This window comes from Nicotiana sylvestris, chromosome 3, assembly GCF_000393655.2.
Source record: "Nicotiana sylvestris chromosome 3, ASM39365v2, whole genome shotgun sequence".
NCBI lineage: Eukaryota > Viridiplantae > Streptophyta > Magnoliopsida > Solanales > Solanaceae > Nicotiana > Nicotiana sylvestris.
The window spans coordinates 110,849,839-110,994,017 of NC_091059.1; the positions used below are offsets into that span (position 1 = coordinate 110,849,839).

Consider the following 144,179-nt stretch of genomic DNA (forward strand, 5'->3'; position numbering starts at 1 on the left):
AATTGAGCCAAAACTCACACTTGGAGAACTTTGCATAAAGCTTCTCCTCCCTCAACCACTATAATACAACTCTCAAATGCTCGGCGTGCTCCTCCTACCTACGCGAGTACACCAGAATATCATCAATGAAAATAATCACAAACGAGTCGAGATAAGGCCAAAAAATGTTGTTCATCAGATGCATGATTGTTGTTGGGGCATTGGTTAGCCCAAATGACATCACCAGGAACTCATAATGATTGTATCAGGTCCTAAAAGTTGTCTTAAGAATGTCCGAGTCCCTGATCTTCAATTAGTGATACCTTGAACGAAGATCAATCTAGGAGAATACTCTCGCTCCCTGAAGTTGGTCAAATAAATCATCAATATGAGGCAAAGGATACTTGTTCTTGATTGTGACTTTGTTCAACTGCCAGTAATCAATGCACATCCTCATCGTGCCATCCTTATTCTTCACAAATAGAAAGGGCGCACCCTAAGGCGACACTCTAGGCCGAATAAACCCCTTATCGAGGAGTTCTTGAAACTTCTCCTTCAACTTCTTCAACTCCGTCGGTGCCACACGATACGGTGGAATAGAAATGGGCTAAGTGCCCGGCACCAAATCAATACCAAAGTCAATATCCCTGTCTGGTGGCATGCCCGGCAGGTCTGCAGGAAACACACCCGGAAAGTCCCTCACTACCGAAACTGAATCAATGGTAGGATTCTCTGCACTAACATCCCTCACGAATGCCAAATAAGAAAGACAACCCTTCCCAACCATTCGCTGGGCCTTCAAAAATGAAATCACTCTACTGGGAACATAATCCGTCGAACCTCACCACTCAATCCGTGGCACCCCCAGCATAGCCAATGTCATTGTCTTAGCATGACAGTCCAAAATAACATGACACGGAGATAATCAATCCATGCCCAATATCACATCAAAATCAACCATACTAAGCAACAAGAGATCCACTCGGGTATCCAAACCCCCAATAGTCACCATACACAATCGATATACGCGGTCCACAACAATAGTATCGCCCACCGTAGTAGATACACGAACAGATGAAAAAAGAGACTCGCGGGGCATATCCAAATAATGAGCAAAATATGATGACACAAATGAAAAAGTGGAACCGGGGTCAAATAATACAGAGGCATCTTTGTGGCATACGGAGACAATACATGTAATCACAACATCTGAAGCAATAGCATCTGGCCTGGTTGGGAGTGCATAGAAACGGGCCTGGCCACCACCTGATCGACCTCACCCTCTAGGGTAACCCCTAGCTGACTAACCTCTACCCCGAGCTGGGCGGATGGGGAAGTAACTGGTGCTGAAGCCGAAAGCTGACTCCTCTGCTGGGATGGACCTCCCCTAAGACGGGGATAGAACCTCTTGATATGACCCAAATCTCCACACTCAAAGCAACCTCTCCCAGCAAATGGCGGTGGGGTCTGAAGGGAGCCCCGAGCAATAGGATACCCATTAGAAGAACCAGGCATAGATGAGCCCTAAACTGATGGTGCGTGAGTCGAACTCTGAGCTGAAAGGGCACTGAGAGATGAGTGACCCTGATGTGAACTGTGAGAACCGTGGCCAGATGATCCACCACGGTGACCCGAACGGGCTGGCTGAGCATGTTTGAATGGATGGCCTCTACGTGCTGAAACTGACCTCCTGAAGGAACACCAGCAAAACTACCAGATCCCCGAGGCCTCTTGGCCTCCCTCTTATCTCGCTCCTGGCGGTGAACTGACTTTATATCTCTAGCAATGTCAACCACCTCCTCAAAAGAAGCGCCAGATACTCTCTCTCTCTCTCTCTCATCAAAAAAATCTGTAGCTGATAAGTGAGGCCATCAAAGAACCTCTTGATACTCTCCCTATTCGTGGGAACTAGTCAGATAGCATGACAGGCTAACTCGGAGAATCTCATCTCATACTGCATCACGGTCATATCCTCCTGACGTAGCTGCTCGAACTGCCTGCACAACTCCTCTCTGCATGAATGCGGTACATACTTCTCTAGGAAGAGAATGGAGAACTAATGTCAGGTAAGGGGTGTTGCACCAACAGACCTATGCCTCTCATAATCCTCCCACCAAGTGAAGGCAGCTCCAGAAAATTGAAAAGTAGTAAATGAGACCCCACTAGTCTCTAGAATACCTGCTGTACGTAGAATCCTATAATACTTGTCCAAGAAATCCTAGGCATCCTCTCCCTATGTACCACTGAAAGTCGGAGGCCGAAGTCTACCAAATCTCTCCAATCGACGTTGCTCGTCATCAGGAATAACTAGAAGCACATAATCCTAAGCAGGTGCAACCAGCTGGGCTAGTGGTACCTCCAGTGTCTGAAGTCCCTGAACAACCTGCTCGGGTGTACGAGAGACGGGAGTCTGCGTGCCTCCCCTGGCCTGAAAAGTAGTTGTTGTAGTAGTAAAAACTGCGACCTCCTGAGCAAGACTAGTGCACACGGTCAGGATCTGAGCCAAGGTCTCCTGAAGACCCGGAATAACAATAGGCACAGTCGGTGCCTGAGCTGGTCCTGCTGGAGCATCCCCCGCTGGAGCCTGATCATGAACTGGGGCGGTTGGTAGATCTGCAGGTGCTGCCCTAGCTATGGTGCGGGCTACACCCCTGCCCCTACCACGACCTTGACCGTGACCTCGGCCTCTAGTGGTCCCAACTAGTGGTACTGGTGGTCATCCGTCCTGATCGGTAGCAGGTGTCCTCGCCATCTATGAGAGAATAGAATAACAGAAGTTTAGTACCAGAATCAATAGATTCGCACGACAAGAATTCAAAAATGTGAAGTTTTTCCTAAAGGTTTTACATCCTCCCGAAGATAAGTACAGACGTCTCTGTACCGATCCGCCAGACTCTACTAAACCTGCTCATGACTTTTAAGACCTATGTAACCTAGGCTCTGATACCAACTGGTCATGACCCAAAACTGACCTGGTCGTGATGGCGCCTATCGTGAAACTAGGCGAGCCGACACATTTCCAAAATAATCCACATTTCATTAAAAACTTAAGTAAAACCATTTTTTCAACTGAAATCCGATAAAAGATATAAAGTCAAAATTAAACAAGCAGAAAATACAAGCCCGACCTCGGGTGTCACTAAGTCATGAGCAATGCTGCAATAGTTCCGAAACAAGACAAGACCAAAATAGTCTGGAAATAGCAACAATGTACTAATAGGAAGATAGAGAAGTAGAAAAGCGGAAATGCGATCGCCAGGCAGCTACCTCGCTATCTCCATGAAGTCCGCGACTGGAATAGTCAACAACCGCTACCATGTCCTGAGATATCTGGATCTACATACAAGGTACAGAGGGTAACGTGAGTACACCAACTCAGTAAGTAACAAGTCCAAACTATGGATTGACAGGTAGTGACGAACCAAACCTCAACAGGTAATACAATTAAACTGTACAGTAAAGTAGACATGCTTGCAGTTCAAGTATTCAACTCAATAGTAAATAAATACAATCAGAGCAGTGTGAAGTATAAAGCTTAGCAAATCCCTATGTACCAATGCATAGAAAACATGAAAAGTGTACCATGTACCTCCACTCTCAAGTGCTCAACCACTCGGTACTGTATATGGCCATCCGGCCCTGGAAAGATCTATCCCGGAATATATATACACATCACTGACCGCAGTCATCTAGTACCGAGGAAGGCCATTCCAGCCCTATGGAAAATATCCACCTCCAGGTATAAGTACTTCAGACAAGATCCATGTCTAGGGAAAATACATCCCTCAATAATATCAACTGCGCTCACTGGGGGTGTATAGACTCTGGAGGGGCTCCTTTTAGCCCAAGCTCTATAACAAGCCAACGAATGCATAATTAATATCTTGCTGTGCTGACATCCCTATCCTATACTGTCACTCAATATCAGGCTCTCGGCCTCACTCAGTTATCACTTTCCAGTCTCACACACGGGGGCTCAAAATGCTATGATACTAGCCCGAAACAATGATATAATGTGCCAAATAATAATAATCGAGACTAAGACATGATATAATGTGCATGAACATGGCTGAGTATAGAATATCAATGAAGCTAATGATACGACAGCAAGAAACGACCTCTCGGGTCTCAACAGTATCAGTGTGAAGCCTTAACATGATAATTAACATGATTACAGCTCATTAACTTAATCACAACACAGATATCAGCAAGAAAGAGTCACTAAGCGGTGCCATGGAATGATCCAGGCCGCAATTCTCATGGTGCACGCCCACACGCCCGTCACTTGGCATTTGCGTCACCTCAACAGTAATCATAGAACACATGGTTCGGGGTTTCGAACCCTCAGAACCAAGTTTGGAAGCGTTACTTACCTCAAACCAAGCCAAAACTTTAGCTCGTGATGCCCTTGCCTTTCGATTCGGCCTCCAAATGCTCCGAATCTAACCAAAATCAGTATATGATCATCAATATATGCTAAAGGAATGAAACCCCTATGAAAATTATCAAATTAGACCAAAAATCCCTAATTTGGCTCAAACCCGGCCCCCGGGCCCACATCTCAGAATCTGATAAAAATTACAAAACTAGAAAGTCCATTCTCTCACAAGTCTACCCATGTCAAATTCACCAAAATCCGACATCAAATGGTCATCCAAATCCCTAAAATCCACTCTCCAAATTTTCTTCCATTTTCTTCAATTTTCATCCCAAATTCCCAAATTAAATGATAAAAATCAAGACATAATCATGAAATTTAACCAAATTTGAGTGAAGAACACTTAACCTAATCACTACTCTGAAAATCCCCTCCAAAATTGCCTTCTCCCGAGCTCTCTAATGAATTTTGAAATTATGGACTAAAACCCTTGTTTTTGAACATAAACATTCTGCCTAGATGCGTCCTTCATCGCGAACGCGACCACCTCCTCGCGTTCGCGTTGAACAAAACTCTACTACTCACTTTTTCCTCTTTTGCGAACGCGAGCTCCTTCTCGCGAACATGAAGCTTCAACTTCCAGAGCCTTCGCGAATGCGACCCTTCCTACGCAAACGCGATGAGCAAACTCCTGGGGTCCCAGCTACTCCAACTTCCCTACGCGAACGCGACGCCTCTCACGCGTTCGCGATTCACTGGAGTCCAAGCCTACATGAATGCGTCCCCTGACATGCAGACGCAAAGAGAATTTTCTCTCCTAGACCAAGCTCTTCTTCGCGAACGCGGGACTATCTTCACGAACGCGGAGAACAAACCTTCTGCAATAAAATACCAGCAAAATCTGCCATCTTCTTAAGTTTAAAAATGATCCGTTGAGCATCTGAAACTCACCCGAGGCACTCGGGACCTCAACCAAAAAACATGCCAACACATCCTATAACATCATTCAAACTTATTCGAGCCTTCGAATCACCCAAAACAACACCAAAACACCAAAATCAACCTCGGATTCAAGCCTAAGAACTTAGAAACTTTTAAATTCCACAAACAACACTGAAACCTATCAAATCACCTCCGAATGACTTGAAATTTTGCACACATGTCACAAATGATACTACGGACCTACTCAAATTTCCAGAATTCCATTCCGACTTCGATATTAAGATTTTCACTACCGACCGGAAACTCCAAATTTTCAATTTCGTCAATTCAAGCCTAATTCTCCCACAGACCTCCAAATTACATTCCGAACACACTCCTAAACCCAAAATCACCTAATGGAGCTATCTGAACTATCAGAATTCATATCCGAGACCTTTTATGCATAAGTCAATATCTGGTTGACTTTTTCCAACTTAAGCTCCTAAATTAGAGACTAAGTGTCTCATTCCACTCCAAGACCACCCCGAATCCGAACCAACAAATATGATACGATGAATTATAGTTGAACAACACATAAAGAAGCAGAAATGGGGTAAACGGGGCTGAAATTCATAAAACGACCGGCCGGGTCATTACAAAGTGCTTCCCAGATTAACCAACACGTTTCTTCGTACCACATTTGCCTTGGTATCATCATCTTCTGCTTGCAACAATCTCATACTGGTACTGAATGCTTCAAATCTTTCTGCAATTATAGTCCCATCGTTTATGCAAATTCACAGCCAAAATAGTGTTCAATGCTAGGCAAGCTTTAAAGAAAAAGTAAAACTATACAAACAAAAAATAAAGCGTTAGCGTATTCATCATAATAAATGCACGAAATAATAAAGCATATGATTGGATAGATTAATTCATGATATGGTTAAGCAGGAGCCCTAAACTAGAAACGATGGCCTAAGTTGCAAAATGGATGGACGAGAATGACTTGTTATCTAGAGGGCTCTAAAGCACGAGATTTGTTGACATGGAAACGGAATGATTTGAAGTTTTGTGAAGGGCTGACTTATGTTGAACATCAAAGCTTTAGCTCTAGCATAAGTTCTTTTCCCTGCATGACTCTTGAATTATTCAAAAATTGCCCAATCTTTAGGAAGTTTTTGATTATTACTTCATGGCATGATGTCCCTTTCGAGCATACTCATCATGCGTGCTAAAAATCTGCCCCAGTTTCTTTGCTATAATGAGACTCAGCCTTACGTAGGTTGCATGCGTATCCTAAATAAGGGAAGGTGGGTGGGGAATGATAATCTTTCAAATTCTGTGAGAGAATCCTTGATAATCATTTTTTTCTTCATACACATTGTTAGCAGCTTAGAATGCCCTTTCTGGCAAAAAAGAGTGTAGATTTGAAAAAACTAGGCATTACACTCATAAATGGGTGGTGCAACTGTGCGAAATAGAGAGTAGCCTTCTTCGTTGGATGAGTTCTTATGATCGGCTATTATTTTCTTAATGCCATCAATTTCTTGCTCCATTTGCGCTACCTTTGTCTCAAGCTTAGCAATCTTGTCTTGGTATGACTCGGATTTTTTGTACTCAAACTCATCCGCGTCTAGGTCAATTACTGTAATTTGGTTGCCATATTGTTCTTGAACTTGCATTTGCTTTGATGTTCAATTAAAGTCAACCTAATTTGGGAAAAGATATATCTAGTCACTACGGAGTAGATAAATATTAAAGGCTAAGGGTAGAATATTTGGGAATGTGTGCCTAAGAAACCAACGGGATCGGTCTTATAGTATATGGCTATATTTAAAAGAGGCCAAAGATGGGTGATTTAGATCTTGAAAATAATCCTTTGGTACTTGGATATAGACAAGCTCGAGATTGGTAGTCACTTGGACATGAAATGATTCTAAAAATATTTTATTAGCATTGGCAACTCATAAAGTTATCGATGCCTGGAAATACGGTTTCAACCATTTTGGGATTTATGGGATAGTACCTCGACTCACGTGCCAAAACTTAGAATTAACGGATGCATGAAGATTAATTTTGACAACCCAAAATAAGATGATACAAACACTTGAATTGAATAGGTGAAATTTTTTGAATAATTTGACGATGCAAATTGACCAAATAGTGGCCTTCTATTGCTCGGTAGATTATGCAAGTTTAGACATCTACCAAATTGGAAATGTGTTTTGGCACAAAGGTTGAAGTTCTAAGATATAGGTAGAATGCTAAATAGATTTTATGAAAAATTGAGCTACGAGACAAATATTATATGTTGTTGGAGACAAAAGATTATGCCAGAATTGAAAAAGACCAGGAAGAATTGAAGGTATGAAATTATGTGAGGTATAAATGACTATATTTTAAAAATATTTAACCATATCTTAATAAAAAGACTAAAAAAAATTAACTAGCAAATTTAGATAATCCCCATAGAAGGGCAAAATATGTCAAATAAGTATGAAAGATTATGCCAATTTTTAAAGAAGTAAAAATGATATTTGTTACAGGGAGTAAGATGCTCATTGTTGTTTAAAGAAAATCATTAAGGCTAGTTTAAGGCACGAATATTGAGGAATTTCATGACAAACCGAGCTTGTTGAAGAGTTTGTGGGCAAAACGTCCTACCTGTTACGCAACGCCTTCCTGATGTTCTTTGGAAGGACAACGTAAGGCTAAGCAACTGATGTCAGTGTGGTTGATGTCCGCCAATGAGGTCCCCTCTGCACGCTAGACTAGATTGTCAGTGCCGTGCGGGAAAACCAATGTCATGAGCAATTGCGGAAGCTGAGAGAGAATTGGGTTTTGAATGATGATGATGATTTTATTGATGACTGAAATGCTGATTACAAAAGATGCGGTGTCGAGGGGGAGAGACACCAGAAAATTGTTTGCTTGAAAATGTTTGATTGTTTGGTCCCCCTTAATAATGCTTAAAAAAATAAACCAACATTACATGACTAGTCCTAATAAAGCTGTAGAAGCACACTGAATGAAAATGATGTAAACTAACCTATAATTACAATGAAAAGGACTTAGTTTATTACAAGGTAGAACTAAGTCTGATGGCAGCAACTTTGTCTTGCGGGTCAGGGTCTGCATGCGCGTTGCTGTGGGCGCGCGTGACACTTGTTGTGTTGGCCTGAGGCTGGGCGCTGGTGCTTGGCATTAGGGTCTGTGCGCGAGGCGCTGTTGAAATGGGCCTGCAGCTGGACGCTGGCGAGGCATCAGGATCTACACGCGCGGCATTGTCAGGGCGCGCGGCGCTGTTGTCATTGGCCAGCCCTTGGGCGCTGGCGAGAGGCATTGGTGGGGAGACAGAGGCGCATGCACGCTTGTCACTTGGCGCAGCCAAGACCACGGGGCCGACCATGGCGCTAGGCATTGTGAGGCTTGCTAAGCCGCTATGGGGCGCGGCCAAGGGGTCATGGGGCGTGTCTAGAAAGAAGCCCATGACATTCTCCCCCACCTGAGTTGGCGCTGTCCTCAGAGCCTTATGATGATGATGATGATTCTGGTGGTTGTTGGATGGGAGGTCTGCGCCCCTCTGTTTCGTGAGCTTGTTGTTGTAGCGACGCAATGATTTAATGCGGCTGACATGGAAGACTGGATGGATCTTCCACCAGGATGGAGTTTTCACCTGGTATGTGGACTTCCCAATGCGTTTTTCAATGGACAGGGGCCCGATGTATTTTTTTGCAGGGGAGGGTCATGGGTCCTTTCTACAAACAAGTACCGCTTTGGGATGCATAGCATTACTTTGTTCGATGAATCTTTTTGCCCGCTCTTGGGCTTTGACGAGATAGCTCTGCACTATCCCCATGTTGCGCTCCCATTTGCTCGAGAAGTTGGCAGCTCGAGGAGATTTTGGCATGGTTGATGCATTCACCGTTTGCGGGAGAAGCGGTTGTTGTCCGGTAACAATTTCAAAAGGGCTTTTGTTTGTATGATGGCTCTTTTGAGAATTGAAACACAGCTGAGCAGCATCCAAGAGCTTCACCCAATGCTTCTGTGATCCGGTTGCAAAGTTGCGGAGATATTCCTCCAGCATGTCATCGAACCGGTCTGTCTGGCCATCCGATGGTGGATGAATGTCTGAGTTGTGACTCAATGTTGACCCAAAGCACCTGAAGAGATGGGTCCAAAAGTTGCTAGTGAAGTGTGAGTCGCGCCTACTAACAATGTCTCTGGGCAGGCCCCAATGTTTGACAATGTGCGAGAAGAAGAGTCAAGTTGTATCTTCCGCTGATGCGTTTTGCGGGGCTGTTATAAAGGTTGCATAGTTTGAAAACTGATCTATGACAACCATGATGGATGCAAGATTACCGACTTGGGGCAATCCCATGATGAATCTGAGGGAAACACTTTCCCATGGTCTCTGAGGGACATGTATTAGCTACGAGGGTCCTGTCTGTGATGAGTGATCCGACTTGTCCTTGTGGCATGGCTGACAAGTCTTCATACGCTGAGGAGCGTCACCAGTCTTTTGAGGCCGATGACATGATGGCTGATTGTTGCTGCGAAGGGTAGCCGGAACCAGGGGTTCATGTCTGTTGACTACCTTCTCCAACTGCATGGCCGAGATGTTTTCAGCGGCCATCTTTATGGGAAAGCATGGTATGGTGCAGGGCTTGGCCCCGTTTTCTCCCATCATCAGGAGCATGTTGGCATATGGTACCGGTATGGTGTTGGTTTGCCTCATGAACTCCAAACCCACTATGATGTCGAAGTCATCTATGATTGCGATGCGCAGGTCGATGCTTCCTTTGTATGGGCCAAGTTTCACTGGGACATTTGTAGCTGTTCCACCCAATGTCTGAGGTGGTGAGTTGATAGCCTTGACGCGGCCTTTGCTCTTTTGTACAACAAGACCTAGGCGCTCTACTTGCGCTGACGACAAGTAGTTGTGGGTGGCACCCGTGTCTATCAATGCGTGAAGGGTATTGCCGTTCACTTTCAATTCGATGAACATTAGGGTCCTCGCTTGTTTAGGAGGCCTCTCGTCTATCTTTTCCTTCCCTTTCTTGGTGATTGGGACTGATGTTTTCTTAGGAGGACATGCACTTGTCCCCGCTAAGGTATGCGGGATAGAGCCAACAATTGCATTGAAGGCGCCTACCTGGTCTTCTTCTGATGTGTCTGATGCGTCTGACTCATCCTCGACAGTCTGATGAGCATTGACCTTTATGTTTGGGCATTCATTGTTCCAATGTGCCCCGCCGCAATGACGACATTCTGAGGGAGGCTTTCTCCCTGATTGTTGTTGATGAATGCAACACTGTTGTTGTTGGAGGGAGGAGTCTTAGTTTTGGATGCACTCCAATCTCCCCCACTTTTGCTTGGGCCACCATTGCTTGGATGGTTCCCGTTGAATCCCTCTCGGACAAACGGCTGGGGCCTGTCATTCTGAGTTCCCAAATGATAATCGCCAAGGCATTCTGTAGCTTGAATGGCCTTGGGCAGGGTGTCTACCCGTTGTCTCTGTAGTTCTATACGGGCATGAGGTTTCAAACCTTCTATGAATGCGAAGAGTTTGTCTTTGTCCCCCATGTCGCGTATGTTTAGCATGAGTGCGGTGAATTCGCGCACGTACTCCTGCACTGATTTGGTGTGGCGGAGTTCCCGTAGCTTTGTCCTTGCATTGTATTCCACATTTTCGGGGAAGAACTGCAGGCGTATGGCTACCTTCAATTCATCCCATGTCTGGAGAGTATCTTCACCGGCCTTGATGGCTTCGTATTTGACCCGCCACCAAAGTTTGGCATCGCCCTGAAGATACATGGCAGCAGTCGCTACCTTTTTGGATTCTTCCAAATGGCCCACGGCATCGAAGTATTGTTCGATGTCGAAGATGAAGTTTTCCACTTCTTTAGCATCCCGGGATCCGTCGTATGGTTTTGGCTCTGGTATCTTAAGTTTTTGTTGAATGGGGGTGAGGTTTGTTGTACCCCTGATGTGGTTGTCACCTCCTCGAAGTAGGCTTTGTAGGGCAGCATTGACAACATTGAGCTTGCATGTCAAGTCGTCTATGGTTTTCTGCATGACAGTTAGTCTGTCTGCCTCTTATTGCCGATGAGTTAAATCGTCAGCACGCTCCTGTTGGAGGTCCTCAAATTTGCCATGAATATTGGCAGTTTCAATGGCTGTCGTTTGTCGGTCCTCGTCAGAGTCACGACTGATGTTTGCAATGTCATTTTCCGCCTGCCGTATTCGGCGGTCCAGGTCGTCCAACCTTTGCACTAGGTTGTTGTTTTGATCAGGCACTGTATCCACGATGGGTCGTAATCAGTCAACCGTCTCTTGTAGGGATGCTAGACGCTCCCCATGATTCACCATGGTCAGAAATGGTGATGATGGCAAATGTGTTCCCTCGTCCGATGTCGAGCCTAGGCTCTAATACCACCTGTTACGCAACGCCTTCTTGATGTTCTTTGGAAGGGCAACGTAAGGCTAAGCAACCGATGTCAGTGCGGTTGTTTTCTGCCAATGAGGTCCCCTCCGCACGCTAGACTAGATTGTCAGTGTCGTGCGGGAAAACCAATGTCATGAGCAATTGTGGAAGCTAAGAGAGAATTGGGTTTTGAATGATGATGATGATTTTATTGATAACTGAAATGTTGATTACAAAAGATGCGGTGTCAAGGGGGAGAGACACCAGAAAATTGCTTGCTTGAAAATATTTGATTGTTTGGTCCCCCTTAATAATGCTTTAAAAAAATAAACCAACATTACATGACTAGTCCTAATAAAGCTGTAGAAGCACACTGAATGAAAATGATGTAAACTAGCCTATAATTACAATGATAGTAGTTGTGCACGGACTCTCATCACCTCATGCGTACGTAGCCCCCACAAATAGAAGCACATAACCATTAATTTCACCTATGGGGACAATTCCCTCTTACAAGGTTAGAAAGGAGATGTACCTCGCTTCGAAGTTTCATAACAGGCATTTCACACCCTTCCGAAGACTCAAATCGATGCACACTGCTCCAAAACTAGCCAATAATTATGCAAACCTATTAATATATGTTCAATTACTCATAATAATCCAATTTATAACAATTTCTAACCCCGATCGAAAAGTTGACAAAATCGCCCTCGGGCCCACATGCCCGGATTCCGAAATTTTTCGAAGATAAAGTTTACCCATGACCTCACGAACTCAAATATATAATTTATTCACAATTCCATGCCCAAAATCATGGTCAAAATCAAAAAATATCCATTTCTAGGTCTTTTCTTCAAAACCCCAAATTTTCACTAATTTCTCATGTTAAAATCCGTATATTGTCACGACTCAAACCGATGCGCCGCGATGGGCACCCGGTACCTTACTCAACCGAGTACCAACATAACGTATCTTTCATATCATTCTATCATAGGTAAATGAACCGGAGTAAAGCATGAAGGAATACAAACTTATACATATAAAATACGGGCCTATAAGGCCGGCATGATTCTTTATTTACTCGAAACATAGGCCGAAAAGGCCATACAAGTATCCGTATACATGACATCTATATACAAGCCTTTAAGAATACATAATATCATAAAGGTTGGGATAGGGTCCCGTCATACCAATCAATACATGTACTAATCCTAGTGACCAAAGAAGTAACTCCGGAGCAAATGGAGCGTACCAACACCTTCCGCTGAGCTGATAGCCTACTTGGAGGACTTTCGACCTGTCTATCAGGACCTGCAGGCATGAAACGCAGCGTCCCCAGACAAAAGGAATGTCAGTACAAATAATGTACCGAGTATGTAAGGAATGAAAATTAGTAACTAGTAGACATGAGAGAAACATGGAGTAAAAGACTCAACACGTATATCTGAATAACTTTGTGAATCATTTAATATTATAATGTCGTGCATATGCATATAAATGTCATACCATGCATGGGTATATGCGTTCATAACATTATCAAGCCTCTGAGGGCATCCCATCATATCATCTCGGCCACTGTGGGCAAATCATCAACGTATACCAGCTGATCAGGTGGTGGTGCGTATATAATTCCATAACCTTTTCCCATATCCCATATACATATATATGCGTATATAACACCATCTGGTCATGGGTCAATGTACATGAATGCAATGTATGAGAAGTACATCAATAAAATCTCTTGGAATGTCATAAGACCATTATGCTTTCGAGTAATATCATAAAGTAAACTTTTTTTCCAACTTACGTAATTTTCTAAGACCCATGAACAGATGATAGAATAATATGACACATGGAAATTCAATAACATAGGCACCTCTAATACTTCTATAAATAAAGTCATTTATGGAAGTTGTGTATTTTTTCGTTTCGTTTGTGTCGTATAGATCACGCCAAAAAAAAAGAATGGATAGCCTTAACATACCTTAACTCCATTGAGTACTTAATGCCTTACAAGCAATTCTTCAAACAACTCAATTTAATCTACCACAGCATAAGGAGATTCCAAATCAGTGCTGCTAAGTCTGCAACTTAAACTAGTAGCTTGGTTATGTAAATTTTGGCAGCATCTCCCCTATAACAAGGCCATCCTCCAATACCATATACTAACAACAGCAAGAACACAACAATAAAAACATGTATGCATCATGTTCCAACCTTATCTCCATCACAATATACCACAAGACAGCCCACACACCCTAATCACTTCATACATAAAACGACAACCAAAGTAGTATCCAACATCCTAAAAAATGTAACTACGAACGACCAACCAACCACCCTGCCATTATGTGGTGTTTCTCCACACTCTTTCTCCTCCCAAACTACATAACAATAGTAGCAAAATAGACAACCCAACAGCAACACGAAACAGCCCACAAAACAGTCCCACAAGTTCAACAACTCAAAACTAATTTTTCGGTTGACTAAAACATGTTTCGACTTGTCTTTTCTTTCAAATTGAGCAACACAACCAACAACACATAATTAAGCCTCTTACCTTATAAATCAGCCATCAATTCAACTTAAAAATAAGTTCACAACCAGCCAACAGTGATGCAACAACAAACAGCATACCACTCATTCCAAACTCGCTAGATCTAGTCTTTATGGTCGAGTTACAACTCGTACAAGCATAGATAATGGAAGGAGAATCATAAACTTACCTTGGACTGAGTAGAACCACGAAACCTAGTCCTTCTCCATCAAAAATCAGTCCCCCAACTCAGCTACATGAAAGAGAAAGAGAAACTAGCAAGCTGTCCGGGGTTTTTTGCACTAGAATCACATCGTAGCATCCGAAATAACCTAGGGTTTGTGTGGGATTTTTGGGGAGGAGTTGCAGGGGTTCAATTTGGTTTTCTTGGTCTGAAAGATAGGTGAAAGAAATGAGTTTAATAGCCCTTAAAATTACCCTCTTGGCCGACTTTGGAGCTTTTAATTGAGGCCTCTCCTTTTCGCAAGTAGGTGATGCACCTACTTGTCACCTACGCAGTCTCGCGAAAATATGAATATCTCTCTACTCCGATGTTGTATAAATGAATGGTTTAATCCGTTGGAAACTAGAATCGTAGATCTTCAATTTGGTAGGTAGATCATTCCGTAATTCCAAGTATATTGGGAGAAATTCTCAGCTATATTTGACCTAATTTTTAACATATTTATGAATGGAACTTGTGATGACCTTTTCCAACTTTTGTTCCACAACTTACTTGACTTCAAAACATAAGACACGAATAACATACGACTAAAATAAATTATAAAATAATCTCCTTATAATGTTAAGCACCCTAGTATCACCCCCAAAAGTACATGTTATAACATTCCAACTTGTCGACTTTCGACAAAACTTATTTTCTTCAATTCATTTAGCTTCGAAGCCTTCAAACCCTCTTGGTACTTGGTATTCATGATCTTAAATATTTATAACCTCCATTGTAACATGATTAACTTACTTTATGTACTTTCAAATTTAATCTCATTTCTGAGCTTACATCAATTGACTTACGAATACTCTCACATACAAAAAATGGGGTGTAACATATATAAACCATGTATTTAACCCACAACTAGTAGAAATCACTTACCTCATGATATATGACGAAACCCCCTCTTCAAAAGCTCCAAAAATCGCCTAAGCCAAGTGAAAAATGGGTGAAATGAAGTCAAACCCCATTTTAAAACATTCTGCCCAGCCCAAGTCCGCCCTTCTTCGCGAACGCGGCACTGCCCTCGCGTTCGCGAAGGCCAAAAATCAGCTTCCCAAAAAATCCTCTTTCGCAAACGCAAGACCCAACTCGCGAACGCGTAGCTTCACCAGGCGAACCCTTCGCAAATACGAGCACCTTCCGCGAATGCAAAGGCTAAAATTCGAAGACCCAGTATCTCCTTTTCTTCTACGCATTCGCGACTCCCCACTCGCATTTGCGTAGGTTCCTCAAGCCCACCCTTCGCGTTCGCGACCTCCCCGTCGTGTTCGCGAAGGCCAAAACTCAGCAGCCTCAATATTCCTTTTTGCGAAGCGGAACTCCCTTCGCGTTTGCAAAGAAGGAACCAAAAAAAGCAAATCAATAGCAGCAAAACACCCGAAATTGGTCCGAAACCGCCATGAAACACACACGAGGCCCCCGGGACCCCGTCTAATCACGCAAATCAGTCCCATATCATAACACGGACCTACTCGAGGCATCAAACAACATCAAAATCCTAAATCACACCTCGATTCAAACTTAATTAACTTTAGAACTTCAAACTTCTATATTCGATGCCGAAACCTATCAAATCACGTCCGATTAACCTCAAATTCTGCACAAAAGACATATTCGACATTATGGACCTACTCCAACTTTCGGAATCAGAATTCGATCCCAATATCAAAAAGTCAACTTTCGGTCAAACTTCTCAAAATCTTCAAATTTCTAACTTTAGCCAAATGACTCCAAAATGACCTACGGACCACTGAATCCACTTCCGGACGCGCCCCCGATACCAAAATCACCATACAGAGCTATTCCCAGGCTCAGAATCCCAAACGGACATCAATAACACTGAAATGTACTTCAACCCAAATTTATAAAATTCTTCCAAAAATGCTAACTTCCACAATAGGCGCCGAAATGCTCCCGGTTCATCCAAAACCCGATCCGGACATACGCCCAAGTCCAAAATCATCATACGAACTTGTTGGAACCCGATTCCGAGGTCGTTTACTCAAAATCACACTTAGTCAATTCCTCCAACTTACGGCTTTAGAAATGAGAATTTTCTTTCCAATTCAACTCTGAACTTCACGGAATTCAATTCCGACTACGCGTACAAGACATAATACCTGAAGTGAAGCTGCCCATGGCCTCAAACCATCGAAGACGCGCTAAAGCTCAAAACGATCGGTCAGGTTGTTACATTCTCTCCCACTTAAACATACGTTCGTCCTCAAACATGCTGAGAATTGCGCTGAAGTAGTCTGAAATTACTGTTTAACACCTCGTGCAGCAACTCGTGATACCACAACTCAGTTGAGCACCTTAGCTCGATCAAATCTAAAGATATCCTCTTTCATTTAGGCAAATAACCTTAGAGCCCAGTTCCAACATTCGGAATTCTCTGCCAGGCCTGCTTCCAACATACAAATACCGTATCAATCACCACACGATGTACCAGAACATGACTGCATACCTTTGCTGAATTCACGCTATGCACTGCATAACTCACATGACCATGACAACACCCTCTGATAAGAATAGCCAAAATTCCACTAATCTGATACTCCCAATGCACCTCATGAAATATATAAGTCTTGCTCCAACTTTTGCAATACTACCACGATGGAAGAGATGAGTAGAAATTCATAACCAACTGTCGAGTCAACAAATCAATGAGTATATACTCCTGATAAGAACCATCACCTCATTCTGAACCAAATAATGGTATTTGTTCTTTAATATACTTCATATAATCCGATCGCACTGATCCTATATCCAAAAATCTCGTCTCACCCAGTACGAGCTGCTCAGGCAACAAGCTACCCTAAACATGATCGAAAGTCTCATATGATGCCACAATGTGCCAATAGGCGACCAACTCGAATGTGATACATAAGGAAAACGAACTCTGGAAGGGACTACTCAACTCACGCAGCTAATATGAACTTTCCTCAGAAAATGGAAAACAAAACACACAAAAACATTAGAATATAGAGAACTGTACTCAACATCATACTATTGCGGCGTGCAACCTAATCCAAATAACATGCCTGTGGCGGCGTGCCACCCGATCCGCACATAAAATTCACATAAGGAGATACACACCGAGATAAATTGCTCATTACTACAAACTACCAAATATCGGTCACAAGCACGCTAAGTGCATAATACCATTACTGGGGAGACAGATAGCACCATAAGATACAAAACTCAAGCACAACTGAGGTGCGATATATGACCTGAATCACAAGAGCCATCCTACTCACATAATACCATCGCTACGCGGAACCTCAACACATAAGAATTTTATCAAGCCGTTTCACAACTCATACGACACAATATAGCATTACATGAAATAGCCAATGATGAAATGACATCCAACGCCAGAATACTCCTCCATGAGGAGACTATGCTGAAAACACATCCGGCTTGATATAGAGCCCACCTTCATATTTAAATATATCCACAGACCTCAAGCTGATTCTAATCGCATCGAACTAGGCTAATAACCTTTCCTGGGTCCATAATCACCCCCTTCTTCCTATAACTCACAAAAACAACCATCATAACCGAAGTAAACCTCCACAATCCACAACCCAATAAACTGAGTGCCCTTCAGGCATAAATCCTCAAATTAGCGATATTACCACAATCTTCATACTTTGTTTAAATTTCCAATCAATCAAGCATCTACATGCCACACTCATACAATCTCCCCGTGAGACACGCTCCCACGATCTTCTGCACCAGATAACAAGTCTGCACATTTATACCACCGGCCGCACTAATGTTGTAAAGCAAATCAAGAATCCATAACCAGGTTGCAAAGCCTCCTTCACAAAACACCGGTCTCAGGTGACACTGAAGACAATACCAGCTTACTCTACACATTCGAATCCCTTTCCTGCTCATCCGAGCTCGTGATATCCTTGTCAATACTGAACTGCAACCTTAACTCTTAACCTTCAAATTCCATACCACGCACTGCACCTATCATGCCAATATGCGATAGCATAGAATTTCGTCATAACTCCTAGACTACTAATAGGACAAACACTTCATCATATAAGATCTTCTTACTTAACCCATCCCTAGAGAATCGTAGCAACACACGAGCGAATTCTCAAAACCGAAGAATATGCAAATCTTCAAGTAGTGGTCTAAGCCACCATAGCCCTTCCGAGATCCGCCTACACATAACATACCACCATACTAGAATACTTCCGAATAAGATCAATTACGGCAGTCGTCAAGCCTCGCACGTATCGCCACAAATCACATGCATAACCCAACGCACTGAAGGAACTAGTCGTTGCCACTATCATACTAATTCAATCATGGCTAACTAATCTAACTTCTTCTAACTTATCCTCAATTGCCTTAGAAATAATAATAACTCCATTCAACACATAACGAACTCAATCTGCACTCATCCCGAGTGGCCTTGTAACACGAGACCATGTTGTCTCAAATTCCACGAACCATTTCATACCTTCCTTGTGCGCATATTCGCATCCTCAACTGGTACGCCCACTCTGATAACTCCTCTACAAAACCGAAGTCATTTCCTCTCATTCCTCCAAATGCTATACTGTAAGTCGAAGATATCATAGAACATTCTGAGCCCCTTATCATAATCTGCTACAAAAGCTCAATTCCTAACCATACCGCGGGCTTGAAAACCTTAGGCACTGCATTTTTACCCTTTTAAATTCACTAGGACCATTGTTGAGAGTCACCCGCTCTGGCTTGGTCCCGAATATAATCAACTCCAAGACTCTTCTAGTGCATGAACACCCTCTCGACGAAGCACCTGTCCGAATCACTTTCCTTGTAACTCACGTCTACACCAAGCATAAATCCTAAGTCTTACCAAAGCCTGAACATGAGCCAATAAGGCCAACCATAGCACACCTTTATCAAATCATCTGCTCAAATTACCACTTATATTATTTTTCCTTAGCCGAAATAGCCTATCAATATGCTAATAACCAGAAATCTCACAAATAGACGACCATGCAATCCAATCATAGGCGGTGGGACTCTCCCACTTAGCTTGAAGCCACTATTACACAACCCTCTAAGATTCTTTATCTCTTATTGACATGACCTTGCGCAATTAAACTGGCAGATTCCTCAAAATCCTTCCGTTAGAATTTCATGAACACTCTGAATCTCTAGCAACATTCACATGTTAGACCTCTTACCGAATAGCCAGTAAAATCCTTCGCAGGAGATTTACCAACCACGCGACCGCTGACCTGCCCACAGGAGATAACCCACATGAGCCTGTGCTCATTCACCAATTGCACAAGTCCATTCACTCCTCGTGGACATTAACTAAATGTGCGACAATATCTTCCAATTAAAAGTTATGTAGTATCCTTCTTCATATCAAGCAGCTCCTTTCCGTCATATCCAATCTCCCGCCGTATGCTAGCCAATATTTCAAATTAAGCTCGTAGACCCAATCACCGTCCACTAAAATTCCCAAATCACTCCAAACTTCCCTCAAGGGTGTAGTTATCCTGCCACTGAATCCACGTGCTACTCTGTCACTCTCCCACTTTGGCCAAACCCTCTTCTTTAAGCAACTATTCGACTTCCTCTTCCTACACCTGGTTAAAAATTTAACCATCGCATGACACTTCCCACTTGTCCTTCCTTATCCTTTGATGCCTAGTTGTTGCCTTAATTAAATCTCTATCTTTGTAACATTTGAACTAACAAATCGTCACTAATTTGAAGATCATATTTCTCGAGCCATCCACATTAGAAACATTGATTCAATCCTGAACCACGCAGCCCACGATCTCTGACAACCGCTTCTCCAACAGTATTTCACAATATCCTGTCCCATAGGCGAATCGTAGAAGATCATAACACCGGCGAACTTAACACATCCAATCGAGGACAATGATACCACATCGCAGATGAAAATCCCACCACACTTGAAAACACCAAGTCTCGTTACTTCATCGATCCAAATCAGGACATTCATAGAACAATTGCTTTTCTCCGCCGAAAATAAAATACCGAACCTCTGAATTATGCACTGAGTAGCCCTCCTTTCAAGTCATTCACTGCCCCAACACATAGGCAAGTATCCTATCTTCACGTCAATATCTTGTGATAACCAATCATGAGCAATCATAAAAATCCGCACATAGCCTCAAGCTCTTAGAAGTGCAGCTACAGAGCTGAAATGATAGAATACTCTTCCGCAAGGCGGCAACAATAGCCCCAACCAACCATGCAGGGAGAAACATACCGCACCACATCTGTAGTACCATTACAATTCTTCAATTCTCGATTTATAATAAGCGCTTCGCATCACATAGGATTGAGTAGGAAGGAAACAAGGGCATAAGCCTCAAAGGAATCAAATCGCACGAAGAGGAATCAAGAAGGGAAGTGCTCCTAACAGCCGTGCAGCCTCTCGAAAATAAGTACAGACGTCTTCCTACTGATCCGCAAGACTCTACTAGAATCACTCATGACTCGTGAGACCTACGGGAACCTAGTGCTCTGATACCATATTGTCACGACCCAAAATCCAACAAAGGTCGTGATAGCACCGGACACCGCTGTCAGGCAAGCCAACCATAGATACTTGATTTAATTCTCGTTTTAAAAATTTTGAAAACTATGATTTTTCCTTCAATTTAACTAGTAAAAGATAATCTTTACAAAATAAATAAAAGAATGCTTAGAAGTTATTACAGAATACCCCATAATCATCCTAGAACCCGGTGTCACAAGTGCATGAGCAGTTTCTAGGAAGTAATGTAATACAATAACTGTCCAAAAAATAAATTGGACAGAAAGAAAATACAGTACAATACTCCGAAGGAGACTTTGCTAGTCGCGGGTCGTCTCAAGAGGTGCAACTCACCTAAGTCTCCGTATCAACCATGTTGTTATGTCCGACTAGGCCACTAGTCATACATGTACATGTGCAACAAAAATGTACAGTAAGTGTAGCATGAGTACAAAAATAACGTGTACCCAGTAAGTATCACATCTAATCTCGAAGAAGTAGAGATGAGAGGTCGACTTCGACACTCACTAGTGGTCCAATAGTGATGTATTAATAATGTGATAAATCATAGATTTTATAAGGCAATGTAAATTAATAAAACCTGAAGCTAGTAAACAATTCCTTTTTAATAATTAGAAGTTTCCGAATTTATAATCCATTATTTATCAACTTATCTTAGACCAGGGAGGCAATATCAAGTTGTAAATCTCAAGCAAGCATTACAAGCATGCGTAAATCATGTCGAGGTCGTACGGCCCGATCCAATAATATTTAAATTGTGTACTGCCAGAGGGTCGAATGGCGCGAACCATAGATGCATCTATTTAAATCTACCGAGGCGTTCGGCTCGTTCCAAAAATAAACACACACAGACAGTCAATCAAGAAGTCATCAGAGAACGATTGTCCAAAAGAAAAGCCAATTCTCTTTTAATGACTTAAGAAAATGAAGTTTAACCTTTTAGAAATTCATTTACTAATTCGATATGGTTCAAGCAATTCAGATTGTCAATATGGTTATAATTATTTCAAGTATAGCATGCTTTTGGGTCCTAGACTATCCGGACCTAAGCATAATAGTAGCTGCGCATGGACTCTTGTCACCTCGTGCGTACGTAACCCCCATAAATAGAAGCACATAACCAATTATTTCACCAATGGGGACAATTCCCTCTTACAAGGTTAGAAAGGAGACTTACCTCGCTCCGAAGCTCTATAACCGGCATTCCACGCCCTTCCGAAGACTCAAATCGATGCACAATGCTCCAAAACTAGCCAATAATTTTGCAAACCCATTAATATATATTCAATTACTCATAATAATCCAATTTATAACAATTTATAACCCCGATCGAAAAGTTGACAAAATCGCCCTCGGTCCCACATGCCCGGATTCAAAAAAAAATTGAAGATAAAGTTTACTCATGACCTCACGAACTCAAATATATAATTTATTCGCAATTCCATGCCCAAAATCATGGTCAAAATTCAAAAATATCCATTTCTAGGTGTTTTCTTCAAAACCCCAAATTTTTACTAATTTTTCATGTTAAAATCCGTATATAAACCATGTATTTAACCCACAACTAGTAGAAATCACTTACCTCATGATATATGACAAAACCCCCTCTTCAAAAGCTCCAAAAATTGCCCAAGTCGAGTGAAAAATGGATGAAATGAACTCAAACCCCGTTTTAAAACATTCTGCCCAGCCCAGGTCCGCCCTTCTTCGCGAACGCGGCACTGCCCTCGCGTTCGCGAATTCCAAAAATCAGCTTCCCAAAAAATTATCTTTCGTGAACGCGAGACCCAGGACGTGAACATGTAGCTTCACCAGGAGAACCCTTCGCAAACGCGTGCACCTTCCGCGAACGCGAAGGCTAAAAATTCGAAGACCCAGTATCCCCTTTTCTTTTACATGTTCGCGACTCCCCACTCGCGTTCGCGTAGGTTCCTCAAGCCCACCCTTCGTGTTCGTGACCTCCCCGTCGCGTTCGCGAAGGCCAAAACTCAGTAGCCTTAATATTCCTCTTCGCGAACGCGGAACTCCCTTCGCGTTCGTGAAGAAGGAAACCAAATACAGCAAATCAGCAGCAGCAAAACACCTAAAATTGGTCCGAAACCGCCATGAAACACACCCGAGGCCCCCGGGACCCCGTCCAATCATGCAAATCAGCCCCATATCATAACACGGACCTGCTCAAGGCGTCAAATTACATCAAACAATATCAAAATCCTAATCACCCCTCGATTCAAACTTAATGCATTTTAGAACTTCAAACTTCTATATTCGATGCCGAAACATATCAAATCACGTCCGATTGACCTCAAATTTTCCACAATTCATATTCGACATTATGGACCTACTCCAACTTTTGGAATCGAAATTCGACCCCGATATCAAAAAGTCCACTTCCGGTCAAACTTCTCAAAATCTTCAAATTTCTAACTTTAGCCAAATAACTCCAAAATGACCTACGGACCTCCGAATCCACTTTTGGACGCGCCCCCAATACCAGAATCACCATACGGAGCTATTATCAGGCTCAGAATCTCAAACGGACATCAATAACACTGAAATGCACTTCGACCCAAATTTATGAAATTCTTCCAAAAATGCTAACTTCCACAATAGGCGCCGAAACGCTCCCAGGTCATCCAAAAACCGATCCGGACATACGCCCAAGTCCGAAATCATCATACGAACTTGTTGAAACCTTCAAATCCCAATTTCGAGGTCGTTTACACAAAATCGTACTTAGTCAATTCCTCCAACTTAAGGCTTTCGAAATGAGAATTTTCTTTCCAATTCAACTCCGAGCTTTTCGGAATTCAATTCCGACTACGTGTACAAGACATAATACCTGAAGTGAAGCTGTCCATGACCTCAAACCGTTGAAGACGCACTAAAGCTCAAATCGACCGGTCAGGTCGTTACATAAATATAGGCTAACTAAGTGACGAATTATAATCAAGTAGAAATAATGTGCATAGACTGACCTCTTTTCACCTTAGCTATTTATACTTTAAAAAAGTTTATAATATTTAAGGATCTAATGGGTTTAAGAAACCAATTTTTGATTTGAGGAAACCAATAATTTAAGACATTCTTTAAATAAAAGCTTTGGAAAGAAAATTTCCAACGTTAGATATTGTTAAAGGAAAAGACGGTTTTAGCATGTATTCTTTAGAAAAATATTTAGCTGGAATTAAATATTTTGGGTTTATTGTAGTCTAACTCAATGGCATTAGAAAAGGTTTGATCAAAGTTTTTGGAAGAATCATTAAAAAAAAATTGTTTCTAAGTTCCTATATCTGAAAGCCACATTTTATGAGATTAAGATAGTACCAAATCTACACTAAGCAGTAAAGATTTTATCTAACTAAACACACTATGCTAATATGAAATTTGACATATAATCTCAAAAAAAAAAATGGAGGCAAGCTAAAATCACACAAGCCAAGTTTAATAGCATGAATGATAAGGAAAAGAAAAGAAAGACGTCATAGGCGTCCTCAAGCGTTTTGCTTGTTTTCTTGTTATCCGATACCTTCTAAGAATAAGGGATGTGGTGACTCTGTGCGTGGATAAAGAGAGTCTCGCGTTAAGACTTCATGTGCTCCAAAGTGTACATGTAAAGGAAGAGAGAAAATAAGAATTAGAAAAGCAAAATAACTGTAAAATAAGACAAATCTAGACTGTATGAGTATTCAAGCTTCCACATACACATGTCAACAGTTAGCACAAATCTGAGCTAAAGCAAATCTTGAAATCATTTGATCGCCTAACTGATATTTAGGTAATTTATCAAGTTTCATGCTTTCAAGATCCAAATAAATTATATTCTTCCATTTTTACTTAAATAGTGTCCTAAAGGTAGGTTCTCTAACACAAAGTAGTATTCCCAAGTACCACGTTGAAAACAAGGTTCAAGTATAAAGAAATCAAGTCACGGGGCTATGTATCATCACTTATCACATAACTAAACATGGTTTCTTGTCACTGTAACCGGTCAAATAAAGCAAGGATCACAACTTTGCGTATTGATATAATTTTCTACATCATATTTAACCTTCAACTCAAATAAACTTTCGTCGACACATATATTCATCATCTCTAAAATATGAGATGAAAACATACATATTTTAGACCTACCATATTTGACATGGCAAAATTTAAATGTATCCTATAAGCATAGTTACTGACATTGAAGTAAAAAAACTTAAACGTCATGGTTCTCCAAGTGATAATTGTTGATACCCAATTTTTCCATATAATATATTTTCAAATGCATGTATGCCTTCAAAACTATGCACTAGCATCAACTAATATTTTTCCATGATTTTTACATTTTTTAAAGGGTTTTAATTAATTTATCCCAGTATCTTTATTTATATAAACAATTACTAATTGCATCATAAATGACTTTATAGCAATTTTTATGGCTTAGTATTACTATTTATATTTATACTAAGATTTAATTATTTCATAAATAGCCACATTTATATTTTTGAGTTATAATTGCAATAACTTTACAATAATAGCCCATGTATGTATTATTACATTATTTTACTAGAAAATAGCTTTTTATATTTTTTAAATACTAACTAATTATTTTAAAACATTTCTAGACATGGAAACCATTTTTTATAATATGTTAATTATTTTTAAAAACTATTTTTATCAATTAAAGGGGTATTTAACAAATAGCCTTCTTTATTTTTGGATCTAGCCTAATTAAAATGCCTAAATTCGGTCCTAACCAGCCCAAATCTACCCCATCCCAAACCAATAAAATCGACCCGGCCCCAAACCCTTTTAATCCTGGCCATTGATCACAGAGATCAACGGCTACCATCACCCCTTTCCTTTTTATCTCCAATAACCCCTAACCCTAATTCATTTACACAAAACAACCGCCCTAGAATCCCTAATCCTCTCCGTCTCTCTGAGACCTAATCCTAACCCTAGTCGCCGCCACCCAAAACTAGCCCTAATCCCTTTGATTCCTATTCGATCCATGGATTTCCATGGTTGTTTGAGGCTTCTATTTGTATCCTACGTCTCCTGGTTGCTCGTTCTTGCGATCTCATGAAAAAATCTCGAAGAGATCTTGTCCAAGACTCCCTAAGAGTTCACCTATGGTCTGTGAGTGCTTTTCTATTGATGTTTACGGTGCAAATCTTTGGTTCAAGGCCAGATCCTCTTTACCCTTTCCTTTTTCTTCAAAAACCCTAATGTTTAGACTTGAATCTATCCAGATCTGGAATGATTCTGAGTTCATCACTGATTTTTTCTTTAAGATTCTCTTATTTCTCTACTGTTAACCGATTTTTTAGCACTGTGTTAGGAAGGATTTTTGGTTTCCTTGTTATTTGCTATCTGAATCTCTGCATATTTGAAGTGTTTCAAGTTTCCATGGTTGTTTTCTTTAAGGGTCCTCTGATTTTTCCACTATTAATCAACTTCGGGTATTTTTTTAAAAATTAGGGTTTTGGCTTCGCAAAAAGTTTTCTGAGATCCTTATGATTTGTTTAATATTTCTCGCATGATTATGTTTCTAGTTCAATTGTCTGACTATGCATTGTTTGATTTCAAACTCTTGTCCGTTATTATTTGAAAAATTGACTGATTAGCCTAAATTATTTAGGGTTTCATTTGTTTATTGAAGCAATTTACTGATTTCTGGTTGTTTCCCTTAATCCTGAGGTTCTTGATTTACGTCTCTTGCCTATTTATGGGTTAATTGACCCTTGATTGGTCTCTGATTACCCGTATTGCTTTATGTGTGAAATTGATTACTTGATTTGAGGGTTCTAACCCTAATTGATTGATAAACCCATTTCTTGCCTTATTTAAAATTTAATCAGAGTTATTTATGGGTATAACTCCCTAATTTTCTGTCCCCTATCAAGCTTGATTGATTACTTGATTACTTCCTTACCTTATTTTGCAATATTTACCTTCCTGCCTTATTTACTTACATTATTTGACTCCTATATATACACTCTTGTTTTACCTCTCAAACACGAACACAATTCATAAAGAAACTCTCACTCACACACATATTTTACTCTCATCTTGATGCTACTTGTATTCACTACATTGTTTAGCCGGTTGAAAGCCAAGGCTAGACCACTGAGTTCTGCATATTCTTATCTTCTGTTTGTTGTCTTTAACTGGTATGTCTCCCCTCTTAATATCCTTTCACACGCATTTAAGCTATATCTATGTATTTTCCTATTCATTGCCCTGACTATTTCTGTGTAACCAAATTTATGCCTTCTCTTGTTTGTTGATCTCAATTAACATGGTTACTTCTATCTTTAAACTTCTGCTTTCTTGTTTATTGCTGCAATTAGCATGATTACTTTTGTATTTAGGTCTTACTGCTTTAGTTCTATGTCTTTCCTGTCTACTGCTTTAAGTCAGCATGATTACTCCTGTTACTATGTCCTACCCAATGCTATATAATCTGGCCCTTTTAAACTTATGTGTTTGATGTCTATCACTTCTAATCAACACCATTAGGTCCTACTGAGTGCTATGAAATCTAGCTGTCATAATATGCATACTTGATTGGTGTTAATTAGCATGCTTCTCACCTTGTTTTATGTATTCCTGATTCAGGATTCCTATGTTCCCAACCCCTGCTCCCTTCTCTGTGTAGTTGTTATTCTCAACATGCTATATGCCACCTAGTGTTAACTATGAACTAAGCTAAATCTGGGCAATGAAATCTTTGCTTTGAAATTTTGTGACCATGTTTCTATTTTTGTTTGGTTGTTGAAACCTTTGCCTCAGAGTGCTGCAATGACTCTGTCTACTTCTAAACTATCTTCTTAAAACTATTCCTATTTTCAAACACTACTCCTCTTCTTAGAACACCTAGGGTCTTGCCCCTCTAGTGTAAGCATTACTTAGGAGTCCCTGAGGCTCCTCTAAACTTTGACACACTGGAGTTGGCTTCCTAAAACTTGCTCATAATAGGTTACTTTGAAGGTTTCCTGGTGTGAGCATTGCACGGGGTCCCTGATATTGGATGCACTCTGAGGTTATAGCACTTTTGGCATCTTTGAAGGCTTGGGCTGCCAGGTTTATCTTTTGGGCATATATTCAGGCTCCCTATAGTTGTAGCAATTTCGCTCCTGTAATTTATTATTAATGTTGGTCTGTAATAATAATTTTTCGTAAATAGATATTGGAGAAATTAGTAAAAGGGACGGTTGCTTATACATATCCTGTTGGGAAAGGGTAGATACCATGCCTATAGGTTGTTACAATATCTTGTCTACCTAGATACCGTGCCTATAGGTTATTACAATATCTTGTCTATCTATATACCATGCCTATAGGTTGTTATAATATCTTGTCTACCTAGATATCATGCCTATAAGTTGTTACAATATCTCGTTTATTTAGATACCATGCATATAAGCTGTTACAATGTTTGGTCACTTAGATATCATGCTAATAGGATTCAAAACTTGATCCTGCATTCTGGATAACATGTCTATGGTTTTGCTGCGATATTTGCTTAGATATCATGCCTATATGGTTTTAAAATTAATCAGTCTTGCCTGGAAAAGATCAGTTTCTGCATACTAACAATGTTTAAATCAGTCTTCAACATGTTTTAAAACTAACCACTGCATTTAGATGTCATGCCTATAGGACTCTAAAAACAATTTCTGCATTTAGCTGCCCACACTTATAAGTCTAAAACCAGTTACTCAGCGCCTAGATCAGCATGCCTATAGGACTTAATAAACTCAAACTGTTTTAAAATGGTTCTGGGATTTCTAATTGCATTTAGACAGCATGTGTATAGGGTATTACAGATTCACCCCTCGGCAAGCCTATAAGTAATCAAGGTCTAATAAAAACTATGAAACTGCTTTGCTTATTTGTGACTGCCCAGATTCAACAGATTCTAAAAATTAGTAGGCAAACTGATTAGGTCTCTATCACTTGCCTTAACTCAACGCTGAATATTCTCTGCTTGTCATGCTCACCTAGATATCCTGTTCTAAGGCCTTTCTTAAATATCTAAAATCTATTGTTTGATACGTGCACTTACTTTCTCTATTTGTGGAGGTAAAATGTGAGCCTTTTAATTGTTCTATCTTTGGTCCAATCCTACATGTTTTGTTTGTCGCATAGAGTTTTCTCCTTTTAATTACTGTAGGAGAGTCTAGATCCACCTTAACTAGAAGTCCTGAATACCTCCGGGACTATATAAGTAAAGGGACAGGTAGTGCACGCAGAGGATACATCTTAAGGTTGCTAAAACGTTTTAGGCTATGACCGAGGAGAGGGTAATTGGGTAGTAAATGATATGATGACATGTGTGCCAATGCCACGTTTAACCCCTCTAATTGAAGAAGGCTTACCGGGTATTGTACAAATGTGATCCTATAGGCCGACAAACCTAGGACCTCCCTCATCTTATATGTGCTTAGACTACTTATTTGTTAAAATTCCTTTATCGTACATATGTACTTAGACTGCTTATCTGTCAAATTTTCTCCATCTTATACCTGTGCTTAGACTATCTATTTATTAAATGACTAATTTACATAACTGAGTTCGGTTGGGACCCACCGTTGTGGACCGCGAGGGGTGCCTAACACCTTTCCCTAAGGTTATTTCGAGCCCTTACCCAATCTCTGGTAATGCAAACCGGTTTTCATGAGTTATTTACTCTAGGTGCCCTAACGCACCTTAAATCCGTTAGGTGGCGACTCTTCAAATTCAAATACCCAATTCCCAAAAGAAAATGAGTTGTTCCCAATGAATGTCGAAACCCGGACTCAGCGAGGTAAAAGGGGGCGCGACAACAATAAGGGGGACGAGATGAACAAGCAGATTTCACCAAGCAAATAAACATTTCATATACCTAATACAGTTTTGTGTATGAGAGCACGATATCTAGAACAACAGTGGATCAAACTAAAATTTGTCCTAAAAGGCATATAAAGACAGATTTTACCGAACAATAAAAGTCTCATTCACATATCTACAAACATTTAAGTACATAATATCCTAACTAATCTAAATAAATACGTAGCAGATGATTAAGAAACTATTGTCATTCCACCTGTCTTAAGAACATGATTTCTAACACTAAAATACTTGTTGATAATGATAAAATAATATAGGTTCAAACTCTACAATCCAACTACAACTAAAAACGAGATTAAAGAAGAAAATAGGCTGACCTTATGTGGTGCAGTGAACAAGGGCTTAAAGGTCGCTTCAGATCTACTCTTTTGGATTTCGAATTGAAGCTTGAGAAAGAGATAGAGTACAAAATATTAAATGTATAAATGTGATTTTTTAGATTCCAGAATGTCTTCTTCGGCCGAAGGTTTTAGGAATATTTATAGGAGAAAACGATTAGGGCTTTTGGGATTTGAAATTCAAAATCAAACGTAGAGGGGAGTCACGGGTTGCTTTAGGCTCCAAAAGAGTCATTTGAGAGGAAATCTTCATGGCTGACCATTCTTTTCACCATTTTGGTGAAGCTATGCTCTGTCATGTGGAAAACAAAGCAAAAGAGGAACTGGAGCTGGAAAGATTTTCTAAAAAAGGGGAAATTTCACGTGAGGAAGAGATAAAGTTGAGAGATTTTGTTATTTTGACCAAAATTAAAAATGATGGTTATTTTGGTCATTGGGGTTTTCTAGAGGATTCCTAGACTTGGACTTGATGTTTTGGGTATAGGTAAAGGGATTAAATTTGGTAATGGTATGATTTCATGAAGGGTTGTTGAATGAATTATTTGGGGGGAATGATCTGCTTAATTTCTTAGGCCGAAAATTCAAGCCATCTTTTCTTCTTAAAATTAATTTAATTGGGCTCCATGCCTTAATAATTTGGACTCAATAAAAATACTTTCAACATATATAATATTAGATATTAAATAAATGATTAACTCAATAATAATCATATTAATGGTAATATTAATAATCATGCTAATAACAATGACAATAATAATAATAATAATAATATAATAGTAGTAATCAATAATTATAAGTATAATAATAGTAGTAATAAAGGTAACAAATAAATAAAAAAGATAGAGCATTAAATTATTAATGACTAGGGAGCACGTGAAAATTAATCAGAAGAAAAGTAGGTCAAAATTAGATATCAACATCAACATGTCGTCTCTATATACTTCCATGGTTTTTCCGAGTTGATCTTTAAATATTTTGATCACCAGCCTCTGATATGTCGCCCCTGCATTTTTCAACCCGAACGACATAACCCTGTAGCAGTACGTCCCCTGGTGGGGTGATGAAAGTAGTTTTTTCCTGATTTTCTTCCTCCATGTGGATCTGGTTGTAACCCGAATAGGCGTCTAGGAAATTTAATAGCTCGTGCCCGGTCGTTGCGTCGATGAGTTGGTCGATATAGAGCCATGGGAATGAGTCTTTCGGGCATGCTTTGTTCAGATATGTGAAGTCCACGCACATCCGCCATTTTTCGTTTTTTCTTTTTTACCATGACCACTTTGGCAACCCATTGGGGATATTTTGACTCTCTGATGGAGCCATTCTCAAGCAATTTTTCCGCCTCCTCGCGGATAGCATCATTTATCGTGGCATTGAATTTTTGTTTTAACTTGCCGCTCTGGGGGTGGAATAGTTAGTTTGTGTGTTGTTAGCTCCTTTGGGATGCCCGGCATGTCTGCATGAGAAAAAGCAAACAGATCTACGTTATTTTTTAAGAACTAACGGAATTTACCTAGTTCTTGGAGCTTGTGGCCGATAAAATCTTTCTTGTTATGGTCGTTATCATCGAGTTGGATGGGGTCGAGATCCTCTACGGTTGACCCTGTGGCTTCTACTATTTCAGGGTCTCTGATAACGTCTTTCCCTTCACCACCATCTGACCCCGACTTCGCTAATCGATATGCCTCTTCGGCTTTGCCTTTTAGTTATTGGGTGTATGTGAAGTCTTGGGCGATGCGGTAGCATTCTCGGGCACTGCATTGCTCTCCTCGGATGTTGAATACTCCCTAAGGGTGAGAAATTTGATGACTTGATATAAGCTGGAGAGGACGGCTTTTATGGCATGTATCCAATGTCAACCTATAATGGCATTGTACATCGTATCCTAGTCCATAATGTGGAATATGGTCTCCAAAGTGACACCGCCGGCCAGGACGGGTAGTGTGATTTCTCCGGATGTCTGCTCGAGTGCATTATTAAAACCAGTTAGTGTGATACAGCGTGTCACTATCCTATCCTCAAGCTTCATTTGTACGAGAACTCGAGGGTGGATGATGCACGTGTCGCTCCCATCATCAACCATAATACGTTTTACATCAGTATCTAGGATGCGTAAAGTAATGACAAGAGCGTCATAGTGAGGAAAAATCAAATTGTAGGTATCCGACTTATCGAAGATGATACTTTCTTCGAGTTCGTCATACCGTTCATGAGTGATTGACCGTTTGAGTTTGTGGGTGGTGGTAAACTTCACGCTATTTATTGACGTATTGTCGCCCCCTCCGATGATCATTTGAATGGTTCGAGCTGGGGAAGGTGGTTTGGGCGGTCCCTGGTGATGTTCATGTGCTCGGGCGAAGTTGGCTCTCCCCCGTCGCTCATCAGTTCTTTCAAGTGCCCTTGGTGAAGCATGTTCACGACCTCCTATCTTAGGGTGATACAGTCCTCGGTTTTGTGACCCCGCTCCTGGTAGAATTTGCAGAGGGCGTTTGACTTTCTGGTGCTTAGGTCGATCTCATCTTCTGCGGTCACTTCATTTTTGGGCCAAGCTTCTCTAGTGCGTAGACTATTTCTGAGGGAAAAATACAGAAATTATGAGTAGATAATAAAGGGTACCTCTCTCACTTTGGTGGGTTCCCATTTGTGTCCTGGATGGGATTAGTCATGGCGTGGAGGCGGCATGAGGATGCCTCTGACATAAGACTGATGTCTTTCCCGATTAGGTCGGGGCCCCATTAGATCTCTCCTGTTGTCATTTCTCCGGTCCTTCCTGGACTCCATTTGGACGGAGGTCAATCGGTTGGTAGGTCCGTTGAGGTCGTCCTCGTCAGCCCTTACCTCGGCACAATAGGCATTGTGTATCTCGTCCCAAGTGGTTGGAAGGTATTTCATGAGTCGGCTTAGCAATTTTTTGGTCGCCCTCGAACCACTCCTACTTAGCCCATTTTGGAAACCAGCTATTGCCATCCCCTCCGATACATTTGGAATAGTCATTCTTACATGGTTGAATCGGGCAAGGAAGTCCCAAAGTCCTTCGCCAGGTGATTGTTTAATGGTGAATATGTCGTTCACCCTCGCCTCCGCTTTATTAGCCCCGGCATGGGCGGTAACGAACTTGTCTTCCATCTCCTCGAATGTTTCTACGGAACGCGCAGGTAACTGTAAGTACCAAGTCAACGCTCCCCCTGTTAGGGTTTCACCAAACTTTTTCAGCAATATGGATGACACTTGTTCTTTGGCGAGGTCGTTGCCTTTCACTGCAGTGACATAGTGGGTCACATGATCCTCAGGGTCCGTCATGCTGTCATATATTTTTAAGTACGACGGCTTTTTGAAGGTTTTAGGTATGGCATGTGGTGCAGCCTCGTCACTGTACGGTTGTTCCACGAACCAGCTGGCATCCCATTTTGGCAAAAGTTTTGGGGCACCCGGTATTTTGTCTACCCTTTCTTGGTGCTCTTTCATTTGGCTATGGAGCATTTTGTTCTCGTTCTCCATCTCCTCCATCTTCCTCAAAATATCTGTGAGGGTGTCGTTACCTGCATCACTAGCATTGTGAGTAATACATGTTACAAGGGGGCGTGCTGCTCGTTAGCTACTGATGTGAACCAAACCTTTGCCTCTTCTCCGTTCGGCCTTTGAGCGGGCTTGTCGAGGAAGCTGGTTAGCGTGTTTGTCAACCACGCCTCGAGTAGCTTTTTCGCTGCCGGTGGTGCCTCTTCTATTGTGGATGTAGAGGCCCCTTTACCGTGTGAGATCATGATGTTATCGTGAGTGAGGGGCGAGCTGTTTCGCCTGGGAGAGGTGTTTGGTGTTACATTTTCGCCCTCCGTTTTATTCACTTCGTTGATGGTGTGAAGGAGGGTGGCGGTGAGGTCAGCTATCGCTTTCCTCTTTTCCTCTTTGTTGCCTGCCATGTTAGATTTGTGCACACAAGAAGGTATAGGGGTTTTGCCTTTTTTTAGATCTAGAAAAAACTAAAATTTTAACTAGAAAATCCCCATAGACAGTGCCAAATTGTTTGACCAAAAAGTGTGAAACCTTTTTTTAAACTAATTAAATGAGAAGATAACGGGTAAATCCTAGTTAAATGTAATAATTTTCAAACATGTTAGTACGAATAACGTAGGATTGCACTAAACCCAATTTAATACAATGTATATTAAATAATGTTGTTATGAATGAGTGGGGAATAATGATAAGCAATAAATACATTAAATGACACTAAATGTAAATAGAGAGAATGATTCACTCAATATTGAATGAGATGGATGATTACTCTATCTGACAATGATGTAAGACAAATGAATATGAAAAAATCGGGAGCTTTCTCGGATTTGATGCGAGAAAGATGAGATAAACAGCAAATCGAATTTCTATGGAAAGGTTTGTATTTTTCTAGAGAGACAATTTTTAATAAGAGTTCTTCTCATATAGAATATTTCATGCCCATTTTATTCTCTCTACCTTTCTATTTATATGGGACATACCCCTTGCCTAACCTAAAGTACAGGTGCAGAAAATATTCAATAGAAAATTCCCCTAAAATATCTTATTGCAGAACTAGCCGTTATTACTGGCCTGAATACCCGACCTCGGCCCCAATTATTCAGCTCGCCAGTAGGTTCCTTCAATCTTGTGTACGATCTCGGCCTAATCGCCTCTTAGTAATCTATCCTTGTGCTAAATTTCCTTAGTCAGATTTTGACCCATACACTCAAGAACACTAACCTGCTGGCATCTTTGAGAAAAGAGAAAGAAAAAAATACTCTTCTTGTAAAGCTAGTGTATGATTACTTTATAGTTGGATCGGAGTGGGATAGGAAAGTCTATAAAATCAGCTTGGCCCGCAATTAGCCTTTTGAAGAGGGATATCTTGCTTGCCACACAGGTAAAGTTTGGATTTCAAGTCCCATGTTGAAGCCTTGGATAAAATTTGGCAACAGCAGGATAATGCTGAATATAGTAGAATGAGCGGTGGTGTATTTGATGCTTTTGAATATGGTCACCATCTGTGCATTCTTACTGAGTTTAAGTTTTATGCCGAAGTGAATTATTCAGGATTTGAATTTAATGGGTTCAACTTTAAAGATTTTTAGCACTAAACTCATTGTACTGTTAAAATTATGGGTTCATATATAATATTTGTTAAGATTTTAACAGATTTACATATATTTTATACTCTGTATCGAAACTTATGGATCCATAGATGAGCCTGTAACCCCTAGCTATATGTATGCATAATGTTTAATCTTCTTAAGCTACATGCAATAACAAGTGGAATAACAGTTATTGCATGTAAAAACTTTTATAATGTAGCGATTTAAATTTATCTGTGATAGGGGCAGATGTTAGAGGGTCAAATCATTGAAGTTGGGTATGAGCATTTCATTTTGTTGTTGATGACCTGAATCATATATGTAATCACTTCCTTTTTCAGTGTATTTGATATGAGATTAATGTTGTTCGTGGCTTTGCTTAGAGTACACTCAAATCCTACTTATTAACCATATATCTAGCGATATGTCATATCTTTTGAAGATATTCGTGCGAAGTGACATTCCCTTTTATCAGTTTTTACACCTATTTAGAGAACAAGTCAATTTTTGGGATGAAGTTTAGTTCGTTATTTTAATCAAAAATGAAATTAAATTAATAATTAGGAAATTAAAGGTGCAATTTTTGCATGGCAAATATAGAATTCGCTAGCTTCCATCATTTTTTTAAATGTTCGGATAACATTATTAGTTACTAAATACTTGTCATATGCTTAATTATTGTTGACAACCACAACCCAATGCTAATGATTAATCAGTACTAATTATATATATCCATCTGTCAAAACTATTAACATGCCAAATCATTATGCTTAAGAGTCAGCCTTTGTAAGCTAATTCATGGTATTTTAGGTGGTGCATGCTGTTTAATTTAAAAGCGTTATGACATTATAACTCAATGGGGGATAGTAGACGAGCTATTAGGGTGTACAAAAATATAGGTATTGGATTTAAGTTATGAACACCGAAAATGAAAAAAAAAATTATTTTACACCGCCAGTGTAGATTACTTAATAAGTTAATTCACACTTTTTATTTGGTATCAATCAATATTTGTTATAAAACTAGATTTACTAGTAATTATCTGACAAGTGATATAATTGTTTAAATATTTTTTACACTAGTCAATGCATAACTCATGACCATCGCATTACAAATGCCAAATCACTACTTCGGTTTCATATTTTTATTTGAGGGATAAATTAAACAAAGAAATGAAAAGAAAGATAAATAGATACTAATTATATTGTCTTTTTTTAAATAAGAAGAGAAACAAAGATTCAAACAAATTAATACCAGCGAAAGCAATACCTTAATAAAGAAAGTCTTCCACAAGTTAAATATATTTTTGTGATATACATTATACTATAGATAGATAATGATAATTCATTGGGTGAGATTGACCCAGTTGTAATAGACCTAATCCAATATGCTCAAAGCGCCGCTAAAAAGGAATATTTGGAAACCAAGTATTTCAAAAGCCTATCCTATGAAGTAACTTTTCTAATTCTTTTATTTACGCAACTTGTTAAATTAGCACAAGTTACTCCATCACTTTCTTTCATAAAAACATAATAAGTCAAAAGGTTTTAGATAAAAAATTTCGTGATATAATTGTTGCGTTAATCTTAGAGGTGATAGGTTCAAAATTTTTTCTTTATTTGGTATACGATATCTGTATTGGAGCTTCGATTAATTAAGATTTATGTTACAAAAAGCCCATAAATGGAGGAAACACTCCCTATCAGGATTTTTTCTTATTTTCAAAGTTCGAAATCGAGATCTCTGACTAAGTATGAAGAGATCCTATTTATTCAGCAATGACTCTCGATGGTATAAAAAATTTCAATTATCAGCAAATATTCATTGTCTAAAAGTAAACTAAGAAATGACAAGAGTAAGAAAGAAGAGTCTTTTAAGGCGCAAAATAATATAGCTACCTTTTGTTGATAATGTAACTTTTTTTTTCTTCTATCTAATCACTTAAAATTTAATGTTGACAATTATCTATATCAAGTGAAATTAGTAATCAACAAAATAAGATAAAGAATTTCTTATGACATATTAAACAAAATTACACCTATAACATAAATATTACATTATAATAATATAAATTAATAATAATAATAATAATAAAACTAACGGACTTCGGAGGATTGATGAAGGCAAATGCGAATGCAGCTTTTGAGCTATGAGTTTAACTAAAATTTAATATAATTATATAAGTAAAAAATATGACAAATATTAAAAATTAAAATTTTAAAATTTAAATGATGCACCCGTATTTGTGTTATGGTTATAGAGAGCAAGTTGAAAGATGTGCACCAGCACTGTATAACCCAGCGCCGCGTCTGAGTATTGGGACCGTTATGTAATTCTTATTCAACAAACACTTGCTCTTATCTTAATGCAAAAAAAGAAACTTTTTATTTCTTCATTTGTCTCAAACAAACAAAAAGAAAGATTACGTTACACGTTAATTGTTTAAATGCCATCCTCTTTACACTTTCCTAAAACCCCTCTCCCGAGATACTATTTTATATTTTATTGCGCTGTCATTATCTAAAGTTCAATAGTAGTATTATTTTCTTCATTGTTCGGTTTTAGTTTTAATAATATTAACTACTCTATTAAGCTTTCTCACTCATCTGACTTTTATTACTACCATTTCTTGTGTGTCAGAAAATTCACATAATATCCCATTCTTCATCTCCAAGAAAATACCCACAATCTTCATTCTTGGGTCAATACAATTTATACAAAAACCTCTGTTTAACACTTTTCCTATTTTCTTCTGATGGATACTTTGGATGGTTCAGAAAATGCAAATATTTCTCCTACATCTCCCAATTCGACCACTTTTGGAGTTCAATTCAGTCCACTGCGCTTCTTCCAATCCCCAGTTTCCACTTTACTTGAGTATTCCGGACTACTTCGGGTCCGACCCGATAACCCTGAAACGGAGCCTCTTGTAGATGATAATTTTAATAGCAATGTTAGTGGAGATAGTAATAGTAGTACTGGGGAGGTTTCAATTAGAATAACTGAGGTTGAGGATAGTGGGGAGGGAGAGGGGAGTGGTTCTGTTGAGGAGAGGGAGGGTTCTGGTGTGGACGCGTCCACGGCGCCTACTGTTAGTGCTGAGGATGATGATGATGCTGGGAGTAATAATAGGGATTCGGCGTACCAAAGATTTGATATACAGCAAGTGGCTAGGTGGATTGAGCAGATTCTTCCATTTTCCTTGCTTCTCTTGTTTGTTTTCATCCGCCAGCATTTGCAAGGTATATGAAACTTTGAGAATTTTGTACTAATATTACTCTGATAATGTTGTTTAGCTTATGCAAAAAGAATATGAGAAATCTTAGTTTGAGTTTGTGAGCTGAGCATGCGATTATTTTTTGATGAACCTGGTGTTATTGTTTCAGTATTGATATAGCTTGGGAAATAAGGGTTTGTACCTTTGTATGTAGTGTGTTGGCTGGCTTAGGCGATGTTGTATTTCAAAAGGGTGTTGAACGGTCATGGTCAATCACAAATTACAGGATCTGTGGCTATTAGCAATCTCTTTTTGATGTAAATAGAAAATAGGTTCCACTCAATATTTTAGGTGTAGATGTACTTTTTTGGGTGATATGCAGTCATATTACTGTATATATGTGTATGCTGTGGCAGATAAAAAGGAATACACATCAAACTGAGTAGCCTTCAGTTCTCATGATAAATTTATATATCGAGGCTATAGAATGGCTACATTGTCGGCCTTGGTGTTTGCCCTAGGCTTGACTGCCTAGACGATTACCGACGAATTTTGGGATTTAACTCCCCAGTGTCTTTAATTAGATTCTTTGATATCCTCATATCAGCTCTTGGTGTTACAGAAACCTTCATGGGATATTTATTCTTTAACTGTTTTCTGGTGTTTCTATGTACTGATAACTGCAATCATTTGAGCTAGATATTGTAGGACAATTGCCAGGATAAATGATAATCTCCTGAAATTGGTGAGGAACTTATATGTGATTTTTGATGGAAGCTGTTGAATATGAAAGCGTTTTAATAGTGAAGGTGGTAATGTTAACGACCGCTCGTAACCAATTAGGGCAATGTGCTGCTTTCAGTTTTTTGGTTTTGCTGAAAGAAATTTTAAAGTATAACAAAGAAAATTGAGGGAGAGTTAAAGCTCTCTGCCTATCCACATATATAGAAAGATGAGGACTGCTTCGTAACTGAAGCTTGTTTAGCTTATGCATTTTGAAATGTAGGGATTTCAAATGGACTATGAAGGCGTAACTGATCCTTTGTCTTTCACCTTCTTTATGTTTATTATTTACTGAACCTTCTCCCAGAGATGTTACACAGCATATGTGATTTTTTTGCTATATGACAAGATTTAGTAGAGTTGCCGGCGGTCCTTTCCCCTGAGTGGTGCATATGAAACCAAGTGAACCTTAAAAAGCCTTTAAAAAACGGAAAGGCACTTTGATTGGAGTGGCATTTTGATAAAAGCTTAGTTTATCAGATAAGAAGAAGGTAGATGGGGCCACTTGTTACCTTTGTCATGTGGAGAGTGCATTATGAAGTTTGCTGTAGAAGTAGCATTATTGACTATTTAAATTGACTCATGCTTGATAAGCTTGGTTTTTCTTTTTCCTTTTCCTTGGTAGACTTTCAAGTTAAAAAACTATTCCCAAGAGAAGAAAACAGTGATTAAGTTCAACCCAAATTGCACAAATGCACAATTTTCCAAGCAAATTTCTTCCTGTTTCATGATTCATGTATATCATGCTTTTTTTTTGTATAATCATATACATGTATATCGTGCTAACTTTCGATTATGCTGAATCACATTCGCCATTATATTCTAATTCTTGGACTGCAGGTTTCTTTGTCACAATTTGGATCACTGCCTTCATGTTCAAGTCAAATGACATTCTTCGGAAGCAGACAGCATTAAAGGTGTAATATGCGCTCCATTTGCTGAATTCTGATTTCTTTTTCTTTCAATGCAACTTCTATTTTCATCTATCATCAGTAGAAAGATTAAGGAAAACTGAGAGTCCTGCCATTATGAATTCTGACTTTTGCAGGGAGAGAGAAAGATAGACGTCCTTGTTGGTTATTTTGTGGTTTTCGTGATTCATGTTATTGGAATCTACTGGTGGTATCGCAACCTTTCTGGCATGCTATTTTCATGATCCTGGTAAATGGTATGGTTCTTGATCTGCCTAATACTTCTATTTGTTGTTCACACGTTATTATGGAGTATACATGCTGTTGACCTTCTAATAATCTCCCAACGTGTTGTTATCAATTGCATAAATACACTAAAGAATTAAAACGGGTGCTTTTGAACTCATAGCTTAAATCTGACATTTTCTTCTGATTTTGGCCATTCTTGTGCTCGCTTGAATGAAAAGTCAAATGCGTTTTTATTCTTTTTTTCCCTTCTTGTGGGTTCGGTAGTCAGGTTTATTTCTGGCAATCATATAGTGGAAAACCTCTTTCCTTCTGAACCAGCTCCATACCTTCTTCTCCCCCACCCTACCAAACTTATGGAAAGAGAAAAAAGAAAGAAAAGAACCTCTAAAGATAGGGCCAGATCTCCCAGATAAAAGCGGACAAAAAAGGCTGTTCCCATAGCGTTACGTAGGCTTAGCCCCTCTCTCTAACTAAGGATTCGATCCAGGGATGCTTGGGACTGAATTGAATCTTCCGATTTTTATATCAGCAAGCTAGACCCCTGAAATGCTCGGTACTTTAAGGTGGGGAAACCAATCCTCCTTGCTCGTTCCTAGGTCTTTTTTTTTATCGCCTTATTTCATTCACTGATTTCTGTAATTCATTTCTCTTTTATGAAAAACAAAGGAACGGAGAAGGAAGAAGAAAGTAAATTCATTCATGGAATCCTGACACGATATGAAATATTGCCTAGCAGCAATTTGCTGTGTGGCTGTGGCCCTTTTTCGGACACCACTAAGGGCCTCTGTTCATGGTTCATTCTTTCTAGCGTTTCTCTTTCTATATTAGACTGATCTTTTGTGTCAGTTTTAATGAAGTATGTAATTGAAATAAGGTCTTAGTAGGGTGTGCCAGTTTTTCTTTATCCTCTTTTGTTGTTATGATTTCTTTCCATCTATCCAAGCCTTGGTGGATAGAGTTACGGGGTACCTGTGCTGGTGGGAGGTAGCAGATATCTCGTGGAATTAGGCGAGGTGTGCGCAAGCCGGTCCGACACCTAGGTTATCCAAAAAGAGAAAAAAGGGAAATATTTTCTCCTCAGTTTAATGGAGCGTGCACTTGAAATAGGGCTTAATGCAAGGTTGTGCCAAAGGTTCTCTACCTCCTTTCGGGGGTAATCATTGGACAGAGTATTGATTTGATCCTCACCTTTGTCTTAACTGTTGTTGATTCCAGATACAATGGTGCGTCAGGCAGCAATGGCTTTGAAGTTAGTGCTGCTTATGTATTACAAGAATGGCAGGGGCCACAATTTCCGAAGACAGGTAGACTGTTAAGCAGATTCCTATGTGGTAATTTATTGATTTTCTCTATTCATCTTTGCAAGAAAAGTGAACTGTATTGGTCTTGTAGGGTCAAATGCTGACTCTGGTGGAGTACACACTGTTGTTATATCGTGGATTGTTACCAACTCCTGTTTGGTATAGATTCTTTCTCAATAAGGATTACGGAAGCCTTTTTTCATCGCTGACAACGGGGCTGTACTTGACGTTTAAGCTTACCTCAATTGTTGAGAAGGTAGGGTCTTTTTGTAACTACTGAAGCTGCATGACCGAATCTGGGTTTTCCTTACTTTGTAATATCAAGTTTTCGTGGGGAACCCCTTCCCACCCTACTAGATCTTCTTCATGTTTTTGTTAAAAAAATGTTTTGGCATGGTTCCTTCGGTATCCCTCATACTCAGTTTATGCTGTTTAGGTAAAATCATTTTATACTGCTTTGAAGGCATTGTCCAAAAAGGAAGTCCATTATGGGTCTCATGCCACACCTGAGCAGGTATCATATTGTTACTGACTTACTGGCTTGCAAAGCTCCTGAGACTTATTCTTAGGAGCAATGATAGATACAACAAGGAGATGTCAAAAATTTGAAACTTTTACTTGTCAAAGCTATATTTCATGAAGAATGATAGGTTCTGTTCAAAGATTGTTGTTCTTTGTCGTTTTTATTTGGTCTGATAAGAAGTTTCATTATCATTTCCTTGAACTTCCCATGGCTTCTCTAGACTCTAGAGTGCTGGAGCAACAATATTACTATATTACTATAATCGTTGATCAGTTTTAGCTTTTTAATCAGCTTTGCCTAAGTGCTTCTGACTTGATAAAGCAAAGCTGTATTACCAGCATTTACTGACGTTCTAAAGTCTATTCTTTGTTTTCCTTTATGTATATGTGTACGCCCACATACATATAAAACAAGTACTTGTAAACATCTAAGGAAACTAAATGTGTTGACAGGATTTACATTAACAGATCAATAGAAAAATTCTCTGAGATGATTATGAAATGATGCATATTATTACTTTGATTAAAACATTCATTTGGCTTAATTATAAGGAAAGTACCCGTGAATCTCCAAGTAGATGACATTGTTTCTACATTGAGATGTCCATTCCATCCCTTGTTCATGCATCCAGACAAGCAGGGCATGGCAAAGACTGGAACCTTTTCATGCATAAGCCTCGCTTCAGTTACCTAAAGAGAACTATATTTCCGTATTTCGTCTTTGTTTTATGTCCTGGTCAAGAGAGCAGACTCTATCCGAAATCTAGAATTAGCAAATTTAGAAGTACTTGTTGAGTTAAAATTTGGATGTCTCTAGGAAAAAAAAATTGTCTTGAAATCTAGAATCATCAAAATGAGAAATACTTGTTGAATTAAAGTTCTGATATTTCTAGAAGATATTACTTTCAGCTAGAAATAATTTTCTTTTTGGTAACACATGTGAAATATTACCATTCCAACAAAATAACAATTCAATAGTCAATACACCTAAAGAGCACTCATAGTCTTGTCTCCCTTCCAGGAAGGTTGCCAGAGCTATTGAGCCTCAAGTATCTCTAGTTACACGACTTCTGCATAAGAAAAACATTCTTCTGTCCACTTTTTGATCCTCTATACACGTCTATTCTCTCCCTAATTACTGTCTGAATTTGCTGTAGAAAAACTGCTATGTACACTTTGCCCTCTAAATATCCTGTGATTCCTTGCTATCCAGATTTGATTGATCATTGCTCCATATATTGTGGCCATGACTCCTTTCTTGAATCTGCTCTAGTGTTTATGCTTTATCCTGACCAATGCTTCCTTTATTTCTCTGTGTTGTAGCTTGACATCAATCCATTGTTGTAAGATTTCCCATGCCTCTTCAGCCCAGTTGCATTCATAGAACAAATGTGTTGAATTTTCCAGTTTATCCTCCTCACACATGCCACATCTAGTATTATCACATCCAATACCAATCCTCTGCATCCTTTCTTTTGTCAGTAACCTATCCTGTGCAGCCAACCACAATAAGAATCTGTGCTTAGGCAGTACTATTCTGCTCCATATCAGTTCAGCAGCTTCCATCTCTGTTGCTTTCCCCATTAAATCCAAGTAACCTCTAGCGACTGAGTATTCCTTATTAGAGGTTAAGCAATACACTCCCCCATTATACTATCTTCCCATGCCTAGTTTGATCTTATGCAATTTTCTCCAATACCAATTACTATCATTAGGAGGAGTTTGTGTACAGAAATCATTGCTATTATTCATATAAATCCCATTCACCCATTTCACCCACAAGATATCTTTCTTCTCCATTACTAGCCATATTAGTTTATTAACCGATGCTATGTTCCATAACTTGCATCCTTTAATGTTTAGTCCTCCTTGCTTCTTTGGGCAACAAATTTTATACCAGGATATCTTCTTCTTGTCTGTTGTGCTGCCCCACAGAAATTCTCTACACTTCCTATCAACTTCTGGAATATAAAGCCATTTCTGGCTTAATATAAGCAGGTAGATTTTTATGAGACAAGTTTAATGAATGTTTGGGTTAAAGTGTCACTAGATGTTTTAAGCTACAAATTTCAGGAATGTACTCTTTTTCTAGCTATTCCCTAGATTTGTTTGCTTCATTTTACAATGTCTTGAAGATTTCTAGCTTTCTTTGACAACTGTTGTATACTTGGTTTTAAATGTCTACGCAGGTAAATGCGGCTGGCGATCTGTGCGCTATTTGCCAGGAGAAGATGCATGCACCAATTTTGTTGCGTTGCAAACGCATCTTCTGTGAAGACTGTGTCTCAGAGTTGTAAATATATCTGAAGCACTTCTTCACGAAAACCCTTTAGTTGAACAAATGCATTACGAAGTGCATTATACTGTTTTCTCTAACAAAATGTCGGCATTACTCCAGAATGTTGTCAATTCGGAGTCAATAACTTTGTGAAAATCAGGGTAGTAATGTTACCTCGTAACAAAAGGGGTAGCAGGGGTAACTGACAGCCATGCCTTCTTTGTGGGCTCCTACTAGGGAATGCCCAAGGAATAAATAAATGAATGCTTAGGTGACTCTAGTTTAACGGTGTCGTATTAGAACGTCTGCAACTGGGATTGTTGCAATTGCATGAGATCCTTTGCTTTGCTGAACTAGTCACCTAGATCATTAATACCTTAACCTGACAACATAAGTGAAACAATTTTGCTAGCAATGAGAGACCTTTGGTGTATTCAAAATAGTAATTTAGCACTCAGTCTCATGTTGTTTTGGTAATGGTGGATATCATGTATTAGTGAAGTCTTACTTGACTAACAGAGAAACAGGAAAAGGGATGAAAAAGAAAAAGACAGTGGTCGCGATTTATACCAGTGTCACATATAATATTTGATAGATAGTTCACGACTCCCATCTACTCCTACAGTTCTTGGGGTTTTTGGGTAGCTCTAATTTTTTTAATCTTTTATGGGAATATCTTTATGACTAATAGCCTGTTTGGCCAAGCTACTTTTTGGCCAAAAGTGCTTTTTTTTTTGGCCAAAGGCAGTTTTGGCCAAAAATTGAGGTGTTTGGCCAAGCTTTTGGAAGGAAAAAAAGTGCTTTTGAGGAGAAGCAGAAGCAGTTTTGGAGAAGCAGAAAAAAGTAGCTTCTCTCCAAAAGCACTTTTTTGAGAAGCACTTTTGAGAAAAATACACTTAGAAGCAGTTTTTTAAAGCTTGGCCAAACACTAATTGCTGTTCAGAAGTGCTTTTCAAACTAATTAGCCAAACACAAACTGCTTCTCATCAAAAGTACTTTTGAGAAAAGCACTTTTGAAAAAAAGCACTTCTCAAAATAAGTTTATTTTTGCAGCTTGGCCAAACGGGCTATAAATCACCAGTTCACCCTGTGAAGAACTGTACCTCCAGTATAAATTTCACCATTGAAGTTTCTTTTCACCAGAAACTGTTTTAACCAATTATCAAGCATCTGAGTGTTATGACCAGTATGAAGTGACTTCATTTTTAGCGTTGGCAATTACCTTATTTGTCACTCCCATAGTTTTGAAGGGGGTAACTCTTACTCAAGAAATTTAACTTAAATGGAAAAAACTATAAACAGGTGATGCATATAGAGATTGATTTTTAGATAATCCCTTCTGCTGTTATTACAATAAAATTTGGATAGAGAACTTTGATGCTATAATTTCCATTATTTGTTAAGAGGAAGTATGTAAAGTCCCAAAGTAGGGTTTGCTCTTCCTCTGATTCGTAGTATAATCAAACCAATGACTTAGTGGTCCATTGGGAGATTGTGATTGGCGTTGCTACTACTATTTTGCTGACCACAGATAACTTTGTAATGCATTTTCTTTTCGTTCTTGTAAATTGGCCTATTTGTTTTGATGTTGAAGCTGGAATGGTTTTGTCTCTCGTGCTATATACTTTGTGCCACTTAAATTTTTTCTCTTCTTTCCTTTGTTTTATGGATGCTGCTTATTGCTGTGTGCATCGTTTAAATGAGGAAGTTTTATATCTAAATTTTGCTGCCAGTTAGTGGCTTCTAATAGCTAAAAGGGTTCACCTTCTCTTCAGGTTTGAAAGGGAAAGAACTTGCCCTCTGTGCAGAGCATTGGTCAGACCAGCTGATCTAAGATCTTTTGGTGATGGATCCACTAGCCTTTTCTTCCAGTTATTTTAGATACACTACATCCGACCAGAGTAAATATCTTGTCCATGCAAGTGGCATTTTCCACAGCTTTGCACTTCTGGATTCTGGGGGTTGCCCTGTAATGGTTTTCCGCGAGAATGCAGCATTAGGCAAAGGCTAACTCTTCATTGGTTCTGGCTCTACGAGGAAGGAATTTGTGGGGTGAGATAATCTCCTAATCCCATATCGTACATAAATTGATTTTTTAATTATATTATGAAGAGAATATATTCCCTGTATTACTTCTCAAAAAATAGAAAGAAAGAAAATATCCTTGCAATCTGTATGTAAGTCACAATTTCCTAACCTAAGAACTTGCAAATTTTTTGTTCTGTTTTGCGTCGTTTTGGAATCCTCGGTGTCATTTTTGAAAACAGAAGACATTAATGTTGTGAAAGTATTATAACATTTGTGTCGTTGCTTGTAACGCCATATTTGATTTCCTTTTTCATTTGGTCTAATGTAATGACATTATACTTGAAAGGAGGCAAGTATAATTCTTAGAATTGAAGGGGTTCCTCTTCAATTATGAAGATATAAAAGAAAGACGTGTGATAGCATTTCAGTCTTATAACGTTATGTGTCCCTATAAATAGTTGATTTCCTTGTCAAATGGAGTCTATATAACCTTAAATTTGTCACCCAAATTAAGCATGCCAATATTTTCCAGGAATGAAGAAGCTAGCGCAGTATAGTACATAGGATCAGTATGTAGTTAAAAAGTTAAACCATATCATGAGAATTTGCGACACCAATAGGCTGAAAGATCACAGTTTTAATCGTAGTATCAAAAGTTGAATCAAGTGATCTTATGGTCGTTGAAGTCCTATTGGTTTTCTCTAGTATAGAAAAGTAAATTTTTAATAGAAGAGGCACATTTTGTGCGTTCAGGACTTCCCGTGGAAGGGCAAATGATTCATTTAGAAAAGATGCACTACCAAGTAAGGAGGAGCTCAGTAAATGCAGCTTTGGGCAGAAGGGCTCATCAAAAGTAATTTTAATCGATATTTCCTCTGTATTTTCTTGTTATATCATATACGTACCGAATCTCAGTATTTCTGGACAAGAAAATAATGGTAGGATGTGTTCCCCATTTTCCCTGGTTTAGCGTACGCAAGTAACAATTTCTCGAGAGAAGGGTAAATATCGTTAGCCAATGAGTGAATCATACAATTGAACAAAGGCATTCTTGCTTAACTAGTTGGAAAGTAGGGAGTTTGGTCCTTGAGTATTGTTTTGTTCCTCGTGTTATTCGATTGAACAGACCTTCAACTAAATCTGACATTTGATTTTAGTTCTTGAACCTAGTTAGCATTTTAGCAAAATCATCTTTTAAGAGCTGTAAAAATTGAAGATGATGATTCTATTAAAATGTGTTTCCAACGTCTGTCAAAGCTTCATAAATTCATACTTCCAATTCTTTTTTTAATAACTGTGGTGTCCGATTCATTTTTCTTCTCTTGGGAGGATCATTCACAGATTTAGCCACAAATTAGTAGGCTAGACTCCAATGGGGAGCATGTATATCCTTAAATTTCTGCATATGGTAAAGAAGATACATCTACTATAACTACTTTAATCCAAGTATAGGACAATCAGACAATCAATATCTATAGCAGTAAACTGGTACATTTCTTTTATCTACTTTTTAACAATACAACAAGTGCCCACCTAGCACATAAAGAGGCTTGTCACAGTTAGCAAAAACATTGCATGTTCCAAATCTATTTTTTTTTTTAAAAACATATACCAGTAGATCTTAGTAAACAATAAATGACGATATCCACAAAAGGGGGCTCCAAATTAATTTCTTCCAAGGATGAATTTCTCTGGATCAACGATGTTTCTTTATCACTGAGCTCGGGTAATAGACAGCCAGCATGAGGTGGTGGAAAAGCTCTCACAATACAACTGCACTCTGTCCAGCTCACCACTAGAATAAAAGTTTTAACTCTAATTAGCATGTGATTTTGGTTCTAACTAGAGCTAGGCCATAAGGAGCTGAGTCTCGCTGCAAGCTTTGCACTCTTGTAATCCTCCCGAAGCTGAATGAACCTGAGTTTGCAGACAACAAAATGTTAAAGTATCATTCAAAAAAAGAAAAGAAGGGGGGAAGCATTCAAGAATATCAAATCCTTGACCATATTCATTATTCTGAAACTCGTTATTAATTGAATGAACTCATAAGTGGACCCGCTAAAATTGATATCATCCAATCTTTCTAGTATCTTACTGCTGATATAACAGAATTCCTTTGGTTGAAATATATGATAGACATGTGAGTAAAACACACATCTTACTTTATGAGAAAATCTGCAGGAGAAACAGTCTGTTTGTTCACAGCCTACAAGAATACTTCAAAATGTTAATTACCTTTGTGCATCTTTCCTAATGCTCGGGGTTCCCTCAAACAGTGTTGAAAGACTTTCTGGAGCAACAATAAACACATTTGCCATGCTGGAAAAAGATGATAAACCAGGAAATCAGGATGATATCATATTTTGTGGAAGGCATGCCAATTATTCAAAATAAAAGCAACTTACATGCCCAGCTGTTCAAATTTCTCATCAACAGAAGGGGCATTGAAACTACGAACAAACTCCCCATACTCTGTTATATCACGCTTCAAACGCAGTCCTCCACTACAGTAGACAAGGAGACAAATTATGCAATATACAAGCAAGCAGGAAGTTGTGTATTTTCTTTCCATCACATGTATCAACTTGGCCATGATTTCAATTTCACAATGAAACAGGCAACAAGTAAGAAACATCAGGAGAGACTGACCAAGTCACAAAACAATGCAGAAAGTTTAGTTTATATAGAACTGTGCAATCAAATGCACACTGAGATACACAATGGATTTAAATCTAAGTAGAGAATAAAGCATTACAGAGTGCAGTATACTTATTTCAGATTACTGAGTGTACAGGGGCATTACTAAGCATTGCAAAAACAAATAGAGGTGCGGCACTCAGCAGACAGAGAGATTAATCTGAATACAGGATCCGCTTGGATTTGGGCCTAGCTTACCACTTAAGAGAAATAAGAGAAGACCCGTCAAACAAACGCAACTAACAAGGATCCATCACATTGCGCTGGGGTGAGAAAGAGCAACTAAATAGAGCAGATCATGGTTCACATAACAAACCCAACTAATTAAGGGTTTAATCATAATTGATTGATCAAATTGGTGGTGGTGATACAACCCTAAAGCTGATACATTCTCCAAGTAATATTCACTGCCAGGAACATCAGAGTCGCAGAAGAAAAAAATAATAAAATAAATAAATAAAAAGGAGGAGGAGGAAGGTTCATCATCCGGAATTGCATGATGTAAAACCAATATCATCCAGTTCAGCATCCGAAAATGCATGATGTAAAACCCATTTTCCGGGAAAACTATTTACTCCAAACACAAATTGAATTCTGAAAATAGGGTCGTGCACCTCTAAGCTCTACAGTTTGAGTTGGAGGCGCCTAGAGGTGTGTGGAAAGTTAGGTACAAAGGGAAGAATATGAAGTAAAAATCAGATTGTGTTGTAGTAAAAAGATATATTAGCATTAACAACATGAAGAATACAGTCAAAAAATTCAAAATCATTACAGCATGAAATAAGAATACTCAATCTCACAATGGCATTTGAGGGAAGCATAAAAGAAGATGCCAAAAGGTTATGTTAGAAGAAATGGCTACGAGACTAGTCCGTACAATATGTTGAAATAGCAAAGGATGACAAGTCTAATGGGGAAAGAATGGCATCCTTGCTTCGGTGGTTTGAATCCACTTCTGAGCAGGCAAAAGGTCCAAACACCCCTTGAGTGAGAAGCAGATGTTGGTGAAAAAAGGAAGTTGAGTTCAAGTTTGGAGCACATGGCAAAATATGACGCCTATCACAAATTGAATTAAGGATAAGGATGTAGAAGTAAAGCGAGTTGGGGGATTAACTCAATAGAACTTATACGAGGAAATGAGACAATCAATGTCACTAGTGCCATAGGCTTCACAAGAGGCAAACAGATCCTTATTAGGGAGATCAAAATGGTCATGTGGGTAGAGATAGTTATAGTTTTGAACAAGTACATGGTACAGGAAATGATGAAGAAAGGATATCCTAGAGTTCGCTTTAACTTAAGTTTTAGTTGTAGTAAATACATATTTTAAAAAGAAGGAATCTCAATTGATAAAATTTAATAGTGGGGATAACCATACTATGTCCTTACAAGAAGACGTGATAGAACCATGTGTAAGGATGGTAAGGTTATCCCATGAGAAGCGATAACCACCAGACATAGACTCTTGGTCTCTGACAACTTCAAGCACTTTATATATATATTTTATAATGTTGGACTGGGATGAGCTTAATTGGAGCGACATGGTTAGTGAGGATTCATATAGCTGACCCTAACTTGCTTGGGATTGAGATGTTTCAGTTGATGTCCTAGTTGAGCAGTGACTGCGTTTTCCAGAAAGTGTTTGTCCATGCACAAATTTTGCATTCTCAACCCAAGAATGATCCTTGCAGCATCAGTACACAAGTTGATGCCTTGATGAACACAAAAGGAGATGATAGTAATCTCTTATCCGGCTTTCAATTTATGAGCAGAAGCTTCACAACTATTGAACTTCAGGAAACTAGATTCCCGTCTGGTTTACAATCGATCAAAAAGAGACTCTATTTTTCTTTATTTCTAATAAGTTGATTTAACAGACATCCGAATTTTCTTTCTTGGCTCTATCGCAATGCAAATATTTGCTAGAAGATAGCTTCCCGAACTCATTGAAACTAAGGGGAGTATAAGCATTAGCTTACTCTAGGCAGGGGAATAATTTTTACCATGGATCCTACGAGTCACTATGTCACTTTTGCAACTCCAATTTTACAACTTAAACAAGCAGCTATAACAGCATTAGCGAAAGGAAGTACCTTGCATTAAAAGTGAATTTTTGCCAATGATTAAGCAAGCCTTTGTGTAAACGATTCCCCTATTAAAAGTAAAAAATACACCAAATTGTTAGCAGAAATTTTGATTCAAAGAGTAATACAAATAGGAAAAAAATGCAGATAATGTAATCAGCTGAATTTATGAATGCAACAGAACACATTGTGCACAAAGCTCTAAAACAGTTGTTGATCCACTAAGGCCTCATTTGTTTGCACTTAATGGAGGTTTGAATCCTAATCATTCGGATCTCAAATATTAAGTGCGCTTGTTTTTTAAGTCCGAATCTTAATTAGTCAGGTCTTAATCATTAAGTGTGTTTGTTTTTTTATTTCCCAACCACTTAATGGGTCTGAATAGGTCTTATTGATTAAGATCTATAACAAAGACTTAATTTCATTAAGACGCTATCATCCACATTCACTACTAACCGCCGACACCGCCCACCATTATCACCTATACCACCATGCACCATCCAACCACCATCATACTCAACCACCACCACCAACCGCCACTGAACTCAAACACCACCACTGACCACCACCATCCTCGACCATAGCCGCCACTGCTATTATTATCGACTACCATCACCCCCCAACCCCACCATCATTGATTACCACCACCGCCACCCCCATCATTATCAACTAATGCCACCATAATCATCCTCAACAACAACTACCCACCCACCCACCTCAACTACCACCATCAACCACCCCACCACCATCATCAACCATAGGTGTCATGGTCCACCATTATAAACTACCACCACCTATCACCACCTTCCTCAACCATAGCTACCACTACCAATCACCACTAACTACTACCTAAAACCACCACATCAATCAAAACCACCACCAACCACCGCCTCCAGTCGGCATTCATAAGTGCCACCTTCAGCCATCACCACCACCAACTACTATATAATTTTTTTAAAATATTTATTAATAGAATATTAAATTAATTAGTATTTTATTTGACTTTTCTATTTATCAATTGTTAAATAAGAAAAAAATTAAAAAAACAAACAGTCTTAATCATTTAGTATTCAGATATTAATATACATCTTAAATATTCAGATGTGTATTCAGATTCATATCGTTCTAATCTTAATACACATCTTAATATCCAGATGTGCATTCATATTCAGACGTTTAATCTTTAAAATAACAAATGAGGCCTAAATATTAACATGTTCCTGACAATCCAAAAACAGTTATATAGGCGCATAGAGTAAATATCTCCTTCTGTTTTAAAATGCATGTTTGTCAGTTCAATTTATTTGGAGGTTCCATTGGATAGGAATTTTAGAGTCACAGGCTACATGGTCATTTCAATAGATCCATGTACCTAGACCAACAAAGAAAAACAAATCCCCAAAAAATAAATCATTAACCAGCTGGGTCAAGGATCACTTAGCGTAACTTGTAGCCTAAAGATTGGGCAACTGAAAACATAACACAGAGGACATTGCCAGCAGTATGGGGTCAGCTAGGATAAAGTATAAGCAGAAACAAGAACAGGATTATACCAATTCAGCCAGGAAAGCTTGTTTGTTAAGCCCTTCCAGTGCTGTGAATGCCGATTCAAGCACCCGCGAAAGGTACGCGACAACTCTGGTAAAGGGAGAAGCCGTAAGAAATAGGAAATATCCTTCAGAATTTTTTTTTTAAAAAATAAAAAAAATTCAAGAGGTCCTGATATGTAATACGAAGAAAGAGATAAGAAAATATATGAAAGGCCAATTCTATGCTATCGGAAACTTAGTACTTTGATACATTCTTGATTTATTGAGAATGGCATGTTTTGATTTTTTTCAAGGCAGTAAAGTAATAGGCAAGCTTAATATCCTTCCGAAGATCATATTTTTATAGCTTCTCTATTCTACATGACATAAGTAAAGTTTTAACTAGTTCAGACTTTGAACAAGCTTGTGTTGGCCGATGGTCAGGGGCAATGCCGTCATCAGGTGATCGATAATCTGTGGCTTTTTGTTCAGTTGAAAGTATGCGTTCCACCTGAGAACAGCAAAGAAAGTGTAAGCAAATATCAAAGTACAACTCTGATTGGAAGGAAACAGAATAGAATCTGGGAAATTCAAACAGACTGGTGGTGACTATTGTGATGGTACTGCTGAGGCCAATTCCCACATACAAAGCCTAGAACAACCCTAAAACCAGATAAAATGTTTTGAATCACAGACCTCTGCCATAACAGTTTCAATGCACTGCTGAAGCCCCTTATAAGCAGCACCCTCAGCACTTGACATAGCTGTAGCCATTTCTTCACAGGAAGCAGCATGCGCACCATCCACAGGTAGTAAAAGCCGAGATATAGAGTTTGCGAAATACTGAAGAAAAGGAGTTCAAAATGAACATTACAAGAGGCAACACAAGATTGTGTTATTTCTCTAATCAAACAAGGATTTTCACAAGTCCACTAGCATCAAACCAACATACTTGCTGCACAATAGCCACACTGCTCCCACAACGTTGCACAGCAACCATGAAAGATCTGAAACTGCTTTCACCAGCCGCAGCTGCTGCTTCTGCCTAAATACCACAAATGATATGCTTAAATCAGCCAAATCTATGAAAGTATAATCATCTACAGTGAAAATTTACATAAACTTCAGATAGTAGTAAACAGGAATGCCAAAGTAATTACAGCAGAAGCGGCTGCAGCAGCTACCCTTCGACTAACGCTAGTTCCAAGCACAAATCTTTCCCTTAAAGAAGCAGCCTCGGTAAGGCTGTCTCTGGCTCTTTCAAGACCTTCAGTTATGTATATACTAACCTGAAAAAGTTTGAACAAGGCAGGTAATGATATTGATACCACATAAAAAATGAAAATACACCCAATCTCCCAGAAAACTCATATTGAATTACAATTTTTACCTTTCCAAAAAAAAAAAAATCAGTAAGTTACATACTCCGCATGCCAGATGAAAGTAATGTAAATACTGCCAGCAGAAACAAACTTCAAAATAGAAAGGTAATGAACTTACTTGATCTAGAAGGCATGTAAAAACAGCTCTTACATTTGCAGCAACTGCAGCAGGCTGTAAACAGACTAACAATCAATTAGTTCAATCCTGTAAGGTCTGAAATGAATCAAGTTAGATCAATATCAATCTCTTAGGACAAGGTGCTGTTCGAAGACCTTTGCACAAGTCTACAAGAAACGGACAACAAAATATTTGATTACTTTACTCCTCTAACATGACCAATAAACTTGTCAGAAGAACGTTCACATTGCCTTTTGCGGACAAAGAACATGACATCTTCAAAAGGACGTTAAAAATAAGCATAACACATGTAAAAGTGATGGAAAACAAAGAATATCTTTTACATACGCGCCAAGTTTATCAACTTTTTGGAAAATTATAAAAAGGACACCCCTATTGTCACTCCAAAAAACGCTCCCTAATGAACTGGACAATCAGTGGATTTCTACCAACAAAGAAAAAAGTGATAATCTGAATAAGGAATTTTTAAATCGACTTGAAGTTCTAGACAACAACTTTCTAATTTTTGCTTGTGGATAATTAGCATACACATTTCAGGAAGAATTGCCTCTGTTCGCTAAATAATTTAGTTCGTTCTAACAGAAGACAAAGCTACGTGCACAAAGAAATCAATGAAGTTCAGAGTAATACAGATGAAGTTAGCATGCCAATCTTTTCTACATCACGGTTTGCCGAAATATATGGATAAGCCAGAATGAAATCCTTGCAACAATAAGTGCAAGAAAAAAAAAAGAAACAACTAAATTCTATCCTTGATTCAGTTTTTCTATAAAGAAGGAAACTAGTAAAATTACATTGTTTCCAAGTATCTGGTATCTCTTCCCACTTCTACAGCAAATTTCTCTAAAAAGCATCATGATGAGGACAAGAAAGACTGCATCTCCCTCCTCCTCCCTCCCTCTCTCTATCTCTCTGAATAAAATGAAATAACCACTGGCATCCACTCTCGAACCCTTCTCTCACTATCAAGATTTATTACAGAGAGTCCGTCAAACCGAAAAGGCTACATATGAAATTTGTAAATTCACTGAGCATTCAGGCACAACGCAATATATATTTTTTGGATCTTCCACTAAGCTTAATTTTTTAAATCAAGAAGCTGTTCCCCGCCATCTTGGAGGTATTTGCATTCCAAGAAAGAGTAAGTTGTAGCTCGTGCAACATCTTGAAACATATGTCACATATACCTGTGATGAAAACAAAGTGCATCTGGATACTGCTTCTTCATTCCAACGCACAAACTCTGTCACCACAGTGACAGAAATTTGCTGGTGAGAGGATGCCATTGAAGCACCTTTTGAGCGTCCAATTGTTCCAGATGACTCAGAGGATTGCTGGCCTTCAGTACGCAGCTCCTCCATCTGCAAAGTGTAACCAAAGTGTGTTTACACTAGTTCATGAGTACATGTCAACATAATATGTTAAAGGTGGAAAGCTTCCATAAACACTGAGTTAAACAGCTTGCTGCAAGTTCATGCCACTAATAACGATCTTTTTCTGCTAAGGTTGTACCTCTAGAAGCTCAAGATTTTTTAATGGTTTCCAGAAAAACATAAGTGAGTCAGCTAAACTAATGTACTTAATGTAAATAGATTAGGTTAAAATCCACCCAAAGTCATCCTATTGCAGCTTATTTGGTCTCTGCAAGGAAATAATTTCAAGATTTCACAGAACCAGCTAACATAGCAAGTTGCCAGTCAATAAATCTGTTGTCTTTCTCTTTACAGTGCTTCAATCTCCATTTAATTTATCCTCACAACCAAATAAAATATAGGATAGCAGACATGTTAATATTTAGAGTGTTATTTCAGTAGTTATTTACCTCTATGGTGTAAAAGTCTCTTCTTAAATTTTTCTTCTGCGACTTAGAGGATGAAAAAAAGGGCAAAAAGAAAGAGAGGACTAGATAGAGATATATCCTGAGGTTAAGATGATAGAGATAGACCACTAAGAGACAGACTGTCCCAACCTTAGCTTTGTAAAGTTGTCTAAGAGAGGCCTGCTCATACTCGATGTATATGTCTTTGTGTGGTAGAAACAGAGATTCCGTTAACCCTGTAACAAGAGGAAAAAACTACATGAGAATGTAACGGACATATACCAAAGGCATAATCAAGTATAATAGAAAAAAGGAAACAGCACCTGCTTCTTTCGAGACCATTTAAACAGTAGAAAATTTCTTCACCAAAAAGTGTTGCAGAACAAATATTTGATTTTACCAATCAAATATTCTGTACTTTTTTGGAACTCAAGCAGACGCAAAGACTAACTTAGGATAACACAAGAAAGGACAGGTTTAAGATTTGGTATTTACATCTACATATTCCCCATTGTAGTTTAGTTCTATACTTCAGATAAACACTCAGCAACTAGGACATTATAATTGATCAATGTTAGAATGTTAAAAGTTAGAAATAAAATATTAGAAGTGTCCAGTTCTAAAGTAGGATATTGTCCAACATTGGAAAGATAACATGCGCATAACGTGGTTAACACCTATAAAGTGGTGCTTCTTTTATTTATCCAATCATTAAATCATCAGTATATCTCATCTCTTATCTTTATTTTCTCACTAGATATCAATCCTCTTCTAGGTAAAGATCTAGGTAGCTTCTGTCTACATGGCAGGTCAGCTGACTAATGTTTTTTACTCTTTCATAATTTTAGTACTGTGCCCGTGCTCGTGGCACCACTCACTCTTAATTTTGGTGACATTTCGGCCTACCATCCTTTATTGACCATTCCTGCAGTACGTGCCCTCTCTGATTAGTGCTTCGACAGCACAGTGCCTTTTGCCGGCAACTGTTCTAATGGTACTGTATTTCTCTTGAGGTGACCATTTCAGATCATTGTGCCTCCTTTTCGATTATCATTTGGCAGTACCATGTCTCATTCTGATGACTGTCCCAGCGACACCCGCGTCTTTCCATACCATAGTTCTAGCATAAATTTTTCCACAAGATCCCCAAGACTAAACCTTTTCCACTAAGATTCCAATAATCATAACTTTTCCGGCAATTGTCCAGCAAGATCTCTGGCAACCATATCGTTGATCAAGTACTTTATACTTTCATAATAAGCAAACTCAAATTGGTTTTCCCACTTTAATTTCAAAGGGACATGTCAGGTGTTAGAAGTAGAATATTTTTTTTTTGATAAGGTAAAATTGTATTAATCAAAAGGGAGAGAACTCCCGTATACGGGAGGTATACCAAAAAGTAGAGAATTTACAGCAGAATATGATTCACTACAAAAGACGCCCAATTTTCTATACAAGTAGGGGCTATATGAGTGCACCAAAAAGCGATCAAAGATAAAAGACTATTCTTAAGATGTGAAAAAGGAGACTCAATCCCCTCAAAAGCTCTCCTATTTCTCTCCCCCCAAACTATCCACATGAGAGCTAACGGAGCGAACTTCCACGCCTTTTGCTTTCTTCTCCTACGGAAACTGGCTCAACCATATAACATTTCCTTTGCAGAACTTGGCATCACCCATTGAACACCAAAAAGATTCAGGATTGCCCTCCACAAAGCCGAGGACACAGGGCAATGCAACAAAAGATGATCAACTTCTTCCCCTGAGCTTTTACACATGTAGCACCAACTAACAAGTGTAATTACTCTCTTTCGCAGGTTTTCAGCAGTCAAAATCACTCCCCTCGCCGCTAGCCATGCAAAAAAGCACACCTTCGTGGGCGCCTTAGGAATCCAGATCGAGGAGTATGGAAAAGTGGCCTCCTCTCTCACCAACATGCTCTGGTAAAAGGACTTTACGGTGAACAAACCATCGCCACGCAAACCCCATCTCCAAGAATCACCAGATGGATGGGGCGTGTCTTGCCCATATAGCAGTGTCAACAAATCTTGGAGCTCCGCAATCTCCCAATCTTGCATGTTCCTTCTAAATGAGAGGTCTCATACTACCCCCCCTTCATGCTCCTTACGAATTTGTTGAACCATCAATTTCTTCTGGTTTGAAACTCTGAAGATGTGGGGGAAGGAGACCCTCAGAGTATCCTCTCCATACCACCTATGATTCCAAAAGCTGATTCTCCTTTCATCTCCCACCCTATAAGTGATGTTGCCACTGAAGGCTTCCCATTCTTCATGATGCTCCTCCACATGCTACACCCGAAAGGTGCTATGATTGTCTTGGTCCTCCAACCCCCTCCCGTGGAATCGTACTTTTCTACTATGACCTCCCTCCATGGAGCATGCTCTTCTACCCCGAATCTCCACAGCCACTTCCCTAACAAAGCTCTGTTGAATACCCTAAGATCTTTTACTCCCAAGTCCACTCCACTTCTTTTGGGAAGTGACCGTCTGCCAATTCACCGGATGAAACTTTCTAGTTCCATCCGCCGCATCCCAAAGAAAATTCTTTTGAAGCCGCTCCAGTTTTTCTGTGATGCTCACGAGAGCTTGCAACAAAGACAAGTAATAGGTGGGCATACTCGATAAAGTGCTTTTAATAAGCACTTCCTTACCGCCTTTAGACAAGTATCGTTTCTGTCAGCCTGCTAATCTTTTTTCAAACCTTTCGATCACTGGATTCCAGACCGTAGTATCCTTATGCGAAGCGCCCAATGGGAGACCAAGGTAAGTAGTGGGAAGGGAGCCCACCTTACATTTGAGAACATAAGACAAAGCATCAATGTTAGTAACCTCACCCACCAGGAAAATCTCACACTTGCCGAGGTTGATTTTGAGTCTTGATAATATCTGAAACCACTGCAAGACTTGCTTCAGGTAGGTCAACTGATCCATATCGGCATCACAGAAGACCAGGGTGTCATCCGCAAAGAGCAAATTAGAGACTCTTCGGGCACTAGAGCACCCCGATCGGAGCTGAGAATCCTCTCAAGAAGTCACCGCCCGCCGCACGGTCCATCATTTTACTTAGAGCATCCATCACTAGAATGAATAGCACGGGGGATAGGGGGTCACCTTGCCTGAGACCCCTGGAGCTGCCAAAGAAACCACACGGGCTACCATTAACCAGGACAGAGAATCTGACTAAGGAAATGCAGAACTTGATCCATCCCCTCCATCTTGCCCCAAACCCTATCTGCATCATAATGAAATCCAGGAAGCCTTCTCAAGGTCCAACTAGCATAGTAAGCCGGGTTCTCTATTTTTCCTTCTGGAATCTATAAGTTCATTTGCCACCAAAGCAGCATCCAGGATTTGCCTACCTTCCACAAACGCATTCTGGGAGGACGAAACAGACACGTCAAAAACCTTCTTGAGTCTGTTGGAAAGCACTTTAGAAATAATCTTGTAAATGTTCCCCACAAGACTAATAGGCTTGTAGTCTCTTATACAAGATGCACATTCTTTCTCAGGCACAATAGTGATAAAAGAAGCATTGATGCTTCTCTCAAAAACACCATTCACATGGAAGTATTCAATGGCTTCCCTCAACTCCCCCTTGATGGTGTCCCAACAGAGCTGGAAGAAGGCCAAGGAGAAACCATCAGGCCCGGGGGCCTTATTACCAGCACAACTCGACACAGCCTCGTGCACCTCCTCCTCCTCGAAAGCCCTTTCTAGCCGCTCATTGTCTCCCTCCCCTATGTGGTTGAACTCTATTCCCCCCCCCCCTTCCCCCAAAGTCGGCCTCCAACTAACTTCCTCTTTGAATAAGTTCTCATAAAACCCCACTATCGCCCCTTTTACCTCCTCATCTCCCTCAATCCTCACCCCATCCACAACTAAGGACTCTATGAAGTTTCTCCTTCGATTGGCAACCGCCACCCTGTGGAAAACTTAGTATTCGAATCCCCCTCCTTTGACCAGAGCGCCCTCGATTTTTACCGCCAACTAGTCTCCTGAGCTATTGCTAACTCGACTAATTCCCTCTTAACCTCCCCCAAATATTAGAAGTGTCAAGTTCTCACATAAGATATTGTCCAGCATTAGTCGAATTTATATGTGTATTATCATGGTTGACACCTATAAAAGGTGTATTGTGTATTTACCATAACATCAACTCATCAATATATCTTTTCTCTTTTCTTTATTTTCCAACTATCAATAGCTAGAGAAAACAGATAATACTTGGAATGAAAGAAAAAAATTATTAAAAAGGAGAAAAAGAACAAGTGAGGGATTGTCCAAGACTTCAGCTTTTTGTCATCAACCTATTTCTTAGTGATATATAACTTTTGGTGGTAAGGAAGGAACTCAAGTTTCTTCAACAATCGTTATTTACCACCAAGCTTCACTAGCCATGCGGTACCTTCTTTTTTCCCATTCAATGGTAGAAGATATCCGGTCTTCCTTCTTTTGCTTCTACCTCCAATTCAATTAATTGATCTTCTTCCTTTATGCCAGAAGGGGGGAAAAAAGAAAGAACAACTTTATCATCTTTCTTCCCAGCCTAGTGGACCAAATTGATTAACTGCTTATCCTTCTGCCATTCTTATATTGTTTTTTCTGCTATCTTCAGTGTCTTTTCACCTCCTCTTGACGAGGAAATGAACGTTCTGCAACGGAATTGAGGTAAATCTTCTATTTTACATCCAATAGCAATACCTTATTCTTATTGTGTAGGGCTTTAGAGATTTGTCACAGCCCTTATTATTTCTGCATCCTAGTTAACAAAGTGATTTCAGTGTCAAGACACTTTAAAATTTTCCATTAAAGAATACTTATAATTTTTTGGCTTATACATGTCTCCATAAAAGTACATCCTCAATATATCATTTTGAAGCAATATGTAATCCAAATGAAAAGCAGTTATGTACTGTGTACCAGTGTTTGTATTCTTCACTTGGAGGTTCCAGCACATTCACACAACAAAAAAGTTAAAAAAGATGTTTGCGAAGTTGAGATGATGGAAGGCATTTCTACCTTCAACATCCAAGTCGCCACACCCTACCCCACGTAAATCTCTTGCAAGCTCCTGTGTCTTCTCATATGCCACGGCTAGCAATCTGAGATACTGAATGCACAAAAATGAACAGGAAAAGGATCAATTAGTGGGTCATTCTTTCCCTGTCAATCAGCACCTTAGAAGAAAATCTCTTGTCATGTTACTCACTAATATAAGTCCTCCTTCTTCCATGGGAGGTGCGCTGACAAGAGACGGCTTCAGTAAGAGTTTCTCAAGAAGCTTTGGAACACGATCCTCCAAAACACGCTGAACAACCACCACAGATTAGTCACTAAATCACAATTCACAAATCAAAATACATTTTTTGCAGTAACGCATTTAGGCAATCATTTTACTTGAATGGCAACCAGAACCAATACAGAATAGCAGATGACGTGGAGGAAGCTCAAAACATTAAATAGGGAGCAACGTTACAGAAAAATCAGTGAATATTCATCGGAAAGCATGTTGGTCATACAACAAGTCAAGAATTAGCAAAATCACTCTGATATACTGGAAACATCATCGCACCAGAGGAAGATAATTCTAGAACTAATCTACCTCAAGCACAACGCCAGTAGTAACCCACCCATACCTGAACCAGTATTGACATTACATCGTTTGGGGAAGGAAAAACGGCTGCAATAGTGGCTGCTTCTTTCCGCACAGTCTCTGAAAGTAAATCCAAGGCGTCAGGAGGCATGTACTAAAAAGAGAACCACTGTTTGATTTTCAGATCAATTTGTCATTGATAACCTGTAATCTCTTTAAAAATTGAAGAAAGACCACGCGCGACATTGCTAGGGCTGGGCTGGGCACCCTGATCTCCAAGAACCAATTCAGCATCTGCATTCATGACCTCCACATCGAACATTGGACATAATCCCACATAGTGTTGCATAGCACTGGTACCCCTATTAAACTGCTATCCAAAAGTAACACGTCAAAAGCTGAATTTTTTTCTGAAATGTAAATAACCTAGAATATGATATTTGACTCTAAGTACACAATGGAAACATCAGATGGTTCAAAAGAGAAGCAACCAATGGGGATCAAGAATGAAAAACTTAATAACCACTTTGTAAAGCTCCAAGCTCTTTTTCTAGATTATGATCAACTCAACTTATCCTATTTTTTCCATAGAACTTTACATATGAAGCTTTAACCAGAGGAACAAAACTATAGGTCTACGTGATTTACTTGGTTTACCTGCGACAGAATTTTTGCACATTCCCGCATTGTAGACAACTCCCGCTTCTGTGAAGCCGCATCAAATCGAGCTAGTAACCTGTTTTCCAACTCTACAGGCACCAAATACGAAGAAACTTAATATGTCCTTTAACAAAAAGCAAATACTATTAAATTTGTAGGTTAGAAGGCCAGGAAGAAAATAAAGACGAATAATAAGGAGAGTCCTCACTTCTTTATTATTTTCCCAATCAGTAAGTTGCCAACGAATTTCTATAAATGTTATCTTCTCAACATTATCACTCTACAAATCGTGCATGCAATATATACTATCAATCAATCAACTACTTCTAAATCCCAAATATGAATCCTCTGTATCTATTACACTCCATGTCTCCATCAGGCCTATTTCTTTTCAATACAAGACAACCTGTCTTTTAGGACAAATTAAGGGTTATCTAAAGGTTCTCTAGATTGCACAATTACTCTTACATGGACATATATGTCTCTAAATAGGATAGAGAGGCTTTTGACGACAAACCTAACGCAAGTATAACAACAACTAAGTCTTAATCTCCAAAGAAGAACTGCATAAAGAAAACAAGGATGAACAGACAAAAAGCTGCCCGCATGAGAGAACATAAAACCTTCCTTAGAATTACCTAAGACAGATCTTAAACTACAGTACTATGTGTCTGCTTCATAAGAGACACATGAGAAAAGAGGTATTTCATACCCAAGTAATGGTTCCTAATTCAGTTCATACCAATATCACTTTTTTCTTAATAAAGAACACCAGACAAAACCAATGATTGCTAGTTCAACCTCAATGAGTTAAAACAGATACATAAAAACTCAAGTCAATTTTGTTGGGTAATTCTTCAATAAAAAGGGATAATTTCACATAAGAACAATTGGGCTCCCCATTTTTCAATTTTATAGCCCATATTTTAATTTACAACCAACTAGCCCAAAAATAATAGGCTAAGATTCAACATCCAACTCTAATAGGTTCTCAAAATTACCATTTAATTTTTAAAAAGGATTGCTCAAGCTTTTAAGTTAACTTTCGAATTAGTAATTGTGACTCAAATATTAGTTCAACAAACCAAATCCATTTGGATGGTGAAAATTAGATTTTAACAAGCTTAAATATGTGGATTTAAATTCCGAATTTGATTTTGTGAGAAATTTGGAGTGGGTGTTATTTAGACTTGTTAGAAATAGTATAAGGAGGTTGTATATAAAATTTGAAGTCATTTAATGGAGATTTGGACTGGTTTTGAATAGGAATTGCAACTGAAAATCGTGAAAGAAGTTCTTCTACAGACGTTTGTATAAAGGTGTATAATAGTGTATACGATGTGTTTATACACTCATATACACTATTATACAAGATTATACATAATTATACAAAAAACTGACTTCGTCTTCTTCCTTGCGTTTTTTCTGAAATTTAACTCAAATCTTGCTCAAATCTACTCCAAATCACTTCAAATTTAAACTTTGAACTCCTTTTGATATTTTCAATCAATTGGAACAATACTCAATCCAAACAACTAAGAATTACAAGAAATTCTATTTTTTAAACCAAAGCTTTTAATGCCCTTTAATGGTGGACTTCTACTCTTCAATTTTTTTACATTGCAACCAGGTGCTATAGGGGAGAAGCAGTAATGGCGGATGGCCCCTTGAAGCATATGTAAAAAAAAGTGAGAAGAAGAGAGAGTGAAAATAATGGTTGTGAGCACAGATTAACTCCATAGCTTTTAGAAGCAATGGTTGTAAGAACACATATTTTGAATTTGCAAGAGCTAGTGTTTTCAAAATATGTACAATATAGGCTAGGTGGGGTAAAACTTAAAAACATGGGCCATTTTTTGTTATGTTGTGAAGTCATGTGTATTTTCTTGTAATTCTTTCGAATAAAAACACCAGCACTCTTAGCTACATCAATTCAGGCTTACACGGGGTCCATACTAGCATATATATATATACACACACACACACACACACCGTGTCTTTTATTTTCGTATTGATGTCAGTAGTATCTAGGCCAACTTGCAGACACCTAGATTAATCCACTGAATACTTGTTACCTTCAAACATGCCATCTTATTAAATAGAATAGAAATTGGAGAGGGTGAGTTGAGGCTTGCCTTTCACAACATTTAGTTTTGTGCCATATAGAGTTGACAGTCCAACAAATTTGTATGACACTTGGGATGGGAGGGGGAGTTCATTGGGATGAGATTTAGAAGCAACCTTCAAGATTGAGAGATAGGGGAATTTCAAAACCTGGTCGAGCTACTGTGCAGGCAGCATGCACCAGAAGCAATATCAGATTAGTGGGGTGTGGGGGGGGGAGCAGGGATTGTCTATTCATGGTTAAGTCTGACTACCAAAGTTAGTGAGAGAGAAGTCGAGCTTCCCACACCTGTCAATTCGGGTCCCAAGGGCGTCTATGAAGGTTTGTCTCTTCACGTGGTTCGCAGCAAGGGGGAGTGATACTAACAGCAGAAAACCTGAGAGATAGGGATCACTTATATCAATTGGTGTACCATGTGCATATATTTGGGTGAAGACGTAGACCATCTTCCGTTAAATTGTCAGGTGGCTGCACATTTCTGGTGGGTGGTTCTAGATTGGTTTGAAGTACAGCGGGTGATGACGGGAACAGTGAAGGAGGCATTACACAATGGAGCTTTTAGAAGGAGGAAAAGAAGACTGAAGGCATGGGATGTTGTTCCATTAGCCCTCATGTAGGAAAGAGAGGAACAAGAGATCGTCTGAACGGTTTGAAATTTATTTTGTAACATTAAAAAATAGTCTCTTGTTCCTAGTATCTTTTCGCTGCACCCAAGAATTTCCTATAATAGAAGATGGAGTGTGTAGGTTCTCTATTATTTGTGTATGGCTTGTATACGGAAATTCTCCATCATTAATAAAATGGAAAAGTGTCAAATATATCCCTCTACTTTCATAAATTGTTTAATTATACCCTCCGTTATACTATCCACCTCTCAGAGCCCCTATGGTTACACTTTGGGGCCAGATATACCCTTATTTTAGATGGAGTGCCACGTGTCACTACCAGATTAATTGACCCATCCCTTTTTTTTTTCTAACCCGATTCACTTAAAAAAACACATTACCCGGCCCAAAGTCCACCCCATTGCTTCTCCCTCTCACCTCTTTTCCTCCTCTCTTCTCACTGTTGTAACCATTTCCTCCTCTCTTCTCACTGTTGTAACCATGGCGGAATGTCCACCAGCGAACTCACCAGAAACCATGGAGAACCTTTAGATTTGTCACCTCGCACTTTTTCTTCCCCTTTCTCTATACCTACAAACACATTTACACAGAGATCTGGAGAAATACATACAAGAGACCGGAGATCTGAAAGTTTCGGCTCCAGATTTTACTGGATCTGACCGGAAATACATTTTTCTGGCGAGTCATTGCTCTCTTTTCTCATGTTTTCCTTTTCTTTATCAAATCCGTCAAAAGGAAAGTTGTTGATGTTTGAGGTTGCAAAGACTGCAGCCAAGTGAAAGCTGGTGGTGGTTACACATTGAACATTGCTAGCAATGTTACCGTAAGGAGCACTATTCGAAGGCTTAGGGAGCAGACTGAGAGCTTGAGTCATTTAGCTGCTTATTGAAATTTGAATTCGAAATAGTCTCCACTGTTAGATATTAAGAGAGCTTGAATCTTGATTTTGCAATTAGAGAGCGGGAATAAGTACTGTGTTTGAAAATTTTGGTTTAGCCTAAGCATTGGAACGATGTTCCCAATGTGATATGTCCAGGAAAAAAAGGGTTATACATACTGGTTTTATGTCCATGCTTAGCATTATTTCTAATTAATAGTAGGACAATAGACTTGCAAAGATTTGTCACCTGAGAGAGACGATAGTACAATGTTACAGTTTGTATTAACTATTTTAAGCATTGAATTGATGGGTTTCAGAAGAAATCACAGTGAGGCGAGGGAGAAGAGAGGAGGAAAAGAGGTGAGAGAGAGAAGCTGTGAGGGTGGACTTTGGGTCGGGTAGTGGATTTTTTGAGTGAACCGGGTTAGGAAAAGGGGATGGGTCAATTTAATCTGGTAGTGACACGTGGCACTCCGTCTAAAATAAGGGTATATCTGGCCCCAAAGTGTAACAGTAAGGGCTCTGAGAGGTGGATAGTATAACGGAGGATATAATTAAACAATTTATGAAAGTAGAGGGATATATTTGACCCTTTTCCGTTAATAAAATTATTTACCCTGCAGAAGAAACATCAATTGCAGGATTTGAGATCCTTAAAGTCCGTCTTACAGCTCTAACAAAATACAACAAGTAGAAGTGGTATATAGATAAATAAGTTGCTAATTTTGTACCATTGCAGTATTCTTGGAGGTTGGCAACAGCAACTTCCAGCCCTCTACTCGCAGTTGCATTACCAACAGCTGATGAGATAGTCATGCTTTGTCTTCCAATATCATCCTCAGCAAATGATCCTGAAATAGTATAGATGTCAAAAGATAATCTTTATAAAAATCTTCGGAAAAAGAAGAAAATAAGTGCTAACATGAAAATCCCTTGAAAAATATTGTTGAACGTAACTGCAGCCAGAAAATACAATATTGTTACACTCTTGTATACCAACAAAGAGTTCAGTGTCGAGTCCATTTGTTTTATCTAAAGAGGAACAGCACAGAAATGAAGGATAAGATATCCTCCTCAAATGGAAACGAACATTGTGCAAAGTGCATGCATCAGTACATTTAAGATATTAAAAACCTAGGTCTAAAGTAAAACAAGCGATGAGGAGAATGAATAGTGATCAAGACAATTGGTCATTGACTGGGACACGCAAAATCCAACGGTCAAACCAAACCACTCTCAAATGCCCCTCCTAGCCCTCAAAAAAGAATTTAGAACGGGCACAGAGCAGCAGGATATTCGCGTCAGCTATTCTGCTATGTCATTTGTCATACATATGATATGTTCCTGAGTAATGGAAAACATGTAAAGAATGCGAGCCGCTACACATTTTATGGCACCGGCCAAAACATTTGAAGTTCATAAAGTTTCCTGCATGATTATGAGATTAAAATACAGAGATACAAGATGTTATGTCAATGAAAACCTCATGAGGAGACAATGTGTTAGCTTTGCTTAGTCAAGGAAGGAAAATATCTAAATCAGGGTCTAGACAGGAAAAAGAGGACCCAGCTCCAGGCTGCTCGGGGCATAGCTGAAAACTAAAATAGGGAACTGAACAGGAAATAATGAGGAAAGACGAGATACATAGAGAATACAGAGATTAGGTTCAAGACACTGATATAACAACTCCACATCGGAAGCCAACTGTATAAACTGTATTATTAATAAGACTACAGATAAAAGCCAAATGACATATGATTATGATACAGAGGCTTAAAACTCAGAAGCAGCTAATTTTCTTAAGGGTCATTTGGTTTGCAAACAAGTCATACCGGGATTATAATGTTGGGGATTATAATAGGGGAATCATATAATAATGGGATTAGAGGATATACTTTTTTCAATAGACGTTTGATTTCTTTGGATTAAAAAAGGGATATATGGGATATGATATAAAACTTGTGTTTGGTTTTATAATAGATAAACTAGGATAAACTGTCATACCAATTTTAATCTTGACCTTCTTAAAGGACTTTGGGAGAAGAGCTTTGGAGAGGGGCACTTTTATCATTTGGTTGTTTTGCCCGGGGATTAGCTATCCCGGGATTGTTATCCTATATTGAATGTGGTGTAAAAATAATACCCAAATTGTGGTATAACTAATCCCAAGATTTCTTATACCAGAAAAACAACATCCACACAAACACGATCTTAAATAATCCCGCATTTTATCCCGGGATTCTTCTTCTTTTATCCCATGATACATCTTACTTTATACATTGGCTACTAGGTAATAAGTGTAAGGAGTTGGACTTTACAATTGACAGCTCAAATGATCATGGTAAAAGAATTTTTAGGTAAAAAAAGCATGATGTTTACCACATAGAATATTAAGGAAGCATATGGATCTTACTTAATTTTTGAGCAATCGAAGCAGCTTCAGCAACACGACTATCATCAGAGAATAACGGAGAAAGTTCCATCAGGTCTCCTGGACTGCTATTGAACTCCATCAAGTACTATGAAATGGAAAGCAACTTACACTGTCAGTTTCCACATGAGGATAGAAACTAGAATAGCCCTACATGCAAGGATTATTTTGCCGAATGCACGAAGCTAGTCATGAAAAGTTTACCTTTATGAGCTCTATTGTCTGACTAGCAACTTCTCTCTGAGCATCTGCACTCTGGACACAAACAGAGATTCAGTAGATATTGGACATACTAACAGCATTAAACAGCTCAGGAAATTAATCAACATGGACAAACTAATGGAGTTAGGTCTTAAGGAAAAATTTCTTTTTCTTTCTGCTCTTAAAAGTAGGCATTTCGTTATTAGTAGAAGGAAAGCAAAGTAAAAAGGGGAGGATACTGTGGAATTTCTGGAAGCAAACAAACTTGCACTTGGCCATAACGAAACACTTTCATTTGACCAATTGTTTATACTCCACATAAAACATCATACGAAATTAACCTTAATCAAGCATCAAAACAAGTGCTTACAAGACTTGCAAAAAGCAAAGAAGAAATTAAGCTGCTATACCTGTAGATGATCTCCAATTTTGGCAGCTGTTTGACCCACACTAGATATACGCAAATCCAACCGTGCAAAGCTATCAAACAAGCCGTCTACACCTTTTTCCAGCTGCACATTGCATTTTTCATCAAACTTAAACTGAGGTCTTTATCTAGGTAAAAAGCATCTCTTTTTTTTAATATCCCTAGAAGTACAAAGTGAAGAAAGAGACAACAACAGACCAAGTGGATCGATTCTCATTTTCATAAAACAAATTTAAAAAGTATATTGAAAACATTCCCCACATACTGTGATTTAAAATGTTACCTCGGCAGCACTTTGTCATTTATTTGCTCTATCAAGAAACTTACTCCATTAAAGGAGCAGATTGCACTAAAATGAGCTAATCCCCAAAACTATTTCCAGAAAAAAGATTTCCCTTAAAAGAACTATAACTTCATCTTATAATGACCACAGTCCAATGAACTAACCTCAGAAAGTGTCTTGCGGTGCGTTGTATCTTGGACAGCAACTTCCTTCTTAAGATTGTTAAGTTTCCCATCAATCTTTGATCAAATATGAAGGCATCAGATCAAAAACCTTCAGAAACAGTATTACCTCACTGAATACACATATAATCCTTTACTATACCTGTTTTCTGAGATCAACCAGTTGTTTACACGAATTCTTAAATAAAGATAATAAATCATCAACTTCAGGGAATAACGGACTTGACATTCCTTGTGCTGACTTTCCCGCATCTGGTGGTGTCCGCAAATTCCCATTTGGTAGAGCATCATGGCCTTCAGCTGCGTCTGATTCTTCTTCTTGATAAGAAGGTAATATCTCATTCACCAAGTTACCAAACAAGCCATCAAAGGAGAACTCCCCCTGCATTTATTGGGTAAAACACGCTGCTGTCAGTTAACTACCAACTTTCTAAAGCTTAAGTTGGCATAATCTTCCATACACATTATATGACATCTGAGGCGTCACCTTGAAATCATCTATGTCAAGAACAAGCAGATCAGAGTCAGCAGATGCAGAACTTGAAAACATGTCAACCCTCACTCCGTCTCTAGTCTCTCTCATCTATTCTGAGTCACAAGAAAATGGAACCAGAAATTATATCCGTCATCTTTGCTAAAAAACTGGATTATAATCATTTGACAAGCAGGATAACTAAGCTAAAAAGTAGCATAAATTTGGTGGTGTACAACACAAGACTGTGATCAGTCCTCATTGGTTCCTTACCAACAGCTATAGGATAGACAACCAAGGAAGAAAAAGGTAGCAACAAAAAAAGTGAATTTCTAAAAGTATAAATTATGTTAAAAAACCTAAAAGCCACAAGACATACAGCAATTTCATTCAAAATTCAAAACTCAGATGAGATGTAAGTGTGTGTATTGGCCATTTCTAGTAACTATTGGATCTGCTCTAAACTAACCTTATACGGAGCAGGGACATATATCTGTTCCTTTTTTTCTTTCTTTTATCAGGTACGATAAGATTTCATTAACAATAACATCCAGTACATGCTTTTTTTTTTTTTGATAAGGAGCGTCCACTACATGCTAACACCTACAAGCTGTAGGAAAAAGAAGTTAGCTCGTAAAAACAAAATGATAAAGAAATGGACCTTGAGTCTAACTCAACCCAAAAGCTAGCTTGAGGTGAGGATTCTCCAAGCTATATAAGGAGACCAAGCCCCGCATTCCCATCCAATGTGGGAGACTCAACACCCCATGCACACCCAAGCCTGCAACTGGAGCGTGGACAATATAATATTGGGACCCAACATCGGTGAAACAAAGAGTTGGAATAGGTCCTCCTCTGATACCATGATAAAGAAATGGACCTTGAGCCTAACTCAATCCCAGAAGCTAGCTCATGAGGTGAGTATTGACCAAGCCATAAGAAGAAAGTCACCATCCCCATCCAATGTATCCCCTATAATTTCCTAGGGAAGGGGCATATATCTTTTCTTACATCACTTTCATCTCAATTCTGGCTTTTTCATTCAAAACAACCAATTGTTTCTTTCTACCTAAAAGCACGCATCCCGATATTAGGGATATCAATCCGACATGCCTGTTAAAGAAGCAACTAAACATCTATAGGGCTATTACGAAATACGTTATTAGAAATTCCAAGATGATTAATGATTTATAAAAGGAAGACTTGATGCAACCCCTATCGTCGATGGGATAGCATATATGATCACAACAGCCAGATTAGTGGTGGACTATGGAGAGGAATTATTGGAAAACTTGAGTTCTCCGTATCCAATGATTCGATATCAGAAGCAAACCTTGATTTGGCATATCAGCTCAGTTGTCAAAGACTCTTTTAATGGGCTCTTAAAATTTTCACCTTGAAACATCTCTCGCCGTGTGAAGTGAAGGAGCAAGGAAAATCCCACTGTGATGAGCTCTCAACACCAAGATGTATATGACACGTTGAATTTGGAGAGGCCATTGGGTCAATGCTCAAGATGGATGAAGGGATAAAATTAAATAGTTTGGTAACAAATAGGGACATCCCAATTATGTCCTACAACATATTCTTTTGTGCTTCAAGAATGATTTGTGGTTGCACGTAAGCAATCTGATGAACTGATGCTTGCAAATATCTTGCCATTTTCGCAAGTTGCTCGAAATGCATTCCGATGCCAGATGACTTAAGCAATAGAATTGGGTGGATATATCAGTTAATGGTTCGTCCGGAAATTTCACGGAGAAGATCTGACTCTCCTCCTCCTCTACTATGTTTCTGCCACAGAGTTTTAAACTTTCATCTTAGATTAACCTTGCCCATTACATGTTGGTATTAGAAAATGACATGTCGACCAAGGACAAAGAAAATGCTTTGAATCCCCTTCACATGTTATGGTCATTTTGGATGGAAGAAATAGGAACGATTTTGAAGGTATTGAGACTCTTATCTGGAGATCAAGGGTTACATTTTATGTAACGTTGGAACATTTAGATGGCTAGTTCAGTAAGACCATCTTTACCAGCACCACCTTGTTGTTTCTGATTTTCATACATATGTAGGAGTCGGTTTAAGGGAGATACTTCCTTCCTTGCTGCTCAATTCAAAGTGCAATAAGGTCATTGTTCGCTCCCCTTTAAACCTTCTAAGGTGGTTGGGAGCTTATTATACCCAAACTAGAACTCGCAACTTCAGTAGATAATGCAGCTAATTCATTCCTCTTTTAAGAATACGATACTTTTCTAATAAACCGGAGAACGCTAGAACCTGCACTTCAGTGGAAGTAGGTGAGATCTCATCACCTGGTTACAAAATATCAGAGCAATTATTAACAGGTGAAAAGCAGAGACACAGAATCCAAGTGAAAACAACTCCAACTAGCTCGGTGAAGCCCAGGCTATGCGCTTCACCTCGCTTTACTTGTAGGCATTAAGGTGCTAAGGTCTGCGCATCTTCACGAACAGGTTTTGTCTTTAAGAGCACAACACTTGACAACAAATATAGTTGACGAAGTGATGCCTTATTGTTAAGAAAATGTCATGACTAAACTTTTAGTGATTAAGAACAAGAAATTAAACATTCAATTACTTCATTTTAACTGCATATATATAGTTCAATTACAGTTTTTACATTCTTTGTCCAAATATTTATTGTTTGTGTTTTCTTGCTCTTATATTCCTACTCTTATTTCTTCTCTATTGGCGCTTTTCTTCACTGAAGCCCATGCTTTTATTGCGATTGCGCTTAAATCCCCAATAGACTTTAGCACTCTTTTACGCTTTTCGCTTTTAAATACACTGAACTAGCAGCAACATGTACATGCAAATATAACAGCACAAATTAAAGAACACAAACTAGTCACAGAAACACAAGGTTATTCGGGACACACAACAAGTAATATCAAGATGTTTAATTTTTGTATAAAGCAAAATTAGAGACCGACTTATCTAATCCAATTTCAAGCAGGCACTCAGTCTAAAACAACGAAACAAAATCCAGTTGAAAATAAAAGCAAGAAAACTTCTTTGAAAATAAATAGCTGCAATTCAAACATCAACTAATGAAACTGTAATTATATTTTTATTAATGACTAGGATGTGAAGCTGAATGGTATATCTCACAACAATGAACAAACACAGAAAACTAGAAGTATCAGATTCAAACGCTTCAATTGCAGAAATTTAATAGTAAAAAGGAAATGAAATAAATAAGAGCTGATTGCTAATACTATCAAGCTTAAACATCCAAGGTATTTTTATTTGATCTTATAGACCCAATTGTAAAAAGTATGCAGGTAAATAATCAAATGCATAGCAACTGAATTGAGCAAGCAGTACAATTGAGTAGAGAAATTAACTCGCCTTTTTTCTCGTATTACAGAAATGTAGAGAAGAATGAATGGGGCAGTTTGCAGGACCACTAGCTCAATTGAAGTACGCTCTGTTTCCAGCTAATTGGCGATCAGGATGACCTGTCGAAAAATTCAGGATTAACAAGAAGTACAAGGAGAAGAACACGGTTTTCGTTGGAGTAGAGAGAAGAAGATCTCAACGAAAGTAACAATGAGCTTTTCTTTACTGTATTTGTTTATTTTTCTCCGTTGTAAATTTGGATTGAGAACCTCAGGCAGCAACAAGAGTCATGGAGTAAGGGACAATTCAAAGTTTACTTTTCCGCCTGTTGGGCCGGGTTGGCCTGTTACGTGTTCTCTATTTTTCTTTTTGGAAAGTAGAGCAAATCGGGCATTTGCATCTATACCCGTTTTTTGTGCCACATTTTAACCTGTGCCCGCTTTGCAAAAAAAATTGCAAGTGTACCCGCTTTTTCGTATAAGTTCAGCACACGGGGCTGAAGTAGCAAAGACAATCACACAGAACTTCACTATTTTAGTAGTCGGGCCTGAAGTTCAGCTCTAGAGCTGAAGTTTTTGTTTTGTAACTCGCGAACTTCAGCTCTGAAGTTTTATTTTATAGGTTTTTGTTTATAAAACCTACTAAAATAGAAATTTCCCGATTACTAAAATATACACGGAGGATATATTTTATAGCTAGAGCTGAAATTTCCCGATTACTAAACAAAAACCTATAAAATAAAACTTCAGAGCTGAAGTTCGCGAGTTACAAAACAAAAACTTCAGCTCTAGAGCTGAACTTCAGGCCCGACTACTAAAATAGTGAAGTTCTGTGTGATTGTCTTTGCTACTTCAGCCCCGTGTGCTGAACTTATACGAAAAAGCGGGTACACTTGCAATTTTTTTTGCAAAGCGGGCACAGGTTAAAATGTGGCACAAAAAACGGGTATAGATGCAAATGCCCGATTTGCTCTACTTTCCAAAAAGAAAAATAGAGAACACGTAACAGGCCAACCCGGCCCAACAGGCGGAAAAGTAAACTTTGAATTGTCCCTTACTCCATGACTCTTGTTGCTGCCTGAGGTTCTCAATCCAAATTTACAACGGAGAAAAATAAACAAATACAGTAAAGAAAAGCTCATTGTTACTTTCGTTGAGATCTTCTTCTCTCTACTCCAACGAAAACCGTGTTCTTCTCCTTGTACTTCTTGTTAATCCTGAATTTTTCGACAGGTCATCCTGATCGCCAATTAGCTGGAAACAGAGCGTACTTCAATTGAGCTAGTGGTCCTGCAAACTGCCCCATTCATTCTTCTCTACATTTCTGTAATACGAGAAAAAAGGCGAGTTAATTTCTCTACTCAATTGTACTGCTTGCTCAATTCAGTTGCTATGCATTTGATTATTTACCTGCATACTTTTTACAATTGGGTCTATAAGATCAAATAAAAATACCTTGGATGTTTAAGCTTGATAGTATTAGCAATCAGCTCTTATTTATTTCATTTCCTTTTTACTATTAAATTTCTGCAATTGAAGCGTTTGAATCTGATACTTCTAGTTTTCTGTGTTTGTTCATTGTTGTGAGATATACCATTCAGCTTCACATCCTAGTCATTAATAAAAATATAATTACAGTTTCATTAGTTGATGTTTGAATTGCAGCTATTTATTTTCAAAGAAGTTTTCTTGCTTTTATTTTCAACTGGATTTTGTTTCGTTGTTTTAGACTGAGTGCCTGCTTGAAATTGGATTAGATAAGTCGGTCTCTAATTTTGCTTTATACAAAAATTAAACATCTTGATATTACTTGTTGTGTGTCCCGAATAACCTTGTGTTTCTGTGACTAGTTTGTGTTCTTTAATTTGTGCTGTTATATTTGCATGTACATGTTGCTGCTAGTTCAGTGTATTTAAAAGCGAAAAGCGTAAAAGAGTGCTAAAGTCTATTGGGGATTTAAGCGCAATCGCAATAAAAGCATGGGCTTCAGTGAAGAAAAGCGCCAATAGAGAAGAAATAAGAGTAGGAATATAAGAGCAAGAAAACACAAACAATAAATATTTGGACAAAGAATGTAAAAACTGTAATTGAACTATATATATGCAGTTAAAATGAAGTAATTGAATGTTTAATTTCTTGTTCTTAATCACTAAAAGTTTAGTCATGACATTTTCTTAACAATAAGGCATCACTTCGTCAACTATATTTGTTGTCAAGTGTTGTGCTCTTAAAGACAAAACTTGTTCATGAAGATGCGCAGACCTTAGCACCTTAATGCCTACAAGTAAAGCGCCAACAAAGCGAGGTGAAGCGCATAGCCTGGGCTTCACCGAGCTAGTTGGAGTTGTTTTCGCTTGGATTCTGTGTCTCTGCTTTTCACCTGTTAATAATTGCTCTGATATTTTGTAACCAGGTGATGAGATCTCACCTACTTCCACTGAAGTGCAGGTTCTAGCGTTCTCCGGTTTATTAGAAAAGTATCGTATTCTTAAAAGAGGAATGAATTAGCTGCATTATCTACTGAAGTTGCGAGTTCTAGTTTGGGTTTCCAATTTTTTCACCAAACATAAGGTAAACTAAAGCTCTGTGACCTAAGATAAATAGGTCCGCGAAACTTGTAATCCTAGAAATATATAAGAGAAAAGATATTGCTGAAACTTGAAATTAACCAATATAATAAGCTCCCGACCACCTTAGAAGGTTTAAAGGGGAGCGAACAATGACCTTATTGCACTTTGAATTGAGCAGCAAGGAAGGAAGTATGTCCCTTAAACCGACTCCTACAGATGTATGAAAATCAGAAACAGCAAGGTGGTGCTGGTAAAGATGGTCTTACTGAACTAGCCATCTAAATGTTCCAACATTACATAAAATGTAACCCTTGATCTCCAGATAAGAGTCTCAATACCTTCAAAATCGTTCATATTTCTTTCATCCAAAATGACCATAACATGTGAAGGGGATTCAAAGCATTTTCTTTGTCCTTGGTCGACATGTCATTTTCTAATACCAACATGTAATGGGCAAGCTTAATGTAAGATGAAAGTTTAAAACTCTGTGGCAGAAACATAGTAGAGGAGGAGGAGAATCACATCTTCTCCGTGAAATTTCCGAACGAACCATTAACTGATATATCCACCCAATTCTATTGCTTAAGTCATCTGGCATCGGAATGCATTTCGAGCAACTTGCGAAAATGGCAAGATATTTGCAAGCATCAGTTCATCAGATTGCTTAAAGACAGATTTTACCGAACAATAAAAGTCTCATTCACATATCTACAAACATTTAAGTACATAATATTCTAACTAATCTAAATAAATACGTAGCAGATGATTAAGAAACTATTGTCATTCCACCTGTCTTAGGAACATGATTTCTAACACTAAAATACTTGTTGATAATGATAAAATAATATAGGTTCAAACTCTACAATCCAACTACAACTAAAAAACGAGATTAAAGAAGAAAATAAGCTGACCTTATGTGGTGCAGTGAACAAGGGCTTAAAGGTCGCTTCAGATCTACTCTTTTGGATTTCGAATTGAAGCTTGAGAAAGAGATAGAGTACAAAATATTAAATGTATAAATGTGATTTTTTAGATTCCAGAATGTCTTCTTCGGCCGAAGGTTTTAGGAATATTTATAGGAGAAAACGATTAGGGCTTTTGGGATTTGAAATTCAAAATCAAACGTAGAGGGGAGTCACGGGTTGCTTTAGGCTCCAAAAGAGTCATTTGAGAGGAAATCTCCATGGCTGACCATTCTTTTCACCATTTTGGTGAAGCTATGCTCTGTCATGTGGAAAACAAAGCAAAAGAGGAACTGGAGCTGGAAAGATTTTCTAAAAAAGGGGAAATTTCACGTGAGGAAGAGATAAAATTGAAAGATTTTGTTATTTTGACCAAAATTAAAAATGATGGTTATTTTGGTCATTGGGTTTTCCAGAGGATTCCTAGACTTGGGCTTCGTGTTTTGGGTACAGGGAAAGGGATTAAATTTGGTAATGGTATGATTTCATGAAGGGTTGCTGAATGAATTATTTGGGGGAATGATCTGCTTAATTTTTTGGGCCGAAAATTCAAGCCATCTTTTCTTCTTAAAATTAATTTAATTGGGCTCCATGCCTTAATAATTTGAACTCAATAAAAATACTTTCAACATATATAATATTAGATATTAAATAAATGATTAACTCAATAATAATCATATTAATGGTAATATTAATAATCATGCTAATAACAATGACAATATTAATAGTAGTAATAATAATAATAACAATAATAAATAATAATAATAATAATGACTATAATAGTAGTAATCAATAATTATAACTATAATAATAGTAGTAATAAAGGTAACAAATAAATAAAAAAGATAGAGCATTAAATTATTAATGACTAGGGAGCACGTGAAAATTAATCAGAAGAAAAGTAGGTCAAAATTAGATATCAACACCAACATGTCGTCTATATATACTTCCATGGTTTTTCCGAGTTGATCTTTAAATATTTTGATCACCAGCCTCTGATATGTCGCCCCTGCATTTTTCAACCCGAACGACATAACCCTGTATCAGTACGTCCCCTGGTGGGGTGATGAAAGTAGTTTTTTCCTGATCTTCTTCCTCTATGTGGATCTGGTTGTAACCCGAATAGGCGTCTAGGAAATTTAATAGCTCGTGCCCGATCGTTGCGTCGATGAGTTGGTCGATATGGAGCCATGGGAATGAGTCTTTCAGACATGCTTTGTTCAGATATGTGAAGTCCACGCACATCCGCCATTTTCCGTTTTTTCTTTTTTACCATGACCACTTTGGCAACCCATTGGGGATATTTTAACTCTTTGATGGAGCCATTCTCAAGCAATTTTTCCGCCTCCTCGCGGATAGCATCATTTATCGCGGCATTGAATTTTTGTTTTAACTTGCCGCATTGGGGGTGGAATGGGTCAACAGTTAGTTTGTGTATTGCTAGCTCCTTTGGGATGCCCGGCATGTCTGCATGAGAAAAAGCAAACATATATACGTTATTTTTTAAGAACTGACGGAATTTACCTAGTTCTTGGAGTTTGTGGCCGATGAAAGCTTTCTTATTATGGTCGTTATCATCGAGTTGGATGGGGTCGAGATCCTCTACGGTTGACCTTGTAGCTTCTACTATTTCGGGGTCTCTGATAACGTCTTTCCCTTCACCACCATCTGACCCCGACTTCGTTAATCGATATGCCTCTTCGGCTTTGCCTTTTAGTTGTTGGGTGTATGTGAAGTCTTGGGCGATGCGGTAGCATTCTCGGGCAGTGCGTTGCTCTCCTCGGATGTTGAATACTCCCCAAGGGTGAGAAATTTGATGACTTGATATAAGCTGGAGGGGACGGCTTTTATGGCGTGTATCCAATGTCGACCTATGATGGCATTGTACACCGTATCCTGGTCCATAATGTGGAATATGGTCTCCAAAGTGACACCGCCGGCCAGGACAGGCAGTGTGATTTATCTGGATGTCTGCTCGAGTGCATTATTAAAACCAGTTAGTGTGATACAGCGTGTCACTATCCTATCCTTAAGCTTCATTTGTACGAGAACTCGAGGGTGGATAATGCATGCGCCGCTCCCGTCATCAACCATAATACGTTTTACATCAGTATCTAGGATGCGTAAAGTAATGACAATAGCGTCATAGTGAGGAAAAATCAAACTGTGGGTATCCGACTTATCGAAGATGATACTTTCTTCGAGTTCGTTATACCGTTCACGAGTGATTGACCGTTTGAGTTTGTGGGTGGTGGTGAACTTCACGCTATTGATTGGCGTATCGTCGCCCCCTCCGATGATCATTTGAATGGTTCGAGCTGGGGAAGGTGGTTTGGGCGGTCCCTGGTGATGTTCACGTGCTCGGGCGAAGTTGGCTCTCCCCTGGTCGCTCATCAGTTCTTTCAAGTGCCCTTGGTGAAGCATGTTCACGACCTCCTGTCTTAGGGTGAAAGAGTCCTCGGTTTTGTGACCCCGCTCCTGGTAGAATTTGCAGAGGGCGTTTGACTTTCTGGTGCTTGGGTCGATCTCATCTTCTGCGGTCACTTAAAAAGTGTGAAACCGTTTTTAAAACTAATTAAATGAGAAGATAACAGGTAAATCCTAGTTAAATGTAATAATTTTCAGATCTGAAACATGTTAGTACGAATAACGTATGATTGCATTAAACTCAATTTAATACAATGTATATTAAATAATGTTGTTATGAATGAGTGGGGAATAATGATAAGCAATAAATATATTAAATGACACTAAATGTAAATAGAGAGAATGATTCACTCAATATTGAATGAGGTGGATGATTCCTCTATCTGACAATGATGTAAGACAATTGAATATGAAAAAATCGGGAGCTTTCTCGGATCTGATGCGAGAAAGATGAGATAAACAACAAATCGAATTTCTATGGAAAGGCAATATTTGTATATTTCTAGAGAGTCAATTTTTCATAAGAGTTCTTCTCATATAGAATATTTCATGCCCATTTTATTCTCTCTACCTTTCTATTTATATGGGACATACCCCTTGCCTAACCTAAAGTACAGGTGCAGAAAATATTCAATAGAAAATTCCCCTAAAATATCTTATTGCAAAACTAGCCGTTATTACTGGCCTGAATACCCGACCTCGGCCCCAATTATTCAGCTCGCCAGTAGGTTCCTTCAATCTTGTGTACGATCTCGGCCTAATCGCCTCTTAGTAATCTATCCTTGTGCTAAATTTCCTTAGTCAGATTTTGACCCATACACTCAAGAACACTAACCTGCTGGCATCTTTGAGAAAAGAGAAAGAAAAAAATACTCTTCTTGTAAAGCTAGTGTATGATTACTTTATAGTTGGATCGGAGTGGGATAGGAAAGTCTATAAAATCAGCTTGGCCCGCAATTAGCCTTTTGAAGAGGGATATCTTGCTTGCCACACAGGTAAAGTTTGGATTTCAAGTCCCATGTTGAAGCCTTGGATAAAATTTGGCAACAGCAGGATAATGCTGAATATAGTAGAATGAGCGGTGGTGTATTTGATGCTTTTGAATATGGTCACCATCTGTGCATTCTTATTGAGTTTAAGTTTTATGCCGAAGTGAATTATTCAGGATTTGAATTTAATGGGTTCAACTTTAAAGATTTTTAGCACTAAACTCATTGTACTGTTAAAATTATGGGTTCATATATAATATTTGTTAAGATTTTAACAGATTTACATATATTTTATACTCTGTATCGAAACTTATGGATCCATAGATGAGCCTGTAACCCCTAGCTATATGTATGCATAATGTTTAATCTTCTTAAGCTACATGCAATAACAAGTGGAATAACAGTTATTGCATGTAAAAACTTTTATAATGTAGCGATTTAAATTTATCTGTGATAGGGGCAGATGTTAGAGGGTCAAATCATTGAAGTTGGGTATGAGCATTTCATTTTGCTCAGAGTATTTGATATGAGATTAATATTGTTCGTGGCTTTGCTTAGAGTACACTCAAATCCTACTTATTAACCATATATCTAGCGATATGTCATATCTTTTGAAGATATTCGTGCGAAGTGACATTCCCTTTTATCAGTTTTTACACCTATTTAGAGAACAAGTCAATTTTTGGGATGAAGTTTAGTTCGTTATTTTAATCAAAAATGAAATTAAATTAATAATTAGGAAATTAAAGGTGCAATTTTTGCATGGCAAATATAGAATTCGCTAGCTTCCATCATTTTTTTTAAATGTTCGGATAACATTATTAGTTACTAAATACTTGTCATATGCTTAATTATTGTTGACAACCACAACCCAATGCTAATGATTAATCAGTACTAATTATATATATCCATCTGTCAAAACTATTAACATGCCAAATCATTATGCTTAAGAGTCAGCCTTTGTAAGCTAATTCATGGTATTTTAGGTGGTGCATGCTGTTTAATTTAAAAGCGTTATGACATTATAACTCAATGGGGGATAGTAGACGAGCTATTAGGGTGTACAAAAATATAGGTATTGGATTTAAGTTATGAACACCGAAAATGAAAAAAAAAATTATTTTACACCGTCAGTGTAGATTACTTAATAAGTTAATTCACACTTTTTATTTGGTATCAATCAATATTTGTTATAAAACTAGATTTACTAGTAATTATCTCGCAAGTGATATAATTGTTTAAATATTTTTTACACTAGTCAATGCATAACTCATGACCATCGCATTACAAATGCCAAATCACTACTTCGGTTTCATATTTTTATTTGAGGGATAAATTAAACAAAGAAATGAAAAGAAAGATAAATAGATACTAATTATATTGTCTTTTTTTAAATAAGAAGAGAAACAAAGATTCAAAAAAATTAATACCAGCGAAAGCAATACCTTAATAAAGAAAGTCTTCCACAAGTTAAATGTATTTTTGTGATATACATTATACTATAGATAGATAATGATAATTCATTGGGTGAGATTGACCCAGTTGTAATAGACCTAATCCAATATGCTCAAAGCGCCGCTAAAAAGGAATATTTGGAAACCAAGTATTTCAAAAGCCTATCCTATGAAGTAACTTTTCTAATTCTTTTATTTACGCAACTTGTTAAATTAGCACAAGTTACTCCATCACTTTCTTTCATAAAAACATAATAAGTCAAAAGGTTTTAGATAAAAAATTTCGTGATATAATTGTTGCGTTAATCTTAGAGGTGATAGGTTCAAAATTTTTTCTTTATTTGGTATACGATATCTGTATTGGAGCTTCGATTAATTAAGATTTATGTTACAAAAAGCCCATAAATGGAGGAAACACTCCCTATCAGGATTTTTTCTTATTTTCAAAGTTCGAAATCGAGATCTCTGACTAAGTATGAAGAGATCCTATTTATTCAGCAATGACTCTCGATGGTATAAAAAATTTCAATTATCAGCAAATATTCATTGTCTAAAAGTAAACTAAGAAATGACAAGAGTAAGAAAGAAGAGTCTTTTAAGGCGCAAAATAATATAGCTACCTTTTGTTGATAATGTAACTTTTTTTTTCTTCTATCTAATCACTTAAAATTTAATGTTGACAATTATCTATATCAAGTGAAATTAGTAATCAACAAAATAAGATAAAGAATTTCTTATGACATATTAAACAAAATTACACCTATAACATAAATATTACATTATAATAATATAAATTAATAATAATAATAATAATAAAACTAACGGACTTCGGAGGATTGATGAAGGCAAATGCGAATGCAGCTTTTGAGCTATGAGTTTAACTAAAATTTAATATAATTATATAAGTAAAAAATATGACAAATATTAAAAATTAAAATTTTAAAATTTAAATGATGCACCCGTATTTGTGTTATGGTTATAGAGAGCAAGTTGAAAGATGTGCACCAGCACTGTATAACCCAGCGCCGCGTCTGAGTATTGGGACCGTTATGTAATTCTTATTCAACAAACACTTGCTCTTATCTTAATGCAAAAAAAGAAACTTTTTATTTCTTCATTTGTCTCAAACAAACAAAAAGAAAGATTACGTTACACGTTAATTGTTTAAATGCCATCCTCTTTACACTTTCCTAAAACCCCTCTCCCGAGATACTATTTTATATTTTATTGCGCTGTCATTATCTAAAGTTCAATAGTAGTATTATTTTCTTCATTGTTCGGTTTTAGTTTTAATAATATTAACTACTCTATTAAGCTTTCTCACTCATCTGACTTTTATTACTACCATTTCTTGTGTGTCAGAAAATTCACATAATATCCCATTCTTCATCTCCAAGAAAATACCCACAATCTTCATTCTTGGGTCAATACAATTTATACAAAAACCTCTGTTTAACACTTTTCCTATTTTCTTCTGATGGATACTTTGGATGGTTCAGAAAATGCAAATATTTCTCCTACATCTCCCAATTCGACCACTTTTGGAGTTCAATTCAGTCCACTGCGCTTCTTCCAATCCCCAGTTTCCACTTTACTTGAGTATTCCGGACTACTTCGGGTCCGACCCGATAACCCTGAAACGGAGCCTCTTGTAGATGATAATTTTAATAGCAATGTTAGTGGAGATAGTAATAGTAGTACTGGGGAGGTTTCAATTAGAATAACTGAGGTTGAGGATAGTGGGGAGGGAGAGGGGAGTGGTTCTGTTGAGGAGAGGGAGGGTTCTGGTGTGGACGCGTCCACGGCGCCTACTGTTAGTGCTGAGGATGATGATGATGCTGGGAGTAATAATAGGGATTCGGCGTACCAAAGATTTGATATACAGCAAGTGGCTAGGTGGATTGAGCAGATTCTTCCATTTTCCTTGCTTCTCTTGTTTGTTTTCATCCGCCAGCATTTGCAAGGTATATGAAACTTTGAGAATTTTGTACTAATATTACTCTGATAATGTTGTTTAGCTTATGCAAAAAGAATATGAGAAATCTTAGTTTGAGTTTGTGAGCTGAGCATGCGATTATTTTTTGATGAACCTGGTGTTATTGTTTCAGTATTGATATAGCTTGGGAAATAAGGGTTTGTACCTTTGTATGTAGTGTGTTGGCTGGCTTAGGCGATGTTGTATTTCAAAAGGGTGTTGAACGGTCATGGTCAATCACAAATTACAGGATCTGTGGCTATTAGCAATCTCTTTTTGATGTAAATAGAAAATAGGTTCCACTCAATATTTTAGGTGTAGATGTACTTTTTTGGGTGATATGCAGTCATATTACTGTATATATGTGTATGCTGTGGCAGATAAAAAGGAATACACATCAAACTGAGTAGCCTTCAGTTCTCATGATAAATTTATATATCGAGGCTATAGAATGGCTACATTGTCGGCCTTGGTGTTTGCCCTAGGCTTGACTGCCTAGACGATTACCGACGAATTTTGGGATTTAACTCCCCAGTGTCTTTAATTAGATTCTTTGATATCCTCATATCAGCTCTTGGTGTTACAGAAACCTTCATGGGATATTTATTCTTTAACTGTTTTCTGGTGTTTCTATGTACTGATAACTGCAATCATTTGAGCTAGATATTGTAGGACAATTGCCAGGATAAATGATAATCTCATGAAATTGGTTAGGAACTTATATGTGATTTTTGATGGAAGCTGTTGAATATGAAAGCGTTTTAATAGTGAAGGTGGTAATGTTAACGACCGCTCGTAACCAATTAGGGCAATGTGCTGCTTTCAGTTTTTTGGTTTTGCTGAAAGAAATTTTAAAGTATAACAAAGAAAATTGAGGGAGAGTTAAAGCTCTCTGCCTATCCACATATATAGAAAGATGAGGACTGCTTCGTAACTGAAGCTTGTTTAGCTTATGCATTTTGAAATGTAGGGATTTCAAATGGACTATGAAGGCGTAACTGATCCTTTGTCTTTCACCTTCTTTATGTTTATTATTTACTGAACCTTCTCCCAGAGATGTTACACAGCATATGTGATTTTTTTGCTATATGACAAGATTTAGTAGAGTTGCCGGCGGTCCTTTCCCCTGAGTGGTGCATATGAAACCAAGTGAACCTTAAAAAGCCTTTAAAAAACGGAAAGGCACTTTGATTGGAGTGGCATTTTGATAAAAGCTTAGTTTATCAGATAAGAAGAAGGTAGATGGGGCCACTTGTTGCCTTTGTCATGTGGAGAGTGCATTATGAAGTTTGCTGTAGAAGTAGCATTATTGACTATTTAAATTGACTCATGCTTGATAAGCTTGGTTTTTCTTTTTCCTTTTCCTTGGTAGACTTTCAAGTTTAAAAACTATTCCCAAGAGAAGAAAACAGTGATTAAGTTCAACCCAAATTGCACAAATGCACAATTTTCCAAGCAAATTTCTTCCTGTTTCATGATTCATGTATATCGTGCTTTTTTTTTTGTATAATCATATACATGTATATCGTGCTAACTTTCGATTATGCTGAATCACGTTCGCCATTATATTCTAATTCTTGGACTGCAGGTTTCTTTGTCACCATTTGGATCACTGCCTTCATGTTCAAGTCAAATGACATTCTTCGGAAGCAGACAGCATTAAAGGTGTAATATGTGCTCCATTTGCTGAATTCTGATTTCTTTTTCTTTCAATGCAACTTCTATTTTCATCTATCATCAGTAGAAAGATTAAGGAAAACTGAGAATCCTGCCATTATGAATTCTGACTTTTGCAGGGAGAGAGAAAGATAGACGTCCTTGTTGGTTATTTTGTGGTTTTCGTCATTCATGTTATTGGAATCTACTGGTGGTATCGCAATGATGACCTTTTCTATCCATTGCTTATGGTTCCTCCGAAGGTCATCCCACCTTTCTGGCATGCTATTTTCATGATCCTGGTAAATGGTATGGTTCTTGATCTGCCTAATACTTCTATTTGTTGTTCACACGTTATTATGGAGTATACATGTTGTTGACCTTCTAATAATCTCCCAACGTGTTGTTATCAATTGCATAAATACACTAAAGAATTAAAACGGGTGCTTTTGAACTCATAGCTTAAATCTGACATGTTCTTCTGATTTTGGCCATTCTTGTGCTCGCTTGAATGAAAAGTCAAATGCATTTATTCTTTTTTTCCCTTCTTGTGGGTTCGGTAGTCAGGTTTATTTCTGGCAATCATATAGTGGAAAACCTCTTTCCTTCTGAACCAGCTCCATACCTTCTTCTCCCCCACCCTACCAAACTTATGGAAAGAGAAAAAAGAAAGAAATGAACCTCTAAAGATAGGGCCAGATCTCCCAGATAAAAGCGGACAAAAAAGGCTGTTCCCATAGCGTTACGTAGGCTTAGCCCCTCTCTCTAACTAAGGATTCGATCCAGGGATGCTTGGGACTGAATTGAATCTTCCGGTTTTTATATCAGCGAGCTAGACCCCTAAAATGCTCGGTACTTTAAGGTGGGGAAACCAATCCTCCTTGCTCGTTTCTAGGTCTTTTTTTTTATCGCCTTATTTCATTCACTGATTTCTGTAATTCATTTCTCTTTTATGAAAAACAAAGGAACGGAGAAGGAAGAAGAAAGTAATTCATTCATGGAATCCTGACACGATATGAAATATTGCCTAGCAACAATTTGCTGTGTGGCTGTGGCCCTTTTTCGGACACCACTAAGGGCCTTTGTTCATGGTTCATTCTTTCTAGCGTTTCTCTTTCTATATTAGACTGATCTTTTGTGTCAGTTTTAATGAAGTATGTAATTGAAATAAGGTCTTAGTAGGGTGTGCCAGTTTTTCTCTATCCTCTTTTGTTGTTATGATTTCTTTCCATCTATCCAAGCCTTGGTGGATAGAGTTACGGGGTACCTGTGCTGGTGGGAGGTAGCAGATATCTCGTGGAATTAGGCGAGGTGTGCGCAAGCCGGTCCGACACCTAGGTTATCCAAAAAGAGAAAAAAGGGAAATATTTTCTCCTCAGTTTAATGGAGCGTGCACTTGAAATAGGGCTTAATGCAAGGTTGTGCCAAAGGTTCTCTACCTCCTTTCGGGGGTAATCATTGGACAGAGTATTGATTTGATCCTCTCCTTTGTCTTAACTGTTGTTGATTCCAGATACAATGGTGCGTCAGGCAGCAATGGCTTTGAAGTTAGTGCTGCTTATGTATTACAAGAATGGCAGGGGCCACAATTTCCGAAGACAGGTAGACTGTTAAGCAGATTCCTATGTGGTAATTTATTGATTTTCTCTATTCATCTTTGCAAGAAAAGTGAACTGTATTGGTCTTGTAGGGTCAAATGCTGACTCTGGTGGAGTACACACTGTTGTTATATCGTGGATTGTTACCAACTCCTGTTTGGTATAGATTCTTTCTCAATAAGGATTACGGAAGCCTTTTTTCATCGCTGACAACGGGGCTGTACTTGACGTTTAAGCTTACCTCAATTGTTGAGAAGGTAGGGTCTTTTTGTAACTACTGAAGCTGCATGACCGAATCTGGGTTTTCCTTACTTTGTAATATCAAGTTTTCGTGGGGAACCCCTTCCCACCCTACTAGATCTTCTTCATGTTTTTGTTAAAAAAATGTTTTGGCATGGTTCCTTCGGTATCCCTCATACTCAGTTTATGCTGTTTAGGTAAAATCATTTTATACTGCTTTGAAGGCATTGTCCAAAAAGGAAGTCCATTATGGGTCTCATGCCACACCTGAGCAGGTATCATATTGTTACTGACTTACTGGCTTGCAAAACTCCTGAGACTTATTCTTAGGAGCAATGATAGATACAACAAGGAGATGTCAAAAATTTGAAACTTTTACTTGTCAAAGCTATATTTCATGAAGAATGATAGGTTCTGATCAAAGATTGTTGTTCTTTGTCGTTTTTATTTGGTCTGATAAGAAGTTTCATTATCATTTCCTTGAACTTCCCATGGCTTCTCTAGACTCTAGAGTGCTGGAGCAACCATATTACTATATTACTATAATCGTTGATCAGTTTTAGCTTTTTAATCAGCTTTGCCTAAGTGCTTCTGACTTGATAAAGCAAAGCTGTATTACCAGCATTTACTGACGTTCTAAAGTCTATTCTTTGTTTGCCTTTATGTATATGTGTACGCCCACATACATATAAAACAAGTACTTGTAAACATCTAAGGAAACTAAATGTGTTGACAGGATTTACATTAACAGATCAATAGAAAAATTCTCTGAGATGATTATGAAATGATGCATATTATTACTTTGATTAAAACATTCATTTGGCTTAATTATAAGGAAAGTACCCGTGAATCTCCAAGTAGATGAAATTGTTTCTACATTGAGATGTCCATTCCATCCCTTGTTCATGCATCCAGACAAGCAGGGCATGGCAAAAACTGGAACCTTTTCATGCATAAGCCTCGTTTCAGTTACCTAAAGAGAACTATATTTCCGTATTTCGTCTTTGTTCTATGTCCTGGTCAAGAGAGCAGACTCTATCCGAAATCTAGAATTAGCAAATTTAGAAGTACTTGTTGAGTTAAAATTTGGATGTCTCTAGGAAAAAAAAATTGTCTTGAAATCTAGAATCATCAAAATGAGAAATACTTGTTGAATTAAAGTTCCTGATATTTCTAGAAGATATTACTTTCAACTAGAAATAATTTTCTTTTTGGTAACACATGTGAAATATTACCATACCAACAAAATAACAATTCAATAGTCAATACACCTAAAGAGCACTCATAGTCTTGTCTCCCTTCCAGGAAGGTTGCCAGAGCTATTGAGCCTCAAGTATCTCTAGTTACACGACTTCTGCATAAGAAAAACATTCTTCTGTCCACTTTTTGATCCTCTATACATGTCTATTCTCTCCCTAATTACTGTCTGAATTTGCTGTAGAAAAACTGCTATGTACACTTTGCCCTCTAAATATCCTGTGATTCCTTGCTATCCAGATTTGATATATCATTGCTCCATATATTGTGGCCATGACTCCTTTCTTGAATCTGCTCTAGTGTTTATGCTTTATCCTGACCAATGCTTCCTTTATTTCTCTGTGTTGTAGCTTGACATCAATCCATTGTTGTAATTTCCCATGCCTCTTCAGCCCAGTTGCATTCATAGAACAAATGTGTTGAATTTTCCAGTTTATCCTCCTCACACATGCCACATTTAGTATTATCACATCCAATACCAATCCTCTGCATCCTTTCTTTTGTCAGTAACCTATCCTGTGCAGCCAACCACAATAAGAATCTGTGCTTAGGCAGTACTATTCTGCTCCATATCAGTTCAGCAGCTTCCATCTCTGTTGCTTTCCCCATTAAATCCAAGTAACCTCTAGCGACTGAGTATTCCTTATTAGAGTTTAAGCAATACACTCCCCCATTATACTATCTTCCCATACCTAGTTTGATCTTATGCAATTTTCTCCAATACCAATTACTATCATTAGGAGGAGTTTGTGTACAGAAATCATTGCTATTATTCATATAAATCCCATTCACCCATTTCACCCACAAGATATCTTTCTTCTCCATTACTAGCCATATTAGTTTATTAACCGATGCTATGTTCCATAACTTGCATCCTTTAATGTTTAGTCCTCCTTGCTTCTTTGGGCAACAAATTTTATTCCAGGATATCTTCTTCTTGTCTGTTGTGCTGCCCCACAGAAATTCTCTACACTTCCTATCAACTTCTGGAATATAAAGCCATTTCTGGCTTAATATAAGCAGGTAGATTTTTATGAGACAAGTTTAATGAATGTTTGGGTTAAAGTGTCACTAGATGTTTTAAGCTACAAATTTCAGGAATGTACTCTTTTTCTAGCTATTCCCTAGATTTGTTTGCTTCATTTTACAATGTCTTGAAGATTTCTAGCTTTCTTTGACAACTGTTGTATACTTGGTTTTAAATGTCTACGCAGGTAAATGCGGCTGGCGATCTGTGCGCTATTTGCCAGGAGAAGATGCATGCACCAATTTTGTTGCGTTGCAAACACATCTTCTGTGAAGACTGTGTCTCAGAGTGGTAAATATATCTGAAGCACTTCTTCACGAAAACCCTTTAGTTGAACAAATGCATTACGAAGTGCATTATACTGTTTTCTCTAACAAAATGTCGGCATTACTCCAGAATGTTGTCAATTCGGAGTCAATAACTTTGTGAAAATCAGGGTAGTAATGTTACCTCGTAACAAAAGGGGTAGCAGGGGTAACTGACAGCCATGCCTTCTTTGTGGGCTCCTACTAGGGAATGCCCAAGGAATAAATAAATGAATGCTTAGGTGACTCTAGTTTAACGGTGTCGTATTAGAACGTCTGCAACTGGGATTGTTGCAATTGCATGAGATCCTTTGCTTTGCTGAACTAGTCACCTAGATCATTAATACCTTAACCTGACAACATAAGTGAAACAATTTTGCTAGCAATGAGAGACCTTTGGTGTATTCAAAATAGTAATTTAGCACTCAGTCTCATGTTGTTTTGGTAATGGTGGATATCATGTATTAGTGAAGTCTTACTTGACTAACAGAGAAACAGGAAAAGGGATGAAAAAGAAAAAGACAGTGGTCGCGATTTATACCAGTGTCACATATAATATTTGATAGATAGTTCACGACTCCCATCTACTCCTACAGTTCTTGGGGTTTTTGGGTAGCTCTAATTTTTTTAATCTTTTATGGGAATATCTTTATGACTAATAGCCTGTTTGGCCAAGCTACTTTTTGGCCAAAAGTGCTTTTTTTTTTGGCCAAAGGCAGTTTTGGCCAAAAATTGAGGTGTTTGGCCAAGCTTTTGGAAGGAAAAAAAGTGCTTTTGAGGAGAAGCAGAAGCAGTTTTGGAGAAGCAGAAAAAGTAGCTTCTCTCCAAAAGCACTTTTTTGAGAAGCACTTTTGAGAAAAATACACTTAGAAGCAGTTTTTTAAAGCTTGGCCAAACACTAATTGCTGTTCAGAAGTGCTTTTCAAACTAATTAGCCAAACACAAACTGCTTCTCATCAAAAGTACTTTTGAGAAAAGCACTTTTGAAAAAAAGCACTTCTCAAAATAAGTTTATTTTTGCAGCTTGGCCAAACGGGCTATAAATCACCAGTTCACCCTGTGAAGAACTGTACCTCCAGTATAAATTTCACCATTGAAGTTTCTTTTCACCAGAAACTGTTTTAACCAATTATCAAGCATCTGAGTGTTATGACCAGTATGAAGTGACTTCATTTTTAGCGTTGGCAATTACCTTATTTGTCACTCCCATAGTTTTGAAGGGGGTAACTCTTACTCAAGAAATTTAACTTAAATGGAAAAAACTATAAACAGGTGATGCATATAGAGATTGATTTTTAGATAATCCCTTCTGCTGTTATTACAATAAAATTTGGATAGAGAACTTTGATGCTATAATTTCCATTATTTGTTAAGAGGAAGTATGTAAAGTCCCAAAGTAGGGTTTGCTCTTCCTCTGATTCGTAGTATAATCAAACCAATGACTTAGTGGTCCATTGGGAGATTGTGATTGGCGTTGCTACTACTATTTTGCTGACCACAGATAACTTTGTAATGCATTTTCTTTTCGTTCTTGTAAATTGGCCTATTTGTTTTGATGTTGAAGCTGTGATGGTTTTGTCTCTCGTGCTATATACTTTGTGCCACTTAAATTTTTTCTCTTCTTTCCTTTGTTTTATGGATGCTGCTTATTGCTGTGTGCATCGTTTAAATGAGGAAGTTTTATATCTAAATTTTGCTGCCAGTTAGTGGCTTCTAATAGCTAAAAGGGTTCACCTTCTCTTCAGGTTTGAAAGGGAAAGAACTTGCCCTCTGTGCAGAGCATTGGTCAGACCAGCTGATCTAAGATCTTTTGGTGATGGATCCACTAGCCTTTTCTTCCAGTTATTTTAGATACACTACATCCGACCAGAGTAAATATCTTGTCCATGCAAGTGGCATTTTCCACAGCTTTGCACTTCTGGATTCTGGGGGTTGCCCTGTAATGGTTTTCCGCGAGAATGCAGCATTAGGCAAAGGCTAACTCTTCATTGGTTCTGGCTCTACGAGGAAGGAATTTGTGGGGTGAGATAATCTCCTAATCCCATATCGTACATAAATTGATTTTTTAATTATATTATGAAGAGAATATATTCCCTGTATTACTTCTCAAAAAATAGAAAGAAAGAAAATATCCTTGCAATCTGTATGTAAGTCACAATTTCCTAACCTAAGAACTTGCAAATTTTTTGTTCTGTTTTGCGTCGTTTTGGAATCCTCGGTGTCATTTTTGAAAACAGAAGACATTAATGTTGTGAAAGTATTATAACATTTGTGTCGTTGCTTGTAACGCCATATTTGATTTCCTTTTTCATTTGGTCTAATGTAATGACATTATACTTGAAAGGAGGCAAGTATAATTCTTAGAATTGAAGGGGTTCCTCTTCAATTATGAAGATATAAAAGAAAGACGTGTGATAGCATTTCAGTCTTATAACGTTATGTGTCCCTATAAATAGTTGATTTCCTTGTCAAATGGAGTCTATATAACCTTAAATTTGTCACCCAAATTAAGCATGCCAATATTTTCCAGGAATGAAGAAGCTAGCGCAGTATAGTACATAGGATCAGTATGTAGTTAAAAAGTTAAACCATATCATGAGAATTTGCGACACCAATAGGCTGAAAGATCACAGTTTTAATCGTAGTATCAAAAGTTGAATCAAGTGATCTTATGGTCGTTGAAGTCCTATTGGTTTTCTCTAGTATAGAAAAGTAAATTTTTAATAGAAGAGGCACATTTTGTGCGTTCAGGACTTCCCGTGGAAGGGCAAATGATTCATTTAGAAAAGATGCACTACCAAGTAAGGAGGAGCTCAGTAAATGCAGCTTTGGGCAGAAGGGCTCATCAAAAGTAATTTTAATCGATATTTCCTCTGTATTTTCTTGTTATATCATATACGTACCGAATCTCAGTATTTCTGGACAAGAAAATAATGGTAGGATGTGTTCCCCATTTTCCCTGGTTTAGCGTACGCAAGTAACAATTTCTCGAGAGAAGGGTAAATATCGTTAGCCAATGAGTGAATCATACAATTGAACAAAGGCATTCTTGCTTAACTAGTTGGAAAGTAGGGAGTTTGGTCCTTGAGTATTGTTTTGTTCCTCGTGTTATTCGATTGAACAGACCTTCAACTAAATCTGACATTTGATTTTAGTTCTTGAACCTAGTTAGCATTTTAGCAAAATCATCTTTTAAGAGCTGTAAAAATTGAAGATGATGATTCTATTAAAATGTGTTTCCAACGTCTGTCAAAGCTTCATAAATTCATACTTCCAATTCTTTTTTTAATAACTGTGGTGTCCGATTCATTTTTCTTCTCTTGGGAGGATCATTCACAGATTTAGCCACAAATTAGTAGGCTAGACTCCAATGGGGAGCATGTATATCCTTAAATTTCTGCATATGGTAAAGAAGATACATCTACTATAACTACTTTAATCCAAGTATAGGACAATCAGACAATCAATATCTATAGCAGTAAACTGGTACATTTCTTTTATCTACTTTTTAACAATACAACAAGTGCCCACCTAGCACATAAAGAGGCTTGTCACAGTTAGCAAAAACATTGCATGTTCCAAATCTATTTTTTTTTTTAAAAACATATACCAGTAGATCTTAGTAAACAATAAATGACGATATCCACAAAAGGGGGCTCCAAATTAATTTCTTCCAAGGATGAATTTCTCTGGATCAACGATGTTTCTTTATCACTGAGCTCGGGTAATAGACAGCCAGCATGAGGTGGTGGAAAAGCTCTCACAATACAACTGCACTCTGTCCAGCTCACCACTAGAATAAAAGTTTTAACTCTAATTAGCATGTGATTTTGGTTCTAACTAGAGCTAGGCCATAAGGAGCTGAGTCTCGCTGCAAGCTTTGCACTCTTGTAATCCTCCCGAAGCTGAATGAACCTGAGTTTGCAGACAACAAAATGTTAAAGTATCATTCAAAAAAAGAAAAGAAGGGGGGAAGCATTCAAGAATATCAAATCCTTGACCATATTCATTATTCTGAAACTCGTTATTAATTGAATGAACTCATAAGTGGACCCGCTAAAATTGATATCATCCAATCTTTCTAGTATCTTACTGCTGATATAACAGAATTCCTTTGGTTGAAATATATGATAGACATGTGAGTAAAACACACATCTTACTTTATGAGAAAATCTGCAGGAGAAACAGTCTGTTTGTTCACAGCCTACAAGAATACTTCAAAATGTTAATTACCTTTGTGCATCTTTCCTAATGCTCGGGGTTCCCTCAAACAGTGTTGAAAGACTTTCTGGAGCAACAATAAACACATTTGCCATGCTGGAAAAAGATGATAAACCAGGAAATCAGGATGATATCATATTTTGTGGAAGGCATGCCAATTATTCAAAATAAAAGCAACTTACATGCCCAGCTGTTCAAATTTCTCATCAACAGAAGGGGCATTGAAACTACGAACAAACTCCCCATACTCTGTTATATCACGCTTCAAACGCAGTCCTCCACTACAGTAGACAAGGAGACAAATTATGCAATATACAAGCAAGCAGGAAGTTGTGTATTTTCTTTCCATCACATGTATCAACTTGGCCATGATTTCAATTTCACAATGAAACAGGCAACAAGTAAGAAACATCAGGAGAGACTGACCAAGTCACAAAACAATGCAGAAAGTTTAGTTTATATAGAACTGTGCAATCAAATGCACACTGAGATACACAATGGATTTAAATCTAAGTAGAGAATAAAGCATTACAGAGTGCAGTATACTTATTTCAGATTACTGAGTGTACAGGGGCATTACTTAGCATTGCAAAAACAAATAGAGGTGCGGCACTTAGCAGACAGAGAGATTAATCTGAATACAGGATCCGCTTGGATTTGGGCCTAGCTTACCACTTAAGAGAAATAAGAGAAGACCCGTCAAACAAACGCAACTAACAAGGATCCATCACATTGCGCTGGGGTGAGAAAGAGCAACTAAATAGAGCAGATCATGGTTCACATAACAAACCCAACTAATTAAGGGTTTAATCATAATTGATTGATCAAATTGGTGGTGGTGATACAACCCTAAAGCTGATACATTCTCCAAGTAATATTCACTGCCAGGAACATCAGAGTCGCAGAAGAAAAAAATAATAAAATAAATAAATAAAAAGGAGGAGGAGGAAGGTTCATCATCCGGAATTGCATGATGTAAAACCAATATCATCCAGTTCAGCATCCGAAAATGCATGATGTAAAACCCATTTTCCGGGAAAACTATTTACTCCAAACACAAATTGAATTCTGAAAATAGGGTCGTGCACCTCTAAGCTCTACAGTTTGAGTTGGAGGCGCCTAGAGGTGTGTGGAAAGTTAGGTACAAAGGGAAGAATATGAAGTAAAAATCAGATTGTGTTGTAGTAAAAAGATATATTAGCATTAACAACATGAAGAATACAGTCAAAAAATTCAAAATCATTACAGCATGAAATAAGAATACTCAATCTCACAATGGCATTTGAGGGAAGCATAAAAGAAGATGCCAAAAGGTTATGTTAGAAGAAATGGCTACGAGACTAGTCCGTACAATATGTTGAAATAGCAAAGGATGACAAGTCTAATGGGGAAAGAATGGCATCCTTGCTTCGGTGGTTTGAATCCACTTCTGAGCAGGCAAAAGGTCCAAACACCCCTTGAGTGAGAAGCAGATGTTGGTGAAAAAAGGAAGTTGAGTTCAAGTTTGGAGCACATGGCAAAATATGACGCCTATCACAAATTGAATTAAGGATAAGGATGTAGAAGTAAAGCGAGTTGGGGGATTAACTCAATAGAACTTATACGAGGAAATGAGACAATCAATGTCACTAGTGCCATAGGCTTCACAAGAGGCAAACAGATCCTTATTAGGGAGATCAAAATGGTCATGTGGGTAGAGATAGTTATAGTTTTGAACAAGTACATGGTACAGGAAATGATGAAGAAAGGATATCCTAGAGTTCGCTTTAACTTAAGTTTTAGTTGTAGTAAATACATATTTTAAAAAGAAGGAATCTCAATTGATAAAATTTAATAGTGGGGATAACCATACTATGTCCTTACAAGAAGACGTGATAGAACCATGTGTAAGGATGGTAAGGTTATCCCATGAGAAGCGATAACCACCAGACATAGACTCTTGGTCTCTGACAACTTCAAGCACTTTATATATATATTTTATAATGTTGGACTGGGATGAGCTTAATTGGAGCGACATGGTTAGTGAGGATTCATATAGCTGACCCTAACTTGCTTGGGATTGAGATGTTTCAGTTGATGTCCTAGTTGAGCAGTGACTGCGTTTTCCAGAAAGTGTTTGTCCATGCACAAATTTTGCATTCTCAACCCAAGAATGATCCTTGCAGCATCAGTACACAAGTTGATGCCTTGATGAACACAAAAGGAGATGATAGTAATCTCTTATCCGGCTTTCAATTTATGAGCAGAAGCTTCACAACTATTGAACTTCAGGAAACTAGATTCCCGTCTGGTTTACAATCGATCAAAAAGAGACTCTATTTTTCTTTATTTCTAATAAGTTGATTTAACAGACATCCGAATTTTCTTTCTTGGCTCTATCGCAATGCAAATATTTGCTAGAAGATAGCTTCCCGAACTCATTGAAACTAAGGGGAGTATAAGCATTAGCTTACTCTAGGCAGGGGAATAATTTTTACCATGGATCCTACGAGTCACTATGTCACTTTTGCAACTCCAATTTTACAACTTAAACAAGCAGCTATAACAGCATTAGCGAAAGGAAGTACCTTGCATTAAAAGTGAATTTTTGCCAATGATTAAGCAAGCCTTTGTGTAAACGATTCCCCTATTAAAAGTAAAAAATACACCAAATTGTTAGCAGAAATTTTGATTCAAAGAGTAATACAAATAGGAAAAAAATGCAGATAATGTAATCAGCTGAATTTATGAATGCAACAGAACACATTGTGCACAAAGCTCTAAAACAGTTGTTGATCCACTAAGGCCTCATTTGTTTGCACTTAATGGAGGTTTGAATCCTAATCATTCGGATCTCAAATATTAAGTGCGCTTGTTTTTTAAGTCCGAATCTTAATTAGTCAGGTCTTAATCATTAAGTGTGTTTGTTTTTTTATTTCCCAACCACTTAATGGGTCTGAATAGGTCTTATTGATTAAGATCTATAACAAAGACTTAATTTCATTAAGACGCTATCATCCACATTCACTACTAACCGCCGACACCGCCCACCATTATCACCTATACCACCATGCACCATCCAACCACCATCATACTCAACCACCACCACCAACCGCCACTGAACTCAAACACCACCACTGACCACCACCATCCTCGACCATAGCCGCCACTGCTATTATTATCGACTACCATCACCCCCCAACCCCACCATCATTGATTACCACCACCGCCACCCCCATCATTATCAACTAATGCCACCATCATCATCCTCAACAACAACTACCCACCCACCCACCTCAACTACCACCATCAACCACCCCACCACCATCATCAACCATAGGTGTCATGGTCCACCATTATAAACTACCACCACCTATCACCACCTTCCTCAACCATAGCTACCACTACCAATCACCACTAACTACTACCTAAAACCACCACATCAATCAAAACCACCACCAACCACCGCCTCCAGTCGGCATTCATAAGTGCCACCTTCAGCCATCACCACCACCAACTACTATATAATTTTTTTAAAATATTTATTAATAGAATATTAAATTAATTAGTATTTTATTTGACTTTTCTATTTATCAATTGTTAAATAAGAAAAAAATTAAAAAAACAAACAGTCTTAATCATTTAGTATTCAAATATTAATATACATCTTAAATATTCAGATGTGTATTCAGATTCATATCGTTCTAATCTTAATACACATCTTAATATCCAGATGTGCATTCATATTCAGACGTTTAATCTTTAAAATAACAAATGAGGCCTAAATATTAACATGTTCCTGACAATCCAAAAACAGTTATATAGGCGCATAGAGTAAATATCTCCTTCTGTTTTAAAATGCATGTTTGTCAGTTCAATTTATTTGGAGGTTCCATTGGATAGGAATTTTAGAGTCACAGGCTACATGGTCATTTCAATAGATCCATGTACCTAGACCAACAAAGAAAAACAAATCCCCAAAAAATAAATCATTAACCAGCTGGGTCAAGGATCACTTAGCGTAACTTGTAGCCTAAAGATTGGGCAACTGAAAACATAACACAGAGGACATTGCCAGCAGTATGGGGTCAGCTAGGATAAAGTATAAGCAGAAACAAGAACAGGATTATACCAATTCAGCCAGGAAAGCTTGTTTGTTAAGCCCTTCCAGTGCTGTGAATGCCGATTCAAGCACCCGCGAAAGGTACGCGACAACTCTGGTAAAGGGAGAAGCCGTAAGAAATAGGAAATATCCTTCAGAATTTTTTTTTTAAAAAATAAAAAAAATTCAAGAGGTCCTGATATGTAATACGAAGAAAGAGATAAGAAAATATATGAAAGGCCAATTCTATGCTATCGGAAACTTAGTACTTTGATACATTCTTGATTTATTGAGAATGGCATGTTTTGATTTTTTTCAAGGCAGTAAAGTAATAGGCAAGCTTAATATCCTTCCGAAGATCATATTTTTATAGCTTCTCTATTCTACATGACATAAGTAAAGTTTTAACTAGTTCAGACTTTGAACAAGCTTGTGTTGGCCGATGGTCAGGGGCAATGCCGTCATCAGGTGATCGATAATCTGTGGCTTTTTGTTCAGTTGAAAGTATGCGTTCCACCTGAGAACAGCCAAAGAAAGTGTAAGCAAATATCAAAGTACAACTCTGATTGGAAGGAAACAGAATAGAATCTGGGAAATTCAAACAGACTGGTGGTGACTATTGTGATGGTACTGCTGAGGCCAATTCCCACATACAAAGCCTAGAACAACCCTAAAACCAGATAAAATGTTTTGAATCACAGACCTCTGCCATAACAGTTTCAATGCACTGCTGAAGCCCCTTATAAGCAGCACCCTCAGCACTTGACATAGCTGTAGCCATTTCTTCACAGGAAGCAGCATGCGCACCATCCACAGGTAGTAAAAGCCGAGATATAGAGTTTGCGAAATACTGAAGAAAAGGAGTTCAAAATGAACATTACAAGAGGCAACACAAGATTGTGTTATTTCTCTAATCAAACAAGGATTTTCACAAGTCCACTAGCATCAAACCAACATACTTGCTGCACAATAGCCACACTGCTCCCACAACGTTGCACAGCAACCATGAAAGATCTGAAACTGCTTTCACCAGCCGCAGCTGCTGCTTCTGCCTAAATACCACAAATGATATGCTTAAATCAGCCAAATCTATGAAAGTATAATCATCTACAGTGAAAATTTACATAAACTTCAGATAGTAGTAAACAGGAATGCCAAAGTAATTACAGCAGAAGCGGCTGCAGCAGCTACCCTTCGACTAATGCTAGTTCCAAGCACAAATCTTTCCCTTAAAGAAGCAGCCTCGGTAAGGCTGTCTCTGGCTCTTTCAAGACCTTCAGTTATGTATATACTAACCTGAAAAAGTTTGAACAAGGCAGGTAATGATATTGATACCACATAAAAAATGAAAATACACCCAATCTCCCAGAAAACTCATATTGAATTACAATTTTTACCTTTCCACAAAAAAAAAAAAATCAGTAAGTTACATACTCCGCATGCCAGATGAAAGTAATGTAAATACTGCCAGCAGAAACAAACTTCAAAATAGAAAGGTAATGAACTTACTTGATCTAGAAGGCATGTAAAAACAGCTCTTACATTTGCAGCAACTGCAGCAGGCTGTAAACAGACTAACAATCAATTAGTTCAATCCTGTAAGGTCTGAAATGAATCAAGTTAGATCAATATCAATCTCTTAGGACAAGGTGCTGTTCGAAGACCTTTGCACAAGTCTACAAGAAACGGACAACAAAATATTTGATTACTTTACTCCTCTAACATGACCAATAAACTTGTCAGAAGAACGTTCACATTGCCTTTTGCGGACAAAGAACATGACATCTTCAAAAGGACGTTAAAAATAAGCATAACACATGTAAAAGTGATGGAAAACAAAGAATATCTTTTACATACGCGCCAAGTTTATCAACTTTTTGGAAAATTATAAAAAGGACACCCCTATTGTCACTCCAAAAAACGCTCCCTAATGAACTGGACAATCAGTGGATTTCTACCAACAAAGAAAAAAGTGATAATCTGAATAAGGAATTTTTAAATCGACTTGAAGTTCTAGACAACAACTTTCTAATTTTTGCTTGTGGATAATTAGCATACACATTTCAGGAAGAATTGCCTCTGTTCGCTAAATAATTTAGTTCGTTCTAACAGAAGACAAAGCTACGTGCACAAAGAAATCAATGAAGTTCAGAGTAATACAGATGAAGTTAGCATGCCAATCTTTTCTACATCACGGTTTGCCGAAATATATGGATAAGCCAGAATGAAATCCTTGCAACAATAAGTGCAAGAAAAAAAAAAGAAACAACTAAATTCTATCCTTGATTCAGTTTTTCTATAAAGAAGGAAACTAGTAAAATTACATTGTTTCCAAGTATCTGGTATCTCTTCCCACTTCTACAGCAAATTTCTCTAAAAAGCATCATGATGAGGACAAGAAAGACTGCATCTCCCTCCTCCTCCCTCCCTCTCTCTATCTCTCTGAATAAAATGAAATAACCACTGGCATCCACTCTCGAACCCTTCTCTCACTATCAAGATTTATTACAGAGAGTCCGTCAAACCGAAAAGGCTACATATGAAATTTGTAAATTCACTGAGCATTCAGGCACAACGCAATATATATTTTTTGGATCTTCCACTAAGCTTAATTTTTTAAATCAAGACGTTGTTCCCCGCCATCTTGGAGGTATTTGCATTCCAAGAAAGAGTAAGTTGTAGCTCGTGCAACATCTTGAAACATATGTCACATATACCTGTGATGAAAACAAAGTGCATCTGGATACTGCTTCTTCATTCCAACGCACAAACTCTGTCACCACAGTGACAGAAATTTGCTGGTGAGAGGATGCCATTGAAGCACCTTTTGAGCGTCCAATTGTTCCAGATGACTCAGAGGATTGCTGGCCTTCAGTACGCAGCTCCTCCATCTGCAAAGTGTAACCAAAGTGTGTTTACACTAGTTCATGAGTACATGTCAACATAATATGTTAAAGGTGGAAAGCTTCCATAAACACTGAGTTAAACAGCTTGCTGCAAGTTCATGCCACTAATAACGATCTTTTTCTGCTAAGGTTGTACCTCTAGAAGCTCAAGATTTTTTAATGGTTTCCAGAAAAACATAAGCGAGTCAGCTAAACTATTGTACTTAATGTAAATAGATTAGGTTAAAATCCACCCAAAGTCATCCTATTGCAGCTTATTTGGTCTCTGCAAGGAAATAATTTCAAGATTTCACAGAACCAGCTAACATAGCAAGTTGCCAGTCAATAAATCTGTTGTCTTTCTCTTTACAGTGCTTCAATCTCCATTTAATTTATCCTCACAACCAAATAAAATATTGGATAGCAGACATGTTAATATTTAGAGTGTTATTTCAGTAGTTATTTACCTCTATGGTGTAAAAGTCTCTTCTTAAATTTTTCTTCTGCGACTTAGAGGATGAAAAAAAGGGCAAAAAGAAAGAGAGGACTAGATAGAGATATATCCTGAGGTTAAGATGATAGAGATAGACCACTAAGAGACAGACTGTCCCAACCTTAGCTTTGTAAAGTTGTCTAAGAGAGGCCTGCTCATACTCGATGTATATGTCTTTGTGTGGTAGAAACAGAGATTCCGTTAACCCTGTAACAAGAGGAAAAAACTACATGAGAATGTAACGGACATATACCAAAGGCATAATCAAGTATAATAGAAAAAAGGAAACAGCACCTGCTTCTTTCGAGACCATTTAAACAGTAGAAAATTTCTTCACCAAAAATTGCTGCAGAACAAATATTTGATTTTACCAATCAAATATTCTGTACTTTTTTGGAACTCAAGCAGACGCAAAGACTAACTTAGGATAACACAAGAAAGGACAGGTTTAAGATTTGGTATTTACATCTACATATTCCCCATTGTAGTTTAGTTCTATACTTCAGATAAACACTCAGCAACTAGGACATTATAATTGATCAATGTTAGAATGTTAAAAGTTAGAAATAAAATATTAGAAGTGTCCAGTTCTAAAGTAGGATATTGTCCAACATTGGAAAGATAACATGCGCATATCGTGGTTAACACCTATAAAGTGGTGCTTCTTTTATTTATCCAATCATTAAATCATCAGTATATCTCATCTCTTATCTTTATTTTCTCACTAGATATCAATCCTCTTCTAGGTAAAGATCTAGGTAGCTTCTGTCTACATGGCAGGTCAGCTGACTAATGTTTTTTACTCTTTCATAATTTTAGTACCGTGCCCGTGCTCGTGGCACCACTCACTCTTAATTTTGGTGACATTTCGGCCTACCATCCTTTATTGACCATTCCTGCAGTACGTGCCCTCTCTGATTAGTGCTTCGGCAGCACAGTGCCTTTTGCCGGCAACTGTTCTAATGGTACAGTATTTCTCTTGAGGTGACCATTTCAGATCATTGTGCCTCCTTTTCGATTATCATTTGGCAGTACCATGTCTCATTCTGATGACTGTCCCAGCGACACCCGCGTCTTTCCATACCATAGTTCTAGCATAAATTTTTCCACAAGATCCCCAAGACTAAACCTTTTCCACTAAGATTCCAATAATCATAACTTTTCCGGCAATTGTCCAGCAAGATCTCTGGCAACCATATCGTTGATTAAGTACTTTATACTTTCATAATAAGCAAACTCAAATTGGTTTTCCCACTTTAATTTCAAAGGGACATGTCAGGTGTTAGAAGTAGAATATTTTTTTTTTGATAAGGTAAAATTGTATTAATCAAAAGGGAGAGAACTCCCGTATACGGGAGGTATACCAAAAAGTAGAGAATTTACAGCAGAATATGATTCACTACAAAAGACGCCCAATCTTCTATACAAGTAGGGGCTATATGAGTGCACCAAAAAGCGATCAAAGATAAAAGACTATTCTTAAGATGTGAAAAAGGAGACTCAATCCCCTCAAAAGCTCTCCTATTTCTCTCCCCCAAACTATCCACATGAGAGCTAACGGGGCGAACTTCCACGCCTTTTGCTTTCTTCTCCTACGGAAACTGGCTCAGCTATATAAAATTTCCTTTGCAGAACTTGGCATCACCCATTGAACACCAAAAAGATTTAGGATTGCCCTCCACAAAGCCGAGGACACAGGGCAATGTAACAAAAGATGATCAACTTCTTCCCCTGAGCTTTTACACATGTAGCACCAACTAACAAGTGTAATTCCTCTCTTTCGCAGGTTTTCAGCAGTCAAAATCACTCCCCACGCCGCTAGCCATGCAAAAAAGCACACCTTCGTGGGCGCCTTAGGAATCCAGATCGAGGAGTATGGAAAAGTGGTCTCCTCTCTCACCAACATGCTCTGGTAAAAGGACTTTACGGTGAACAAACCATCGCCACGCAAACCCCATCTCCAAGAATCACAAGATGGCTGGGGCGTGTCTTGCCCATATAGCAGTGTCAACAAATCTTGGAGCTCCGCAATCTCCCAATCTTGCATGTTCCTTCTAAATGAGAGGTCCCATACTACCCCCTTCATGCTCCTTACGAATTTGTTGAACCATCAATTTCTTCTGGTTTGAAACTCTGAAGACGTGGGGGAAGGAGACCCTCAGAGTATCCTCTCCACACCACCTATGATTCCAAAAGCTGATTCTCCTTTCATCTCCCACCCTGTAAGTGATGATGCCACTGAAGGCTTCCCATTCTTCATGATGCTCCTCCACATGCTTCACCCGAAAGGTGCTATGATTGCCTTGGTCCTCCAACCGCCTCCCGTGGAATCGTACTTTTCTACTATGACCTCCCTCCATAGAGCATGCTCTTCTACCCTGAATCTCCACAGCCACTTCCCCAACAAAGCTCTGTTGAATACCCTAAGATCTTTTACTCCAAGTCCACTCCACTTCTTTTGGGAAGTGACTGTCTGCCAATTCACCGGACGAAACTTTCTAGTTCCATCCGCCGCATCCCAAAGAAAATTCTTTTGAAGCCGCTCCAGTTTTTCTGTGATGCTCACGGGAGCTTGCAACAAAGACAAGTAATAGGTGGGCATACTCGATAAAGTGCTTTTAATAAGCACTTCCTTACCGCCTTTAGACAAGTATCGTTTCTGCCAGCCTGCTAATCTTTTTTCAAACCTTTCGATCACTGGATTCCAGACCGTAGTATCCTTATGCGAAGCGCCCTATGGGAGACCAAGGTAAGTAGTGGGAAGGGAACCCACCTTACATTTGAGAACATAAGACAAAGCATCAATGTTAGTAACCTCACCCACCAGGAAAATCTCACACTTGCCGAGGTTGATTTTGAGTCTTGATAATATCTGAAACCACTGCAAGACTTGCTTCAGGTAGGTCAACTGATCCATATCGGCATCACAGAAGACCAGGGTGTCATCCGCAAAGAGCAAATGAGAGACTCTTCGGGCACTAGAGCACCCCGATCGGAGCTGAGAATCCTCTCAAGAAGCCACCGCCCGCCGCACGGTCCATCATTTTACTTAGAGCATCCATCACTAGAATGAATAGCATGGGGGATAGGGGGTCACCTTGCCTGAGACCCCTGGAGCTGCCAAAGAAACCACACGGGCTACCATTAACCAGGACAGAGAATCTGACTAAGGAAATGCAGAACTTGATCCATCCCCTCCATCTTGCCCCAAACCCTATCTGCATCATAATGAAATCCAGGAAGCCTCCTCAAGGTCCAACTTGCATAGTAAGCCGGGTTCTCTATTTTTCCTTCTGGAATCTATAGGTTCATTTGCCACCAAAGCAGCATCCAGGATTTGCCTACCTTCCACAAACGCATTCTAGGAGGACGAAACAGACACGTCAAAAACCTTCTTGAGTCTGTTGGAAAGCACTTTAGAAATAATCTTGTAAATGCTCCCCACAAGACTAATAGGCCTGTAGTCTCTTATACAAGATGCACATTCTTTCTTAGGCACAATAGTGATAAAAGAAGCGTTGATGTTTCTCTCAAAAACACCATTCACATGGAAGTATTCAATGGCTTCCCTCAACTCCCCCTTGATGGTGTCCCAACAGAGCTGGAAGAAGGCCAAGGAGAAACCATCAGGCCCGGGGGCCTTATTACCAGCACAACTCTACACAGCCTCGTGCACCTCCTCCTCCTCGAAAGCCCTTTCTAGCCACTCACTGTCTCACTCCCCTATGTGGTTGAACTCTATTCCCCCCCCCAAAGTCGGCCTCCAACTAACTTCCTCTTTGTATAAGTTCTAATAAAACCCTATCTGCATCATAATGAAATCCAGGAAGCCTCCTCAAGGTTCAACTTGCATAGTAAGCCGGGTTCTCTATTTTTCTTTCTGGAATCTATAGGTTCATTTGCCACCAAAGCAGCATCCAGGATTTGCCTACCTTCCACAAACGCATTCTAGGAGGACGAAACAGACACGTCAAAAACCTTCTTGAGTCTGTTGGAAAGCACTTTAGAAATAATCTTGTAAATGCTCCCCACAAGACTAATAGGCCTGTAGTCTCTTATACAAGATGCACATTCTTTCTTAGGCACAATAGTGATAAAAGAAGCATTGATGTTTCTCTCAAAAACACCATTCACATGGAAGTATTCAATGGCTTCCCTCAACTCCCCCTTGATGGTGTCCCAACAGAGCTGGAAGAAGGCCAAGGAGAAACCATCAGGCCCGGGGGCCTTATTACCAGCACAACTCCACACAGCCTCGTGCACCTCCTCCTCCTCGAAAGCCCTTTCTAGCCACTCACTGTCTCACTCCCCTATGTGGTTGAACTCTATTCCCCCCCCCAAAGTCGGCCTCCAACTAACTTCCTCTTTGTATAAGTTCTAATAAAACCCCACTATCGCCCCTTTTACCTCCTCATCTCCCTCAATCCTCACCCCATCCACAACTAAGGACTCTATGAAGTTTCTCCTTCGATTTGCAACGGCCACCCTGTGGAAAAACTTAGTATTCGAATCCCCCTCCTTTAACCAGAGCGCCCTCGATTTTTACCGCCAACTATTCTCCTGAGCTATTGCTAACTCGACTAATTCCCTCTTAACCTCCCCCAAATATTAGAAGTGTCAAGTTCTCACATAAGATATTGTCCAGCATTAGTCGAATTTATATGTGTATTATCATGGTTGACACCTATAAAAGGTGTATTGTGTATTTACCATAACATCGACTCATCAATATATCTTTTCTCTTTTCTTTATTTTCCAACTATCAATAGCTAGAGAAAACAGATAATACTTGGAATGAAAGAAAAAAATTATTAAAAAGGAGAAAAAGAACAAGTGAGGGATTGTCCAAGACTTCAGCTTTTTGTCATCAACCTATTTCTTAGTGATATATAACTTTTGATGGTAAGGAAGGAACTCAAGTTTCTTCAACAATCGTTATTTACCACCAAGCTTCACTAGCCATGCGGTACCTTCTTTTTTCCCATTCAATAGTAGAAGATATCCGGTCTTCCTTCTTTTGCTTCTACCTCCAATTCAATTAATTGATCTTCTTCCTTTACGCCAGAAGGGGGGAAAAAAGAAAGAACAACTTTATCATCTTTCTTCCCAGCCTAGTGGACCAAATTGATTAACTGCTTATCCTTCTGCCATTCTTATATTGTTTTTTCTGCTATCTTCAGTGTCTTTTCACCTCCTCTTGACGAGGAAATGAACGTTCTGCAACGGAATTGAGGTAAATCTTCTATTTTACATCCAATAGCAATACCTTATTCTTATTGTGTAGGGCTTTAGAGATTTGTCACAGCCCTTATTATTTCTGCATCCTAGTTAACAAAGTGATTTCAGTGTCAAGACACTTTAAAATTTTCCATTAAAGAATACCTATAATTTTTTGGCTTATACATGTCTCCATAAAAGTACATCCTCAATATATCATTTTGAAGCAATATGTAATCCAAATGAAAAGCAGTTATGTACTGTGTACCAGTGTTTGTATTCTTCACTTGGAGGTTCCAGCACATTCACACAACAAAAAAGTTAAAAAAGATGTTTGCGAAGTTGAGATGATGGAAGGCATTTCTACCTTCAACATCCAAGTCGCCACACCCTACCCCACGTAAATATCTTGCAAGCTCCTGTGTCTTCCCATATGCCACGGCTAGCAATCTGAGATACTGAATGCACAAAAATGAACAGGAAAAGGATCAATTAGTGGGTCATTCTTTCCCTGTCAATCAGCACCTTAGAAGAAAATCTCTTGTCATGTTACTCACTAATATAAGTCCTCCTTCTTCCATGGGAGGTGCGCTGACAAGAGACGGTTTCAGTAAGAGTTTCTCAAGAAGCTTTGGAACACGATCCTCCAAAACACGCTGAACAACCACCACAGATTAGTCACTAAATCACAATTCACAAATCACAATACATTTTTTGCAGTAACGCATTTAGGCAATCATTTTACTTGAATGGCAACCAGAACCAATACAGAATAGCAGATGACGTGGAGGAAGCTCAAAACATTAAATAGGGAGCAACGTTACAGAAAAATCAGTGAATATTCATCGGAAAGCATGTTGGTCATACAACAAGTCAAGAATTAGCAAAATCACTCTGATATACTGGAAACATCATCGCACCAGAGGAAGATAATTCTAGAACTAATCTACCTCAAGCACAACGCCAGTAGTAACCCACCCATACCTGAACCAGTATTGACATTACATCGTTTGGGGAAGGAAAAACGGCTGCAATAGTGGCTGCTTCTTTCCGCACAGTCTCTGAAAGTAAATCCAAGGCGTCAGGAGGCATGTACTAAAAAGAGAACCACTGTTTGATTTTCAGATCAATTTGTCATTGATAACCTGTAATCTCTTTAAAAATTGAAGAAAGACCACGCGCGACATTGCTAGGGCTGGGCTGGGCACCCTGATCTCCAAGAACCAATTCAGCATCTGCATTCATGACCTCCACATCGAACATTGGACATAATCCCACATAGTGTTGCATAGCACTGGTACCCCTATTAAACTGCTATCCAAAAGTAACACGTCAAAAGCTGAATTTTTTTCTGAAATGTAAATAACCTAGAATATGATATTTGACTCTAAGTACACAATGGAAACATCAGATGGTTCAAAAGAGAAGCAACCAACGGGGATCAAGAATGAAAAACTTAATAACCACTTTGTAAAGCTCCAAGCTCTTTTTCTAGATTATGATCAACTCAACTTATCCTATTTTTTCCATAGAACTTTACATATGGAGCTTTAACCAGAGGAACAAAACTATAGGTCTACGTGATTTACTTGGTTTACCTGCGACAGAATTTTTGCACATTCCCGCATTGTAGACAACTCCCGCTTCTGTGAAGCCGCATCAAATCGAGCTAGTAACCTGTTTTCCAACTCTACAGGCACCAAATACGAAGAAACTTAATATGTCCTTTAACAAAAAGCAAATACTATTAAATTTGTAGGTTAGAAGGCCAGGAAGAAAATAAAGACGAATAATAAGGAGAGTCCTCACTTCTTTATTCTTTTCCCAATCAGTAAGTTGCCAACGAATTTCTATAAATGTTATCTTCTCAACATTATCACTCTACAAATCATGCATGCAATATATACTATCAATCAATCAACTACTTCTAAATCCCAAATATGAATCCTCTGTATCTATTACACTCCATGTCTCCATCAGGCCTATTTCTTTTCAATACAAGACAACCTGTCTTTTAGGACAAATTAAGGGTTATCTAAAGGTTCTCTAGATTGCACAATTACTCTTACATGGACATATATGTCTCTAAATAGGATAGAGAGGCTTTTGACGACAAACCTAACGCAAGTATAACAACAACTAAGTCTTAATCTCCAAAGAAGAACTGCATAAAGAAAACAAGGATGAACAGACAAAAAGCTGCCCGCACGAGAGAACATAAAACCTTCCTTAGAATTACCTAAGACAGATCTTAAACTACAGTACTATGTGTCTGCTTCATAAGAGACACATGAGAAAAGAGGCATTTCATACCCAAGTAATGGTTCCTAATTCAGTTCATACCAATATCACTTTTTTCTTAATAAAGAACACCAGACAAAACCAATGATTGCTAGTTCAACCTCAATGAGTTAAAACAGATACATAAAAACTCAGTCAATTTTGTTGGGTAATTCTTCAATAAAAACACCAGCACTCTTAGCTACATCAATTCTGGCTTATAAGGGGTCCGTACTAGCATATATATACACACACACACACACACCTTGTCTTTTATTTCCGTATTGATGTCAGTAGTATCTAGGCCAACTTGCAAGACACCTAGATTAATCCACTGAATACATGCTACCTTCAAACAGGCCATCTCATTAAATAGAATAGAAATTGGAGAGGGCGAGTTGAGGCTTGCCTTTCACAACATTTAGTTTTGTGCCATATAGAGTTGACAGTCCAACAAATTTGTATGACACTTGGGTGGGAGAGGGGGAGTTCATTGGGATGAGATTTAGAAGCAACCTTCAAGATTGAGAGATAGGGAAATTTCAAAACCTGGTCGAGCTACTGTGCAGGCAGCATGCACCAGAAGCAATATCAGATTAGTGGGGTGTGGGGGGGGGGGGGGGGGAGGAGCAGGGATTGTCTATTCATGGTTAAGTCTTACTACCAAAGTTAGTGAGAGAGAAGTCGAGCTTCCCACACCTGTCAATTCGGGTCCCAAGGGCGTCTATGAAGGTTTGTCTCTTCACGTGGTTCACAGCAAGGGGGAGTGATACTAACAGCAGAAAACCTGAGAGATAGGGATCACTTATATCAATTGGTGTACCATGTGCATATATTTGGGTGAAGACGTAGACCATCTTCCGTTAAATTGTCAGGTGGCTGCACATTTCTGGTGGGTGGTTCTAGATTGGTTTGAAGTACAGCGGGTGATGACGGGAACAGTGAAGGAGGCATTACACAATGGAGCTTTTAGAAGGAGGAAAAGAAGACTGAAGGCATGGGATGTTGTTCCATTAGCCCTCATGTAGGAAAGAGAGGAACAGGAGATCGTCTGAACGCTAGTATCTTTTCGCTGCACCCAAGAATTTCCTATAATAGAAGATGGAGTGTGTAGGTTCTCTATTATTTGTGTACGGCTTGTATACGGAAATTCTCCATCATTAATAAAACGGAAAAGTGTCAAATATATCCCTCTACTTTCATAAATTGTTTAATTATACCCTCCGTTATACTATCCACCTCTCAGAGCCCCTATGGTTACACTTTGGGGCCAGATATACCCTTATTTTAGATGGAGTGCCACGTGTCACTACCAGATTAATTGACCCATCCCTTTTTTTTTTCTAACCCGATTCACTTAAAAAAAACACATTACCCGGCCCAAAGTCCACCCCATTGCTTCTCCCTCTCACCTCTTTTCCTCCTCTCTTCTCACTGTTGTAACCATGGCGGAATGTCCACCAGCGAACTCACCAGAAACCATGGAGAACCTTTAGATTTGTCACCTCGCACTTTTTCTTCCCCTTTCTCTATACCTACAAACACATTTACACAGAGATCTGGAGAAATACATACAAGAGACCGGAGATCTGAAAGTTTCGGCTCCAAATTTTACTGGATCTGACCGGAAATACATTTTTCTGGCGAGTCATTGCTCTCTTTTCTCATGTTTTCCTTTTCTTTATCAAATCCGTCAAGAGGAAAGTTGTTGATGTTTGAGGTTGCAAAGACTGCAGCCAAGTGAAAGCTGGTGGTGGTTACACATTGAACATTGCTAGCAATGTTACCGTAAGGAGCACTATTCGAAGGCTTAGGGAGCAGACTGAGAGCTTGAGTCATTTAGCTGCTTATTGAAATTTGAATTCGAAATAGTCTCCACTGTTAGATATTAAGAGAGCTTGAATCTTGATTTTGCAATTAGAGAGCGGGAATAAGTACTGTGTTTGAAAATTTTGGTTTAGCCTAAGCATTGGAACGATGTTCCCAATGTGATATGTCCAGGAAAAATAGGGTTATACATACTGGTTTTATGTCCATGCTTAGCATTATTTCTAATTAATAGTAGGACAATAGACTTGCAAAGATTTGTCACCGGAGAGAGACGATAGTAGAACAATGTTACAGTTTGTATTAACTATTTTAAGCATTGAATTGATGGGTTTCAGAAGAAATCACAGTGAGGCGAGGGAGAAGAGCGGAGGAAAAGAGGTGAGAGAGAGAAGCTGTGAGGGTGGACTTTGGGTCGGGTAGTGGATTTTTTGAGTGAACCGGGTTAGGAAAAAGGGGATGGGTCAATTTAATCTGGTAGTGACACGTGGCACTCCGTCTAAAATAAGCAAAATAAGGGTATATCTGGCCCCAAAGTGTAACAGTAAGGGCGCTGAGAGGTGGATAGTATAACGGAGGATATAATTAAACAATTTATGAAAGTAGAGGGATATATTTGACCCTTTTCCGTTAATAAAATTATTTACCCTGCAGAAGAAACATCAATTGCAGGATTTGAGATCCTTAAAGTCCGTCTTACAGCTCTAACAAAATACAACAAGTAGAAGTGGTATATAGATAAATAAGTTGCTAATTTTGTACCATTGCAGTATTCTTGGAGGTTGGCAACAGCAACTTCCAGCCCTCTACTCGCAGTTGCATTACCAACAGCTGATGAGATAGTCATGCTTTGTCTTCCAATATCATCCTCAGCAAATGATCCTGAAATAGTATAGATGTCAAAAGATAATCTTCATAAAAATCTTCGGAAAAAGAAGAAAATAAGTGCTAACATGAAAATCCCTTGAAAAATATTGTTGAACGTAACTGCAGCCAGAAAATACAATATTGTTACACTCTTGTATACCAACAAAGAGTTCAGTGTAGAGTCCATTTGTTTTATCTAAAGAGGAACAACACAGAAATGAAGGATAAGATATCCTCCTCAAATGGAAACGAACATTGTGCAAAGTGCATGCATCAGTACATTTAAGATATTAAAAACCTAGGTCTAAAGTAAAACAAGCGATGAGGAGAATGAATAGTGATCAAGACAATTGGTCATTGACTGGGACACGCAAAATCCAACGGTCAAACCAAACCACTCTCAAATGCCCCTCCTAGCCCTCAAAAAAGAATTTAGAACGGGCACAGAGCAGCAGGATATTCGCGTCAGCTATTCTGCTATGTCATTTGTCATACATATGATATGTTCCTGAGTAATGGAAAACATGTAAAGAATGCGAGCCGCTACACATTTTATGGCACCGGCCAAAACATTTGAAGTTCATAAAGTTTCCTGCATGATTATGAGATTAAAATATAGAGATACAAGATGTTATGTCAATGAAAACCTCATGAGGAGACAATGTGTTAGCTTTGCTTAGTCAAGGAAGGAAAATATCTAAATCAGGGTCTAGACAGGAAAAAGAGGACCCAGCTCCAGGCTGCTCGGGGCATAGCTGAAAACTAAAATAGGGAACTGAACAGGAAATAATGAGGAAAGACGAGATACATAGAGAATACAGAGATTAGGTTCAAGACACTGATATAACAACTCCACATCGGAAGCCAACTGTATAAACTGTATTATTAATAAGACTACAGATAAAAGCCAAATGACATATGATTATGATACAGAGGCTTAAAACTCAGAAGCAGCTAATTTTAAGGGTCATTTGGTTTGCAAGTCATACCGGGATTATAATGTTGGGGATTATTATAGGGGAATCATATAATAATGGGATTATTTAGAGGATATACTTTTTTCAATAGATGTTTGATTTCTTTGGATTAAAAAAGGGATATATGGGATATGATATAAAACCTGTGTTTGGTTTTATAATAGATAAACTAGGATAAACTGTCATACCAATTTTAATCTTGACCTTCTTAAAGGACTTTGGGAGAAGAGCTTTGGAGAGGGGCACTTTTATCATTTGGTTGTTTTGCCCGGGGATTAGTTATCCCAGAATTGTTATCCTATATTGAATGTGGTGTAAAAATAATACCCAAATTGTGGTATAACTAATCCCAAGATTTCTTATACCAGAAAAACAACATCCACACAAACACGATCTTAAATAATCCCACATTTTATCCCGGGATTCTTCTTCTTTTATCCCATGATACATCTTACTTTATACATTGGCTACAAGGTAATAAGTGTAAGGAGTTGGACTTTACAATTGACAGCTCAAATTATCATGGTAAAAGAATTTTTAGGTAAAAAAAGCATGATGTTTACCACATAGAATATTAAGGAAGCATATGGATCTTACTTAATTTTTGAGCAATCGAAGCAGCTTCAGCAACACGACTATCATCAGAGAACAACGGAGAAAGTTCCATCAGGTCTCCTGGACTGCTATTGAACTCCATCAAGTACTATGAAATGGAAAGCAACTTACACTGTCAGTTTCCAAATGAGGATAGAAACTAGAATAGCCCTACATGCAAGGATTATTTTGCCGAATGCACGAAGCTAGTCATGAAAAGTTTACCTTTATGAGCTCTATTGTCTGACTAGCAACTTCTCTCTGAGCATCTGCACTCTGGACACAAACAGAGATTCAGTAGATATTGGACATACTAACAGCATTAAACAGCTCAGGAAATTAATCAACATGGACAAACTAATGGAGTTAGGTCTTAAGGAAAAATTTCTTTTTCTTTCTGCTCTAAGTAGGCATTTCATTATTAGTAGAAGGAAAGCAAAGTAAAAGGGGAAGGATACTGTGGAATTTCTGGAAGCTAACAAACTTGCACTTGGCCATAACGAAACACTTTCATTTGACCAATTGTTTATACTCCACATAAAACATCATACGAAATTAACCTTAATCAAGCATCAAAACAAGTGCTTACAAGACTTGCAAAAAGCAAAGAAGGAATTAAGCTGCTATACCTGTAGATGATCTCCTATTTTGGCAGCTGTTTGACCCACACTAGATATACGCAAATCCAACCGTGCAAAGCTATCAAACAAGCCGTCTACACCTTTTTCCAGCTGCACATTGCATTTTTCATCAAACTTAAACTGAGGTCTTTATCTAGGTAAAAAGCATCTTTTTTTTTTAATATCCCTAGAAGTACAAAGTGAAGAAAGAGACAACAACAGACCAAGTGGATCGATTCTCATTTTCATAAAACAAATTTAAAAAGTATATTGAAAACATTCCCCACATAGTGTGATTTAAAGTGTTACCTCGGCAGCACTTTGTCATTTATTTGCTCTATCAAGAAACTTACTCCATTAAAGGAGCAGATTGCACTAAAATGAGCTAATCCCCAAAACTATTTCCAGAAAAAAGATTTCCCTTAAAAGAACTATAACTTCATCTTATAATGACCACAGTCCAATGAACTAACCTCAGAAAGTGTCTTGTGGTGCGTTGTATCTTGGACAGCAACTTCCTTCTTAAGATTGTTAAGTTTCCCATCAATCTTTGATCAAATATGAAGGCATCAGATCAAAAACCTTCAGAAACAGTATTACCTCACTGAATACACATATAATCCTTTACTATACCTGTTTTCTGAGATCAACCAGTTGTTTACACGAATTCTTAAATAAAGATAATAAATCATCAACTTCAGGGAATAACGGACTTGACATTCCTTGTGCTGACTTTCCCGCATCTGGTGGTGTCCGCAAATTCCCATTTGGTAGAGCATCATGGCCTTCAGCTGCGTCTGATTCTTCTTCTTGATAAGAAGGTAATATCTCATTCACCAAGTTACCAAACAAGCCATCAAAGGAGAACTCCCCCTGCATTTATTGGGTAAAACACGCTGCTGTCAGTTAACTACCAACTTTCTAAAGCTTAAGTTGGCATAATCTTCCATACACATTATATGGCATCTGAGGCGTCACCTTGAAATCATCTATGTCAAGAACAAGCAGATCAGAGTCAGCAGATGCAGAACTTGAAAACATGTCAACCCTCACTCCGTCTCTAGTCTCTCTCATCTATTCTGAGTCACAAGAAAATGGAACAAGAAATTATATCCGTCATCTTTGCTAAAAAACTGGATTATAATCATTTGACAAGCAGGATAACTAAGCTAAAAAGTAGCATAAATTTGGTGGTGTACAACACAAGACTGTGATCAGTCCTCATTGGTTCCTTACCAACAGCTATAGGATAGACAACCAAGGAAGAAAAAGGTAGCAACAAAAAAAGTGAATTTCTAAAAGTACAAATTATGTTAAAAAACCTAAAAGCCACAAGACATTCAGCAATTTCATTCAAAATTCAAAACTCAGATGAGATGTAAGTGTGTGTATTGGCCATTTCTAGTAACTATTGGATCTGCTCTAAACTAACCTTGTACGGAGCAGGTGTTAAGTTTGGCAGAAATGTTTGTCCCACATCAGTGGTAAAATAAAAATTGGGGAATTTTCCTCATATAAAAATATAAAAGAAGACCTAATGTTTAGGATTTAAATACACCTCTCATTTGCCTTCTCATCTGTTTAAGGCATTTGTATCTTCTCTCTTTAGTATTATTTCACTTGTATTTTTGGAGTGAAATAAAATATTGGTTGTGTCCGAGGAGTAGGCAAAATTAGCCGAACCTCGTAAATTCTGGTGTTCCCTTTATTGTTGCTTTATTGTCTTATTTATTATTTGGTGGCTGTCATAATTTTTGGTATAGTAGTTGTGACTTATTCACACTATATACATTTGGCTTCCGCAACAATTGGTATCAGAGCCAAGGTACTGTCTAAGTATGCTCTGTGGTTGCAGCATAGTCTGATCTTCCACATCAGAAAAGATTTATCTTGGTAACTGAGTCAAGGTTCTGTCTGAGTATGCTCTGTGGTTGCAGCTTAGTCTGATCTTCTACATCAGAAAGGAAATAATCTTGATTTGTGTCGTCAGCTATTAAATAATATTTGTGTCAAATATGGGAGACAATAAACAAGAAGAATCTACATCAAGTGTCAACAATACGTCATCATTGGCATCTTCGCTTATGACAAGAATTGTGTCAAATGCGAAATTTGCGGTAGAAATTTTTGACGGGTCCGGGCATTTTGGGATGTGGCAAGGCGAGGTTCTAGATGTCCTTTTTCAACAAGGGCTAGATCTGGCCATTGAAGAAAAGAAACCAGATGTTATTGGAGAAGAAGATTGGAAGATTCTCAACCGTGTTGCTTGCGGTACCATTCGATCCTTCCTTGCTAGAGAGCAGAAATATCCATACACAAAGGAAACTTCTGCAAGTAAATTATGGAAAGCACTGAGGATAAATTTTTGAAGAAAAATAGTCAAAATAAATTGTACATGAAGAAGAGACTGTTTCACTTCACCTATGTTCCTGGTACCACGATGAATGAACATATCACCAGTTTCAATAAGTTGGTCACATATTTGCAAAATATGGATACAACTTATGATGATGGTGACTTGGCCTTGATGTTGTTGGCGTCACTTCCTGATGAGTACGAGCATGTTGAAACTACTCTACTCCATGGAAATGACGAAGTTTCTCTAAGAGAAGTTTGTTCGGCTTTGTACAGCTATGAACAAAGAAAGCGAGAAAAACAGAAGGGCGGAGAAGGAGAAACACTATTTGTGAGGGGTCGTCCTCAAAGTCAAACGAGGACAAAGAAGGGAAGATCCAAGTCAAGATCCAGACCTAGCAACGATGAATGTGCCTTTTGTCGAGAAAAAGGGCACTGGAAGAAAGACTGTCCGAAGCTGAAGAATAAGGCCAAACATAACAATGGAAAGGCCATTATGGATTCAAATGTAGCTGATTGTGATGATTCAGACTTCTCATTAGTTACAACAGAGTCATTAACATCATCAGACATATGGTTGATGGACTCGGCTTGTAGCCATCATATGTGTCCCAACAGGGACTGGTTTGTGGAATTTCAAGAAGGAGAATATGGAGTCATCCACACAGCGGATAACAGCCCTCTTACCTCATATGGCATTGGTTCAATACGATTAAGGAACCATGATGGAATGATCAGAACATTAACAGATGTTCGATATGTACCGGATTTGAAGAAGAATCTCATCTCTGTGGGAGCCCTGGAATCAAAAGGGTTTAAAATCATTGCAGAAAATGGAGTGATGAGAGTATGTTCCGGTGCACTAGTGGTAATGAAGGCTAATCGGAAGAATAATAATATGTACCGCTATTGTGGCAGTACAGTTATTGGGACAGCGACAGTGACATCCAGTGACGACAAAGAGGCAGAAGCAACCAAGCTATGGCACATGCGCTTGGGACATGCTGGAGGAAAATCCTTGAAAACTCTATCAGATCAAGGATTGTTAAAAGGAGTAAAGGCTTGCAACTTGGAGTTTTGTGAGCATTGTGTCAAAGGGAAACAGACAAGGGTTAAATTTGGTACAACGATCCATAATACTAAAGGCATTTTGGATTATGTACACTCTGATGTTTGGGGTCCTTCCAAAACACCTTCATTGGGTGGGAAGCACTATTTTGTAACCTTTGTTGATGATTTTTCCCGAAGAGTATGGGTGTATACAATGAAGAGCAAAGATGAAGTGTTGGGAATTTTTCTCAAATGGAAGACGATGGTGGAGAATCAAACAGGCAAGAGGATCAAGTGTATTCGCACAGACAATGGAGGTGAATACAAAAATGATCATTTCAATAAGGTCTGTGAAAATGATGGCATCGTCCGACACTTCACTGTTAGACATACACCACAACAGAATGGAGTGGCAGAACGTATGAACCGGACCTTGCTGGAGAAGGTACGGTGTATGTTGTCCAATGCTGGCTTGGGCAAAGAATTTTGGGCTGAGGCAATTACATATGCATGTCACCTCATTAATCGTCTACCATCTGCTGCTATTGATGGCAAGACACCATTTGAAAAATGGTATGGAAAACCTGCTATAGATTATAACTCTTTGCACGTGTTTGGCTCAACTGCATATTATCATGTGACGGAGTCAAAATTGGATCCAAGGGCAAAGAAGGCTATTTTTATGGGAATTACTTCTGGAGTCAAAGGATATCGCTTATGGTGTCCTATGACAAAGAAAGTAATATTCAGCAGGGATGTTACCTTTGATGAATCTGCTATGGTAAATAAGGTAACAGAAGATACCAAACAAAATAAAGGTGCTTCTAAGCAGGTGGAGTTTGAGGGAAAATTTATTTTTCCTACACAAGAAGCAGAGGAGGAAACAAATGAAGATTACCCTCTGGAAGGAGAGCCAGTAGAGGAGATTCCAACTCAGGAACCTCAACAACAACTTGAATCAATAGCAACCAGTAGGCCAAAAAGAGCAATAACGAAACCTGTTCGTCTCATAGAGACGGTTGCTTGTGCAACCTCAATTGTAGCTGATGATGTTCCTACTACTTATAAAGACGCTGTCCAAAGTTCAGAAGAAGATAAGTGGAGGATTGCCATGAATGATGAAATACAGTCCCTTCATCAGAATCATACATGGAGATTGGCCAATCTCCCGAAGGGAAAGAAAGCAATTGGGTGCAAATGGGTATTTGCAAAGAAGGAAGGATTTCCTAACCAAGTAGATGTTCGCTACAAAGCAAGATTGGTGGCCAAAGGATATGCTCAAAAGGAGGGAATTGATTACAATGAAGTGTTTTCTCCAGTTGTAAAACATTCTTCCATTAGAATTATGTTGGCTTTGGTAGCACAATTGGATTTGGAACTAGTTCAGATGGATGTAAAAACTGCGTTTTTACATGGAAACTTGGAGGAGGAAATCTACATGACTCAGCCAGAAGGATTCAAAGTTGCTGGAAAAGAAAATATGGTGTGCAAACTTGAAAAATCATTGTACGGATTGAAACAATCTTCTAGACAATGGTACAAGCGATTTGACGAGTTTATGTTGCGGCAAGGGTACAAGAGAAGCAAATACGATCATTGTGTGTATTTGCGCAAGCTTAAAGATGGTTCCTTTGTATATCTTCTCCTATATGTTGATGATATGTTGATAGCTTCCAAGAATTCGGAAGAAATTGATAAGTTGAAGATTCAACTGAAGAAGGAGTTCGAGATGAAGGATCTAGGTGAGGCAAAGAAAATTCTTGGCATGGAGATAATAAGAGATAGACGTTCAAAGAAACTCTGTTTATCTCAAAAGGAATATTTGAAGAGAGTACTTCAACGTTTTGGCATAGATGACAAGACTAAGCCAGTTAGTACTCCACTTGCTTCCCATTTTAAGCTAAGTACTACTATGTCGCCAATGGATGAAGCTGAACGAGAGTATATGTCAAAGGTACCATACGCAAATGCTGTTGGTAGCTTGATGTATGCAATGGTTTGCACAAGGCCTGACATTTCACAAGCTGTTGGAGTTATTAGCAGATATATGCACAATCCAGGGAAGGAGCATTGGCAAGCTGTGAAGTGGATTCTACGGTATATTCATAATACTGTAGATGTCGGGTTAGTTTTTGAGCAGGAAGACAATCAGTCTGTAGTTGGATATTGTGACTCAGATTTTGCGGGTGATCTGGACAAACGAAGATCAACTACTGGTTATGTGTTTACTTTTGCAAAGGCACCAGTTAGTTGGAAGTCTACTTTGCAGTCAACAGTTGCTTTGTCTACAACAGAGGCAGAGTACATGGCTATTACAGAGGCTGTGAAGGAGGCAATTTGGCTTCAAGGATTGCTAAAGGAGCTTGGTGTTGAACAAAAAGGTATCACAATTTTTTGTGATAGTCAAAGTGCTATTCAATTAGCGAAGAACCAAGTTTATCATGCAAGGACGAAGCACATTGATGTTCGGTATCATTTCGTACGAGAAATCATAGAAGAAGGTGGAGTCACGGTGAAGAAAATTCATACTACAGAGAATCCTGCTGATATGCTGACAAAGGTGGTGACTGCGGTCAAGTTTCAACATTGTTTGGATTTGATCAACATTGTTGAACACTGAAGATTGAAGATGAAGACACAACCAAAATTTGTTATTGAGAGAGAATTGAAAATGTGGAATTTTGCCAAGGTGGAGATTTGTTGAAGTTTGGCAAAATGCCAAAGTCCCACATTGGTTGGGAGTTAAGTTTGGGGGGGATTTTTCCCCTATAAAAGAAGGCCTAATGTTTAGGATTGAAACACACCTCTCATTTGCCTTCTCATCTGTTTAAGGCATTTGTATCTTCTCTCTTTAGTATTATTTCACTTGTATTTTTGGAGTGGAATAAAATATTGGTTGTGTCCGAGGAGTAGGCAAAATTAGCCGAACCTCGTAAATTCTGGTGTTCCCTTTATTGTTGCTTTATTGTCTTATTTATTATTTGGTGGCTGTCATAATTTTTGGTATAGTAGTTGTGACTTATTCACACTATATACATTTGGCTTCCGCAACAATTGGTATCAGAGCCAAGGTACTGTCTAAGTATGCTCTGTGGTTGCAGCATAGTCTGATCTTCCACATCAGAAAAGATTTATCTTGGTAACTGAGTCAAGGTTCTGTCTGAGTATGCTCTGTAGTTGCAGCTTAGTCTGATCTTCTACATCAGAAAGGAAATAATCTTGATTTGTGTCGTCAGCTATTAAATAATATTTGTGTCAAATATGGGAGACAATAAACAAGAAGAATCTACATCAAGTGTCAACAATACGTCATCATTGGCATCTTCGCTTATGACAAGAATTGTGTCAAATGCGAAATTTGCGGTAGAAATTTTTGACGGGTCCGGACATTTTGGGATGTGGCAAGGCGAGGTTCTAGATGTCCTTTTTCAACAAGGGCTAGATCTGGCCATTGAAGAAAAGAAACCAGATGTTATTGGAGAAGAAGATTGGAGAATTATCAACCGTGTTGCTTGCGGTACCATTCGATCCTACCTTGCTAGAGAGCAGAAATATCCATACACAAAGGAAACTTCTGCAAGTAAATTATGGAAAGCACTGGAGGATAAATTTTTGAAGAAAAACAGTCAAAATAAATTGTACATGAAGAAGAGACTGTTTCACTTCACCTATGTTCCTGGTACCACGATGAATGAACATATCACCAGTTTCAATAAGTTGGTCACAGATTTGCAAAATATGGATACAACTTATGAAATGATTCGATATCAGAAGCAAACCTTGATTTGGCATATCAGCTCAGTTGTCAAAGACTCTTTTAATGGACTCTTAAAATTTTCACCTTGAAACATCTCTCGCCGTGTGAAGTGAAGGAGCAAGGAAAATCCCACTGTGATGAGCTCTCAACACCAAGATGTATATGACACGTTGAATTTGGAGAGGCCATTGGGTCAATGCTCAAGATGGATGAAGGGATAAAATTAAATAGTTTGGTAACAAATAGGGACATCCCAATTATGTCCTACAACATATTCTTTTGTGCTTCAAGAATGATATGTGGTTGCACGTAAGCAATCTGATGAACTGATGCTTGCAAATATCTTGCCATTTTCGCAAGTTGCTCGAAATGCATTCCGATGCCAGATGACTTAAGCAATAGAATTGGGTGGATATATCAGTTAATGGTTCGTCCGGAAATTTCACGGAGAAGATCTGATTCTCCTCCTCCTCTACTATGTTTCTGCCACAGAGTTTTAAACTTTCATCTTAGATTAACCTTGCCCATTACATGTTGGTATTAGAAAATGACATGTCGACCAAGGACAAAGAAAATGCTTTGAATCCCCTTCACATGTTATGGTCATTTTGGATGGAAGAAATAGGAACGATTTTGAAGGTATTGAGACTCTTATTTGGAGATCAAGGGTTATATTTTATGTAATGTTGGAACATTTAGATGGCTAGTTCAGTAAGACCATCTTTACCAGCACCACCTTGCTGTTTCTGTTTTTCATACATCTGTAGGAGTTGGTTTAAGGGACACACTTCCATCTTTGCTGCTCAATTCAAAGTGCAATAAGGTCATTGTTCGCTCCCCTTTAAACCTTCTAAGGTGGTTGGGAGCTTATTATATTGGTTAATTTCAAGTTTCAGCAATATCTTTTCTCTTATATATTTCTAGGATTACAAGTTTCGCGGACCTATTTATCTTAGGTCACAGAGCTTCAGTTTACCCTATGTTTGGTGAAAAAATTGGAAACCCAAACTAGAACTCGCAACTTCAGTAGATAATACAACAAATTCATTCCTCTTTTAAGAATACGATACTTTTCTAATAAACCGGAGAACGCTAGAACCTGCACTTCAGTGGAAGTAGGTGAGATCTCATCACCTGGTTACAAAATATCAGAGCAATTATTAACAGGTGAAAAGCAGAGACACAGAATCCAAGCGAAAACAACTCCAACTAGCTCGGTGAAGCCCAGGCTATGCGCTTCACCTCGCTTTGTTGGCGCTTTACTGTAGGCATTAAGGTGCTAAGGTCTGCGCATCTTCACGAACATGTTTTGTCTTTAAGAGCACAACACTTGACAACAAATATAGTTGACGAAGTGATGCCTTATTGTTAAGAAAATGTCATGACTAAACTTTTAGTGATTAAGAACAATAAATTAAACATTCAATTACTTCATTTTAACTGCATATATATAGTTTAATTACAATTTTTCCATTCTTTGTCCAAATATTTATTGTTTGTGTTTTCTTGCTCTTATATTCCTACTCTTATTTCTTCTCTATTGGCGCTTTTCTTCACTGAAGTCCATGCTTTTATTGCGATTGTGCTTAAATCCCCAATAAACTTTAGCACTCTTTTACGCTTTTCGCTTTTAAATACACTGAACTAGCAACAACATGTACATGCAAATATAACAGCACAAATTAAAGAACACAAACTAGTCACAGAAACACAAGGTTATTCGGGACACACAATAAGTAATATCAAGATGTTTAATTTTTGTATAAAGCAAAATTAGAGACCGACTTATCTAATCCAATTTCAAGCAGGCACTCAGTCTAAAACAACAAAACAAAATCCAGTTGAAAATAAAAGCAAGAAAACTTCTTTGAAAATAAATAGCTGCAATTCAAACATCAACTAATGAAACTGTAATTATATTTTTATTAATGACTAGGATGTGAAGCTGAATGGTATATCTCACAACAATGAACAAACACAGAAAACTAGAAGTATCAGATTCAAACGCTTCAATTGCAGAAATTTAACAGTAAAAAGAAAATGAAATAAATAAGAGCTTATTGCTAATACTATCAAGCTTAAACATCCAAGGTATTTTTATTTGATCTTATAGACCCAGTTGTAAAAAGTATGCAGGTAAATAATCAAATGCATAGCAACTGAATTGAGCAAGAAGTACAATTGAGTAGAGAAATTAACTCGCCTTTTTTCTCGTATTACAGAAATGTAGAGAAGAATGAATGGGGCAGTTTGCAGGACCACTAGCTCAATTGAAGTACGCTCTGTTTCCAGCTAATTGGCGATCAGGATGACCTGTCGAAAAATTCAGGATTAACAAGAAGTACAAGGAGAAGAACACGGTTTTCGTTGGAGTAGAGAGAAGAAGATCTCAACGAAAGTAACAATGAGCTTTTCTTTACTGTATTTGTTTATTTTTCTCCGTTGTAAATGTGGACCGAGAACCTCAGGCAGCAACAAGAGTCATGGAGTAAGGGACAATTCACAGTTTACTTTTCCGCTTTTTGGGCCGGGTTGGCCTGTTACGTGTTCTCTATTTTTCTTTTTGGAAAGTAGAGCAAATCGGGAATTTGCATCTATACCCGCTTTTTGTGCCACATTTTAACCTGTGCCCTCTTTGCAAAAAAATTGCAAGTGTACCTGTTTTTTCGTATAACTTCAGCACACGGGGCTGAAATAGCAAAGGCAATCACACAAAACTTCAGCATTTTAGTAGTCGGGCCTGAAGTTCAGCTCTAGAGCTGAAGTTTTTGTTTTGTAACTCGCGAACTTTAGCTCTAGAGCTGAAGTTTTATTTTATAGGTTTTTGTTTACTAATCGGAAAATTTCAGCTCTAGAGCTGAAGTTTGCCAGTTATAAAATAAAAACTTCAGCTCTTGAGGTGAAGTTTTATTTTATAAGTTTTTGTTTAGTAACCAGGAAACTTCAGCTCTAGAGCTGAAGTTTGCCAGTTGTAAAATAAAAACTTCAGCTCTAGAGCTGAAGTTTTTGTTTAGTAACCCGGAAACTTCACCTCTAGAGCTGAAGTTTGCCAGTTATAAAATAAAAACTTCAGTTCTAGAGCTGAAATTTTTGGCACATAGGGATTTGCCTTCCTTTTTTTGATTTTTCTTTTCCCTCACCTTTACATATGCCCTGCAATATCTAGTCTAGTACGCAAACACTGTAAAGTTCCTCCCCAGTTCATATTTTGAAAAAATAAGCTACATACTCTTTATATTAATGTATGAAAATGTACTGTATTTCCGTGCTTAAGTTAATCCATTGATAATTTAAATAGATATGCAGTTGAAACAACACGTAAATTCAAGTGGTCATAAAATAACAGAGGCTTTGATGAGTTTAAGAAGTAAAAATCGTTACATGTATGGATTCGATGGAATCAGATTGTAGAAGAAGAAAAAAGAAAATGAAGGAGGAGAAGGGGAGGAGAAAGGGAGTTGAAGTTTTTAATAGTGGGTACAAGTTAAAAGTTTTTAAAAAAATGAGTATAGGTTAAATGGGGGCGATCAAATAGGGCGCCCCGTGCAATTTTTGCGAGCAAATCACCCTTGTTTGCAAAGTGGACTTCTTTAATTTTTACCTCTTATAGCAAAGGTTAAGGAATTTTTACCTCGTTAACACCTTATTTATTTTAAATAAATACCATTTTAAAATATTATATTCTATAGATACCTTTTAATATTTATAGCAAAATATTTATTTTTTGGTTACCTCCTCCCCTTAAACCACTATATACACTATTTTTTATTTTTCTCTCTCCTTTTTCAGATTTTTCTCTCACATAATTACTGTATTTGATGTAAACTTCTCACTCCACGTTCTCTCTCTAATTTGATACACTCCATCCTCTTCCCCCATCCCAGAAAACACGAAAAAAAGAGAGGGTAAAACTCTTCTCTTAGCATTTGAGAAAATAATTGCTACTGCATTTAATTGATTTACTCAACTTTGGGCTTCTGATTCTGTAATTGAAGAGACTCTTGTGCTTGGGCCCTAGTTGAATCGAGGGATTTTCGAAAGGAGTGAGTGGCAGCATCCAATTTCTGCTGTTGAATGGGAATTTGTCGTGATTTAGTCGCCTTTAGGGATTTCCGTTTAGAAATTTTCGATATAGAATTTTTTTCCGTAACAACGACAACCGGAGGCAACGGTGACGGCGAGACGACATTAGGGTTGTTCTTGAGCAAAGATGACGGAGTTTGGGGCTGAGCAACTTGAAATTTCTGCTAATATATTTCATTGTATTTCAATGTATCTCGCTGTATTATATGTATTTCATTGTATTTATTATTTTTTTTCATTGTATTTCAATGTATCCCGCTGTATTTTATGTATTTTATTGTATTCACTGTCTCGCTATATTCCATGAATGTATTCATATATTTTTTTTAATTAATATAATTTATGTATTCAGATGTATTATATAATTTCTCTGAAGATTGCTATATTTTTGGGGAATTTTTCGGTTGAGAATCTTTTTATAACTGAAAATACAAAAGTTGTGTGTTATAATTGAGTTTGTTGAGTTATATTATGAGTCTATTATGATAATTGATTCACTTTCAGTTTAAAAACAGTGTAATCTCATGTTTCACACCGTGAATACAGTCGAATATAATAATCTGTCCAGCTGTAATCCCATGTTTCACGCTATGAATACAGTCGAATACACTCGAATACAAACATCTCTCTAGCTGTAATCCCATGTTTCACGCCTAGAAATGTTACTGTATTCATGAATACAGTAGCTTAAATACATCAAATACATCTTATAACAACAGAAAACGTATCTACAATCCGTAATATAGCAAATTGTATCTATAGATAGCTAATTACCACTAAAAGATAGTACTTTATGAAAATTTCTCTTCTTCAAATTTTTTATTGTTTTGACAAATTGATGATTAAGGTTTATTTTTTAATAATATTTTGAACTTATGTTTTAAATTTAAGTTTATTTGGAGTAAATTTGAACATTAAATTTTGTATTGAATTATTGAAATTCAAAGAACAACTTGTTATTTCTGGGCAAAAATTTGTTAGCCTCAACTAAAGGTGTCAAGGGACCGGGCCGGGGTAGAGGAACAGGGAACTGGCCGATTTCGGTACCAGTCCGGTTATCGGTTACAATTTATCGGGTTTACCGAGTTTACCAGTTCTGGGTTTCCCCGGTGCTAAATTGAACCGGAACGGTTCCGGGCCTAATGGACCTGGCTGGGCCAGTTTTATTTTTAAAAAAAATTGTATTTTGTATAACAATCGTAATTTATATTAAGATAATGTAAAAATGTAAAACACTAAAAACTAACGTATAAAAAGAATGTTTGAATAAATTTCAAAGTCTTTAAAAGTCTTATATTTGAAAAATTCATTACGAATTTAAGATAATACAATGAACATGAAAAAAATATAACTTATACTAGAGTGTTGAAATTTGAATTTAAAAATTGAAATTAAATGGCTACATAAAATTATTTAATAAGAATAATATGTAAGGATCAAACTTTAAAGGCTTTCATTTCATATTTTCATTGCATAATAATACTTCAAATTAACTTGTCTAACAAACTAACACATTAAGCCTAAATAAGTCTAATAGTTTTAAAATAACACAAATTGTCTCAAATTAACTTAAATACGAATTTCTGGAGGACGCTCAAGACAACTCTTGATATGCCTCCTTAAACAACATGTGCCCTCCCACTTTCGACGAACATTTAAGACTCGACCACAGTTCTTACACTCTACTTTGCGAATTTTTACATTTTCTTCTACCACCTCAAAGTGTTCCCAAACATATGAGCGCACTATAGAAGCATGGGGCATGATTTAACTTGAATTGAGAATTTGGGTTTGAGAATTGAGAGATGAGTGAAGAAATGAAGAAGATGGGGGATCTATTTAAAGTTTTTCAAAGGGTTAAATTAGTAGTAAATAATAAAAGTATTATTTTTAAAAAAATACCCAAAAAGGGCTATTCTTGCAAATTAGCCGTTGGACAACGGTCAAAATGGCAGTTGACCGTTGCCAACGGTCAAGATTATTAAAAAAAATAAATTAAACTAGTTCTTGAACCGGTTCGGTCCGGTCCAGGCCGGTCGGGTTAACCGGTTCACGAGTGACAAGACCTTACCGGGTTATACCTGTCCGGTTAATTAGTGTTCAAATTTTTGCCGACACAAGCCGGTTCCCGTCCTAACCCAGCCCTGCCCGGCCTCCTTACCACCAAGCCAGTCCGATCCGATCTAAAATCGGTCAGGGCCGGTCTGGAACCGGGCCCGCCCGTTTGACACCCATAGCCTCAACTTCATATATTTATGTATGAAGTTCGATAAAACATATAAGAAGTTAGCTTTGGCAAGTCAAGGCAAACTTTAGGTAAAAATGTTTGAAGTTTGTCTTGCCAATGGCACAATTTAGACAAAAAATATTCGAAGATGGCCTTAGTAAGCCAGACTATACTTTGGGCAAAAATGTCTAAAACTCGATGTTGCCAAAGGCCACGCTTCACGCAAAAATATCCAAACCTTGGCAAGTTAGAGCAAACTTCAGGCAAATATATCTTAATTTTGGCCTTATGAAAGGCCACACTTCAAGCAAAAATGTCCAAAGTTTGTTGACAAACTTCATACGCAAAATTTTGCAACTTGATTCTGAAGTGCATAAATTTATATTTTTTTAAATATCCGTCATACTTAAACAACATTCTCGAATCTGATATATGTGCACTTAGCCCCCTCTCTTTTATACTTTCCATAAAAAAAGATTTCTTTATTTTTTTTCCTTTTATTTAAGTTTATTTGTTTGGGGAGAAAAGATTAAAATAAGTTTTAGTGTGAATTTATTTTTCTGGTGGGGAGGGATGTGGGAAAAGCTATGATATCACTCAAACAACACAGAAAAGGTGGATCTAATATGAGGAGCCTAGTTGTAAGTATATTTCTCAAACTCTCACCTTTTTCTTTACTAAAGCATGATGATTAATTATCAGGAATAATCCCTCACCCATGTAATATAGGTACAAATTCTCTTGCTTTTATTCATTGCTTTGGTTATTCGCTAATAATTATACTAACTTGAGTGTTAGACAGGATTTCATATCACTATGGCGAGTTGATATATAGGTTAATACATTTGCATTTCATTTGATAAATGCTAGCAAAGTACTAAAAGCAGCCAACAATGAGGAAGAAGTGTAATAACCTCAATTTAATAAAGGATTATTTTATAATTAACCAAAAGAAGTGTAACGACCCAACCGGTTGTTTTGAGCTTTAGCGTTATGTTCCATGGTTCGAGGTCTTTAGTGACTTCATATTGTATATTATGACTTGCTTGTGTGGTCGATTTCAGATTTCAAGAGTTCCGAGATTGATTTAGAAGAATGCTTTTCATTTTAGAAGCTTAAGTTGGAAATATTGATCGAGGTTTGACATTTGGGAAAATAACCCCGGAATGGTATTTTGATGGCTTCTATAGGGTCGTATAGTACTTTTGGACTCGTGCGTATTCCCGGAATTGAATTCGGAGGTCCCTAGGTTGATTTGGCTTGTTTTATTGAAAGTTGGTAATTTGAAGGTTTAGAAATTCCTTAGGGTTGACCATGGTTTGACATGTTGTCTAATCGGGTTCAGATTTTGATTTTAGGACTTGAAATAGGTCCATTTTGTCATGTGTGACTTGTCTGCAAAATTTGTGTCATTCTGAGTTGGTTCGATAGGAATCGGACGCGTGGTTGTGTTCATAGAAGTTCTTGAGTTTCATTGTAAATTCATGTATTTTGATGTCCGATTCGTGGATCCGGAAGTTATTTTGGTATTTTGATCATGCGAGCTAGTTCGTATGATATTTTTAGACTTGTATTGATATTTGATGTGGAGGACCAAGGGCTCAGGTGAATTTTGGAGTGTTTGAAAGAATTTCAATTTTGCTGGTTTTTGGACAGGTGCTTCTGGTCTCGCAAATGCGAGATTTTATTGGCATTTGCGATCTCTGCATTTGCGAGGTGGGGGGTCGCATTTGCAAGATTTTTTGGGAACTGTCAGGTTTGCATTTGCGAACACTATGTTCGCTTTTCCGATGGGAGCCTGGGCTAGCTAGATCGCATTTGCGATCTCATGGTCGCTTTTGCGAAGGGCCTGACTTCGCAAATGCGAAGTCAGGTTCGCATTTCAACATTCCTTAGGTTCATCAGGAGCCGCATTTGCGATGAATTGTCGACATTTGCGAAGGTTTGCATTTGCGAATCGAGTGTCGCATTTGCGACATCCGCACCTGAACAAAAGGGATGGAATACTGGATTTTAGTCTCATTTTCATATCTTTAAACCCTATACTCAGTAGGAGGCAACTTAGAGAGAGATTTTCACATACAATTATTGGATAAATAATTTTGATCAATTTTTATTTATATTACATGATTATATATGAGATTTAACATCTAAATCATGAGATTTGAAGGGAAATTTTTGGGATTTTTGTCTATGTTTTGAAAAATAAAAATTTGATATTTGAGAGTCGAGTTGGACTCAGATTTGAAAACAAAACATACATATGGGCTCATGGGATTATGGCTAGTCAAGATCTACCCTTGAATCCGGGTTATGACCGGGCGGGCTCGGGGTTGACTTTTGTTGACTTTTGGGGAATTGTATAAAGCTTATAGCTTTACTTATTGGAATTAGTTTCTCTTGCATTATTTGGTATTATTAAGTTTATTTTGATTAGATTTGAGCCGAGCATAGGTGAATTGTAAAGGAAAAGCTATTTTTTGAGTGTTGATTTGGCCTAGTTGAGGTAAGTATCTTGCCTAACTTCGAGTGGGCAAACTACCCCGTAGGGATTAGCTTAATTGCACTATTTGAATTACGTAGAAGACATGTACATGAGGTGACAAGTATGTACGCTGCCTTGAAAATTGACCGGCTTAGACTCTTATGCTTCTTCCATGCGTTTAATTGAAATTGCTATATCATGATATATTTTCCATTGTTAAGTTTACTCTTACATGCTATATTTGAAGTTGTCATTACATGTTCTATCTTTTATTATCAAGCTTACTCTTATATGCTTTAATTGAAGTTGTTACCTCTTTAATTTTCATGCTACATCTTGTATTGTTGAGTTGTTCTTATCTGAAGTCATTATCACATGTTATCTCTTTGATTGCTGAGTTTATTTTTCCGTTTATTGCATTGTTGTAATTTTTGTGTTGATCTACTTACCGTACTCTCGTGTTATTATTGTTGTTATTGTACTCAGTATTTTTGAGCCATGGGCTATGTATCATTGTGGTATTGTTATTGTTGTTATGACAATATTGTGGCATATGGACATGTGTGGTGCGAGTTGTTATATTGTGTTGTTGTGTTTTGGAACATGTGGAAAGGCTTGAGAGGATTATCGGGGTATTTGCACGTGAGTTGTCCGTGCTTTTGTTATCATTGATATTTGCACATGCGGAGAGACAATGCAGGCCATATATTTTTGTCATGACCCAAAATCCAACTAGTCGTGATGGCACCTAACCTAACCCGCTAGGTAAGCCAATTAACAACTATTCAATTCCAATGAAATTTAATAAGACAATTAAGTAAAAGAAAATATCTAAATCACGTACATTTTCCAAGGACTGGTAGTACAAATCATGAGCTTCTAAGATTAGAATTTATAAAGCTGGTATGAAACAAATACATCATTTATTCAAAATGTATATAAACAAATTTTTATAAATCTAAGGCTACCATGAACAAGAGGCAGCTACAACCGGAATGCAGGTACATCTTAGTTCCAGCTCCCGTCGATCACAGCAACATCAGCATCCAACATCTGCACGCAAGGTGCAGAAGTGTAGTATGAGTACAATCGACCTCGTGTACTCAATAAGTAATAAACCTAACCTTAGCTTGAAAGTAGTGACAAGCTGGAACCAAGGTCGGAGTCCAATACCAATAGCCAACAACAGTTCATAAAAACATAATAAAAGTAATTGTGACGACCCGACCAGTCGTCTCATGAGTTACCGTTCTGTTTCCCCCATTTCTGCTTCTTATTACCTTGTTGATTGGTATTATGTGTTATCGGGTTAGTTGGCTCAGGTTCGGAAAGATTTTGGTGAGATTTGAGACACTTAGTCTTTTTTGAGTGAACTTAAGTTGGAAAAGTCAATCGGATATTGACTTATGTGAGAAAGGGCTCGAATGTGAATTCCGATGGTTTGGATATCTTCGGGAGATGATTTGGGACTTAGGAGTGTGATCGGGAAGTGTTTTGGAGGTCCGGAGTAGATTTAGACTTGAATTGGCGAAGTTGGAATTTTGGCGTTTTCCGGTTGATAGGTGAGATTTTGATTTAGGAGTCGGAATGGAATTTCGGGAGTTGCAGTAGGTCCGTTGTGTCATTTGGGATGTGTGTGCAAAATTTCAGATCATTCGGATATGGTTTGATAGACTTTTTGATCAAAAGCGTAATTCAGAAGATTTTTGGAACCTTAGGCTTGATTTCGATGTGAATTGGTTGATTCGATGTTGTTTGAGGTGTTTTTGAAGATTGGTACAAGTTTGGGTAGTGGTATGTAATGTGTTTGTGCTTTTGGTTGAGGTCCCGGGGGCCTCGGGGTGATTTCGGATGGTTGACGGAAGATTTGAGTTGGGTTTGTGCACCTGAAGTTTTAGGACTACTGTTATAACCGCATCTGTGGTTGGGAGGCCGCAGGTGCGACCCCCGCAGATACGGAAGCAAGCCGCAGAAGCGGCCAAGGAGGGCATCGGCTGGAACCGCAGAAGCAGTTAATATGCGCTATCGCAGGTGCGGGATTTGCATCGCAGATGCGGGACTTGGACTTTAAGTGAAAACCGCAGGTGCGGTGGTAAAGACCACAGAAGCGGTAAAAGGGCCACATGTGTGGAATCCCTGGGCCAGAAAGTATAAAAGGCTTCCTTTGCGATTTTTGAGTTGTTCTTCACCATTTTTGTTCGGGTTTGAGCTTGGGGAAGCTATTTTGAAGAGGGATTCAAGTGATAACGCTTGGAGGTAAGATTTTTGAATCTAATTGTAGACATGTAATTTTTAACCCTCCCCAAGATTTTACACATTTTTGCGTAAAATATTTAGTTTAGGTTTAATAACGTTATTTTAAATAGTTTTGACTCTTTTACTTTATTTTATCACAAAAAATAAAAATTATAAAAAAATAAAATAAATATTTTCATCTTTAGGTTAAAGTCAATTAGTATATTTATATTTATAGTATTATAACACTTGGAAATAGAAAAAAATTAGTTCCACTCGTAGTATTTAGTTTTATATTAGTTTATTTTAATTTAGAGTGATTTTTACATTTTTATAGATACATTGTATTATTTGGTCTTTTTAGCCTAAGTTCAAACCCAAAAGACATGGTCCAACCCATTTACCCTTAGCCCATTCTTCCCAACCCATTAGCCCACTTAAGTGCAAGATTTAATCCTAGCCATCTATTTCCTTCTAATCCAATGGACATAATCCCTTCCCACCTCCATATAAAATACCCAATTATAGAAACCCTACACTAAGTTTTCAATTCATAATTCCCTATAACGGTAGACCTCCACCTCTATACCTCGTCAATTTTCCATTATTGCTCGGCGTCGATTTCTCTGCTCAACAACGCAAAAAAAAGACCTATTGCGCCTGAAAACTTATCACGAAGTGATTGATGAAATTTATAATCAAGTTGACCATATGGAACCATGGATGACTAGCAACTGTCGTGGTCCTTCAACAGCCTTCTGCCTTCTCTACAAGTTCTTTACGGTAAAACTTATTTTCAAGCAAATGCATGGCATGTTAAAGCATCTAGATTTCTCCTTACATTAGAGCTATTGGGTTCTTTTATCTAAGATATGTTGCTGATTTTAAGACATTATGTTCTTGGTATGAGTCTTATCTCAAAGATGATGAGTTAGCTCTTTACAATGGCAGCTAGTCAATGTTTATAGGGCATTGTACAAAGGAAAGTAAAAAAAATAGGCTATTGTGTTATTTATCATTTGCTGGTACGTTTTTCCGCAGCATTTTGATGTTTTCCAACTAGAATAGGGAAATAGAGTACTGTTTTCCCTAATATAATGTACTCCCTCCGTTTGACACATTTTAATCTATTATTTTGCTTGTGTACACGTTCGCGTGACACGAGTACGCTTTTTAAAATGAATATTCGTAGGAAATGCTTTAGACGCGGTTTAATATACTATCGTGGTTGTGGACACGTTCGCGTGACATGATTACGATTTCTAAAAACAAAACCGGAGTATGCATTCGCGCAACTTCGGCCAAACTCTCTTCTTAATAATAAAGCGTTACTAATTATGGACACGCTCGCGTGACATGATTTTCGACGCGCCAAAACAAATGGGTACACGTACGCGTGACCCATTTCAAGATAATTCTTAATTAAAAGAGGCAAATGCACATAGGTTCTAAAATCAGTAATCAAACAATTTGATTAAGCCAAGTATGATCAAAGTGACCGTGCTAAAATTACGGAACTCGGGAATGCCTAACACCTTCTTCCGGGTTAACAAAATTCCTTACCCGAATTTCTGTGTTCGCAGACCTTAAATAGAGTCAAACTTCCTCGATTCGGAATTTTAAACCGGTGACTTGGGACACCATAAATTATCCCAAGTGGCGACTCTGAATTTTAAACAAAAAATTTCGTTTCTATTATTGTCACTTTAATTGGAAGAAACTCCCTTATACCCCTTACGGGGTAGTAAAAAAGGAGGTGTGACAGCTCTGGCGACTCTGATGGGGAAAAGAACCCAGAACTTCTGGTTCAGGGTTCAAGAATTCGAGCTTGTTAATATGGTCTATTCTTGGCTTTATTATTTATTAATATTACTGTATTTGTGGACCTAATGTGCTAATTGCCGCTTATTTACCGCTTTGATACTATTTGAGATGTATTAAACTGTCTTCTTACGCATCCCTTCTGAGTCTTCTAAAAACATGGTGCACACGTACACGTGGCCCACTTTTCTATTAGAAGTCGTACCAAATAGAACGAGGCTGGGTTAGCAACAAGGCTAGGTAAACTTTCGTGCTCCTGGTACATTGCCCTCACCTAGGCTCGAGCTGTCCGCTCGGGTAAGCCAGGTCTTAAACATAACCCCAGGTTTAAACCTAGAATAACAAAACCTCATGCCGGATCCATAGTAGGAACGTTTGTTTGCATCACGTGCATTTGACTTTGGGGACTCAACACAGGGGTTGGGTCTGTCTAGGACAGGTGTACCCGAAGTGAAAGACCATCCTGATGCATCTTACATGTTATTTGTACATTTATTTGCTTTGGCTTGTATGTTGACCGTCTAAGGAAAGAAAAACAACAGAAAAACCAAGAGTGAGGTAGGATAGAGATTTCACCCGATTCTGAAAACCCTAGAATTTGAAAATGCCTTGAAACTCTACCAAAATTTTGACAAAAAAAGGAAAAGAAAATGTATTTAAAAAAAAAGAAAGTGAGTCAATATCATATTTTTCCAATTATGTCAAAACTGACCGAACTACGCGGGTCTGATTCTCACCGGATGTGAGATACGTAGGCAAACCTCATCGGTTCCGGCCCACCATTTTTAAAAAAATTCAAAAATATTTTTCTTTACTTTCTTCTTTAGAAAGTCTTTCTTTTAGACCCCAATTTTTTTAAAAAAATATAAAAATATTTTCTTTTAATCTCTCTCAAAATCCAAAAATATTTTCATTCTTCTTCGAAAATTGAAAAGAAATTTAAGATTCGAAAATATTTTCTTTTTTATTTAGAAGTATTTCTTTCATAAATTCAAAATAAAAGCCCAAAAATCCAAAAATATTTCCTTTCTTCTATAGAAGTTTTTCTTTCGAAATTCCAGAAAAAAAAAGTGTCGAAATTCAAAAAAAAATAATATATTTTTCTTTCTTATTTAGATTTCTTTCTTTTCAATTTTTTTTAGAAAACAAACAAACAAATCGAAATCCAAAAATATTTTGTTTCTTCTTTTTAAGTCTTTCTTCCGAAAAAGTCCAAAATCCAAAAAAAGAGTTAGTTTATTTACTTTATTCCTAATCTTCCCGAACTACGCAAGATCTGATTCATGTTCCCACATGATACGTAGGCAACCCACATCAGGTTCGATCAACAAAAAAAAGTGAAAAAAAGAAAAAAAATAATGATAATAATAAGGACTGACTGAGTCCATTCTAATATGTCTTTTGTTTTGAATTGTGAAGAAAGTTTGAGGTGGTCGGTTTGTGGTAAGCGAACAACATAAGATCCAAGGAAAAATGATAACTGACATCGAAGTTGTTACAAGTGCTCAAGAGACTCAGAGTTAGAGGGTTCAACAAGAGTCTACTGTGTTTGAGGAAAATAGAATACTGAAACAGCAAATAGCCGAAATGTGTCAAGCATGGGCCAATGGCCAAGGACTGCCCTTTTCTTCTCATGGTTTCCCAGAGTTCACACCCATCTCGACTACTGCAATGCCGATCTCATTGTCTAATAAATCCTATCCACTTGGGTTCAGTCATTATCCCAACTGTACGACTATAGCTGGAATTTCTGTTGTGTGATCCCAAAGTTTGCCATTGACAACCAATCAGATAACCACTACTGTTATGCCTGTCTTCACCGTCCCACAACCGACGGTGGTGCAGAGGAAAACTCATGAGTCACAGTTTGCTACCTAGCAAGAACAGTCTCACTCTCTTGAGTACCACTCGTACCTATTTAATCTTCCTGCAAAGATTGAGAAGTCTTCCCGAAAGATGGCACAACAAGAAATGACCCAAAGAGTGAAAAACTTAGAACAACAGTTGAAAAACATGCAAGGGTTGTCAGGTCAGAAGAGTATTGCCTTCAAAGATCTATGTATGTTCCTCGATGTCCACTTGCCGCCTGGTTTCAAGACTCCCAAATTTGAAAAGTATGATGGACATGGAGACCCCATAGCCCACCTGAAAAGGTATTGCAATCAACTAAGAGGTGCAGGAAGAAATAAAGAATTACTGATGGCTTATTTTGGGGAAAGCCTTACGGGGGTAGCCTCTAAATGGTTTATGGACCAGGACACATCTCGCTGGTATGTCTGGGATGACATGACACATGCCTTTGTCAAACAGTTCCAATACAACATCGATATCGCCCCAGACCGCAATTCCCTTTCAAACCTGAAGAAGAAACCAACTGAAAGTTTCAGGGAATATGCCATTAAATAGAGGGAGAAAGCGGCCAGAGTTAAGCCACCTATGGATGAACACGAGTTAATCATTGTCTTCCATCAGGCTCAAAAGCCAGATTATTTTCAAAACATGATGTCCGCAGTGGGTAAATCCTTCTCGAAAGCAATCAAAATGAGGGAAATGGTTGAAAATGGTCTTAAAACGGGCAGAATTATAAGTCAAGCAGTTCTCAAAGCCGCAACTCAGGCTATCCAGGTTGAATCTGATAATTTTAGTGACATAAATGAGAAGGATGAAGAAATCATGATGACAACAGGGTCGAGAAGAGATCCTAGGAGAACACCTCGAAGGTATGAGCAGCCTCATTGGGTTTCCCATGACTCCCCTGAGCACTACTATCCACCTCAGAATGCACAATACTCTGTTGCTCCACCTCAGTATGTTGCCCAACCACCAAATCATCCAAGAAGGCGAGCACGAGCATCACAAAATCTCCACCAGCCTCCACAAAATTTTCAGGTGTCCTATAACCCACATCCAGGACAGAGGTGTAAAGGGGAACAAAAGTTGAAAGATAATTTTACACCAATAGGAGAGTCCTATGCAAGCTTATTTGAGAAGTTAAAGCATTATGACATGATTGCACCAATTCCACCAAATCATGTGGACCCACGTGCAAGAAGCTTAGACACTTCTAAAAGGTGCAAATACCATTCCAATGCCCAGGGGCACAATATTGAAAGTTTTCGGGATTTGAAAAGAGAAATAGAAAGGATGATCCAGGAAAAATTTATTGTGATCCAAGACAGTGACACCCAGAATATCACGCATAATCCTTTATATGCACATGATTATGCAGACTTTGTGGGGATGATGCCTGGTGACATGGAGTATGAGAATCCTTTCAGGAACTTGCCGACTGAAATTGGAGAAGGCCATGGTGATTCTAATGAGCAAATTTGTGGCTAAATGTCAAGCTTAGCAATTGAAAAGTCATTCTCTCCTCACTAGAAAGGAATCTTGGAAGTTTGTTTTGATGTTTTTTCTGTTATCTAGGTTATTTCAGGGTTGTGATCCAGATTTTATTTGTTTTATTGAGTCAAACCCTTCTATCGTTCTATTATGTTTGTATGAGTCACGTCTGTCTATTTTTGTTGCTATTTCATTATCTGGGTTATTTTAGGGTTGTAACTCGGATTTTAGGTTGCTTGTGTAGTTGTCGAAGCCTTCCATCTTTATTCAATAAAATATTGTTTGTCCTTTCATGTCATTCTATTCCTAGTTCTTTTCTCGCTAGTTCTAATGACATGACATGCATGCAGAAATTTTGGCCAGCTCTTAGAAACTGATTTAATCTGGAATTGGATAACTGAAAAAAACACTTTTGAGGATGAATAAAGAGTTGAAGTACTTTGGAACTAAGGTCGAGTAAAATTCACCTTCAAATCATTGTGAAGATCGGGCTTGAGGATGTTTAATCAATTGAAGTTTGTTGGAAAGTTTGACATTAAGGGATGGAAAGTGTCTTGTGACCACGACACACCAAGAAGACAGACATGTTCATCAATATTGTGATGGTGAAAAGATACTATGTTTGGCATTCTCGAGTTTGGGAGGCCCTTTTTCAGCTACCCGAACACTTTATACCCTTTGTCACCCTTTTGAGCCTGTGTTATTTTCTCTGACCACCCTCTTTTGGAATCAAGTTTATTGTCAAAAGTAAAAAAAAAGAAATAACAAGAAAAGTCCATGTCCCAAGAGTATAAACTGAGGCAATTCTTAGAAAGTTCAAGTGAAAAAAAATGAACTGTCGAAGGTCCATACCCTCAGAAGACAGAAGCTGGGGAAAATAAAAAAAATAAAGAAAAAAAAAGAAAAGAAAAGAGAAAAAAAGACAGAGGAACAGAAAGAAAATTTTAGTTAGGTCAAATGTTTGAACTACGTTAGAGCTGATTCCTTTAAAAAGGATACGTAGGCAGCCTTACACGGTTCGGTCCAACCAAATAAGAATTAAAAAAAAAAACCAAAAATCCCCGGTATCCAAAACTGGGGCATGAGTTTGTTTTAGTTTTTTAAAGAGTCGATTTCAAGAGTTGTAAGTGTACATCCCCTCATTTTGAGTCTATTTTGAGCCTTCATGATGTCCTTTCTTTCCAACCCTATCCAAAACCTTCCAAATAAAGACCTCTAGATATGCCTTCAAGAATGCCAAGAGAAGCATGCAATGAACAACGGTTGTTACACGGCATAGAACACTGTCAAGTTGCTCTTAAAAAAAAGGAAAGAAAAAGAAAAAAATAAGAAAAATGAGAGAGTCTTACTAGTGAAAACCTTCACGGGCACTGTAAGACGACGATAAGCAGAGATAAATAAATAAGAGAGGCTTGTAGGTGAAAATCCCTCGGGGCACCACTAGTCGAAAGTGAGTCGCGAAGCTGATGCAAAGAATTGGCACGAACAAGCCCGACTTCAAAGCTCATAAGAATAGCAAAAGGGAAGATTGGATTAGTTTGATAGGTCAGGCCGTTGAGTCCAAAATGCATGTCATGATCATTAAGGCTAGTTATTAAAAAAAAGGAAAAAAAGGAAAAAAAACTCTTCCTTCTGTCCTTCCGACATGGGGCATTTCTTGTTATTATTCGTTTCTTTGCATTATTGTGTCCTTCACTCCGAGTCAGTCTTTGTCAAAACAAGCAAGAAAAGATTTCAAAATCTGCTACCAGCTTTTCAGTTGCATAAAGTAAATTTGGCCAACACTCAGTTGTTACTGTCGATATACCTTGAGGATTCATGCAAAGGCTTCCCCAAAAGACTTTTGTCAGCCTACTTGGCGCAAGCAAAGATAACTGGTGATTCTCCCTGACAGACAAATTGCTAAAAGTAGGGAGTCATTCAAGATCAGAAAAGGTCACCTAAGCAAAAATCTCTAGTTTGGATAAGGCTGATTGAGCCACAAATACAAATGGTAATGGGTATGAAACAATCAGGGTTGAGACCGACTCAAGCTGATTGAGCACAAAGCCAAGCTGCTCAAGACTCAAGGCCACAAACCGACCACCACTTTCAAAACTGACAGATTTTTCTTTGTTTGAAATAGGAACAAAACAGCGCAAGGATAGTGGTTCAAAAAAAAGAAGAAGAGAAGAGCCGACAAAGGAAAGTTTCTCAAATCTTTGCCTTTATTTGTCTTGCTATTGTGCATAAAATCTTGCCATTGATCTTCACATTTTGCCTCCTAGGATAAAAGGACCTAGTCTGATGAATTTTCTCCTAGGATAAACGTCTTAGTCTGATGAGTCTTTCTCCTAAAATAAGAAAACCTAGTCTGATGAATCTTTCTCATAGGATAAATGTCTTAGTCTGATGAATCTTTCTCCTAAGATAAGAAAACCTAGTTTGATGAATCTTTCTCCTAGGATAAATGTCTTAGTATGATAAATCTTTCTCATAAGATACGAAAACCTAGTCTGATGAACTTTCTCCTAGGATCAAATCTTAGTGTGATGAACCTTTCTCCTAAGATAACAAAAAGGACATAGTCTGATGAATTTTCTCCTAGGATCAAAATCTTAGTTTGATGAATCTTTATCCTAAGATAAGAAAACCTAGTCTGATGAATTTTTTCCTAGGATAGAAATCTTAGTCTGATGAATATTTCTCCTAAGATAAAAAGCCCTAATCTGATGAACTTTCTCCTAGGATACAAAATCTTAGTCTGATGAATCTTTCTCCTAAGATAATAACAAAAAGGAAACCTAGTCTGATGAACTTTCTCTTAGGATCAAAATCTTAGTCTGATGATCTTTCTCCTAAGATAGAAGACCTAGTCTGACGAACTTTCTCCTAGGATCAAAATCTTAGTCTGATGAATTTTTCTCCTAAGATACCAAAAAAATAAAGAATAAAAGAAACCTCGTCTAATGAACTTTCTCCTAGGATCAGAATCTTAGTCTGATGAATTTTTCTCCTAAGATAGAAAACCTATTTTGATGAACTTTCTCCTATGATAGATGTCTTAGTCTGACGAATTTTTCTCCTAAGACATAAAAACCTAGTCTGATAAATTTTCTCCTAAGAAATTAAAAAAAAGAAGAGAAAAGAGGATGTCTCGATTAAAAAAAAAGTCATTTGAAAAAAAAGCCATTTGAAAAAAAAGCGCTGGGGCAATTTGTTTAAAAGAATGATCTTCTCAGAAGAAAAGAAAAAAATGAAATTGAATTTTCTTCCACAAAAGAAAAATAAATTCCTTCTTGGTTCGTAGGGTCTCCACTCCCTAGCTGATGCCAGCATAACCTGGTAATCTGTTCCAACATAGGGTCCCACTCCCTAGTTGATGCCAGCATAACATGGTAATCCTTTTCAGCACAGGGTCCTACTCCTAGCTGATGCCAGCCTAACCTGGTAATCTTTTCCAACATCGGGTCCCATTCCTTAGTTGATGCTTGCATTACCTGGTAATCTTTCCAACTTAGAGCCTCCAATCCCTAGTTGATTTCATTTTAGATATAGGGTCTCCACTCCCTAATCTCTTTTTCTCAAGGATACACAATCCTGACTTTTATTGCTTTTAATAAAAAAGTAGTTTAGAATTTTGTTACAATAACTCACGAAATTTTTCTAGTGAAAACTGGGGCAGAAAAATTTCTTTCGTTTGTTTTTTTGGTGTCTGAGAAGGTTTTACCTCGAGGCACAGGGTTCGAGACAACCAAAAGAATGAGTCTCAATCCAGAATAAAGACAAAAGAAGAAAAAGGAAAAGAAGTGAACTCAAAGTGCAGAAACGGAGAAAAGATGTGGATTGCTCAAGACGCGATTGAAGTCACAAGCTTTGCATGTCCCGCCTCGATCCGAGAAGTTGAAAAAGGAAAGAACCAACACATGCATCTAATGAGCATCAAGATTCAGATCAGAGTCCGTATGAAGAACCAACCAAGACTCAAGATCAAGCTTCAGAAGACTCACAGATAGGAATCTTGTAATTCATAGCTTATAGGTTTGTTTAGTTCTTTTAGATTTTGATTCTGATGTAATAACGGGACCGCGGACTGGAACCTCGATGGCACCTCAATCAGCTCTCCACCTCAATATACTCCATCACTGTACCTACTTCTGAACTACACGTGACCTGAATCCTTTATAGCCAAGGATATGTAGGCAGCTCAGATACCAGGGCTCGGTCACATTCTCTTAGTTTTTGGTTTGTTTTTTAAATAAGGGTCGGATCAAAAAACCTGTCTCGTCGTTCTTTGTCAAAAAACTCTTCGCGTTTCCAGTCAAAGAGGGGCAGTTGTAGACATGTAATTTTTGACCCTCCCCAAGATTTTACACATTTTTGCGTAAAATATTTAGTTTAGGTTTAATAGCGTTATTTTAAATAGTTTTGACTCTTTTACTTTATTTTATCACAAAAAATAAAAATTACAAAAAAATAAAATAAATATTTTCATCTTTAGGTTAAAGTCAATTAGTATATTTATATTTATAGTATTATAACACTTGAATATACAAAAAAATTAGTTCCACTCGTAGTATTTAGTTTTATATTAGTTTATTTTAATTTAGAGTGATTTTTACATTTTTATAGATACATTGTATTATTTGGTCCTTTTAGCCTAAGTTCAAACCCAAAAGACATGGTCCAACCCATTTACCCTTAGCCCATTCTTCCCAACCCATTAGCCCACTTAAGTGCAAGATTTAATCCTAGCCATCTATTTCCTTCTAATCCAATGGACATCATCCCTTCCCACCTCCATTTAAAATACCCAATTATAGAAACCCTACACTAAGTTTTCAATTCCTAATTCCCTATAACGGCAGACCTCCACCTCTATACCTCGTCAATTTTCCATTATTGCTCGGCGTCGATTTCTCTGCTCAACAACGCAAAAAAAAAGACCTATTGCGCCTGAAAACTTATCACGAAGTGATTGATGAAATTTATAATCAAGTTGACCATATGGAACCATGGATGACTAGCAACTGTCGTGGTCCTTCAACAGCCTTCTGCCTTCTCTACAAGTTCTTTACGGTAAAACTTATTTTCAAGCAAATGCATGGCATGTTAAAGCATCTAGATTTCTCCTTACATTAGAGCTATTGGGTTCTTTTATCTAAGATATGTTGCTGATTTTAAGACATTATGTTCTTGGTATGAGTCTTATCTCAAAGATGATGAGTTAGCTCTTTACAATGGCAGCTAGTCAATGTTTATAGGGCATTGTACAAAGGAAAGTAAAAAAAATAGGCTATTGTGTTATTCATCATTTGCTGGTACGTTTTTCCGCAGCATTTTGATGTTTTCCAACTAGAATAGGGAAATAGAGTACTGTTTTCCCTAATATAATGTACTCCCTCCGTTTGACACATTTTAATCTATTATTTTGCTTGTGTACACGTTCGCGTGACACGAGTACGCTTTTTAAAATGAATATTCGTAGGAAATGCTTTAGACGCGGTTTAATATACTATCGTGGTTGTGGACACGTTCGCATGACATGATTACGATTTCTAAAAACAAAACCGGAGTATGCTTTCGCGCAACTTCGGCCAAACTCTCTTAATAATAATAAAGCATTACTAATTTTGGACACGTTCGCGTGACATAATTTTCGACGCACCAAACAAATGAGTACACGTACGCGTGACCCGTTTCAAGACAATTCTTAATTAAAAGAGGCAAATGCACATAGGTTCTAAAATCAGTAATCAAACAATTTGATTAATCCAAGTATTATCAAAGTGACCGTGCTAAAATCACGGAACTCGGGAATGCCTAACACCTTCTTCCGGGTAAACAGAATTCCTTACCGGATTTCTGTGTTCGCAGACCATAAATAGAGTCAAACTTCCTCGATTCAGAATTTTAAACCGGTGACTTGGGACCTTATCACGCCCAACTATGACTTATAAAAAGGACATGCGGACGTTGCAAATATAATCTGAGTATTTCTCCCAGAGTCGAACCCACAAGGAATTAACCTATCAATTACTCTTGTCAGACTCACTAAATTCTATGTAATCAACTTCCCAAACGTTTTGAATAACAATTAAGGATATTTTTACTAACTACGACGGACTGCAATTAAGTAAATAAAGACTAACCATGATTAAGTTGTAAACAATTAAGAGAAGGATCTAATGTTGTGATTTCTTTTATTGATGGAATCCCTTCCGGTTATGTGTCATATAGATTTGACTAATCGTCTCTATCGATCATGATCACACTTATTACCGTAAATCTCTCCCGAATAATCACGACAATTTACTAGACGCACTCTCCCGAGCTACGCTACCTGGCTTTTAATACAACTCACTTCAGATTGCACCCAAGGCTTCGTTATCCCTAATCCCGCCTTTAAACCCTCAGTTATTGATCCCTCATATACTCTGGGAGTGGTGTTACTCAACAATTACCTAAATATGTACTCTCTCCCGAGTAATACATACTAAATAGGCACAGCTAATTGAGGATCCTATCAATTAACTACAACAAGAACGTAGTTGAACAAATAGAGATTAAACTGGGAAAACTATATTAACATAACAAGAAGTTCAACCTTCAATAGGTTCCATAAAAACCCTAGACTAAATATTTAGCTACTCATAATCGTGTTCATAATTTCCCAAATAAATTGCATAATTAAATTACAAAGCAAATATGAAGGAATGAAGAATTTGATGCCAATCTCCTCTGGAAATTGCTCCAAATGTTTTCTCCTTTT

At 38.1% G+C, this 144,179-nt stretch overlaps 3 protein-coding genes and 1 pseudogene across 10 annotated transcripts; 2 read left to right on the top strand and 2 right to left on the bottom strand.

Moving 5' to 3' along the window:
• The first annotated feature begins 37,989 nt into the window (after window positions 1–37,989).
• On the top strand, window positions 37,990–46,924 carry LOC104241600 (uncharacterized; annotated as a pseudogene).
• A 1,160-nt stretch (window positions 46,925–48,084) lies between these two features.
• On the bottom strand, window positions 48,085–77,441 carry LOC104241589 (exocyst complex component SEC10b-like). Of its 5 annotated transcripts, none has more exons than XM_070170939.1 (26): window positions 77,033–77,441; window positions 70,654–70,794; window positions 70,200–70,295; window positions 69,855–70,094; window positions 69,695–69,769; window positions 69,231–69,332; window positions 68,824–68,874; window positions 68,602–68,707; window positions 66,920–67,039; window positions 62,555–62,646; window positions 62,102–62,267; window positions 61,941–62,017; window positions 61,514–61,612; window positions 61,324–61,414; window positions 56,436–56,521; window positions 55,654–55,827; window positions 54,446–54,499; window positions 54,106–54,234; window positions 53,898–53,990; window positions 53,642–53,788; window positions 53,359–53,456; window positions 52,970–53,054; window positions 51,426–51,484; window positions 49,041–49,139; window positions 48,871–48,954; window positions 48,085–48,552 (listed from the first exon to the last, which is right to left on the bottom strand). In XM_070170939.1, exons 3-26 carry the CDS (start codon window positions 70,293–70,295, stop codon window positions 48,474–48,476), a joined length of 2,502 nt encoding a protein of 833 aa, XP_070027040.1. In that variant the 5' UTR covers window positions 70,654–70,794; window positions 77,033–77,441; the 3' UTR covers window positions 48,085–48,473. The 5 variants fall into 5 exon arrangements, with proteins under 5 accessions (XP_070027040.1, XP_070027039.1, XP_070027038.1 ...); XM_070170938.1 differs by having other exon boundaries at window positions 70,200–70,300; XM_070170937.1 differs by lacking the exon at window positions 70,654–70,794.
• Window positions 77,442–83,239: 5,798 nt separating this feature from the next.
• LOC104232385 (uncharacterized) lies at window positions 83,240–92,298 on the top strand. 2 transcript variants are annotated; one of them, XM_070170941.1, is made up of 8 exons: window positions 83,240–83,917; window positions 85,517–85,593; window positions 85,725–85,893; window positions 87,098–87,186; window positions 87,275–87,439; window positions 87,620–87,697; window positions 89,894–89,997; window positions 91,757–92,298. In XM_070170941.1, the coding sequence occupies exons 1-8, from the start codon at window positions 83,431–83,433 to the stop codon at window positions 91,860–91,862; spliced, it is 1,275 nt and encodes a 424-aa protein (XP_070027042.1). In that variant the 5' UTR covers window positions 83,240–83,430; the 3' UTR covers window positions 91,863–92,298. The 2 variants fall into 2 exon arrangements, with proteins under 2 accessions (XP_070027042.1, XP_070027043.1); XM_070170942.1 differs by lacking the exon at window positions 89,894–89,997.
• A 1,160-nt stretch (window positions 92,299–93,458) lies between these two features.
• LOC104233846 (exocyst complex component SEC10b-like) lies at window positions 93,459–115,563 on the bottom strand. 3 transcript variants are annotated; one of them, XM_070170945.1, is made up of 25 exons: window positions 115,506–115,563; window positions 115,052–115,147; window positions 114,707–114,946; window positions 114,547–114,621; window positions 114,083–114,184; window positions 113,679–113,729; window positions 113,457–113,562; window positions 111,778–111,897; window positions 108,507–108,598; window positions 108,054–108,219; window positions 107,893–107,969; window positions 107,466–107,564; window positions 107,276–107,366; window positions 101,813–101,898; window positions 101,031–101,204; window positions 99,823–99,876; window positions 99,481–99,609; window positions 99,273–99,365; window positions 99,017–99,163; window positions 98,733–98,830; window positions 98,344–98,428; window positions 96,800–96,858; window positions 94,415–94,513; window positions 94,245–94,328; window positions 93,459–93,926 (listed from the first exon to the last, which is right to left on the bottom strand). In XM_070170945.1, exons 2-25 carry the CDS (start codon window positions 115,145–115,147, stop codon window positions 93,848–93,850), a joined length of 2,502 nt encoding a protein of 833 aa, XP_070027046.1. In that variant the 5' UTR covers window positions 115,506–115,563; the 3' UTR covers window positions 93,459–93,847. The 3 variants fall into 3 exon arrangements, with proteins under 3 accessions (XP_070027046.1, XP_070027044.1, XP_070027045.1); XM_070170943.1 differs by lacking the exon at window positions 115,506–115,563 and adding an exon at window positions 115,310–115,476 and having other exon boundaries at window positions 115,052–115,152; XM_070170944.1 differs by lacking the exon at window positions 115,506–115,563 and adding an exon at window positions 115,310–115,327.
• Between the last annotated feature and the right edge of the window lie 28,616 nt (window positions 115,564–144,179).

What these genes read in the sequence shown, in the direction of transcription:
- LOC104233846 (XM_070170945.1), bottom strand. Translation starts at nt 115,147, where the DNA reads ATGAGAGAGACTAGAGACGGAGTGAGGGTTGACATGTTTTCAAGTTCT. An exon ending in AATTTTTAAAGAGATTACAG is followed by an intron (nt 107,970 to 108,053) that starts GTTATCAATGAC and finishes ATTTACTTTCAG; the next exon opens with AGACTGTGCGGAAAGAAGCA. An exon ending in AAGCTTTCCTGGCTGAATTG is followed by an intron (nt 96,859 to 98,343) that starts GTATAATCCTGT and finishes TACTTTTAATAG; the next exon opens with GGGAATCGTTTACACAAAGG.
- LOC104241589 (XM_070170937.1), bottom strand. Translation starts at nt 70,295, where the DNA reads ATGAGAGAGACTAGAGACGGAGTGAGGGTTGACATGTTTTCAAGTTCT. An exon ending in TTACATGCCTTCTAGATCAA is followed by an intron (nt 54,235 to 54,445) that starts GTAAGTTCATTA and finishes AAACTTTTTCAG; the next exon opens with GTTAGTATATACATAACTGA. An exon ending in ATTAGGAAAGATGCACAAAG is followed by an intron (nt 48,553 to 48,870) that starts GTAATTAACATT and finishes CTGCAAACTCAG; the next exon opens with GTTCATTCAGCTTCGGGAGG.
- LOC104232385 (XM_070170941.1), top strand. Translation starts at nt 83,431, where the DNA reads ATGGATACTTTGGATGGTTCAGAAAATGCAAATATTTCTCCTACATCT. An exon ending in GGAAGCAGACAGCATTAAAG is followed by an intron (nt 85,594 to 85,724) that starts GTGTAATATGTG and finishes TGACTTTTGCAG; the next exon opens with GGAGAGAGAAAGATAGACGT. An exon ending in CTCATGCCACACCTGAGCAG is followed by an intron (nt 87,698 to 89,893) that starts GTATCATATTGT and finishes ATGTCTACGCAG; the next exon opens with GTAAATGCGGCTGGCGATCT.